The sequence below is a fragment of the Trichechus manatus genome, unplaced genomic scaffold (assembly GCF_000243295.1).
Source record: "Trichechus manatus latirostris isolate Lorelei unplaced genomic scaffold, TriManLat1.0 scaffold00023, whole genome shotgun sequence".
Lineage (NCBI taxonomy): Eukaryota > Metazoa > Chordata > Mammalia > Sirenia > Trichechidae > Trichechus > Trichechus manatus.
Genome location: NW_004443959.1, coordinates 17,433,003 through 17,577,181, shown reverse-complemented (window position 1 = coordinate 17,577,181; position 144,179 = coordinate 17,433,003).

Genomic DNA, 144,179 nt, shown 5'->3' with positions numbered 1-144,179 from the left:
TCTCTGGCTCTCTGGAGGCACAGGTGGGCTTGTTGGGAAATCTCCTCCCTGGTTATCTGAAGGTGGATCATTCGTTTGTCCTGTACTTTAAAGGAAGGTGATTCCAATGTTTGTCATTTATCCACTGGGGTGGGGGGTGCATGTAGATTCCTGGACTCCTCCCTCCTCACTTGGTGAAATGGAAATAATAGTAGCTTCTATACCATAAGGTGATTATTAATGAGGTAATGAACAGAAAGCACTAAAATATTATCTGGCAAAGAAGGAGCACTTAAAACAGGTTAATTGTTTATATTTTCATGCATATTAATATAATTGGTGTTTCAGCGGCACTCCGCACCTCACGCAGGTACACATCCAAACAGAGAGAGAGCAAAGTCAAAAACCCAAACACATGCGCACCTACTATTGTCCTGGTTTTCTCCTTGGGGACACTTTCTAGACTGTGGAGCTAAAAGGGGGTTGCGAACAGAGTACAGTGGTCTTGCTGAGTTGAGGACATAGAGATCCGTGGTCAGAGGTGGAGGAGCTGGAATTGGCTGGGCTCAGTCCAGACGGGAGAGAATCATTCAGAGAAAGAGCTACGGAAAAATGCCGAGGGGTCACTTTAAGTCTCTGGCTAAGTACTTACCTGCACTCGTCTAGGGCGACACTTCACGAGGCAAAGCAAAAACAACTGCCAGGTGAACAATGTCCAAAGCTCACGAAGGAAGGGGACATGTGAATTCTGTCCAGCCCAAGTTCAGAGAGATCTCATTGAGTTATTGGAAGAATCAGTAAACACACAATAAAGTTCACGTCTTTCCTCTAGTATGGCTGAATAACACCTAGAATAAAGGCTTCTCTAGAGGCATTTTAATAAATCTTAAAAAAATCAAGCCTTGAGAGGAACAATCCAGCCTGAAAGGAACTTAATTGTCTGCTAAACCAAATTGTAACATTCTTTAAAGTAGGAAAACAAAAGTCAAACCCTTAACAATGTAAAATTGACTGTGTCTGGCAGCATTAAATATTACTAGATATATAGAGAAGTTACAAACTGTTAAGCACCAGGAGGAAAATCAGTAAAAAACAGACCAGGATGTGACAGAGATCATGGAATTAGCAGACACAGACATTAAAATGGTTACTATGAACATGATAAATATACTATGCATTTACAGGAAAGCATGAATATAATGAGGAAAGAAATATAAGCCATAAAAAATAAACTAATGGAACATCAACAGATTAAAAAAGGCAACACCTGAAATAAGAAAAAAAAAAATTCACGGGTTGGGGTTAACAGCAGATTAGACGCTGTAGAAGAGCACTGAATTTCAAACATAACAATGGAAACAAACCAAATTAATTCTAAACAGAAAAAAAAGCTGAAAAAAAAGGATGTGGGTGAGTAAACCCATTGCCTTCAAGTCAATTCCTACTCATAGGACAGAGTAGAACTGCCTCATAGGGTTTCCAAGGAACAGCTGGTGGATTCCAACTGCTGACTTTTTGGTTAGCAGCCGAGCTCTTAACCACTTCGCCACCAAGGCTCCATGGATGCGTAGAGGGACAGTAAATTATTTGAAGAAAAGGTGACCAGAAATCTTACAAACTTTTTAAAAACTATAAACCCCAGATACGAGAAGCTCACTGAACAACTAAGCAGGAGAAATTTGAAAACGACAATAACAGCGAACCCACAGAAGAACATTATAACCAAATTTCTGAAAACCATTGCTAAGTAGAAAATCTTCAAAGCAGCTGGGGGAGGGGGAGCCACATTGCTTATGGAGGATAAGAAAGATAACAGGCTTCTCGAGAGAAACCAAACAAACCAGAAACAGTGAAATAGCATAAACACTCAAAGAAAAAATAATGGCCAACCTAAAATTCTGTATCGCAAAGAAGAATCTTCTAAAACGTGAACGTGAGAAAAAGACTTTATCAGATGAAGAAAAAGTGAAGAAGTTCATTGCTAGCAGACCTGTACTAGAAATAAGTATAAAGGAAGTGTTTCAGGTGGGAGAAAATAATATAGGAAATTAGATCAAGAAATATAAAATATGTAAGAGTGAGATCAACAAGCTGAACAGAATCCATATGAAGGAATCCACTGAACTCAACTATGGAAAAAAAAAAGAACACTTGACTAAATGGGAAGATGTTTAATCTACAATGGGAAATACAGTTCATACAGTATTGTAAAATGACTATCTCCAAATTAATTTATAAATTTAAAAATCTCTAGTGAAAAACTCCAATTGGATCAACAAATTTAAAATATTTCTAAAGTTTATTTAGAAATAAATTATTTAAATGAAAACATAAAAGGGAAGATTTGCCCTAGCCATTATGAAAAGTTTATAAATCTACATAATTAAAATACTGTTTTACTAGAGCTAGTATAGATGGTCTGATAATGGAAAATAATTGAAAATACAAGAACAGACCCAATTTATGTGATAATTTGGTTAAAATTTGTGAATTGAGAGTAATTGCAACATGATTGTTGGTTAATATTTTCGTTAAGGTAACGCAAACCTAGTAAAGTCAAAGGGAAACAGTGAGGATGTACGTCAGAACTTCACTCATTTGTCAGTGATGTGAGTGGCTTCTTAGCTGAATCCAATAATAGGTTTTGAATACTGAAAGACTCTTCAATTTTTTGGGCTATTCACAATGTAATAGCTGTAAAAATAACATACACTTAAGTTTAATCTATATTTATTAATATTTTTCTTCATCATACATCTAGCTAGTTAGCAAAACAATAATCCAAGCCCTGATTTCCAGGGTTTTCTAACTGCCATCATGAAAATACTCTCACCAGGGCCAATTTCAAGTTTCCAACATGAAGTTGGAAAGAGAGACGCAGTAGCACAGTTATGTAGTATTTCCACCATACTGATGCAGAAATGGTAAATAACTTCAAAAGAATACAGAACAGTAAAACAAGTAGGTAATAATGAGTTCTGAGTATTTATTACTTTTGTTTTATACTTTATTTGATTGTAAATTTGTATAATTTAATTTTTAGTGACTATGTGTAATGATTGGCTCACAAAATTCCTGAGTTTAACAATCAATTTTTGTGAGCTAGTATAAACCAGCCCCAGAATGCTACTGATTGGATATCTTGACTAAGGTGTTTCTTATATCTTTCATTGTAACCTGGTGAGTTATGGTTTCTTATCCCCATTTTATTGATGAACTAGGGCTCCTAGCTATAAAGAGATTTGCAAAAGGTCAAACAGCATTTAGTAGATAGCAGCCTTCTAATACCTAGTCCGTACCTATTTCCTTTAACACTATTTTAAAAGGAAAAAAAAGTTAGAGACCTTATATACTGGGGAGCCCTGGTTGCATAGTGGTTAAGAGCTCGGCTGCTAATCAAAAGGTAGGCAGTTCAAATCCACCAGCTGCTCCTTAGAAACCCTATGGGACAGGTCTACTCTGGCCTATAGGGTTTTGATAAGTTGGAATGGACTCAAAGGCAACAGGTTTAGTTTTTTTTTGGTGTATATATATTGGCCCACAGAAGTTCAAATCTCTGGTAATGTCCAGACATATATGTGAATAATTATTAAAGGAGACATACTGTTTATTGGTTTGTTGGAGGCATGATGTTACGCTATGGTTGCTCTGGAAAACATCATTCTGAACATCCTGATTTAATGTGTTTAAACTCCTGAGCACAATCACTTCCAAACACTTCTACTTCATTGCATAATTTCCTTGGCAACAAGGAAAACAGTCACGCACATACACACAAGAACACAAAGCAACAAAGAGACAAACAGACAAAACGTGCATGTTGTATATGCCGTTACTCACCAGCACAGTTGTGCTGAGTTTATTTTCATCTGAAGAACTTGGGGGAAAAAAAAAAGTAAATGTTGAACAGTTGCCCCACAGTGTCTTTTCTCTGGTGGCAGAGCTTGAGAATCAGGAGTTTGGTGCCCCGAGTGGTCACCCACTCTGCCCTCCTCCCTTGACTCAGTGCAATTAGCTCTGTGAAATCCCAGAGCTGTGGTCACAGTAACTCAGGCACTTCCAGGATGTCAGCTTGTTCTCTCTCCCCTGGTGATGGCTTTGCAGCCCAGACGAACATCACTGCAGCAGGAAGGGCATACGGTGAAGCCTCAGTTGTTTACAATTTAGTGTCCTTAACTTCCCTTGAAAAGAGGATAAAGAAAAGAAAAGGACCAAGTGATGGACCGAAAAACCCAAGATGATGTCTTAAAAAGTTTCCATGAAGTGTTTCTGATTTCAAGCAGATGATTCGTACATGCTTCTCAAGCAGTAGTGACAGAATGTTCCAGAAGGCAAAGGGCTGCATACAGGGGTGGATAAAACAGTAAGCATGGTATGCACAGGCTTAATTGAGCTTATTTACTAGCCTGTAGTGTACAATCTCCCCCGTGTGTCTGTCAGTTTGTCGTACGGTGGGGGCTTGCGTGTTGCTGTGATGCTGGAAGGTATGCCACAGGTATTGAGATACCAGCAAGTTCACCCATAGTGGACAGGTTTCAGCTGAGCTTCCACACTAAGATAAACTAGGAAGAAGGACCTGCCAGACTACTTTTGAAAAGAATTAGCCAGTGAAAACCTTATGAATATCAGTGGAACATTGTCTGATATAGTGCCAGAAGATAAGCTCCCCAGTTTGGAAGGCACCCAAAATACAACCGGGGAAGAGTTGTCTCCTTAAAGTAGAGTTGAGCTTAAAGACGTAGATGGAGTTAAGCTTTTGGGACTTTCATTTGCTGATGTGGCAAGACTCAAAATGAGAAGAAATAGCTGCAAACATCCATGAATAATTGGAACATGGAATGTACGAAGTATGAATCTAAAAAAATTGGAAATCATCAAAAATGAAATGGAACACATAAACATCAATATCCTAGGCATTAGTGAGCTGAAATGGACTGGTATTGGCCATTTTGAATCAGACAATCATATGGTCTACTATGCTGGGAATGACAACTTGAAGAGGAATGGCATTGCATTCATCGTCAAAAAGAACATTTCAAGATCTATCCTGAAGTACAATGCTGTCAGGGATAGGATAATATCCATACACCTACAAGGAAGGCCAGTTAACATGACTATTATTCAAATTTACACACTACCCACTAAGGCCAAAGATGAAGAAATTGAAGATTTTGACCAGCTTCTGCAGTCTGAAATTGATCCAACATGAAATCAGGACACAGTGATAATTACTGGTGATTGGAATGTGAAAGTTGGAAACAAAGAAGGATCAGTAGTTGGAAAACATGGCCTTGGTGATAGAAACAATGCCGGAGATTCCATGATAGAATTTTGCAAGATCAACTGCTTCCTCACTGCAAATACATTTTTTCACCAACATAAATGGTGACTATACACATAGACCTCACCAGATGAAATATATAGGAATCAAATCAACTACATCTTTGGGAAGAGATGATGAAAAAGCTCAATATCATCAGTCCGAACAAGGCCAGGCGCCGACTGCAGAACAGACCATCAGTTGCGCGTGTGCAAGTTCAAGTTGAAACTGAAGAAAATTAGAACAAGTCCAAGAGAGCCAAAGTATGACCTCGAGTATATCCCACTGAATTTAGAGACCATCTCAAGAACAGATTTGATGTGTTGAACACTAATGGCCGAAGACCAGAAGAGTTGTGGAATGACATCAAGGATATCGTACATGAAGAAAGTAAGAGCTCATTAAAATGACAGGAAAGAAAGAAAAGACAAAAATGGATGTCAGAAGAGACTCTGAAACTTGCTCTTGAACACCAAGTAGCTAAAGCAAAAGGAAGAAATGATGAAATAAAAGAACAGAAGATTTTAAAGCGCGGCTGGAGAAGATAAAGTATTATAATGAAATGTGCAAAGACCTAGAGATAGAAAACCAAAAGAAAAGTACACTTCTGGCATTTCTCTGGCTGAAAGAACTCAAGAAAAAATTAAAGTTGCAATAGTGAAGAATTCTATAGCGAAATCCTGGCTGAAAGCAAAGAAGACCAGGAAGATGTTTACCTGTGTTTTATTGACTATGCTAAGGCATTCAACTGTGTGGATCATAACAAATTATGGATAACATTACAAAGAATGGGAATTCCAGAAGACTTAATTGTCCTCATGAGGAAACTTTACATAGATCAAGAGGCAGTCATTCAGACAGAAAAAGGGGATACTTCATGGTTTAAAGTCAGGGAAAGGTGTGGGTCAAGATTGTATCCTTTCACCATACGTATTCAATCTGTATGCTGAGCAAAAAATCCAAGAAGTTGGACTGTATGAAGAAGAACGTGGCATCAGGATTGGAGGAAGACTCATTAAAAACCTGTGTTATGCAGATGACATCACCTTGGGTGCTGAAAGTGAAGAGGACTTGAAGCACTTACTGAAGAAGATCAAAGACCATAGCCTTCAGTATGGATTACACCTCAACATAAAGAAAACAAAAATCCTCACAACTGGACCAATAAGCAACACCATGATAAACAGAGAAAAGATTGAAGTTGTCAAGGATTTAATTTTACTTGGATCCACAATCAACGCCCAGGGAAGCAGCAGTCAATAAATCAAAAGACACATTGCATTGGGCAAATCTGCTGCAAAAGACCTCTTTCAGGTGTTGAAAAGCAAAGATGTCACCCTGAGGACTAAGGTGTACCTGACCCAAGCCATGATGTTTTCAATAGCATCATATGCATGTAAAAGCTGGACAATTAATAAGGAAGACTGAAGAAGAATTGACGTCTTTGAATTGTGGTGTTGTTGAAGAATACTGAATATACTATGGAATGCCAAAGAACGAACAAGTCTGTCTTGGAAGAAGTACAAGCAAAATGCTCCTTAGAAGCAAGGATGGTGAGACTACGTCTTACATACTTTGAACATGTTGTCAGGAGAGATCAGTCCCTGGAGAAGGACATCATGCTTTGTAAAGTAGAGGGTCAGAGAAAAAGAAGACCCCCAAAGAGATGGATTGACATAGTGGCTGCAACAATGGGCTCAAGCATAACAATGACTGTGAGGATGGCTCAGACCGGGCACTGTGTCATTCTGTTGTTCATGGGGTCATTATGAGTCAGAAGCAACTCAACGGCACTTGACAACAACAGTGTACAATTTCACCTGGGTTTCACCATGTCGTGAAACGCAGGTGAAATTGTGCACTATGGATTAGTAAGTAAGTACAATTAAACCCATGCGTACCTTGCTATCTTAGTCATCTAGTGCTGCGATAACAGAAATACCACAAGTGGATGGTTTTAATAAAGAGAAATTTATTCTTTCACAGTCTAGGAGGCTAGAAGTCCAAATTCAGGGTGCTAGCTCCAGGGGAAGGCTTTCTTTCTTTGTCAGCTCTGTGGGAAGGTCCTTGTCATCAATCTTCCCCAGTCAAGGAGCTTCTCAGCACAGGGACCCCTGGTCCAAAGGACGCGCTATTCTTCTGGCTCTTGTTTCTTGATGGTATGAGGTCTCCCTGTCTCTCTGCTCGATTCTCTGTTTTGTATCTCAAAAGAGATTGATTTAAGACACAACTTAATCTTGTAGATTGAATCCTGCCTCATTGACATAACTGTCGTTAATCCCACCTCATTAACATCATAGAGGTAGGATTTACAACATATAAGAAAATCACCTCAGATGACAAAATGGTGGATAATCACACAACCCTGGAAATCATGGACTAGCCCAGTTGACACACATTTTGGGGGGACACAATTCAATCTATAATGCTTGCTTATTGGCTAATCCATTCCTGGCTGTATTAGAAAGAAGGCCAAGAGTCTTCGCTTTACTAGGTTTGTATTACCTAACAAAAATATCAACCATCATTCATGTTGCAATTACTATTAATTGCAAATTTCAGTTATAGGTTGACTATAGTTCAGCTATGAGTTGGAATCGACTCAACTACAATGGGTTTTGGGTTGGTGTAGTTCAGCCCTAGGTGGGAGGGCTCTTTTCTGAGACTCTTGATTGCAGTCCTAGAGATAGTGGCTCCTCCTTATATCTGCTATCCTGTGTTCTTCAGAGTTTGCTTTACTTGTTACTACTCAATACCTTGTTGCTCCTGTCCCCTGTTGTAGTTAAACCCACTGCCGTGGAATCGATTCCAACCCATAGTGCCCCTATATGAGAGAGTAGAACTGCCCCATGAGGTTTCCAAGGAGTGGCTGGTGGATTCGAACTGCCGACCTTTTGGTTAGCAGCCAAGCTCTTAACCACTGCCCCACCAGGGTTAGTAACTCCTTATATTACATGTTCCCTATTCAAATTACTATGTGGTTTCTCTTTCCGCATTGGGCCCAGATGGATACAGATCCCAAAAGAATTAGCAATAACATTAAATATCAGTGGATTCCATACTCTAATTTACAGGCTAAGATTGTCAAAATGGATTATATGTATATATATTCTATGCCAGTTAGAGAAAATACTTCTTAGATATAAGGACACAGAAGAATTCAAAGTAAAAGGATGAAAAGATATACTTGCAAAATACTGACCAAAATAAGCAGCTGTAGCTACACTAATATCAGTCAAAGTATAATTTAAGGCAAGAAGGAATTCTAGAGGTAAAGACAGATATTTTTTAAAAGTAAAGGGGTCAGTTCACTTAGAAGAGAAAGTATATCTAAACGTGTATGTATGTATAAATGCACATAGGTACTCTGTACCTACTAACGTATCTTCAAAATATATAAATTAAATGATAAAACTAAAAAGAGAACCAAAGCCACACTTACAGTGCGAGAATTTATCATATGTCTTTCAAATACTGATGAAGCAAACAGACAACAAAGTTAGAAAAGCTAACCGCTGCCAGGCTGGCTGTTGCAGGTCACCATGCACTGAGGCTCCTGATGCAGAAAGGCAGGAGCATCCTGCTACAGAAGCCACACATCTGCATGAGTCTGCCAAGTGGGCACACCAGAACCAGGAAGCAAAACCCTTTTCCTCCTGCAAAATGTCTCCATCTACTCACAAACTTAACATCTTGTCCACCAGCAGAGTAAAATATTTAAAGCGGCCAGATTCATTTCCACAGAGCAGGCAAATGTGAATTTGGAGCTGAGAAGCACTAAGTGGACAACTGGCAGAGAATCATTTGTAGCCCTTCTGACAACATTATTCTGCAAATTGAGCAACGTTACCCATTTATATGTAATCGAATTACTAATTTATTTAAGAACCTACCGTCTGACTTTTTTTGTCCTGTATGTTTGTTTTCTATTCGTTTCCCATTTTTTTCTTCTTTTGATTTAATCAAGTTTTTTTTAGTTACTTCATTTTTACTTGGATTATCTTATTAATTTCATAAACTTACTTTCCTCTCTATGTGATTGTCTTAGTTATCTAGTTCTGCTGTAACAGAAATACCACAAGTGGATGGCTTGTACAAACAGAAATGCATTTTCTCACAGTTTAGGAGGCTGGAAGTCCTAATTCAGAGTGCTGGCTGTAGGGGAAGGCTTTCTCTCTCTGCCAACTCTGGAGGAAAGCCCTTGTCTCTTCAGCTTCTGCTTCCTGGTTCCTTGGAGATCTCCATGTGTCTTGGCATCTATCTCACCCCACTTCTGCTCTGCTCGCTTGTTTGATCTCTTTTATATCTCAAAAGAGATTGACTCAAGCTATACCCTACACTACCCCTGCCTCATTAACATATAGAAAACCCATTCCCAAATGGGATTATAGACACAGGCATAGAGGTTAGTATTTACAATACATATTTTTGGGGGGCACAATTCAATCCATAACAGTGATCAACATTATAAACTCAAGATTATAATATGTTTCCTTGAGTCATTACAGTCTAATAAAAATAAATACTATTCCACAATTGACTTTAAAGTCAATTGCTTCTCTTCCATCTTTGTGTTATTATTGTTACATATTTATAATCTCCATATATTTTAGACACCACCAGATATTATTACTATTGTTGTTGTTGTTGTTAGGTACATCCATTGAGTCGGTTCTGACTCATAGCGCCCCTATGTACAACAGAACGAAATACTGCCCAGTCCTGCGCCATCCTCACAATCATTGCTATGTTTGAGCCCATTGTTGCAGCCACTGTGTCAATCCATCTCGTTGAGGGTCTTCCTCTTTTTCTGACCCTCTACTTTACCCAGCATGATGTCCTTCTCCAGGGACTGATCCCTCCTGATAACACGTCCAAAGTATGTGAGACATAGTCTCACCATCCTTGCTTCTAAGGAGCATTCTGGCTGTACTTCTTCCAAGACAGATTTGTTCATTCTTTTGGCAGTCCATGGTATATTCAATATTCTTTGCTAACACCACAATTCAAAGGCATCAATTCTTCCCTGGTTTTCCTTATTTATCGCCCAGCTTTTGCATGCATATGAAGCAACTAAAAATGCCACGTCTTGGGTCAGGCTCACCTTAGTCCTCAAGGTGACATCTTTTCTTTTTAACACTTTGAAGAAGACTTTTGCAGCAGATTTGCCCAATGCGATGTGTCTTTTGATTTATTGACTGCTACTTCCATGGATGTTGATTGTGCAACCAAGTAAAATGAAAGCCTTGACAACCTCAGTCTTTTCTCTGTTTATCATGATGTTGCTTATTATTACTATTGCACTGTTAATATTTATTTAGATTTACTTGTATGTTTACTCATTTACCCTTTCTCTTGCTTTTATTCCTGACTGGATTTCTGTGTTTCTCTATGGAATCATTTTCTTTCTTCCTGCAAAAATCTCCTTAATATTTCTCTTTATGTAGATCTGCCGACAACAAAATCTCTCAGCTTTTACTTATGGTGGAAATGTATTTACTTTGCGTTCACTGGTGAAAGATATTTTCTCTGGTTAGAACTCTAGGTTGCCAGTTATTTTCTTTCACCACTTCAAGGGTGTCATTCTATTGTCTCCTAAATTCCATTGTTTTGTTGAAATATCAGCTATTAGAATTTTTGATCCTCCTTGGAGGGTAATGATTATTTTTTTCTCTATTTTTAAGAGTTTTCTCTTTTTAGCTTTTAACAGTTTTGTTACAGTGTGCCAAGGTGTGGTTGACTTTGTGTTTGTGCCGCTTGGGATCCACAGTGCTTCTTGTATCTACGGTTGTTCTTCCGTTTTGGAAAATCCTCAACCATTACATCTTAAAATATTCCTTCTTCCCATTCTCCCTCACTTTCCCTTCTGGTACTCAAATTGCATGGTTAAACTTTTCATCCTTTTCATACGCCTTTTGGTATTTTCTTTTCTTCCTTCTCTCTGCCTGGGTATTTTCTACTGACCTGATTTTCTAATCCTGTCTTCCACATTCCTTTTAAACTCAACTAAATTCAACCACTATTGATTTCAGTTATCTCATTTTTTTGCTGCTAAAATTATTAGTTGATTCTTCTTTATGTATTCATGTTTTCTGATTAAATGCCTCATCTTTGCTTAAACATATGAAACAGTCATTTTAAGGTTCATGTCTTGTGACTACAATAAATGGATGATCTGGGACTCTTTCTTTCTTTCTGGTCATGTTTGTTGGGTCTCCCTTTCTGGGTTATTAGGAAATGCTGAATATTTTGTATGAAAAATTGTAGAGGCTCTGGAGGATGTTGTCTTCTTTCAGAGAGGGTTTATTTTTTCTCTGGCGGCCAACCTGGGAGGGGCAGCTTACCTTAATCTAATCATAGGTTGATTTCATTAGTGAAAGAGGCTTCCTATTTCTTTTGTTTTCCTTTCTTCTAGGATGGAGCCTTCCACACCCTGAAACAGACGCACACCAAGGTTTCTAACAGAAGTCTAGATATTTATTAGGACCCATCTCCCTCTTAAACTATAATTCAGCAACATTAAACCAAAAACTCCACTGTGATTGTCAGAGGCCTTAGGTGTAGCTTCTTAGCATCTTGCCCTGTTCAGCCAAGAATTTGGTAAATGCCTTCAGGGGAGAAGCACAGTATATGACAGAATCCTCTGCAACTCTCTTTTCTCTAGGCTCCTGGTTCCTTACATTCTGGCTGCCTTGGAAGTCTCCTCATACCCATGAGAAGGGAAACAGCTTTGCTTATTTCTATGATTCTTAGGGCTTTTGCAGTTTTCTCAGCCTCTCATCCACCACTGAGGGCAAAAGTATCTTCTCTCTCCATGGCTTCCTTCTCTCTGGTTAGCTTTACATCTCAAGCCTTGGTTGCTCAAGTCTTGGGCGGCTCTCTGATGTCGTCAAACCAGGGCTTCAAACTGGTTCATTCCAGTTGAACCCTTGCTGAGAATTTGCATTTCTAACAAGTTCCCAGGAAATTATATATAAGAATCACCTGGGGATCTTGTTAAAATGTAGATTCTGATTCAGTATATCTGGGCTAGAAATGCAAATTCAATGTCTTGCTTCAAACTGATTTTTTAAAAAAACTCACTTTCCTACTTGTTCTCCCCCCACCCAAGAGGCAGCACTTTTTAATGTTTTTCTCCTTCTGAAAGAAGGCGTGGGTGTTGAAAGTGATTTTTATTGTGTTTTTCTTAAGTGGTCCAAGCCCACAACAGTCTAAGAGTGCCATCCCCACCCCTTCTTCCCCACATGGTTGACACTTTTTTTTTTTTTTTATGCTTTAGGTGAAAATTTACAGAGCAAATTAGTTTCTCATCCAAAAATTTATACAAAAATTATTTTGTGACTTTGGTTGTAATCTCTACAATGTGGCAGTACTCTCCCTCTTTCCACCTGGGTTTCCCATGCCCATTCCTACAGTTTTCCTGCCCCTTCCTACCTTCTTGTCTTTGATGTGGGAAGGTGTTGCCCATTTGGTCTCACATACTTGATTGACCTAAGAAGCACATTCCACCTGTGTGTTATTGTTTGTTTTATAGGCCTGTCTAATCTTTGACTGAAAGATGAACTTTGGTAGTGGCTTCAGTTCTGAGTTAGAAGGATATCTGGGAGCCCGAGTCTTGGGGGTGTCTCCAGTCTCTGTGAGACCAGTAAGCCCGGTATTTTTTGTGAATTTGAATTTTGTTCTGCATTTTTCTCCCGCTCTGTCCAGGACCCTCTATTGTGATCTGTGTCAGAGCAGTCAGTGGTGGTAGCCAGGCACCATCTAGTTATTCTGGGCTCAGGCTGGTAAAGGCTGTGGCTTATGTGGTCCATTAGCCCTTTGGCCTAATATTTTCCTTCTGTCTTTGGTTTTCTTCGTTCTCTTTTGCTCCGGATGGGATGAGACCGATAGATGTATCTTAGATGGCTGCGCTTAAGCTTTTAAGACCCTAGACGTTACTCTCCAAAGTAGAATGTAGAACATTTTCTTTACGAACTATGTTATGCCAATTGACCAGGTGTCCCCGGAGACCATGGTCCCCAGACCTCAACCCCAGTACCTTGGTCCCTCAAGGTATTTGGATGTATCTAGGAAACTTCTATGATTGTGTCCCCTTTGTGTTCTATTATATATATGCATATACACACTGTACATACAAATATGTATGTAAAAATATCCACAGTCTAACCTATATATGTAGGTGGGTATACTACTATATGCCCTCCTTCCTCTATTCAGCATATGTATCTGCCTGTGTATCTTCTTGTAAGTTATTGTTTTTATCATTGTAGGGTTGTATACGTATATGTTTTATAGTATTTACTGTGGTTCTGTGGTTGTCTTTTTTTTTTTTTCCTTGTGTTCCTTGAAGTGTCTTCATCTGCCTTGGTCAGCTTGTGCTGGCTTTCCCTATATTGTGTATTATCTTTCCCTTCATCAAAGTTAACACTTGTCTGCTACCTAGTCAGTGATTTTCCTTCCCCACCTCCACCCTGTAACCCTTAAAGATCATTTCTTTCTGTGTGTAAACCTTTTCTTGAGTTTTTATAATAGTGGTCTCATACAACATTTGTCCTTTTGTGATTGAATTATTTCACTCAGCATAATGTCCTCCAGGTTTCCTACTTGTTCTTGATAAAGCATAGGTCTATGACTAGCTTCTCCATCTTAGCTAGAAACAGAAATTCTCAGCTTATGGTTATAAAGTTCAGGACAAGGCATGAATAGCCCAACTGGGAAGTCTGGACAGGCGTAGATCTTCCATCATTGCTTCCGGTTAAGGATAGAAAATATGGGACTTACGATTCACCACTGGCCCCTTCCAATCCATGGACAATATTCCTAACTGACTGTTGCTGTATTCTGTGAATCCACAATGCAACCTCAGTATTTTTTATCAACACATAAGCCTAGATGTTCATATAAAATTAAATCTCTCTGCCCAACCCATTTGTAGGTTTTTGATGGAGGTTACTAAGTCAATTTGTTCAAACATCTGCCAGCTTCAGCCAAAAAGTGACACAGCAGTTGTCTAACCAAATTCAATATTTTTTAAATTTAATAAAATCATGATTTTCTAGGCTAAATTCAGATTGAGTTTACGCGTAGGAAGTGTTTGTATCTCCTCCCCCAACCCCTTAAAAAAATAAAAGATAATAATACTTGTGACCGAAAAAAGGGTCATTAAAGATCAGGCAAACATTTGGAAAGCAGCATAGTTTGAACACTTGAAAGAAAAGTGCCATATAAATGATTATTTTTTAAAGCACCATATGTAGGAAATGCAATCCAGCTTTTTTAAAGAAGCAGTGTTTTGGTGTTTCATCCCAATTTACTGATGAATGGTAACTAATGAAATGTTTGTCTAGGATTCTGAAGAGGCAATTCAATTGGCTGTATGTAGATAGATAACGTCAGTTGCTTTTGATCTTGCAGACCAAAGCATCTTACATAATGATAAATTATACCAGGTTTCAAAATCCTCTAAATGATCTTATCTGCAATACCATTGCCTCTCCTTACTATCTCCCATTTTTATTTTCTCTCAGTGAAAGAAATTACAGTTTGTAAAGGCTTATAAATCCCAACCCTTATCTTTTAAAATGTTTGCATTTTCTCCTCAGCTTAACATGCAAATAGACTACCTTTCTGAAACCTTTGATAAAGAGCCAGAAGAAAACTTCACAGGGTTCTGATAAACCATCCTGAGAAACTCAGCCACTTGAACAAAGATGTAAGAGAAACTTACTATCTACCAATACCACCGTAAGCAGATCCTCACTTGACATAGTCAAAGGAGGCCATACTCAACATTTTAAGAGATGCTCAGAAAAAATAAAATAAAATCAACGAATGAATAAAAATCTGGTAAAGCATTTGTGTCTATTCACAAATGAAATTTACTTAATTGTTTTCAGCATAGTTGACAACAGAAATTTGGAGTAAGAGTACTGGATTAGGAGGCTGTTGAAGGCGGCTTTAGAGAAGATGGCCTTTAAGGTTCCCTTCAATGTTTCAATTCTGTAACTAGTCCTGACTTGGCCACCAATTTGCTGTGAGACCTTGGGAAAGACCCACTGGGTTCACAGTACCTTTGTCTGTGAAATGAGGGATGAAGTATGAACTCTTAATCACCTATAGTTATGATTCTTACACCCAAAGGGTTTGGAATTTTAGTACATGAGGAATCATCAAGGAATGTTAGATACTATCTTTCCCTTTCATTTCACTCACGCCCCCCCCAAGTTCAAGCCCCCATTACCTCCTATCGAGATTCACAAAACCTTCTCTTCACCTTTATTTTCTTTTCTGTCCAGCCCATTCCACTGATCTGCCAAATTTATTTTCCTAACATGCAGTTCTTAGCATGTTACCTTTCTGCTTAAAAATTCTCATTCTGTGGACTGGCCCTTTATATTCTGATGCCTAAATGTCTCTCAATATTACCTTCTCCTCCTCCTTTATTAGCAATCTATCCTCCAGCTGTATATCACTTTGATCTTAACAAACACTCCTCCGTAGTCTTTCCTCCTTTTTATTTATTTATTTTGGTCAACAGTGTTCCTTCTACCCCAATATCTTCCCCTGTATCTCTGCCTATCAATAACTTCTTCCTATCTTAAATAAAGACTGAAGTAGAATTGGTGCTTTTGGATCATGGTGCTGGGGAAGAATATTGAATATACCATGGACTTCCAGAAGAATGAACAAATCTGTCCTGGAAGAAGTACAGCCAGAATGCTCATTGGCAAGACTTCATCACACTTACTTTGGACATGTTATCAGGAGGGATCAGTTCCCAGAGAAAGACATCATGCTTGGTAAAGTAGAGGGTCAGTAAAAAAAAGGGAGACCCTCAAGGAGATGGATTGACACAGTGGCTGTAACAACGGGCTCAAACATAGCAATGATCGTGAGGATGGCGCAGGACCAGGCAGTGTTTCATTCTGTTGTACATAGGCTCTCTGGGAGTCAGAACCAACTTGACGCACCTAACAACAGCAATGCACATAGTGACTGTTGATACTAAGCACTTTTTAAAATCATGTTTGTTGGTGTTTCATTGTCTTATGTCCATACGGTCCAAAATTTTAGCTGAGAAGTCCTTTTCTACCCCCAAGAAAATGTAAAAAATATGACTTGCTAAATGTCACATTTATTTTACAATAAAAATTAATATTCATAGCCTTATAGAAGTCTTCATATCTGCTACTCCCCCCAGCTAGAGTATTAACAGCTCTATTGAGCTGGAAAAGGAATTCTACGATCCATGGACATAGTTTTAGATGCAGTGGGTCTGAGTCTGTGGTTATCAGCCAGTTTTTAGAGGTAAGACTAAGAAAAATCTGACCCTGGTTTTTGTTATTTCTAACAATGTTTATTCATGAAATTCAAGAAGGAGTTAGTGGGGAGCAAAGTGATTCTAATTATTAGGACAATGAATAATGAATGGCACAAAGCAGAAATATTCTTTAAAAACTGTACTGGTCACTTATTGCTGTGTACAAATTACCATAAACTTAGCAGCTTAAAACAATATACATTTATTGTCTTTCAGTTTCCATGGTCAGAAATCTAGGCACAGTTTAGCTGGATATTCTGCCCAGGGTTTCACAAGACTCAATCAAGAGGTCATCTGGACTGCATTCCTTTCTGAATCTTGGTATCCGCTTCTAAGTGCACATGTTTGTTGGCAGAATTCAGTTCCTTGTGATGGTAGGACTGAGATCCCCATTTTCTTGCTGGCTGTCATCCAGCTCTCAGCTCCTGGGGGCTACCCACAGCTCCTTGTCGTATGGGACTCTCACAACATGGCAGCTTATTCTTCTAGGACAACAGCTGAATATCTCTGCTTCTGCCAGTCTCTGAGCTCAGGAAAGATTTAAACCCTCTTTTAAATAACTTGCCTGATTAGATCAGACCCACCTAGGATAAATTCCCTTTCAATTTAGTTAAAGTCAAATTGATGAGGGGTCATCTTTTACTCTATAGGCAATCCCTTTATCTTTGCTATATAATGTAACATAATCCTACCACTTTTGCCATTATTTATTGGTTAGAAGCAACTCACAAGTTCTGCTCACACTCAAGGGGAGAGGATTACATAGATAAGAGCATGATTCATTGCAAGTTATCCTAGGTTATGTCTTTGACAAAAACATACTGGAAAAGATAAGCAATCACTTAATGTAGATTAAATATGTAAATTAACCTTGTTGTTGCCATAGAGTCCATTTTTCACTCATAGCCCAGTGGTTAAGAGCTCAGCTGCTAACCAAAATGTCGGCAGTTCAAATCCACCAGCCGCCACTTGGAAAACCTATGTGGGCACATAACAACAACGTGTGACCCCATGTGACAGAGTAGAACTGCCCCACAGGATTTTCTTGGCTGCGATCTTTAGGAAAGCAAACTGTCAATCTTTCTCCTGAGGAGCCACTAGATGGGTTTGAACCACTGACATTTTCTTTGACAGCAAACATTTAACAGTTGCACCACCAGGGTTCCAAATTAACATTATGAGATCAAAAATATTACATTGGAAGTAGAGAGGAGTAAGGAAAGAAAACTAACATTTATGGAATAACCATCAAGTCTCAAGCCTCCCTGTATGAGCTGCTTTACGTAATCAAATTATTAGATGTTTACAAGGCTTTATGATTTAGAACTACCTATCCTTATTTTGCTGACGTATCACAGCTCAAAATGAAAAGAAACAGCTGCAAACATCCATTAATAATCGGAACATGGAGTGTAAAAAGTATGAATCTAGGGAAATTGGAAGTCTTTAAAAAGAATTGGACCAAATAAAGATCGATATCTTAGGCATTAGTGAGCCAGAGATCACATGATAGAATTTTGCAAGGCCAGCTACTTCTTTATTGCAAATGCCTTTTCTCAGCAACATAAATGGTGCCTATATATGTGAATTTTGCCAGATGGAATACATAGGAATCAAATCAACTACAGCTGTGGAAAGAGTCAACGAAGAGGTTCGGTATCATCAGTCGGAACAAGGCCAGGGGCCAATTGTGGAACAGACCATCAGTTGCTCATATGCAGGTTCAAGCTGAAGCTGAAGAAAATTAGAGCAAGTCCACGAGAGCCAAGGTACGACCTTGAGTTTACCCAACCTGAAATTGGAGACCAACTCAAGAATAGATTTGATGCATTGAACATTAATGACCAAAGCCCAGAAAAGTTGTGGGATGACATCAAGGACATCATACATGAAGAAAGCAAAAGGTCATTAAAAAGACAGAAAAGACCAATGTGGTTGTCAGAAGAGACTGAAACTTGCATTAGAACACATAGTAGCTAAGCTGAATGGAAGAAACGACGAAGTAAAAGAGTTGAACAGAAGATTTCAAAGGGCTGCTCGAGAAGACAAAGTAAAATATTATAATGAAATGTGCAAAGTCCTGGAGTTAAAAAACCAAAAGGGAGGAACACACTAGGCATTTCTCAAGCTGAAAGAACCGAAGAATAAATTCAAGCCTTGAATTGCAGTACTGAAGGATTCTACAGGGAAAATACTGAATGACACAGGAAGCATCAAAAGAAGATGGAAGAAATACACGGAGTTGCTGTACCAAAAAGAATTGGTCAAAGTTCAACCATTTCAGGAGGTAGCTGATGGTATTGAAGGAAGAAGTCCAAGCTGCATTGAAGGGAATGATGAAAAACAAGGTTCCAGGAATTGATGGGATACCAATAGAGATATTTCAACAAATGGATGCAGTGCTGGAGGTGTTCACTCATCTATGTCAAGAAATTTGGAAGACAGCTTTCTGGCCAACCGACTAGAAGAGATCCATATTTTTGCCCATTCCAAAGAAAGGTGATCCAAACTGGAAGAGACCCATATTTGTGCCCATTCCAAAGAAAGGTGATCCAACAGAATGTGGCAATTACCAAGTAATATCATTAATATCACACACAAGTAAAATTTTGCTAAAGATCATTCAAAAGTGGTTACAGCAGTACATCGACAGGGAACAGCCAGAAGTTCAAGCAGGATTCAGAAGAGCACATGGAATGAGGGATATCATTGCTGATGTCAGATGGATCTTGGCTGAAAGCAGAGAATACCAGAAAGATGTTTATCTGTGTTTAATTGACTATGTAAAGGCATTCAACTGTGTGGATCGTAATAAATTATGGATAACATTGCCAAGAATGGGAATTCCAGAACACTTAATTGTTCTCATGAGAAACTGTACATAGACCAAGAAGCAGTTTTTCTAACAGGGCGATACTGCTTAGTTTAAAGTCAGGAAAGGTGTTCATCAGGGTTGTATCCTTTCACCATATTTATTCAATCTGTATGCTGAGCAAATAATCTGAGAAGCTGGACTATATGGAGAAGAACGCAGCATCAGGATTGGAAGAATACTAATTAACAATCTGTGATATACAGATGACACAACCTTGCTTACTGAAAGTGAGGAGGACTTGAAGAGCTTACTGATGAAGATCAAAGTCCTTGGCCTTCAGTATGGATTGCCCCTCAATGTAAAGAAAAAACAAAGAGACAATCATATGGTCTACTATGAAGGGAATGACAAATTGAAGAGGAATAACATTGCATTCATCGTTGAAAAGAACATTTCAAGATTTATCCTGAAGTACAATGCTGTAAGTGATAGGATAATATCCATAAGACTAGAAGGATGAACACTAAATATGACTATTATTTAAATTTACATACCAACCACTAATGGAAAACATGAGGAAACTGAAGACTTTTACCAATCTCCTCAGTCTGAAATTGATCCAGCATAGAATCAAGATGTATTGATAATTACTGGTGATTGGAATGCAAAAGTTGGAAACAAAGAAGAATCTGTAGTTGGAAAATATAGCCTTGGTGATAGAAACAATGCCAGAGATCACAAGACAGAATTTTGCAAGACCAAGCAAATGGCTTTTTTCCACAACATAAATGGCAACTATACACATAAACTTGACCTGATGGAAAACACAGGAATCAAATCAACTATATCTGTAGAAAGAGAGGATGGAAAAGTTCGATATTATCACTCAGAACAAGACCAGGGGTCAACTCCAAAACAGACCATCAATTGCTCATATGAAGCTACGAAAATTAAAACAATTCCAAGAGAATCAAAATACAATCTTTAGTATATCCCATCTGAACTTGGAGACCATCTCAAGAATAGATTTGATTCATTGAACACTAATGACCAAAGACCAGACGAGTTGTGGGATGACCTCAAGGATATCATACATGAAAAAAGCAAGGATCATTAAAAAACAGGAAAGAAAAGGCCAAAATGGAAGTCAGAACAGACCCTGAAACTTGCACTTAAGCGTAGAGTAACCAAAGCAAGAAGAAGAAACGATTAAGTAGAAGAGCTACTTGAGAAGACAAAGTAATGAAATGTGCAAAGGCCTGGAGTTAGAAAACCAAGAAAGAAGAACACACTCAACATTTCTCAAGCTGAAAAGAACTGAAGAAAAAATTCAAGCCTTGAACTGCAATGTTGAAGGATTTTATGGGGAAAATATTGAATGATACAGGAAGCATCAAAAAAGATGGAAAGAATACACAGAGTCACTGTACCAAAAAGAATTGGTTGACATTCAACCATTTCAGGAGGTAGTATATGATCAAGAACCTATGGTATTGAAGGAAGCAGTCTAAGCTGCACTGAAGGTGTTGGTGAAAAACAAGGCTTCAGGAATTAATGGAATACCGATTGAGATGTTTCAACAAAAGGATGCAACTCTGGAGGGGCTCACTTGTTTATGCCAAGAAATCTGGAAGACAGCTACCTGGCCAACCAATGGGAACAGATCCATGTTTCTGCTCATTCCAAAGAAAGGTGATCCAACAGAATGGGAAAGTTATCAAAGGATACCATTAATATCACAAGCAAGTAAAATTTTGCTGAAGATTATTCAAAAGTTCCCAACACTACATTGACAGGGAACTGCCAAAAATTCAAACCAGATTCAGAAGAGGATGTGGAACAAGGGATATCATTGCTGATGTCAGATGGATCTTGGCTGAAAGCAGAGAATGCTAGAAATATGTAATACCTGTGTTTTATTGACTATGCAAAGGCATTAAACTGTGTGGATCACAACAAATTATGGATAACATTGTGAAGAATATCAAACTGCTAATAGAACAAACAAGTCTGTCTCAGAAGAAGTACAGCCAGAGTGCTCCTTGGAAGCTAGGATGGTGAGACTTTGTCTCACATACTTTGGACATGTTACCAGGAGGGACAAGTCCCTGGAGAAGAACATCATGCTTGGTAAGGTAGAGGGTCAGTGAAAAAGAGGAAGACCGTTGATGAGATGAATTGACGCAGTGGCTGCAAGAGTGGGCTCAAACATAGTAATGATTGTGAGGATGGCACAGGACAGGGCAGTGTTTTGTTCTATTGTACATAGGGTTGTGATGAGTTGGAACCATCTGGACAGTACCTAACCACAACAACAACATCCTTATTATTTTAAAGTAAAGTAATCTGTGTCTCAGAGTACATAAGAAACTTGACAAAGGAGAGCTGACTTCTCAATGTTGAGAAGATCTGAGGTTTGAACTTATTCTGTTGTATTCTAAAGACTGTGTTCTAGTTTAAGTCACTGATTTTTAGCTAAAGAGACAATATCATCCACTCTTAAAGAATGCCTATCAGAATTTGAACATGAACTTGTCTATCACCACTCTTGTGTGGACAATTGTGAGATTTAAACACAGAGAGCAGGGTAGCCTCCCCTTACTCATCATCAAAGACTATGAATTCAAGCTTCTCAGTAGTCCTAGAATCTGTTTACTCTCTTCCTTCGCATTTCCATAGATGTAATCCAGACCATTATTTTCTCACCCTGATTATGCTTAGCATATTCCCCGGCCTCCAATTTTACCCATCACCCCAAATTCACTCTCCATACTGGGGCTAGACAGATCTTCCGATGACAGGGCTCTCTTGTTAAAACCTATCAAGTGGCTCCCTCTCTCCTTCCTGATGGATTGCACATTCCTCAGCCTGACATTTAAGTCCTTTCATGCGCTGGCACCTTTCTAGCCTTCTCTTTCCCCGTTTATTGCTTCATCTCATGACTTTTTTTTCAAGTCATTCTAAACCACATGCAGTTTCCCCCAAAATGTTCCATGAGATTTAGTGGTGTAGTGGTTAAGAGCCATGGCCGCTACCCAAAAGATCAGCAGTTGAAATCCACTAGCTGCTCCTTGGAAACCCTACGGGGCGGTTCTACTCTGTCCTATAGGGTTGCTGTGAGTTGGAATCGATTCTATGTCAATGGGTATATGTAAACTTACACTGGGAAAGTTCTGTTTCTTTGTAACTAACCCTTTTGTTGCTTTTAGAAAGGCTTGCCTTTAAAAGTCCTTTGGGTGTGGTTAAGCAGACCTTGGTGGACTCCACTCTAGAAGCATCCAGGTGGGATTCACAGCGTTTACCGAGCCATCACAGGGCCGTCTCCCTGGCACTTCTCACAGGACTGCACTGTACCCCTGAAGGAGCTTGGGTAGACTTTTTACCTCCTCACACATAAAGGAGGAGAAACTGAGAAGTTCCCATGAGTCTCACCTCTGAGGAGCACTGTGCGGTGTTTATCTGAGCCCTTGCCAGGACCCGTAACCTGAAATGCAGAATTGCTGATCCTGCAGCTGCCTCAGGCCTGTGAGGAGCAACGGCAGAGCAGCTGGAGGGACTGCGGAGACCCTCCTGTGGCTGAGGCCTGTTAATCATAGAGTCATAAAATGTTAAAGGGACCTCAGAGATCAATGCATTTCATCGCAGTGTGGAGCTACCTCAAACTGCAGCTGTTGGTGTGACAGGCGTTCATTTCCCCAGGCCACACCAGCCTGGATGTGTAATCAAGTCATCAAAAAGGTGCAGAAAACAATCGCTCACCAGTTCAGGCCCCCACCCCCTCAGTTTTAGAGATTCCAGCCTTTTCAAATTCCAACCTCTGCCCAAAGAACTAGGAAAACGAGGTGGAGGGGCAGAGGGTAGTACCTTAATCTGTGTGACTGTAACGTGGAGCACAGTAAAGGGCACTGATTTTCCGTCATAAGAGTTGGGTTTCGTTGGGCTTCTCTGGGTGACCTTGGGAATGACCTCGATTTCTCATGAAACCAAGGAATTGGCAAAATGAGGGAAGCGGTGAAGATGATCTTTGCAGTCCTATACAGCTTTAAAAATCTAACAATTTCAGAATGCTTCTTTACGTGATTTTTTTAAAAATTGAGGTAAATTCACCTAACATAAAATTAACCATTTTCAAGTGAACAATTCCGTGGCGTTTAGTACACTCACTATATTGCACAGCCAGACGGGTTTTCCGTGTAGGCAGGAGAGAAACAAAGCAAAGGCCCCTGGAAAACTAAGGAAGAGCATTCTAGCACTTTCCTTCCACCCCAGTGTAACATGACTCCCCTTAGGTGGTAGGGAGGAAGGTGCAGTGGAGTGGGGGGCCCGCTTCAGGGCAGCCTGAGGAGGCAGGAAGGTGAGGACCCTCACTCCTAGCAGGAGCCAACCTTAGTGTCAGCCTCTCTGTGGGGGCATCACTGACTCCACCTCCCACCGAAGAGGCGCCAACAAACCCCATTGGGATGCCAAGTTTTCAGGCTCCGGTCAATGCTTTCTCTTACCTCAGGGTCTGCATTTTAAGCTAGAAGCTCTTGTGATTTGTCCACGTAACTGTGAGCGTAAAGAGAAGCTTGAGAAAGGGCCATGTCTAGAGCCAGAGGAAAAGAGAAGAGATTCTGGCAGGACAGGCCCTGCCGAAAGAGGAAATCTCCAGAGAACCCGTGAGAGGCTCTTCTCGGCTGGAGACATGAGGCTGGTGGGCAGTCTCCACACTCCACCTGAGTGCCAGGGCACGGGGTACGTGGTTTTCCCGGGCTGCTGAAGCTGTAATTCCAGCTAAAGCTCAGCGCTGCCCTGCTCAGTATGGAATGATGCTATTCATTTTCTGGAAAGTAGCTGAGCTTTGGGGAGAATAGAAAATGAGAAGCTGGCACTGCAGCGGGAGGAAATGAACACGGCCACACCACACTTCTCACGTTACAACAATAAAAAAGAAAAGAAAATCGGAAACCAGCACTGACCTGACCTCCAGAATTCCTCTTTTCTCGTGTCTAGCCTCTCAAAATGGATGTTAACTCCTTTCTTTATTTTTCTTTATTTCATCCCCACCCCCTTCGCATGAGCCATATGTGAGTGTCTGTTACATTTCCAGCTCGGCGGTATGTTTTCTGGGAAAATTCGTGCTTCTAGATTTGTTATATTCTCTGTAGACATAAAAGCTACGCTGTTTTAGAAAAAAAACAGAGCTATGAAGATATACAGATACGTATATACATGCTTGTTGCCATAGAGTAGCGCAGCCGAGCACTTAACCAGTGCGCCACCAGAGCTCCTTATATATATCTCAATGTACCAGGTGCTGTACATACATTGTTTCTAATGCTCGAAACACTAAAAATAGGGGTCAGTACTCCTCTGGAGTTGATTTTTGGAGAGGGTTAAGTAACTGTCTGTGGGTCACACAAAGAACAAGGGACTCCAGCTCAGGGAAGGTGGACACTCTTGATGTTAACAAAGTGTGGTCCTAGTGTCTCACCGTACAAATGAGAACACTGAAACTGGAAGGTCATGCAGAAGAGGGGGCTCAGGTAGAGCTTTCACCCAGTGCAGGAGCCTGGAGGTTCTTCACAGAAGGCCCTGGACTGCCCCCTGCCCACCTCCTTCCCCTGCTTCATCTGCATGAATTCTCTTGCATGACCCCCTGGCTTAAGCAAGGGAAAGATCATTTTTCCCTGGAGCACATGGAACGTGGTTTATGGTTGCTGCAGAGAGTGCTCTCTGAGAGACTCTAAATTACTGTGCTCTCTGAAACACGCATGCATGAATAATAGATCCAGCCCCGATGCAAAGCGCCTCATGTGCAATTTCTCAAGGCCCCTCAAGAGCCTCTCAAGGGTGCTTGCCGAGGTCACAGCCTACTTGAGCTATTCCGGGCTGGATGAAGCAGAAATCTGCAGGTGGAGATGGAATGCCAGGGAGGAAAAACTGTTCCTCCCCAGTATCAGCCACACGCTGACACTGGCGGTGAGGAGAGCTCTGAAGACTGTGTGCCTGCTGGAAAGGAGCAAAGGAGCTGGCGCTGGTTCTGCACAGACGGACTGTGTCACAGGCTGTGGCTGGGGCTGGTGCGTCACATGCATTATGATTGCCTTTAATCCTCTCAGCGGGCATCTCCTCATTGCACACAGAAGAGCTGGCCTAGAAGCACAGATAGTTCTACCTGGTCCAGAGTCCATATTGTTTCCATTATTATGTATCATATCAATAAGGGGAGATGCCAAATGCTGAGAGCAAATGCATGTGACTTGGGTACCCACTGCCTTTCTGGAGAGCTGGGGAATCCTCACTTCTAGTCTCTTGTTGGGCTGTGTGACCTTGAGCAGGTCACTGAAAATTCCTGGAGCACAGAGAACTCCTTGTCCCAATCTGGAAAAGAGGCCCTCTAGCACCTTACAGTGGCATTGTGGGTAACGAATGGGAACAGAGTCACTTGGAAAAAGTCCACATACTCAGCTCCAGAGCATGCACACGAGGGCCCTTCCTCCCCTTCTTGTGGAAGACAGGTTTGCCAACTGCTTCGTGTGCTCTGGTCATAAGTGGTAACCTTCGTTACTCTTTCCTAGGAGCACAAATTCAATCATAGTTTTGAAAGAAGAAAAAACAGCAAAAGAAAAGGTTGGAGCTGTGTTTACAATGTTTGTGCACAAGCAGACTTCTTGCTTGTTAGACATTCCAGGGTTTCGGTGAGAGTTAATCTGAACACCAGCCATGGGAGACAATAGTATCCCTCCCCCCAAAATGTCCATATCAACGCCCAGAATTTGTGACTATGCTAACTTGCATAGCAAAAGGGACTTTGTGGGTGTGATTAAATTAAGGATCCTGAGACGGGAGATTATCCTGGATTATCCGGGTGGACCCAGTGCAACCCAAAGGTCCTTTAAGGGAAAGCGGGAGGCAGGAGAATCAGAATCAGAGAAGAGGTTGTGACGACGGCATCAGAGGTTGGAGTGATGCAGGTCCACCAGCCAAGGAATGCTGGTGGCCTCTAGAAGCTGTGAGCGGCCTCTAGAAGCTGTGGGTGGCCTCTAGAAGCTAGCTTTTCATGACAGCCCTTCAGGCACTCCCCAGGAATGCAACTACTGTAGCAGCTATGCCAAATTTTCCTTCTGAAGTATACCATGTGTTTCATAGTTCCATTATTTGCTGCCTGGAAAATATGACCTGCTCCCTGGTAAAGTTCCTGCTCCTTGGTAGAGTGCCTGCTCCTTGGTGAAGTGTCTCCTTCACAGTTATGCCTAGGCATGGCGGCCATCCCTTCCTATCTTCCCTGCAGCACCCTGCATAGGCTTCCCTTATAGCTCTGATCACACCGAATCGTAATTGTTTCCCCTCAACGAACTCCGAGCGCCATAAAGGAGGCAGCCATACTTTTGCTCTCAGTGTCTCAAAGCCGGGCACACTGTCTGGCACATTGCCCATGTTCAGTCAGTGCTTGTTGAACGGATGAATATGATTATGAAGGTGGCTTGGTTTTTGTTTTGACGCACGACAGTAAAGAGCGGCCTTGTCTGAGGTCGGCATCCTATGAACGTGTATGTGTTCAACGTGAGAACGCTGGAGCCCTGGCACAGCTGCTTTTTCTCATTCTAGTTGTCTCCAGGATTCAATTTACCTGGGAACTTTGGCATCTGCCCTTTTCCTGTGTTAACTGCTTGTTTTCCTTTACTCCATGGCCTCCCTAATCACCCCAAAGGGTGTAGCAGAACTCTATAGGTCTTGTGAAACGAGAATAAACTTCAAATACCTTTAACTTTTAAAGTGAGTCAATACTATATCAGGGTTGAGTCACTGGCATGAGTCTCAAAATTAAATAAACAATGGTATCCAGAAAGCAATCACTGGTCTAGAAAATCTAGAAAAACATACAAGGCAATTATGGTTTGGTGAAAATCTATTATTTCAATAAGAAAATAAAAAGAGAGAGAAAATATATACTATTAATTTCTGATATGATATCTTAAAAGCAAGGTTTAACTGAGGAAAATTCTAAATTAAAATGTTTCCTGTACAGATACAGAGAATAAATTGTACTGATTATGTTGTATTTATCCTCATTTCAGAATTTTAATTTATATGCAATTTAAGCCTAGCCTGTAACAATAGTTGAAGAATGTTACCTTTTACAACACCTTTAAATTCAGATTGTTTTATGAGCCTAGGGAATAAAAAATTTTGGGCAACAATTTTTCTTTTGTTCAAGAAACACATTAGAAAGCGTATAAAAATAGTGCACATTTTTAGAAAACCATGAAATAGAAGTTACAGAATCCTATGTGGATTCATCCGAACACAGTCTGATACTAAATTATCATCACCCAAGCCTAATCACATCCAAGACCTTATGGGGCAGTTCTACTCTGTCCTAGAGGGTCACTATGGGTTGGAATCAACTCTATGGCAACAGGTTTACCTTACACAGGGCTGAATATGGATGCAGCATGCCCTACAGTCAACCAGGGGCACAGCACCTCATGGTAGCAGGAGCTTCTGGGTGTGGAACCAGTCACAAGCAGTAGCTCTGTGACTTTGGGAAGTCCATTTGTTTGGGAACTTGAGCCCAGCCAATGGATGACAGGCCACAGGCAGAGCTGTGATGTTCAAGGGGAGCCCTGGACTGTAACTGGGAAACCAGTCAGCTCACTCTGACTTGGCTATACTGGTAGACACCAGGGAAATTGTTGTGTCTCAGTGGTCATAGAAATGCCCAGGGCTCAGCAATCTGCCCTGAGAACAGAAAGCCAAATCTTAAAACCCCCAACTCCTGGGAAATGGGCTTCTAATGCAAGCTCTGACTTGATCAGATGTGGCTCACAAACAGGACCAGGTTGAGTTTACAGGTGTTATATTACAGGTGCTGGTAGCACTTTGGAGCTGAGGAGGTTGGGAACTGGCAGAAAACTGATGCTGTCCTCCATGGCATTCATTCTTACCACTGACCAATAAATACCTTGACGGTGGTTCTCAAGACAGTTTCTGTCTAAGGGAATAGCCTAGGGATTTTGAATACCATACCTCTACTTCCTGGCCCTAAAATGTTTACTCCAGGTTGTATACCTCCTCCTGGGACTCTGTGACCCTTGCTAGAGATTGACTATGTTCTGGGGCCTGGTGTCTTATGTATTGAACTCTATCCCCCCAAAATATGTGTTGGAATCCTAACCTGTCTACCTGTGGGTGTAATCTAATGAAATGTAATGCAATTACCTTACAATCTATTGTAATGTAGGGCCTCCTGGGTGGCACAAACAGTTTGTGTTTGACAAGTAACCTAAAGGTTGGTGATTCAAACCTACCCAGCAGCACTGCAGAAGAAAGACCTGGCTGTATGCTGCTGTAAAGATGACAGCCAAGAAAACCCTATGGGACAGTTCTACTCCGTAACACATGGGGCTGCCATGAGTTGGAATCCACTTGATGGCAATGGATTTGGCTTGATTTTAATGTAATGTAATCAATAAATCACTTGAGGTCATTCAAGTGTAGTTTGGATCCTAAAACTAATTACTTCTGAGTTATACAAAGAGCAGCATAGACACAGAGACACTCTGGTACACCCTGGGAGGATCACCAAGAACCCAAGAACACCCGTGGTTACTGACAAGCAAAGAATCAACAAGGCTGAGACCCTTATTTGAACTTTCAGCCTCCATAACTATGAGAAAATAAATTTCTGTTCTTTAGAGCCACCCACTTGTGATATGTGTGTGTGCAGCACTAGAAAATTAAGAAAGTCCACCTTTTTATCACAGAAAGGGGACTCAGGTGTCAGAACACAGCCTCTTTTGGGGTACAAGTACAAGGGAATTTCAGGTAAGCTTCAGCATCAGTGGTGTGCCCAGGGAGCTTATGGCTACCCTAAGCCTAGGCTCTCTGCTCCTTACAAATCAACCAAGTCAGGCTGGATACTTATCTGGGTTAATTTAAACTGTGCCTTGACCATGCTGCTCCCTGGAGGATTCAGGTTTAAGCAGGTAAGGCTGGAGTCCTCCTCCAACCAGTGCGGACCCTTTGGCAGTGGGTTGTTTTCACTTGTCTGACTTGACATAAACACAAAAGATGCCTGCTGCCTTGACCCGTCAGAGAGACCCCTTGGAAGGCCAGACCTGAAGACACATTCAGATTGCTGGCCATCTGCCTTGGGAGGTTTTAGTCTCATCCATCCAAGTCACCTGAAGACTTAGTACGCCTTTAAACTGAACCTGTCTGTCTTAGGCTGGGTTCTCTAGAGAAGCAAAACCAGTAAAGTGTATAAATATATATATATAGACAGATTTATATCAAGGAAACAGCTCACGCAATTGTAGAGGCCAGAACATCCCAAGTCCGTGGATCAGGGTAGAGGCCCCTCCCCAGTCATGCAGCCGCAGAAGCTGGCAAGCCCAAGATCGGCAGGTCGGAGAGCAGGGCTCCTGCTCACAGGCTGTGCAGATTGACGAATTTCAAGCTCAGCAAATAAGCTGACAGCTCAAGTCCCAAGAACCAGAGATGAGACGACAGAAGGCAGCTGCAGGATCCAGAGAGAGCAAAAAGCCAGAATGTCTGCTTATATTCAGATGCGGGCCATGCCCCCAGGGAGACTCCCTTTCATCTGATTGGCTACTCACAGTATATTCAATCATGGGAATGATCACACTAAAACACTGAGAATCATGGCCCAGCCAAGTTGACACACAATCTTAACCATCACACTGTCTAAATTATGATACTTAATATTCCCAACTTTCTTCTTCAGTGCTACATTACCACTAGTGATACAGCAAATTAATAATAATCATAATCTTAATATTGTTGTTAGTTGCTATCAACTCATGGTGACCTTACGTAGAACAGAACGCAACGTTGCCCCATCCTGCACCATCTTGATGATCGTTGGCAAGTATGGGTCCACCTTGCTATTGTGTCAATCCATCTGATTGAGAGTTTCCTGTATTTTTACCCACCCTCTATTTTGCCAAACATAATATCCTTTCCAAATGATTGGTCTTTCCTGATAATATGTCCAAATTAAGTGAGGTTAAGGCCCACCATCCTCACTTCTAAGGAACATTCTGGTAGTATTTCTTCTGAAACTGATTTGTTCATTCTTTTGACAGTCTGTGGTATATTCCATCACCCGTCTGTCAGTCTGTTGTACTGTGTGGCTTGCGTGTTGCTATGATGCTGGAAGTTATATCACCTGTATTTCAAATTCCAGCAGGGTTACCATGGTGGGCTGGTTCCAAAAAAGCTTCCAGGCTAAGACAAACTAGGAAGAAAAACTTGGTGATTTACTTCCAAAGGTGAGCAAAGTGCAGGAGCAGCTGTGGTTTGTGAAGTGAGTTAGACTGTGTTCTTCAAGCTCAGTGCCCGCTGAGACTGGACCGTGTGAGTCACAGGTTCTTGTCACCACAGTGCCCACCTCCCTGAATGCTCCCCCTTCATCTCTTCAATCGTCAGCATCCTGCCCACCTCTCAGTTCTACCACCTTCATAGACCTCATCTAATTCACTGTCTTTTCCTCCTGTGGACTCCCAGGTCACTGCCCAGGGCTCTCATACAGCACTCAGTCTTAGCATAAGGATAAGTTTTTAAATAATAAGCAACATCTTCAGGACACACACTGTAGTGTTTACAAAACCCTTTCATATATTATCTAAACTGATTCCCATACAATGTTTGAGAAAGATACTATATCAGAGACCACTAGGCTCACTAATGTTCTCCTGTTCTTCGTCAGTACACAGCTAGAATAATATTCCAGACTCCTTTGGCTGTAAGTCAGAGATCTGGCCCACAAATGTGAACAAAGGGATATGTACTACTTTCAGAACTAGACCGTAAAAAAGTCCTGGGTATAATCTTCTTTTCCTTCCCCCTATAATAGCAGAATGGAGAGTACTCTAAGGATTGACAGGAGGTAAGCGTTAAAGGATGGAAGGATCCTGGGTCCCCAAATGGCACAGAAGCCCCAGCTGACCGAGTTCTCCTGTGACGTAAGAAATAGAGTTGGGACTAGGACAAGGTGAGAGAAGTACCTAGGGTGCAAAATTTAAACAGGTGGTCGCTCTCAGGGCCCCGTAAATGTAGGGTGAGTGCTTCCTTACTATTTTGCACCCTAGATGCCCCATTTGCCTCAGCAGCACCCTGGTCCTGGTAAGAATAAACATTTAATGTGCTAAGCCACTAAAATTTGGACGTTTGTTATAGCAGCTTCCCTGCCCTGACCAATATAGATAGATGGACCTTTTTGTTTCTATTTTCACAAGTGAAGAAACCAAGGCTTTGAAGTTATATGATTTGCCCAAAGTCACACAGCTAAAAACAGGGCAGAGTGCCTATTAGATTCCAAGGTCTTAGGGTAGGGATCCTGCTTGGCTTATTTGATTATTTTGCTTGAGCCTAGCACAGCACCTCAGACATCATAGATGATGCTCAAGAAATTGTCGAATGGATAATCTTGGGGTTAATGTGGAATACAGATCTTCTGTAAGTTTAGTTTATTTAATTAAATTCTAAGTTGGTTAACTATTGTTTACCCTGGGGGAAAAAAAAATGTTTGTTGAATTTCTATTCTTGAAGAACTCTGAATGACCCTTGAATTTGAAAGTTAAGGAAAAATTAATATGAAGAGCTTTAATTAAGGCATAGAAGAAGGATGTGACATAAAGCTCAGTACTTATCACACCTACTCATGTCTTAAGGTGGTAATGAAGGAGGATGAGGGGGAGGCTGCTGAGTGGTTTTGAAATTAGAGAGAGCTGGATTTGAACTCCCTTCAACAACATACTGTCTGTGACACTTCTTTGAGTTTGCTTTTCTCTTCTGTAAACTGAAGTCTAAAAATACCTATTTCTTGGGTCGTTAATAACAACCAACACGTATTCATCATTCACTTTCTGTCGTGATCCATGCTATGCATTTGCATACATGATCTTATTTCATCAAGGTCCCATAGCTGGTAAATGCCAGAACGGAGACTCAAATGTAAATATTTCTGACTCCAGAGCCCACGTCTGTAACCAGTTGGTTAAGTAAACTGCCTCCAGGACACACTGCTAGTTAAGATTGCAGCGTGGGTAACGTAATTGATATCACTACATTGTACCCCTGAGAAATGTTGCATTGGTGAATGTTTCGTTATATATATATTTACAACAATATAAAAAAAAAAAAGAACTGAGCTGGGGTTCAAGCCCAGACATATCTGACATAAAAAAAGAAATGATTATATGAGATCACATTGGTGAAATTTAAATTAAATGCCAATTAATATAGCAATTCTCAACAACCATCAGTGCCCTGCACCCCCAAATTGTATTCATTCCTGCTTACACACCTCCTTCAGAAGGTGATCACTGCAGTGCTTACACACCTCCTTCAGAAGGTGATCACTGCAGTGCTTACACACCTCCTTCAGAAGGTGATCACTGCAGTGCTTACACACCTCCTTCAGGAGGTGATCACTGCAGTGCTTACACACCTCCTTCAGGAGGTGATCACTATGCTGCTCACACACCCCCTTCAAAATGTTATCACTGTACTGCTCACACACCTCCTTCAGGAGGTGATCACTGTACTGCTTACACACCTCCTTCAGGAGGTTATCACTGTACTGCTTACACACCTCCATCAGATGGTGATCACTATACTGTTTGTAAACCTCCTTCAGAAGGTGGTCACTATATTTCTGGGCTTCCCAGCTACTTTTCCTCTTTTACCTGGACCACCCAGAGTGGCCCCCAAAAGGGAATGCATCCAGAGAGCCCTTTGGGGACTTATGTTTTTAATTGAGGGACATTTCACATACCATTCTGAGAACTTTTATATCTTGACAGAGAGACCTAGGCATATAACCTCGGGATCTAATAGAAGTGACACGAGCAGACATATGCACACCTATGTTTATCCCAGCCCTACTGACAATAGCAAAGAGATGGAAACAATATAAGTGCCCATCAACAAGTGAATGGATAAGTAAAACGTGGTACGTACTTACAGTGGGATACTATTCAGCAATAAAGAAAAATGAGCCCCAAAACATCTTGGGACTTGGATGAACCTGGAAGACATTGTGTTGAGTGAAATAAATCAATCACAAAAAAAAATTTATGTTCTTACTTTTATGAAATGACATGGACAAGTAAATATACCGAAACTAATGTTGGTTAGTGGTTACCAGAGATTGGGGATGGAAGGATTTACTCTCTAGATATTAGATACTTGTTCTTTTTGGTGATGGGAAAGGTAACACTGAATGAGGGTAAAGTGTACACAGCTTGAGGAAGGCAAACAAAGTCATTGAAAAGTACACAAGAAATCTTAACACAAGGAGAGAAACTGTTCTCTGGTCATGAAGGTATAAATTGTGGAGCAGGAAGTGGTTGGTGGCCATTGCACGAGCCGTGTAGAGAGGCCGATTTGAGAGAAGGAGCCAGGACTCAGAGCAAGTGATGATGAGAGAAACATTTAGGACATTAACCCTAGCTTCCTTCACCACCAAGGCTGACTCGGCCCCTGCCTTTCTTACAGTGTGGTTACATGAGCAAAGTAAGTCCTCTTTGGAGGGTATGCAAGTTTCAGCTGGCTTTTTGTCTCTTGCAAGGGTTCTATGAATCCTCCGAGATGCTTTTTATGATATTTTACTAACAGAGATCCTGACAATTGTAATCTACATCATGATTCATGTGTGGCCATATTAAACGTGCTATTCTCCTGTTTGGAACGTTCTTCCCCTCTATCTTTGTAGCCAACACTCCTCCTTTTCATCTTTGAGTTCTTGTCTTAATGAAACCTTCCCTGATAACCTTTTTTAAGAACTCCACTTAGTTACTCATTAAGTCTATATCACTGCATGATGTTCATTACAAAAAAGTCATTTATTTAAAGTTATAATAGCATATTGCTTTGTTTATATGATTAATTTCTGTCTCTCTGATTTTGGGGGGTAATTTCAGCTATAACAGCACACCCCAAATCACCATGGCTTAAACAAGACAGACATTTACTTTTCTCTCAAATAAGGTAAATTTAGATATTTGTAGTCTGGGGCTGGTAGGATAGCTCCACAAACATCAGGATCTCTGGCTCCCTCAATTTTGTTGCTCTGCCTTCCCCTTCACATGACTTATAACTCTTAGTCCAAGAAGGCTGCTAGAGCTCCAGCCATCATATTCACATTCCAGCTGGCAGAAAGGAGAAAGGAGAATCAAATATATGCTTTCTTCCTTAAAAAGGTACTTTCCGGAATTATAAGCTAACCCTTCTACTTATATCCCTTTAGTGAGAACTTATTCACATGGCTGTGTTTAGCTACCATGAAAGCAGAGAAATATAATGTTTAGTTTAGATGAGCATGTGCCCAGCTAAGAATGTAGAGTTTTACAATTAAGGAATAAGGGAATAAAAAATACTGGGGAATAAAAACCCTGACACTCTCCACCAGTAGAAAGTAAGATGCAGGAAGGAAAGGATCATGGGTGTTTGGCTCAAACATGCACACAATGAAATATTATTGGAAAAAAAATGAATTTATTAAGTAAATGAACACCTCACAAAAAGTGACAAACTATTCAGAGAATAGGGTAGCAGCTGTAATAATCTTTGAAAAGCCTATCTTTCTTTTGTATTGTTATACGTGGAATTAACAAATCACTAGACAAAAACAAAGGAATAATGAACCTAATAATTTGTTTCTTTCATTTCCCCTCCCTTCACCCCTCCCAGAAAAATGTGTCCCCTCCTCCCATCTAAGGTTAATCCATCCAGCAAATGTTATTTTATCAACTTTACATTCTCTCTACTACAGGGTCACAATGAGTTGGGTTTGGTTTGGTTTCTACTGCCTTTACCTTGAACCTCTTTTTTTTCTCCTTAGAATTTAAGAATATTCAAAATTCTGTCCTCAGAATCTGCTCCTCCAGCAACAAACAAACAAAAAAAGACAAAAGCTTCTCTTGACACTATGTTTCTCTCTTCCTCTCAACTCTGTATCCTCCCTTTCTTTTGATAGCCAGGTTCCTACATAGAGTTCTACTTTCTCACGTGGTTTTATTTCTACCTCATAGTAATCAGAATTCCAGCCCCAACATACCACTGAATTTCACAAAAATGTCTAAAGGATCTGTTTGGCCAAATTCTATAGACAGTTTTCAAGCTTACTCTTGCTCAATGCCTCTGCAGCATTTGAATTTATTAATCCCTCCCTCCTTCTCACTCTCTCCTCTCTGGTGTCTATGAAACTACTATTTCCTGATTTACTTCCTACCTCTCTCTAGTCCCTTCTTAATCTCCTCTGTGGGTTCTCCTTCATTTTCCGGCCCCATATATATTGATGTTCCCCAGGGCTCCATCCTGATCCTTCTTATAGTCTCATTCCAGACTCTTCCCCAGGAAGACCTTATTCAAGTTCATCACTTTAACTACTACATGTATTCTTATATTTCCAGTCCAGAAGGAAATGCAACTCCCTACTAGATATTGACACTGAGGTATCTCATCAGAACCTACAACTCAACTTATTCCAAATCTAAACTCCTCAAATGCTCCCTTAATCTTTTCCACTTTTCTGTATTCCCTCTCTTGGTAAATGAGTCCTCTGACTGTCCAAATATCAAAGACAATTGTCCAAGATATCCTAGGTTTCTTTCTTTTCATCCTCCCCTCCTGTTCACTTAAGCACTGAGTTGTGTTGATTTGACCTCTTGAATATTTCTTATATCTGCCTCCATCTCTTCATCCCACCACTGCTGACCTAACCCTCTCTCCCGTGGACTTCCCAGCTTCTTCTCCAATGTCACAGGCCTCCACACTTATGCCCAAGCCACACCCAATCAACATTTCTAGCAGAAATCTGATTACTTGACCTCGCTGAGTAGAAGGCTCCCTGTCACCCATAGAATCCAGTTCTCTGAGCTTATGATGCAGGCTCTGCTCGCCTCTTTAGTCATGTATTTCGCCAGTCATCAACTTGCTCTTCACATGGTACTCTGAATATCTTAAACTCTCTTTCTAAACGGGTTTCCTTTTCCTGTGATGTTCTTCCCACTTGCCTAAGCTGATTAGTCTTGTTCAACTTTGGAGTTTCAGTTCAAACTCCTCCGTAAAGCTTCCTTGATTTTTCATCTTAGTACTCATTCTAATTAATTACTTTTGTAAACACTGGATTATTAATTTTACCCATTGGGGTGTCAGCCCTAATGGGAAAGAAATCAGAGGTCATGTCTGAGTTTTCATTGCTGTATCCCTAATACCTAACACAATGCTTAGTACATAGGGGGATTTCAACAAATATTTCCAGCATGACACTATTTGTGCCTTGGCATTATTTCTGCTGTTCACCTGTGCATCCATCTCCCCCACAAAACTCCCCATCAGACTCTGAGATCAGGGACAGTGTTTTGAAACATTAAATGCTTAGTACAGAGGATGGTGCCTCTGCTAGTACTAATAGATACACAACACATGTTTTTATTGAGGAGATGAACGTGTGGCATTTCTTTTGTTCAATCTTAGATGATTTTTCTTTGATTAAACAATGTTTCTGCACAATTGGGCTGGACCCACATAGCAATCTGAGAAACAATTTTTCTGGTTGGACATGGCGCACACATTGACAAAAAATGAAAAATAGAACTGGGGGGTTGACTTTTTATTTACAGGTTGTTTTGGAGAATAAGAGGTTACCATCTGCGTTTTTTCAAACCCCAAGAATGGAATGGGATGCTGTGGGAGGAATCCAAGAAGGCCAGAGGCCTGACATGACTCTGGGCCAAGAGTTACTTGCCTTTTATGTGTCCTAACACGTCAGGTAGTCCTCCCAGACCATAAGGTCTTCCTCATCCACGCTGTCCTTGTAGTGAGCCACCTGAACTGCAGACCAAACTTTGTAACACAGACCAAAACATCAATTAATAAACCAAACGCACTGCTATTGAGCTGACTCTGACTCATGGTGATCCCACGGATTACAGAGTCTGACTGCTTCATAAGGTTTTCTTGGTTGTAATCTTTATGGAAGTAGATTGCCAAGCCTTTATTCTGCAGTGCCACTGGGTCAGTTAGAACCACCAACCTTCAGGTTAATAGTGAGCACAAACCTTTTGCACCACCCGAGGACGAAGACCCCTCTCCCTAAATCCCTTCATGGCTCCCCATTGCCATCAGGATAAAGTCCCACTTGGTGCTTTGCCCTTTGATACCCTCCAGGATTGAGTCCCCTGTTTAATTCTCCAGCCCCATCTCTGCCTGCTGCCTGACCCAAGCCTACTATCCCACCTCATCCATTCATAAAATGCACCACCAACTTGTGCTGCCCTCTGCCAAGCCCAGCCTATCCTTCAGGGTCCTCCTCAAATATCACCTCCCCTGACCTATTCACCCTCCTTTGCCCCCATTAGAAATTATGCCCTTCCTTTATCAGGGCCTCAGAGCATATTCTGCCCCTACCGGAGCTCTGTGCACATTGCATCATCGACTTTGGCGTACGTGATGCTCCCTGATGCTCAGGGATGCTCTCCACTAGGACAAAGGAAGAGACGTACTCATTTCTCTGCCTTCCTAATGCCTAGCGCTGTGCTTAGTACAGGATAAGTTCTCAGATGTTTACCAGATACAACTGACGCAAAAAAAGAAAGAGAGAGAGAGAATGCTTTGCAAGACTTTTTCAAGCCCTGTCTCTGTTGCTTTTATTTTCTATGTATCAAGTAAAAGTTGGCATATGCTAATAATAAGCTGATTTTTTTTTTATTATGGTTTAGGAGTGACTTTATACATAGAGATCATTCCAGTATGGGAAATGAGTCACACACAGAAATGAGAAATGTATGGTAGCGTGTGATATGGATCCTGAGAAAGGCTCAGATGCAGAGCACTGTGAGAAGAGATGCCTCATGGCAGGATCAACAAGGACGGAAAAAATACAGATCTAGCTGGACCTTTCAACCGGTAGGATTTCTACAAGCAGAAAAGAGCTGGGCTTGGTCAGGAGGGGTGTTCCAAAGGGAAAGAATGGTGGGGGGAGGGGAGGAGAAAAACACTATATATAGTCTATGGAGGTCAATCCAACTAATTCAAATGAGACACCATTCACTTGCTTGAATGAATTCTGATTTATAAATAAAGTCAAAATATGGATTATAGACACTGTGTGTGTGTGTATGTGCACAGGCCCACCCAGAGGCCTAGTGACCTGGGAATCCTCGAGAGATATGCTGAGAGATGCAAACGGCCCTTGAAGGGGTTGAGTCTTGGTGAGGAATAAGTGGAAAGAAGTGGTTCCTTCACTTGCATTTCCCCCAGAAGCTAGAGGCAGCCAGCCCGGCCTCAGAAGTGCCGGGAGGCTTGGGATGGGGGAACACACAAGTCCACTAGAGCCTCCAGAACCCAGTCTCAGGCGGAGTAGAAACAGTAAGTCAAGGAGGGGCTAGAACAGTAGGCTTCATGAACTTTTCCACTTTTTTTTTAATAAGTTACTCTTTTGTTGCCCTGTTTTTTTCTCTCTGGTTTGGACCCCTGGGGGTAGGGAGCGCTTTGGAGGCAGACAGGAAGGCAGGGCTGAGCTGAGTTCAAACAGACTTGGACAGCTACTGAAGAAGGGGGATTGAACAGAGAAAAGCAAGGAACCAAGGAGAGGGGAAGAGGCTGAGGTGGAGCAAGAAGAAGGGTACCAGGCGTCGGGGCCTAAAGGGGCCCTGGAGTGAATAGTAGAAAGGAGAAACACCGGTTTGAGAGCCCTGCCAAGTGTTGTATGAACATATCTGCTCAAAAAGTCACACACCACACACACATACAGACACACCTTTCTCTAACTGGTAATGCAAAGTTTATTCCAGAACTGCCTTACTATCCCTTCTCTTGATTCCCCAGCTGCCCTGAATGTGATGCAAGAGGCCTGCTGGAGCCCGAACAGGTTTACTCACATATAAACCATTTGTCATCAACTTCGACTCATGGCAATCCCATACGTGTCGGAGTAGAACTGTGCTCCATAAGGTTTTCGATGGCAGATTTTTCAGAAGTAGATCACCAGGCCTTTCTTCTGAGGTGCCTCTGAGTGGAATCAAACCTCCAGCCTTTCAGTTAGCAGCCAAGCGTGTTAACCATTTGCACCACCCAGGGACCTTTACCCACATGTAATCACCCTGTTAGAATTTACTGAGGACTGACAAAGATCATCACCTCCCGCATCAGCCTGCTGCACCGTGGAGGCACAGACCCTGCTGAACCCTCTGCCAGTGCTCAGGCCTCCGAGTTAGGCTGCCAGGCTTCACCCTCCTAGCTGAGAACTTGTTCCTGGAGGAGGCAGTGATGTGAGCAAACTGGCCATACACACTGTTACCTAGAGTCTTAGAGGGTTAGAGACCAAAAGGATCTTCACAAGCGTTTAGTCCATTATACAGATTAAGAAACTGAGGTCTAACCAAAAGTACACAAACTCCAGAAGATAAGCTAGATAACTGGGATCTTCTAAAAATTAATTATGTTCATCAAAAGACTTCACCAAAAGAGTAAAAAGAGAACCTATAGACTCAGAAAAAATTTTTGGACATTACAAGTCAGACAAAGGTCTAATCTCTAAAACCTACAAGAAAATCCAGTGCCTCTACAACCAAAAGACAAATAATCCAATTAAAACAATGGGCAAAGGAAATGAACAGACACTTCACCAAAGAAGGCATCCAAGCAGCCAACAGACACATGAGGGAATGCTTGCAATCACTAGCCATTAGAGAAACGCAAATCAAAACCACAATGAGATACCATCTCACTCTAGCATTACTGGCATGAATAAAAAAAATTGGCAATAACAAATGTTGGAGAGGCTGCGGGGAGATCGGAACTCTTATACGCTGCTGATGGGAATGCAAAACAATACAACCATTTTGGAAAATGATATGGTGCCTCTTTAGAAAGCCAGAAATGGAAAGACCATATGATCTAGCAATCCCACTCCTAGGAGTATATCCTAGAGAAATAAGAGTCGTCACACGAATAGACATATGCACATCCATGTTCATGGCAGCATTGTTCACAGTAGCAAAAAGATGGAAACAACCTAGATGCCCATCAACAGATGAATGGATAAACCAACTATGGTACATACACACAGTGGAGTATTATGCAACAATAAAGAACATTGATGAATCTGTGAAGCATCTCATAACATGGATGAAACTGGAGGACATTATGCTGAGTGAAATAAGTCAATCACAAAAGGACCAATGTTATATGAGACCACTACTGTAAAAACTCATGAGAAGGTTTACACACAAAAAGAAACAATCTTTGATGGTTACAAGGGATGGGAGGGGTAGGAGGGTAAATACTAAATAGATAACAGGTAAGTAGTACCTTTTGTGAAGGGTGCGACAGTGCACAACACTGGAAGCCAGCACAACTTGTACAAGACAAGGCTACGGAAGCCCCAGAGACACATCCGAACTTCCTACGGGACCAAATTGCTGGACAGAGGGCTGTGGGGAATATGGTCTCCGGGAACGTCTAGCTCAATTGGCATAACACAGTTTATAAAGAAAATGTTCTACATTCTACCTTAGTGAGTAGCGTCTGGGGTCTTAAAAGCCTGGGAGCAGCCATCTAAGATACTCCACTGGTCTCATCCCTTCAGGAGCAAGGGAGCATGAAAAAAAAAAACAAGATACAAGGGAAAGATTAGTCCAATGGACTACTGGACCACAGCTACCACAGCCTCCACCAGATTGAGTCCAGTACAGCTAGATGGTGCCCAGCTACCACCACTGACTGCTCTGCAGGGATCACAACAGAGGGTTCCAGACACAGCTAGAGAAAAACAGAACAAAATTCTAACTCACAAAAAGGGACCAGACTTACTGGCCTGACAAAGACTGGAGAAACTATGGCCCCTGGACACCCTTTTAGCTCAGTAATGAAGTCACTCCCGAAGTTCACCCTTCAGCCAAAGATTAGACAGTCCCACAAAACCAGACGAGACTAATGGGGCACAACAGCCCACGGACAAGGACTAGAAGGCAGGAGGGGACAGAACAGCTGGTAATAGGGAACCCAAGGTCAAGAAGGGAGAGTGCTGACATGTGATAGGGTTGTTAATCAATGTCATAAAACAATATGTATACTAACGGTTTAATGAGAAACTATTTGTTCTGTAAACCTTCATCTAAAGTACAATTAAAAAAAGAGAAAAGAAAACCCTAAGGAGTGCAGTTCTACTCTGACACATGTGGGGTCTCCATGAATCAGAATTGACTCAATGGCAACTGCCTTTTTTTTTTTTTTTAGAAGCCCAAAGGCTTTATGGCACTCTAAATAATTACTAAAGAAGGCTTCTCCTTTATTTAAAAAAAAAAAAGAAACTGAGGTCTGTCCAGAGAAAGAGAGCAAAGGAGAAAAGGAAAAGGGGGACCAAAGTCTACCAAGTGCTTCCATTATGCAAAGAGCTTTAAACTCATGGTCTCATTGAATCTCCCAGCGAGCATGCAAGAGAGGCACAACGTCCTGTTTCCCAGGTAGACCAGAGAAGGGCTCAGGGAAGTTTGAAGCTGTATTCCCAGGACAAACAGGGAGTTAACAGCACAGCCAGAAGCAGAACTTAGGCTCCAGAACTCATGGCCTTTGCAGCCCTCCTGGCCACTCTCCCACGTCTTTCCCTACACTGCACCCCCACGAGCCAAAAAGAGACCCACTCTGCAATTCTGTGGTTGCAAATCTGACAGCAAAAGCAGGATGCCTATGGGAATGTGGTGCTGTGATAGGAAGACAGCCTCTGAAACTGTCTCTAGCTCAGAGGACTCACCCCAATGAGTATTTCTATTTAGAAGATGTGCAGTTCCTCACTGGGCCACCAGATACAAGCCAAGGGGAATAAGTCTGGTCTGAGTCTGATCTCTGTTTCCAGCTTGCTCAGCCACCAGGACCTTAGCCTGCTAAACTATAGCTCACTGTCTGTCTCAAACGTCTGACCTTTAGCTTTCATTGCAAAATAGCATATCTCACTTTAACCAGTCACCCCAACTAGATTACAAGCTTTGTATCAGGATTTCGAAAATGTCTAATCATTGTTCAATAAATGCTGATGAAATTATGGCCTCTGCCTATGATTGCTCATTGAAGTGATTAACCAGTAGGCTTAGGGAAAACAACTCATTCCAAAAGCAGTTTAAAAAAGCTAAGTGGGGCAAGAAATTTCAATGATACTACTCCATAATTTAAATTTTAGAGAGTAAGTTAGGTTGCATACTATGTGATTATTATTTTTTATCTCCTGACTATTCGGACAACATTCAACCCCTCCCCAACAAAATCAGAAAACTCAAGTTCAAAACAGAAGAAGCGTCAGCCAAGCCTTGATGCCAAGAAGCCTGTCTGCAAACACATTTAACATTAGCCTGACTCACACTGCCCTCTTCTTCTGATCACTGCTTGAAGTCTGATTGGGCTCCTCTTGGTCTAAACAAAAGACACAGAGAAACTAATACAATGCCAATGAGATGTTAAAGGAACTCAGGAGAGATGAAGGGTAAATTATTTCTAATGAAAGAGCAGAAAATCTGCATTTCTCCTCCCCTTTGAAAGAAGCATAATGAGTCACACATAAGGGTCTCCCTTTTGATTTCTGTGTATAATTTCCCATTAAAGTTAATGGAAATTAACCCATGCATTCCTCATTCCAAGGAAGAATTAGAACCAATGATTTGAATCTCAACTCTAAACAGCTTATTATCATTCCATTTAAGACTCTCTGGAATCCTTTGTCTTTACAGTCTTTTTGTGTTCCTTCCAATAGTTTGATTTACTACAGAGCCAAATTACAAGTTCGAGTTTTTTTAAATATCTGAGTCTTGTGTGTAAGACTTGGCTAAGATATAAATTTGGTAAAGACATGGTCCATTGGAATATATCTCTTTTTATTTCACACATGTAACATAATGAGGCTGTTAAAGATTGCCCTAATTTTCTTGAAAAGTAAGAGAGTTTGAGGTGTTATCAGTAGAGGGATTAATAAGGACAATAAAGCATATTTTGTAGACCAAAGTAAAGGAATAAAAACTAGAGAGTTGTGATGAGAGCTGGGAAATTTCAGCAGGACTGACTGCACATTGAAGGTAATGAACATATGGAATCAATGAACAGACAAGGCAAATGTAGCAAAAAATTAATTCAAGCCCCTGACTTATTTCAGGAGAGGGAAGGCTTGTCGACAGATGGTAAAACATCAGGAATGTGGGATTAAGATAAATTTTCAGAGGACAGGTGTGCAGGACAGAATGGCCTTTTCTGGTTCTGAAATGTTCTTTCCTCCTTAATATTTCATTGCTGGTTGGATGCCAAGGCAGTGCCCCCATTAGGTCCCCACCCCAATATGCCCTTACAAACGTGCTATACGTCTTGTCTCCGTTAAATGGCTGAACTTTAATGCATTCTGAGAGAGATGTATGGCTCCTTCCCCTCTTTTCAGCACGGATGTTCAGGACCCTAAATTCACGGAGGAGGACCTCATTTCCTCAGCATTTCTGCCATTACAGCTGAGCTTTCATCAAGAATCAGAACAATCTCCATTGCAGGTGGAAGAAGTCATAGAGAAAGAGATAGACACTTTTGACTATACACGAACGTAATAACTTTATACATCGGAAACACCATAACAAAATTAAATGATAAATGGCCGATGAAAAACGTTTGCCACATTTGGCAGATGGTCAACATCCTTAAAATATAAGGAAATCTTACAAAGAAATAAGAAAAAAAACAATGACAAAGAAAATGAGCAAGCAAACAATTAAAAATACAAAGGGCTAACAAATATGTGAAAAACATTCCAATTCATTAGAAATACAATTAAATTAAGATAAAAATTATATTTGATTTTTACCTATTCAATTGTTAAGAGATTAAAACAAATGCAAATGAGTATTTGGGAAGAAGTGAACAAATAAATATAGCTTGCTCATACGTCAGTGGCGAAGATATATGCTAGCACCATATTTTTGAATGATAATTTGACAATTTTTTAATCAAATGTCATACAGTTGTCCATACTTGTTTGACTCAGAAACATTGCATCTAAGAATATACCTTAAGTTAAAAGTAAAATACATTGAGAGATTTATATACAGCGTCGTTTACTGTATAATCAATTAAAATGTCTACCGGTAGAGTATTGGTTAAATCTATTCATTCATCCAACAAATATTTGTTGAATTTCTATTATGAGCCAGAGAATATTCTATGTTCTGGGATTGCAGAAAGGAGCAAAACTGGCAAAGTCCCTGCCCTTCTGGAGGTTCTACTTTAGCAGTTGACACAGATAGTAAACAATTGAATAGATCATAAAATGGCAGATAATAATATGTGCTATATGCTATGAAGAAAAATAAAGACTGGAAAATGGATAATGATAGAGAGCACTCTTTTAGCTAAAATATTAAGCAACTACTAAAATCATGTCATAGAGAATATTTGATGAATAATATAAAAATCGCACGATATTTAAAGTATAAAATGATATTACAAAACAATAAATGCAATACAATTCCATCACTAGACACACAGACACTAACAATACACAGGAAAAAAGATATGTGCACGCAACTGCTTGCAGTAGTTCTTTATGGGCGATGGGGTTATAGACGACATTTATTTTAATTTCTTCAGACTGCTTCTTGTATTCTTTAAAGTTTCTGCTTGATTGTGTACTTCCACAATAACACGTGCTTCTTTTGCAATATATGTTTCACATTTCAAGTAGAACTTTACTGGAAGTGGAAAAGTAAACTTGTAAGAGGGCTCAGTTTTGTTTGTTTGTTTCCAAAAAATGCATAATAAATCTATTAAGCAACTTATTGTATGCATGGGATGATTCAGTGGGCTTAGAGAGAGTAAGCATAAAAGGAGAGAAGAGAAGACTTAAGGACTGGATTGCATGGCATCTTCACATACCTGAAGAGTTATCTCTGACAAGGGGTTTGGCCACTCTGTGTGTCAGTAGATTCTAGAAAGAGATGGCTGAGTGACAGGTGAGGAGATGTATTTTCACCATGGGAGCTGTCTAGCAGCGTAGGGAGATTGTGAGCTTTGTCCCTGAAATTGCTCAAGCAGAGGCTGTAGGACCGTTTGCCAGTCCAGGATGCAAAGAAGAGGATTTCAACACTAGGTACAAGTTGGACCTCTAAGGGGTCCAAGTTGCAACTTTGAGAATCCATGGTGTTGTTCCTCCTTGTTTTACCCTTCACGGCTCTGCATCAGCCATACAGATTGGCTAGACTATCAAAACAGTCTAGTTCAAAGAGTCTTCACTTCTTGATCATCAAGAACATTCTTCAAAAACAGATGTATCACGTCATTGCATAGGCTAATAAGTTTCAGGTTATGAAATAAGTAAAACTATCAAATATGGTTGAAGGAGACTTTTAAAGAAATACAAATATGCAGTGATGGCCTAATTATTAGACTACACTCAAAATGCCTCCTATGCATGCGAAAGCTGGACAGTGAATAAGGAAGACGGAAGAAGAATTGATGCCTTTGAATTACGCCATCATTGAATATTGCATATGCCATTGGCTGCCAGAAGAAGGAACAAGTCTGTCTCCAGAGTTCTCCCTGGAAGCGAGGATGGTGAGACTTTGTCTCATATACTTTGGACATATTATCAAGAGGAACCAGTCCCTGGAGAAGGACATCATGCTTGATAAGGTAGAGAGACAGTAAAAAAGAGGAAGACCCTCGAGCGGATGGATTGATGAGTGACTACAACAATGGGGTCAAACATAGCAATGATTGTGAGGATGGCGCAGGACCAGGCAGTGTTTCGTTTTGTTGTACGTAAGGCGGCTATGAGTCAGAACCCTCTCGGCAGTACTTCCCAACCACAACAGCACACTCAAAATGAGTGGCATTAATAATATCTTGATTACTTAGATTACTTGAATTGGTAAAACATGTTCACGTTCCCAATTGGATTTATCTTCCAAATATCACCATGTTGGGTAGAGAAGCTCTTATCTGCCCTTGACAGAGAAGGAAAGTGACCCACAGACAGGCAGTGACCTATCACACACAGCTACCACCCAGGGATCCTGACTTTGTGCTTCTACGCAGTGAAAAGATGATAAAGCCCAGAGCCCTTGCATATGGCTATTGGCGCTGGGTTAACAGCTAGGACAGATAATGAAGAACAGTGGTGGTCTCCTCCAGATTCCAGACCAGAGAGCTGTTTATCTTGTACTTTTTTATCCCACAGGATTGAATTTGGCATTTTTAAACCTTCAAATTATAGACTTCCCATGCTCAGTCTGAGGTTTATGAGGAAATGGATATAAAGTTAGGCAGCACTGAAGCTCACACATAGGAGTAAGTGATCCAGAAAGGGCTCACCTTTTACTCTGCATATCCATCGACCATGGTTGCAAATGCTTCCTCCTACTGGGGCCAGCCAGCCTGCCTGCCTGCCCAGCCAGCCTCAGAGCCTTGGAAAGCTGCCAGCCTTGGCTGCTATTTAACACTTTGCAGGAGGTACCTCCTAAAACTGGCTGTGGACAGCTTTGGAAGAAAAGAAAGAATCAATAGACTTGTAAAGCCAGGAAGGGAAATACAATATGCATTTGGAGTTACCTGCAAAGAAAAAAAATGTGTATTTTGGAGATATGCATGTTACACCGTGGATATGAGAAATTATAGAGAATTGGAGAAGGGGTTGAAGAAGGCTTGCAGGTAAAAGGGCCTGCCAATGCCTTTTGGCCACAGAGCAATCTGCAGGTTGTGTCAAAGCTGTTCACCCCCCAGTGCTGGGAACCCTCTTTCGCCACAATGGGGTGACATCCTGGTCTTCTCCCTCTGCTTTGACCTCTCCCTCTCTCTTCCCGGTTCTTCTTTGCTCCACCTGTTAAGTGCCCTTCAGCATTCAGTGTTCAACTTTTTTTTTTTTTTCATTCCCCATTAAGGTATTTATTTCGCTGGTATTTTCAACAAGAAGATTGGGGGTTGAAGCTGGAAATTTCCTTTTCTCCTTTTTTTAAAAATGATTTTATATATATATATATATATAACATAACATTTGCCAATTTCAACATTTTTCAGTCTTCAATTTTTGAATTTTTTTTTTAATTGTGCTTTAGGTGAAGGTTTACAGAACAAACTAGTTTCCCATTCAATAGTTTATATACAAATTGTTCCATAACACTGGTTACAATCCCCACAATGTGTCATCACTCTCCCTGTTGTCATCCTGAGTTCCTCATTTCCATTTGACCGATATTCCTGCCCCTTCCTGTCTTCTCATCTTTACTTTTGGGCATATGTTGTCCTTTTGGGTTCTTGTAGACGATTGTTCTCATCTAAGGAGCACTTGCCTCACATGTGTTGTTGTTTATTTCTAGACCTGTCTATTACTTGGCGGAAAGGTGATCTAATGGCTTCAGTTCTAAGTTAGAAGGATGTTTAAGGGCCATAGTCTCGGGGGTTCCTCCAGTCTCTCTCAGGCCAGTAAATCTGGCCTATTTTTATGAGTTTGAATTTTGTTCTACATTTTTTTCCCCCACTTTAACTGGGACCTTCGATTGTGATCCTGATTAGAGTGGTTGGTAGTGGTAGCCGGGCACCATCTAATTCTTCTGGTCTCAGGCTGACGGAGGCTGGGCTCCTATGGTCTATTAGTCCTTTGGACTAATTGTTTCCTTGAGCTTTGGTTTTCTCCACTCTTCTTTGCTCTGGATGGAAAGAGACTAATAGTTGTGTCTTAGATGGCAAGCTTTTAAGACCCTAGTCACTACTCACCAAAGTAGGATGTAGAATATTTTCTTTATGAACTATATTATGCCAGTTGACTTAGATGTCCCCCAAGACTATGATCATTAGCCTTCAAGCCCAGTAACTCAGTCCCATGAGATGTTTGGATATGTCTAGGCTGTTTCCATGACTGTGCCTGCTGTGTGCTCTATTATATAGACAGGATTCTACATACATGTATGTAGGTAGAAATATCCACAGCCAAATATACGTTTGCACATGAGTGTACTCCCATACACCTTCCCACATCTATTCAGCATACATATCTACCAGTGTATCCACTTACAAGTTAATTGTTTATTACTGTTGTTGCTGGATTATATATGTTATAGTATTTATCTTCACTGCCTTTTATTCTTGTGTGCCTCTCAGTGTCTTCCTTTGCCTTGGTTATGTTCTGCTGACTTTCCCCACATTGTGTACTGCCTTTCCCTTCACCAAAGTTAACACGTGTCTACTCTCTAGTTAGTGATTTTCCTTCCCTCCCCCTCCCATCCCCGGTCACCATCAAAAAATGTTTCTTTCTGTGTGTAAACCTTTTCTTGACTACGTAAATAGTGGTTTTATACAACACTTGTCCTTTTGTGATTGACTTATTTCACTCAGCATAATGTCCTCCAGATTCATCCATGTTGGGAGATGTTCCATGGATTCATCATTATTCTTTAACGTTGTGTAGCATTCCATTGTGTGTATGTACCATAGCTTGTTTATCTATTCATCCATTGATGGGCACTTAGGAATTCTGAATGTTTGTTTCACAGATAATACCTAAGGGACTCATCCACTCTCATGTCCTTGATGAAAACCTCTAGAGCAGGTGACATACACGTCTTTGTGCACAGGCCTGACTTCTTACCTGGACTTTATCTTTATAACACCTTCAGCTGAATTTCATTCAAGCTCAGCACATCTGAAGCTGAACTTCGTACCTTTTGTGCCAAACTCTTCTCCCCTTTCTAATTACTATACGTACTATATGTGGTACCACATCATCCAAATTCTGACTCAACGTTTGTTTTGTTCCGCCTGAGCAATTGTTATGTTCTAGGACCTGAGTCTTTTAATCCTTATAGCTACTGCATTGAGAATGAAGAAAGTACACCTGCTTCTCCGGAGAGTGTGGACATATCATGGGGTTGGCAACCAACGTCGCCAAATACTATGTGCGTTAATTGTTTAATGAGAACCTAGTTTGCTCTGTAAACTTTCGTCTAAAGTACAATTAAAAAAAAAAAAAAGACCAGAAGGACTTTGCAACATAGATAACTGACAAAGAATATATGTCTAGATACTTCAAAGCAAGTATGTAAAGTATTTGTATCATCTGGGAACCTGTTATAAATGCAGAATTTCAGGCCACACTCTTTACTACCTAAATCAGAATCTGCTTTGTAACAAGATCTCTGGGTGATTTGTATACACATTAAAGTTACAAGTATTGGTCAAAAAAAAAGAGTACATCTCCTTCTCATTTTTCGACTATCTTGTTATTTGATATTTCGTATTTATGACAATAGTAAAAAATCTACTATCCAACTATTTTGTGCATTAACGAAATACACCTGGCAGGAACGAACGGCGAGGTGGGAGATGAGAGTATTGCTGGCTGTGATGGGTAAGGTTATGGGTCAGCTTGGCTAGGCCATGATTCTCAGTGGTTTGGCAGTTATATAGTGATGTAATTGGCAATCATGTAATGATGTAGCCATCCTGCATTTTGTGATCTGATGTTATGCATTTTCACATAACACCTATTTTTATATAACAACTTGGTCTTTGGAATCTAGCCATATCAATAAATGAGGAATGGGTGTACGGTTCAGAGAGGTAACATAATTGCTCAAGGTAACAGAGCAAATAAGGGGCAATCTCTGAACTTGATTCAGACCTGTACTCTTTCCATACTCCACAGCTGCCTAATTTGATACTCTTGGTCCCCTATACCCCCACTTTTGCTAACCCCAGTTTTTCTGCCGGAAAACATTTATATGTACTCCATCACATGCTCATTTCACATATGGATTAACACAGCCGATGGGCTGATGTTAGCTGCCATTGAGTCGGCTCTGACTCAGACTCATGATGACCTTACATATAACAGAACAAAATATTACGCGGTCCTACACCATCTGCGTGATTGTTGATATAACTTTACGTGTAGACTATGGAAACACAGGTGTTTTTGTTTGTTGTTTGCTTGCTTTTAATCTCGGAAATGTGGAGAATAAGAACACCTGCCTTGTAGGATTATTATGAGGACAATATTGAGAAATAAAGTGTTGAAGGTTAAAACCGACAACTAGATACATTAATATATTTAAGTTCAAATAGTCATTTCATTTCAAAATACGTAGAATTAACAATCTAAGAGAAAACAGGCTTGCACCAAAAAAAAAAAGACAAAATCAAAAATGCAAGAGAGTGAAAAATATATTATAAAACTGTAAAAATATAATAGTCAGGTTAACAGCAACTGATATCTATCAAATATAATGGAAAGACAGTGACTTATTCTACAATTGAATCACATTTCTACTGGAAACAAACCCAGCCATACCAGAGTTCTCCCAACGACTGCTCTGGAATCTTGCAGTGTAGCCTGGGACACCAACTCGCTCTTAGCCCTATAGTGGCGTGGGAGGACATGGAGGCGAGGCCCACACCTTATGTGGGCACAGAATAGTCAGCGTGGTGGAGGCAGGCCTTCTAGGAGTAGTGTCCACTGCCCTGAGGGAGACCCTGCATAAAACATGAGTGAACAAAACAAAAAGGACTGGTCACAGACAGGACAAGGTGGGAACCTCACCCCCACGGCAGGGCTCGTGAACTGAGATGGGATGGTAGCAATTAGGACGTCGACTGATCCAAGTGGTTGTTTAAGGCCACTTTGAAGGCGTGAGTCTGCCCTGTGAAGGAGCCCAGGGACAGACAACAGGCACAACGAGATAACATATGAAAACTCCTAAGCACGGCGCCCGGCAGATAGAAAGCCCTCAAGATACCATCATGCCCTACTTTGTTATTGTTGTTGGTGTGTTTGCTTGGTTTAGTTCTGCCTGCCTAGTTTGCTGCCCCACACCAATTCCCCTGTGGAACTAGAGCTTAGCCAGGAGCCTCGTCTTGGTCCAACTGGAGGTAAGACGCTCTAGCTTAGGTTGTGCATAAGCCCCTCCCCGAGGCTGGACTGCTTACGGTGTTTTCCATATTTCCAAGGATGAAGCTTTGTGACCTAGGATTTCGAGCATAACCAGTACTTACTACTGCTGCCCGGAAGACTGACCACTCAGGCCTGTCCTAGATGCTCCCCGCTCAGTCCTCTAGATGACTGAGGAGTCCTCTACATCCCTCTAATAAGCAATTGCCCAGCAACTGCTGGACCTCCTCCAGTGATGAGGAGCTTTCTACACACTCAACAGTCTGTTTCATGGCAGCTGAGATGGAGAGGTAGCAATCCAACCTCTGACTCCCTCCTCATTCCCAGCCACCCATACACACACATGCTCCTCCCCTTAAAATACCCTGCTTCCCCCAACTTTCTGCTGTCCTTGGCAGGAATTCACAGTCTAAGGCTGGAGTCCCCGGGCTGCCAGCCTCAGCCCTCCCATCCTTAGCAGCCACACTGATTTACGGGGACAGGAGCAACTCCGTTAATGAGGCTACACTCTCTCAGAGACAATTCCCGGTGTGTCGGTGTGTCTTACAAGCGTGGAATCAGCTTTGGCAGAGGTCTGTTTTCCCATCTGGTGGTACAGGATTAAATTACACATACCCGTGTGGTGAGGAAGATAGGGTAGCGTGTGGCCTGTAGGGAATTTCCAAGGCAGAACGGGACTCACCCATTCTCTCCTGGTCCTGACTCTCCCAGTTCTTTCTGGGTCTCAGGCTTGAGAAGCCAGCAGCTCTGCTGTCGCTGACCGCTAGGAGGCTCCTGAATGTCCTACCTATTCTAAACCATTTGCTGGCTAGTGGATTCTGACTCATGGTGACCCCATGTGTGCCAGAGTAAAACTGTGCTCCACAGGGTTTTCAATAGCTGATTTTTCAGAAGTAGCTAGCTAGGCCTTTCTTCAGAGGTGTCTCGGGGTGGACTTGAACTGTTAGCAGCCGAGCGTGTTAGCCATTTGCCCCACCTAGGGACTCCTACCTATTCAACAGGATAGACAATCCCTCTGCTTTCTATCTCGTTTGGATGATCACTAAACAAAAACCGATTTCTCACCTGTCAGGCATGACAGTTTTGAGACAGATATAGCTTCATAGCCCAATTCTACCACTTTCTAGCTGTGGGTACTTGGGTAAATTGCTCATCTTCTCGGAGTCCCAGTCTTTCCATTTTAAAAATGGGGGAAATTATATCTGCCTCACAGAGTTATTGCAAGAATTAAAGAAGATAAATTGTATAAAGTATCAAGTATAGTTCTCTGCACACAGTCAGCACCCAAAAAGCTAGTTTCTTTGACTCCCTCAATCATTCTAATACACAATATATTCCTTAAAGCATCATCCATAATACTTATTTCTGAGGATTTCTCCAGGCAAATCATTCCACAGTGTGGCAAATACACATTTGACAACATATACACTATACTCAAGTTTGCAAAAAAACTAACTTCCTTTCGTTATGTCTCACTGAGTTTCATTTTATCTCCAACCTTCATTCTGCCTTCTGGTTTCTTCCAGGTTAAATCAGGCAATTCTGTGATTCCTCAGCCACTGAGGAGGCTGTGGGTTCATGGACTGATGTTGATAGCAGCCTGTTTCCTCAATGTCTCCCTAAAACTGTATATAAAACCAAAAAACAAACAACCCCATTGCCGACTCATACCGACCCTGTAGGACAGAGTAGAACTGCCCCACGGGGTTTCAAAGGAGCATCTGGTACATTTGAACTGCGGCCTTTTGGTTAGCAGCCAAGCTCTTAACCCCTGCAACACGAGGTCTCCAAACTGTGTATGGCACACAGGAAACAGTTAATAAATACTGGTTACATTTGATATGTAATACTCCTGCTTTCTCTCAATAGAAATAAAATATCTCCTCTCCATGGACCAGTAAAATGAAGCAGAGCTCAAATCAGTGCCCGTGATATTTTCTAGAAAGGAAGGAGAACCTACCGAGAATGCTCCTCTTAGTGAAGCCCCTTCTGCATTTCTACTTGCATTTGGAATTTTGTAGTCATTACTCATGGCTACGACAGTGTGTTCTTTCAGCTGAAACCTGGGTTTGGAAGCCCAGTACACAGGAAGGTCTAGCTCCAGGGGCGGATTAACCAGTAAGCAAGTATGCACTGGCTTACAGAAAGCAAGGTACGCAAGGGGGTTAATTGTGTTTACTTATTAATCTGTAGTGCACAGTTTCACATGGGTTTCATGTCTTTGATGTGGTGGAAAACAGCTGAAACTCTGCAGTACAGATTAGTAAGTAAGCACATGTAAGCCTGTGGGTCCTTGCTTGCTAGGTGATCTGTCCCTGCCTATCTCCCTCCTTGGAAGAAGTCTCCCCTCCCAGAGCACTGCCTACAGAACGCAAGCTCCAGGCACTCCCTCTGAGCCTGACTGGCAGGCCCCAGGGTGGAAGAGGGAAGGGACCCGCAGAGGGGGAGTCGCCGCAGGACTCCCAGGCAGGATCTTCCGCCTCTGGTCTGCAGCTGGGCCCTGCTGGAGACCTCTCCTCCTACCTCCAGAGAAAGTCCCTGGGAGCTGCAGAGGGAAGCTTAGCTGGTGATAAAGTACAGGAGCTTTTCAGTCAGCAGCTGGGCAGGTCACCCATGACCAGCAGAGCAGCCCCGCCAAGGAGGGCACTGGGGACACACGCATACACAGACACACACCCGCGCACGCACACACACGCGCGCGCGCGCACACACACGCACATGCACACATGCACGCGCATGCATACGAGCCCCTTCGGTAGTCTCTGCGACTTTGAAGCTGCCACTCAAGGGGAAAATCTGCACGAGCAGAAACGGAGAGACTGTCTGAGGATGCTGCCTTCCCCCCCCCCCCCCAGCCACAAACCGTTCTAAGCACTCCTGCACTTCCCTCCGATGTTATGCTTTTATTTGGTTTACCCCTCTTTGTTTCCGCTACTGGGTTTGCCACACGAATGGCGGCCCCTTGCCCTGCAGGAATGGCCGCCAGGCTCTCCCGGGACCCGCCGTGCTGTTCCGCTGTGGCCGCTCCCCGCCTGTTTCTGCCGTCAAACGCTGCTCGCCTAATTGCTAGTCAGCGCGCCGCAGAGGCCCTAGGCTGTCCTAGTGCCTCGAGAAGCCCACCCGCTCAGTTCGGTATTTCACAGGATGGATATTTCAGAGACAAATTACGTGATATGCACATGCTGTCAGCGCCTTGTTTTTCCACCCGCCAGCAGCTAAAGCAATAGATGCTTGAGCCTCATCTAGGCCTGGGGGTAGCAACTACATCCACAGCACCATTCCCCACCCTCCCTCCAGCAAGAGGGTCTAGACTTAGTTCTGCTGCCACAGACCCCATGTCCCAAGCGTCTGGGCCACAACCTCAGCACCCCGACACAGCAGGCAAACCTCGCCCTTTCCTGACCCCCATAACCAATAAATACTCCAGCCTTTGTGGATTTTCTGTTCCCTTTGTATTAGTTCTTCCCCTGTGTGCCTTTACTCCCCAGCTCTGCATGTCAAAATCAGACCCCTTTCAAGGCTCCGGCTGATCAGATCTCCTCCTCCAAGTCTTCCTTGATTCCCAACAGACTCTCACTTTCCCCTCTGTTTCCATAGTTTGCCTTGGGGGCACGGTGGTTAAAACACTTGGCTGCTAACCAAAAGGTCAGCAGTTCAAACCCACCAGCTGCTCCACAGGAGAAAGATGAAGTAGTTTGCTTAGTAAAGATTATCCTTCAGAAACCCTAAGGGACAGTTCTGTTCTGTCCTACAGGGTTGCTATGAGTTGGAATCCACATGATGCAGTGAAATTTTTGTTTTTTTTCCCATCCTCCCCTTGACTTCTTACCAAATACACCATTTTTACCTGGCTTCATAGCTATTTTGTAAAAGTTAACTCTGTCATTAGTCTTCTGGTTATAAGCTTTCTCTTTACATTGTACTTTCCATTCAGGAATTTGTCACAACTGTGTTTAAAAACAGGGACTGCTTCTTTGTTAAATGTCTGTATCCCCTGCCTGACTCCATGAGAGCTGGGACTTGGGCTTCACTGCATCTCTGGAGTCTCCTCTAATGCACGGCACGGGGAAGGCCCTCAGTAAGTAGTGACTGAGTTACTCTCAACATCTCCAGAATCTAGCAGTGCCTGGAATAGAGCAAGGACTCGCTAAATGCCTGTTGAGCGACTATTGGAAAGTTGGAAGTACCCGGTCTAACAGGAATATTATAGAGACAGGTGTTGTTGTTAGTTGCTGTCAAGTCAGCTCTGACTCATGGCAACCTACGTAGAACAGAACAAAGCGTTGCCTGGTCCTGCGCCCTCACCACGCTCATTGGAATGTCTGAGTTCGCCGTGGCAGCTCTCATGTCAATCTGTCTCATGAGGGTTTCCCTCATTTTTGAGGGATCACAACAGAACACACAGCAGTATCAATGTGGATCTGCAGCATTTCACTTTTTTTCTTTCTTTTGCCTCCATTAATATGTTCTAAAACGGCAAAAGGATCATGGTCAATTTTAGAGAAAGCAAAGCCACAAGGAGATCCCTATTACTTACCTTTTCAAAAAATAAGCTCAAAATTATCCCCAAAGCCAGATGTGGGATATATTTATAGCACAGCATTGGACTGTTTGAATTTCAGATGGAAAATACACGAACCGAACAGTCATGTGAAGGTGTTCCTTTTACTAAGTGTGGGAAAGCTGCTCTACAGTCTGGTCAGGTTCCAGCGCCGCTCCAGACCTGGAGAACCACGACGACTTTCCTGAAGCTGGGATACTTAAATTCACTGCTTGCCTTTTGTGATAATTGTTAAGAGTCTTAACTGATTTAGCCTGCTGTAATGAAGTGTGGATAATTAATCTAACCAAATGGAAAGACAAGTGTAAAACTATGTACTGTGTTCTGTATTTTTTCTTATTATCTGGACTGCGTGGAGACAGAAGCAAAAAGTTCACCTATGAAAGCCCACACCTTTTGACAAGGCTCTTCTTCCTGGGCTGTCACGGCTTGTTTTGAGACTCCCGTTCGGAGTCAGGCCAGGCGACCAGAAGCGCAGAGCCTTGCCCATCAGGATCTCTTAGGTAGGATGAGAGGACAGACTTGCATGCCTTTGAGGTCTTTAGGTTCTGAGTCAAATGCAAAGAAGGGGCAGTTATGGATCTGCCATGTGATAAAGAGAGTCAGGTGGTTGAGGTACCAGTAAAAATTCTCACCTATTAAGTGGAAATGATAATCTTGATGCAATAGATTGGTTGTGGAATTCAAAAGAGATAAGACACACAAAATGTTTAGAACAATTCCTGATACATACCAGTTGTTGTTGAGTTGATTCTTGGTGATCCCGTGTGTTTTAGAGTAGAACTGTGCTCCACAGCGTTTTCAGTGGCTGATTTTTTGGAAGTAGATCTCCAGGTCTTTCTTCTGAGGCACTTCTGGGTGGACTCGAACTTCCAACTTTTTGGTTAGCAGCCAAGCACTTTAACCATTTGTACCATTCAGGGACTCCTGGCCCATAGCAGATGCTAAATAAACATTAGTCCCATCCTTTTAAACTATGTAGTCTGTGTTAAAGAAAATAACAACTTTGGAGTCAAAAGGACATGGAATTAAAACGTGGTTTGGGATTTCACAGACATTAGAATTTAATCTCTCTGAACCTCAGTTTTCTCATCTGTAAAATGGTACAAATAAGTTCCTTGTGGAATCATTGTTGAGATTAACTGCAAAGAAGCAAAGTGCCGGCTGCTCAGCAAGAGCTGTATCAACAATTATTACTTTCTTTTCTCAAAAAGCTCGAGGACACTCTCATCTGTAATAGGAAATCCGTGTAGGTTGGTCTAAGCCTAGATCCCAGCTCTTGCATCTTTCTTGTTAGACTTTCTGTCTTAGAGCTCAGGTGTCTTCCAAGTCTCTGCCGTTATGACTTGGCCACTTCCCATATGGGCAGTTCCCTGTAAGATCTTCCTTGTCCATGATGTGGCTCCCACCTTTGCCCAGCCCTGAACTCTGGTCTGCCTGGTAAATACAGCGGTTTCCTGGCTCTTGGCTATGGCTCTGTTATTACAGGGTTTATTGTTGCATAACGAACAAGAGATCAGGTATCCAGTGAATTAAGAGAGTGGCTGAGGCAGTATCGAAGTCAACCTATTCTTGATAATGCCACAAATCTCACTGGGAAGTTTAAGAAACAAAACCTTTAAAGGAAGAAGATTTGTGTTACCTTGAGTTTGCTCTCTTAGTTCCTATAGCTGTGATTGGATGCAGATACTCATTTATCCTCTAGAAGGAGGACTAATCAGTTCTGAGGACTGGTCAATATCTCAGAAACGAAAACTGAAGTCTTGATTAACTCCTCTCTCTCCAGTGCATCTGAATATTTGGACAAGTGCTCTAAATTCTAGGTCATCTTCTAAATGTAACTCAAGTACCCTCTGAGCAATTTCTATCCCTGATTAAAATTGTCATCGGGAGAGAGGCCACACAAATGATGAGGACAGGAAAAAACATCTGAGATCCTGTCTGGACTCATTGCCCACATTGTGGTTTTGGCAAAACAAGCCTCCTTCAGTAAAAATGGCCAGCCCTTCAGATTGCTGGTCATAGTAAGTAACACGAGGGGATCTGTTCAAAAGAATCTTGGTTTATCCAAAAGAATGGCACTCTTGCCATTATGCTTACATAAAAACCTTTCTCTTAAAACAATGCCCAATGGTCCCAAAGGGTGTAGATGATAGTCCACTAAAATTGGTCTTCATTGACCCTCTGTGCCAATGACCTTAAGTCGCAAATCTGCCCCAACATGCAGGTTTTGCTCTAGCTAGTCGGTGTTGTTACTTCCCTCTTCCCCGCCTAACTCTGCAGACACTTCCAGCCCATTTCTACCTTTGTGCTTTTGCATTTGATTTTTACATGCGGAATGCCAAATCCGCCATTCCCTTTTTTTTTTCCTTTTTAGCAGCAAAGCCTGTTTTTCCACCAAGGTCAACATCATTTCAAGGTCATTGAGCCATAAGTACTGCTCTTGGTAGTGAAGACATAAAGATGAACAGGACCATATACCCACCCTCAAGCTCACATAAACCTAATCAAGAAAAGAGACTGCTAAGCTATTTCAACACAATGCAACATATGTAATTACAGCAGTATGTTACGGGTCAGAACTCATTCGTGGAAGGGCTATCTGGAAGTGGGGTAGAATGAGATAGTCAGGAAAGATATCGCAGAGGAACCGCCATTTAAGAGGAGTTTGGGTGAAGACTCATTCACTCGGGGACTAGGGGAAATTTCAGAGGGCTGGTTATGAAGACAAGGCTTATTTCAGGCACACATCCATACCAGATTTATTTTAATATTTCTCTGCTTACACCTTCCCCATCTCTCCATGAGTCTTGTGAGGAAGAATCCACAGCTTATATTCTACGTCCCACCAGCCACTCTACTCAGGCTGCTAATCAGGGGTTAGCATGTACCTGTTTTAAGGAAGGAGTCAGGAATGGTTACTGGTTGGTGACAGGTAGAACAGATCAGCAAACATCTGAAGTGTACACACCTGGCTCCAGGCAGAGCTTCAGGGCCCCTTTGTCCAGGTCCTCAGAGAGTCTGGGAAGACAGAACTTCTCGATTCACCAAGAAGCAAAGTGTCTGCTGTGTCACCATCTTTTCCCTTTTACTCTCTCAAAGTTCACATCACATTTAAAACAAATTTGTGGGCAATAAATGTGGCAGCAAGGAGGTCATCCCACGGAGATCATCTCAACAGTTTTCTCAGACTCAAGAAAGGAGAGGGATTTTCTCCATATCCAAACCCTTCAGAACTGAAGGGTTTAACCATAACCGTTTTCAGGCGCACTATGTTTTACAGTTTCCAGAACATGTGTCGCTGTCTGATTGTACCTAATCCTCCAAGCTTCCCTGTGCGGTAGGGAGTACTATATAGATGAGGAAACTGCATCTCAGAGATGCTACAGGATCTTTTAAAGTCATGCAGCCAATAAATGGGAGAGTTAGGATTTGAGTTCAAGTCTTCCAGGTTCCAGGAGCTGGATTCTCCTGGTCTGTAGTGTGAAGCTGGCCTATTTTCCTCCCTGGCTGTGTATCCTATCATCCCTTATCAGTGTAATGTACCCAAGAGCAGGAAGTACAACCTGGCAGTGCAGGCAGTGGTCACATGACCCCATCTGGATGAGCTGATTAGACTAATGGCCAATCAGATTTACCCTCCTGGTTACTGGGAATTGGGATATAGAGATTCTAGCTAGCATCTCTGAAGGCTTGAATTGAGATGAAATTAAAAGCTGCATTGGATCTGGAGGGTCAGGGTATGTTTGAGCCACAGTAACAGAGAGAAGAGGACATAGCAGAGAGAGGCTGAAATGAAAGGTTACAGAATCCCAGGAAGAGTGACAGAGATAGAGAGCAGTTACCTTGATTTCCACAGCCTTCTGGTCCCTTGTTCCAGGCTGTGAGTGCTTGCATTCCATGTGCTATTCTTTTATCCTTCTATAACATATGCTTTGGGGCTTTGATATAGTTTTACTGTGTTTCTATCACCAAATGATTTCTGAGATCATATTAACAGCTGACATTCATTAGGTATTTACTATGTGGCAGTTATTCTTCCATCCATTTTGTACATGTTATCTCATTTCATTTTCATATCGAGCCTCTGATGTAAATATTGTAGTTTATCTCCATTGTACAGATTTAAAAATTAAAAAAAAATTGAGATAGACAATAAGTAGTTTGTACAAGCTAACATACATAGTAAGTGGAAGGATATCTTACTCATCTAGTGCTGCGATAACAAATACCACAAGTGGATGGCTTCAACACACAGAAGTTTATTCACTCACAATCTAGTAGGCTAGAAGTCCAAATTCAGGTCATCAGCTCCAGGGGAAGGCTTTCTCTGCTGGCTCTGGAGGAAGGTCCTTGTCATCAATCTTCCCTTTGACTAGAAGATTTTTCATGCAGGAACCTCAAGTCCAAAGGATGCGCTCTGTTCCTGGTGCTTCTTTCTTGGTGGTATGAGGTCTCCCGCTCTCTGTTCACTTCCCATTCCTTTTATCTCTTGTAAGATAGAAGGCGCTGCAGGCCACACCCCAGGGAAACTCCCTTTACATTGGATCTGTGATGTGACCTTAGTAAGGGTGTTACAGTCCCACCCTAATCCTCTTTAATAAAAAGTTACAATCACAAAATAGAGGACAACTATACCATACTGGGAATCATGGCCTAACCAAGTTGACACATATTTTGGGGGAACACAATTCAATCCATGACACAGGGCAACTGCCTGGCAAACAGTAGATCTAGAGATTCAAATACCTCCAGGACTGTCCCACCAAATTGGAGCCAACCAAAACTGAAACAACTATCTCTGACCTTAAACCAATTTTCCTCTTCTAATCCTTATTTCAGTGATAGCTCTCCCACGTGGCCAGATGCTCAAGACATAAAGGCCCTTGTATTCTACTTTTTAAAACTATTTAGAGAACTACCTCACTCTCGCACTACTACCACCTCTACCTCGACCTTAGACCAGTCATCCATCTCCTGCCCCTGAATTGTTGCAACCAGAACGGCCTTCCAACGATCTAAACTCAACCATGTCAATCTTCTACTTCCCTGTCTTTATGCGCTTTCCAGAGTGATTAGAAAAACAGGCAAGCTGATTAGTGTATTGTTCAAGGCTTTTTATAATCTGGCCCCCACCTGTGTCTCCATCACCCTGAAACAAACTTGATAATCCAGCCCTAGAGTCAGGTGTCATTTTAGGATACATAAGTAAACACAACAAAAATCCCTGCCCTGGTGGAGCTTATAATATACTGGGTGGGAGGGGGGAGAGACAGACAATAAACAAGAAACCAAGTGAATAAGTAAATAATTTTGTTGTGGTGGTTAGCTGTCAGGTCGTTGAGTTGGCTTACACATAATGACACAGAGTTGGCACACAGTTAACTTACACATAACAGAACAAAAATATTGCCCAGTGCTGTGCCATCCTCAAAATTACTGCTATGCTTGAGTCCGTTGTTGTAGCCACTGTGTCAATCTAAACTATAGAGTTTGCTAAAAAGAAAAAAAACAAAACTATCTGTGTTGTGGGGAAAAAAGTAGAGAGGGCTTAGGATGATTGGGAACGCAGGCACGGGGAATAACTTGCAAAACAAAACACTGAGGTCAAAGCAGTCCCCACTCAGAAACTGGTATTTAAGCAAGAGTTTCAAGTAGGTGGAGAGCCAACCATCTAGGGGGAGAGCATTCCAGGCAGAAATAAACTTGAAGAGCCAGGATGAAGAGTGTAAGGTGGGAGCATGCTCAGAACATTGGAGCAACAACAGTAAGGAGTCCAGTGTGTGTGAAGCACAGTGAGCCCGGGAAGAAGAGTAGGATCTGCGGTCAGAGAAGTGACGGGCAGCCAGATCATACAGGAAAGAGTAGGCCATTATAAAGAATTTGACTTTTACTCAGAGTAAAATTGGGGCCATCTGAGAATTTTGAGCAGAGAAATGATCTGACTTGCCTTTTAAAATGATAACTCTGACTGTTGTGTTAAGAACAGACTGTACCTGGGCAAGGGTAAAGGCAGCAAAACCAGTCAGGCTGCTACAGTAATACAGCTGAGAGATGATGACGGCCTGAACCTGTGTGGTAGCAGTGAAGGTGGTGAGAAGTGATTGAGTTCTGGATATATATGTACATATAATTTTATTTATTTTGTTGTTATTGTTGACAATATACACAGCAAAACATGCACCAATTCAATAGTTTCTGCATGTACAATTCAGTGACACTGATCACATTGTGTAACCATTCTCACCCCCCTTTTCTGAGTCGCTCCTCTCCATTAACATAAACTCACTCTCCCTTAAGGTTCTTATTTAATCTTTCGAGTTGCTGTTGTCAATCTGATCCCATATAGACAGTTCTTTTTTAAAAAGAATTTTTTTATTGTGATGAAGGTTTACAGAACAAGTAGTTTCTCATTAAACAGTCACAGTCAGTAGACATACTGTTTTATGACATTGGTTAACAACCCCACGACATGTCGACACTCTCCCTTCTCAACCTTGGAGGATCTTTTTTTTTTTTTTTCGGTGAAAATATACATAACTAAAGTTACACCATTTCAAAAATTTCCGCATGTACAATTCAGTAATACCAATTACATTCTTCCAGTTGTGCTGCTATTCTCACTATCCTTTTCCAAATTATTCCGTCACCATTAAGTTCAGCCCACTGTCCCCTAGGGTTCCCATCAAACCTTTTGAGTTGCTGTTGTCAATTTGATCTCACATAGATAATCCTTTTTTTTTTTTTTTTGTACCTTAGGTGAAGGTTTACAGAACAAATAGTTTCTCATTAAACAGTTACTACACATATTGCCCTATGACAATGGTTAACAACCCCACGACGCGTCAATATTGCTTCTTCTCAACCTTGGGTTCCCTATCACCAGCTTTCTTGTCCCCTCCTGCCTTCTAATCCTTGTCCCTGGACTGCTGTGCCCCATTAGTCCGGTTTTCTTTCCTTGCTTTTCAAATGAGGCTGTCCAGTCCCTGGCTGAATGGTGAACCTGAGGTGTGACTTCACCTCTGAGCTGAAAGGGTGTCTGGGGGCCATACTCTTGGGGTTTCTCCAGTCTGTCAGGCCAGTAAATCTGGTCTTTTTGTGAGTTAGAATTTTGTTCTACATCCTTTTCCAGCTCTGTCCAGAACGCTCTGTTGTGATCCGGTCAGAGCAGTCAGTGGTGGTAGCCGGGCACCACCTAGCTGTACTGGACTCAGTCTGGTGGAGGCCTTGGTAGCTGTGGTCCATTAGTCCTTTGGACTAATCTTTTCCTTGTATCCTGTTCTCTTCTTTCTCCCTTGCTCCTGAATGGATGAGACCAGTGGAGTATCTTAGATGGCTGCTCACAGGCTTTTAAGACCCCAGACACCACTCACCAAGGTAGAATGTAGAACATTGTCTTTATAAACTGTGTTATGCCAACGGAGCTAGATGTTCCCCAAGACCATAGTCCCCACAGCCCTCTAGATAGTTCTTAAAAGAGCATAATGCTCAAGGAAGACATTTTTTACTAGTTAAGCTAAACTATTGTTTGGTTTTAAGAAGACTTCAGGGGATATTTTTGATTTAAGGTTTAAAGATTATCTCAGGGCAATAGATACAGGGATTCATTCAAACTTCATGGCTCCAGGAAGTCTGGAGTTGATGAGAATTTAAAATCCTGTCCTTCATTTTCCCCCTTTTGATCAAGATTCTTCTATAGAATCTTTTTGTATGTGAGTGTGCTTTAGGTGAAAGTTTACAGAGCAAATTACTTTCTCATTCAACAATTTATACACAAATTGCTTGGTAACATTGGTTGCAATCCCTGCAGTGCGTCAACACTCTTCCCTTCCCCATCCCAGGTTCCCCGTTTCCATCCTTCCATTTTTCCTGTCCCTTCCTGCCTTCTTGTCACTGCTTTAGGGCAGGTATTGCCCATTTGGTTTGGTATACATGATTGAACTAAGAAGCATGTTCCTCACGTGTGTTACTGTTTGTTTTATAGGCCTGTCTAATCTTTGGCTGAAGGGTCAACTTCTTCTATAGAATCTTTGATCAAAAAATTCAGTAATGGTAACCTGCCGCCATCCAGTTCTTCTGGTCTCATGGCAAAGGAAACAGTTGTACATGGAGGCAATTAGCCACATATTCGATATCCTCTTCCTATTCTTGACTCTCCTTCCTCTGTTGCTCCAGGTGAGTAGAAACCAATTGTGCTTTGGATGGCTGCTTGCAAGCTTTTAAGATCCCAGGCACTACACATCGACTAGAAGGTAAAACAGAGGCACTAAACATGTTATTAGGCCAGTTAACTGAGATATCTCATGAAAACATGACCCTTAACCTCTAAAGCAAGAAACCAAATCCCGAGATTTTTGGTTGTACATAATCAGCCTCAGCTCTTTTTTTTTTTTTTTTTTTGTCATTGTTGTAAATGTATCTATCACACAACTTTTGCCCATTTAACTTTTTACAGGTTGCCACTTATTGACAGCAATCACAATAATAGACTGTGCAACCCTACCCTTTATCAACATGGTATTTCCATCATTGTTAACCTCTCCTTTCCCCTCCCTCCTGCCCCTGATAACCATTAATAAATTTTGTTCAGTATACATGTATATTTTCTTGTCTTTTATATAAGTGAGATCATACAATATTAGTCCTTTTGTGATTGACTTATTTCACTGAACATGTCTTCCACTTCCATCCATATTGTAGCATGTAACAAGTCTTCATTTCTCCTACTGGCTGAGTAGTATTCTATTGTATGTATGTATCATATTTTGTTTAACCATTCATCTGTTGATGGGCATTTTGATTGTTACTACCTTTTGACTATTGTGAATAGTGCTGCAATGAACATTGGTGTACAAGTCTCTGAGTCTCTACTTTCTTTTGGGTATATACTTAGGAAAGGAATTGGTGGGTCATATGGTAGTTCTGGTTAAGCGTTCGGCTGCTAACCAAAAGGCTGGCAGTTCAGAACCACCTGCTGCTCCTTGGAAACCCTATGGGGCAATTCTACTCTGCCCTATAGGGTCGCTATGAGTTGGAATTGACTCAAGAGCAAAGGGTTTGGTTTGGTTTTGGTTCACGGTAGTTCTGTTTTTAGTTTTTTGTTTTCCATAACAGCTGTACTATTTTGCATTCCCACAGAAATAGGTGAGGGTTCCAATTTCCCCACATCCTCACCCACATTTGTGGCTTTTTTGTTTTTTATCTTAGCCATTATAGTGGAAGTGCAGTGGTATCTCACTGTGGTTTTGATTTGCATCTCTCTGATGGCTAATGATGCTGAGCATCTTTTTAAGGGTTTGCTGCCCATTGGAATGTTCTCTTTGGTGAAATGACTACTCAGGCCCTTTGCTCATTGTACGATTGGGTCACTTGTCTTTCTGGTGTTAGGTTTTCGAAATTTTATATATATTTTGGTTATTAGGTTCTTGTTGGGTGCATGTGTTCCAAAGATATTCTCCCGGTCAGTAGCTTGTCTTTTCCCTTTTTTGGTAAAGTCTTTTGATGAATAAAAGTTTTTAGTTTTTATGAGGTCCCATTTATTTATTTTGTCTTTTGCTTTTTGTGTTTTTGTTATTATATTAGATAATCCATTGTTAAAAGCTAAGCCTGACAGCATTGCCTCTGCTTTTTCTTCCAAAAATTTTATGGTTTTAGTTTGCGCATTTGGTCTTTAATCCATTTTGAATTTGTTTTTGTGTATGATGTGAGACATGGACCCTGTTTCATTTTTCCATGTATGGAAACCCAATTTTCCCAGCACCATTTACTGAAGAGACTCTTCTTTCCTCATTGAATGGACTTGGTGCCCTTGTCGAAAATCAGTTGACCATAGATGTGTGAGTTTATTTCTCAAATCTCAATTCTATTCCATTGGTCTATGTGTCTATTTTTATACCAGTACCAGGATGTTTTAGACATGTGAAGTTGGAGGTATCTATTAAGACATTTAAGTGGAGGTGTTAACTAGACAGATGGAATAGGCAGAGTTCAGGAATAGGATATAAGCCGGAGATAACAATTTATGAATCCTCATCAGAGAGGCTTTATTTAAAATCAAGGGAAAGAGAATAGGAACGAAGATTGAGCCCTGTGTCACTTCAAAGTTAAAAGGTCTTAGAGATGAAGTAGAACCAGCAAGGAGGCTGAGCAGGAACAGCTAGTGAATTAGGATAGTATGAAGTCCTTTAAGCTAGTGATGAATCTGTACCAGGGAGGATGAGCCATGAGAAATGCTGATGATAGTCCCAACAGGATTAGCCACACACTGGTCATGCTTATGTGGCCTGGTGGAGGCAAAAGTCCAACTGGAGTGGGTTTAAGAAAAATAGGAGGAGAGGAATTAGAATTCACAAGACGACTCAAGGAGTTTTTCTGCAAAGAGGAGCAGACAAATAGAGTACTAGCTAGAAGGGGAAGTCAGATGCTAGGGAAATCATGTGTGTCAGAGTGGAACTGTGCTCCATAAGGCTTTCAATGGCTGATTTTTTAGAAGTAGACCACCAGGTCTTTCTTCCAAAGTACTCCTGGTGGATTCCAACCTCTGATCTTTTAGTTAGCAGTCAAGCACATTAACCATTTGCAAAACCCGAGGACAACCTTCTCTCTCTCTTTCTGTATGTTGTGTGTGTGTGTATATATATATATGTTTGTCATATATATACATACATATATACATATGTATACACATATATATATGTGTATGTTGTTAGGTGATGTCAAGTTGGTTCTGACTCATAGCAACCCTACGTACTACAGAAAAAAACACTGCCCAGTCCTGTGCCATCCTTACAATCGTTGTTAGGTTTGAGCCCGTTGTTGCAGCCACTGCGTCAATCCATCTCGTTGACTGTCTTCCTATTTTTCGCTGACCCTCTGCTTTACGAAGCATGATGTCTTTCTCCAAGGACTGATCCCTCCTAACAACATGTCCACATTATCTAAGACATAGTCTCACCATCCTTGCTTCTAAGGAGCATTATGGTTGTACTTCTTCCAAGACAGACCTGTTCGTTCTTTTGGCAGTCCATGGTATATTCAATATTCTTCATCAACACCACAATTCAAGGCGTTAATTCTTCTTCGGTCTTCCTTATTCATCGTCAGGCTTTCACATGTATATGATGCGACTGAAAATACTATGCCTTGGATCAGGCGCACCTCAGTCTTCAAGGCGACATCTTTGCTTTTCAACACTTTAAAGAGGTCTTTTACAGCAGATCTGCCCAACGCAATGTGTCTTTTGATTTCTTGACTGCTGCTTCCATGGATGTTGATTGTGGATCAATCAATATGTGTATAGATATTGTATATATTGTATATATCTATATCCCATTGCCATTAGGACAGAATAGAATTGCCTCTTATGGTTTCCAAGGCAGTGTTTCGTTCTGTCGTACATGGGGTCGCTATAAGTCAAAACTGACTTGACAGTACCTAACAACAACAACAAAATCTTTACAGAAACAGATTGGTACATCTTTCTCCCATGGAGCAACTGGTAGGTTCAAAACACCGACTTTTTGGTTAGTAGCTGAATGCTTAAATCACATGCGTCACCTATGTGTATAATTGCAATAATTAGTATAACAAAAATATTGATAATCCATGAGGAAGCTACAATTGCTGGAACGACAACTTTGAGCAGGTGTGAGAGGATGGGCTGTAGTGAACAATTGGAGGCACTGGTTTTGGAGGAGCACAAGGACAACTGGACAGAGAGTCCTTCTGTAGTACCAGGAAGAGGCACAAAGGCAGAGTGTCACTCAAAGTTTTTGGTCATGAATTTAAAATGGAACCAGTCAGCAGGTTTGTATATTTTTCTCCAGACATATTTAGCTGAATAGATGTAGACTAAGTATAGGTGAGGACTCCCTGGGTAGTGTGAATGGCCAAGAGCTCAACTATTAATAGTAAGGTTGCTAGTTAGAATTCACCCATAAGTACCTTGAAAGAAAGTCCTGGCAATCTGCTTCTGAAAGATCACAGCCATGAAAACCCTATGAAGTACAGTTCTAATCTGCAACACATGGAATGGCTATGAGTTGGAATCAACTGGACAGCAATGGGGGTTTTTGTTTGTTTGCTTGGGTTTTTTTTTTTTTTTGTGGTTTTGCCAAGAGAGTTCTGTGAAGTGAAGGAAGGGCAAAAAGGAATTGAGCAGAAGTGCAAGTGAGTGATTATAACCCCTGACTGTGGAAGATGAGCTGGTTAGGAGAGAAGAGGGGATATCTGGGGGATGAGTGGAGGCAAAAGTTAACCACATCAAGAGTTTGGAATTCCTGGTAAAGTCAAATGATGTTTTGGAGTTAAAGCACCAGAGGGAATAAGCTGGGAAGACATAAGATGGTGGTCAGAGTGTTGAGGTGTTGCACTTACTCGTAATGAAAAGGTAACAAAAATAGAAGTCTGTGGCTGATACAGGATGCAGGACATGATCATTGGAAGAGAGAAGTCCAAGGAACCAGAAGTTCACATTCTTGTAAGGAACATCTATATGTGCAAGGGATGTCCTGGAAATAAGATAGGAGTGCTGTTGGAGAGAGTGACTGTGAGTCAGGAGTTAAAGACATCCCGAGATGAGCAGTAGTGACTCAAGAGTCTATCGATTGCAGCAATGACTTGGATACCAGATGATATAATCTGATGACAGAACTAGGGGAATTTAGGGAAAATGGCTGAAAAATGTGCTGGAAGTGGCAATGAAAAGCAAAGGCATCTCTCCTGCTTCCAAGTTCAGGCCCAGTGGTGGGGTGGCTGTAGGGGAAAACGAACATATGGACAAATCAACAAAAAACAGCCACCACCTGGGAAAGCTGCAGGTATGGCAGGGGCCTCAGGGGAGAAGCAGGGATCTGTTAGCACGAGAAGGCGAAGTGAACACTCAGAGAACAGGGTGTGGAAATAGAGGATCTTCCTGTGACTGGACTGTCAGTTTCCGAAGGCTGAGTGGCAAGTGGCAAGAACTGGCATGGAGTAGCGTATGGAAACAGGGATCTGTGCAAAGCCTGGTGCAGACTAAAGTATGGGAGGGGACAGGTGACCTGGAGTCAGGGTCTTCTGGTGGATTAAAGGCAGAGAGTGGAGATGAGGCTCTGAGGGTTATGGTGTAGGGAGGGTTGTGTATCTGTCAATGATGGGCACAAGGCCTAAGGGAGGTGTGGTTTGCTCTCAACTCCTGCATGAGGAAGAGGACTTACTCCTGCTGCAACGAGCTCCCTCTTCATCCCTCTTGATGAAGTTGAGAGCATTTGGGGAAGCTAAGCAGGGTAATGGAAGACCTGAAGATGTATTATCCAATACTCTGAAGCCTAGGCCTTAATCTGAAGCCCTCCTTAACTTTGTTAAAAGCTGTTATCTTGGCATTCCCATCCTTCTCTTTACCAAGTTACTGCCTCCTCTAAGATTTTACATCCCCTCCTCCTGGGAGCCCTCTGTGTCCCTTCCCCACTATAATGGCTAGGTATCCATTTTATATGCTCTTCTTGACCCAGGGGATATGGCTTTCTTTCCCATTCTTTATTCTTCTTAGCATTTCGAGTACCTAGACCTGGTGCCTACATAGTAGGTGGTCAAAACACATTGAAAGAACAAATTATGTGATGTTAAAGCTTTCAAGGATCTTAGTTATGAACTAGGCTAACCCCTTCATTTGATAAATGGGAAAAACTAAACTGTGGCAGGGTAAAGGGACCTGTCTGAGTTCACAGAGCTAGGCGACAGGAGAACCAGAGCTCCTGCTTGGATATTTTTCCCACAAAGTCAGGTCTTTGGCCACAGTCTCATAGCCAGATATTTCAGGTTTATGATTTCTTGACTTTCAATTCTGTCTTCCTGCTTTCCAGCGTCATCTTGCTGGATCCCTGAATCACTAAGGTCCACTTCCCACTCAGATACATTTTTGGCCTAAGACTTTGGGGCAATCTGAATCACCTCTCTCTAATCATCTATTTCGTTCTTTGTCAAAGGGAACAATAACACCTGCCCTGAATACTTGCCAGCATTGGGGGAGGATGGACAAGATAAGGCATGGCGATAACACAATTTATTTGTGTACTGTAAGATGCTAGAACATTTTTGAACTGTCTTCTCTTCTCCATCTGCTTTATCCGTGTTTACTCTATCTTTTCCTCGGCAGAAGGCCAGCTGCCTTTTTAGTCATTTTTAACTTACAACCGCTGCTCTTCCTCTTCCCCCTCTCTAAGTTGCTTCTGTGGATGCTATTATCTTTTGAACAATCAATGTTTGGCAAAAATCCAAGTATGAAACAGCTAGGTCTAGAGACCGTTCCGCAATGGAGAGCCCAGGATACTATTTTAAATAAAGGTGCACATATAGAAGAAGGACAAATATCAAGTAAATTTTGTCTATAATGGCCCATCAGTAACATTCTTGAAGATTAGCTGCTGGAACCTGTGAATCTCAGGATGTATAAATAACCCCTCTTTTGACAGGCAACACATATACATTTTGTTTAAGAGCTAAATGTCAGGAAATTCATTTTTGGAGATCTGTAAGGAGACATGCACATCAGCATGCTGCTACCTAGGTAATAAATTTGGAAATGTAAAATACAGATCATGTCTTTGAATTTTTCACATCCTCATCAGCAACTGTAAAGAATCAAAGACAGGGAAGTCCTCACTTACAATCAACTACTGTAACTTTCTCTAGAAGCAATTTCCATTCTGATGTTTTCTCTCTCAGACCTAGACTATTAAAATGGGAAGGAGAATATGGAATGGAAATTAGGCTCAGAACTTTCACAGGTGAACATGTGAAAAGAACGGAGGTGGGCTGCACTTTTGCATTGATTATGATTTTGCATAGATATACTGATGAATTCTTATGAAGAGAAGTAATCGAGTCTTGTGAACAAAGTCATATAAATCTTTTAAAATCTACTGCGTTATCGAGTGTGTATAAGGTAACTGTCCTAAGAAAATGCAAAGTGTAAATCATTTCATCCAGCTCCATTTTAATTTTCAAGTCCAGATTTGACTCTAAATCTGGAGGGATATGTTTGTCATATATATACATACATATATACATATGTATACACGTATATATATGTATATGTTGTTAGGTGCTGTCAAGATGGTTCTGACTCATAGCAACCCTACGTACTACAGAAAAAAACACTGCCCAGTCCTGTGCCATCCTTACAATCCTTACAATCCTTACAAGTAATTCTCAACTTAAAAATTTGGATAATTTCTAATTCTTCCTACTTTAAGTCTCTAAAATCTCATTTTAGCATCTGTTACCAAAAGACTTGACCCACCCTTCTCTTTTAGGGCATTAGAAAAGATAAGGAAGGCTACAGAAAGGTTTATTAAGGACTACCCTAATGACTTAGTATAAGATGCTTTTACTTTTCATACACACACATTTTAAAAGTTGATAATATGTAGGTTAACTCATAGATAGCAAAAAAAAGTCAATTAATTGGATGATTGACTGGCTATTTTTTGTTTGTTTATTTCCTTGTTTGGTTTTATTTGCTTTTTTCCCCTATCTTAAGGAATTTCTTCATACACATTTATTCATGTATCCTTCCATTTGTTCATTTGATAAATATTGTCTACCTATTATTGCTAATGATAACAATAGCAGTTTCTGTATTTATTGAACTCTTACAATGTACTGGTCATTGTGCTAGTAATTTTATGTACATGATCTCTTGTCATCACATCAGTCCTAAAAATAGGTATTATATTCCCATTTTACATATGAGGAAACTGAGGATCAGAAATGTGAATTAATTGGCCCAAGGTGTTAAAAGGCAGAGCAGAGATCACAACCCAGTATCTTGTTAGATTCACATGGGAATACAAAGACGAAAACCACTTGGCACTGCCTCTGGGAATGATACACAGATGAAAATAACTATAATACAAGGTTAAAAGGGATCAATGCCATAAGGGAGTCAGATGAAAGGCCAAGGAAATTCAGAGGAGAAAAGGCCATTTCCTACTGGGGGATTAGGGCAGGCTTTCTGGAAAAGGGAGTTGGAAATCAAAACAAGGAAGAGGGAGAGCAATGGAGCAGAGGTTTGAAATCACAGGGACGTATACTGAAGCAGCTCAGTTTAAAAAAAGTAAAAACTTCTCAAATCTATCAATTTATTACAAATAAACAGAAATGCAAACAAAGACATATACTCTGATCGTGTTTTACAATCAAGTTGTCTAATCATGAGAAGTTATATAAATTATAGAAGATCTATGGAGAGAGATTACAATACCACATTTAGTGGCCAACCAAAGAAGACAAAGAAGCAGCTAGAGAGAGAGGAGGAAAACTGGAAGAACGTGGTGATTTGGTGACCAGGAGAAAAAAACATTTCCAGGAAACAGTGGTCACCTCTGTCAAATGCAGTGAGAGGTCTCAAGCAAAACAAAGAACTGGAATGTATCTACTGCCTTTAACATCAAAGAGATTCTCAGTGAGCTTTGCAATGAATGTGATGGAGTGATAGAGCAGATTGGGGACAAAATGAGAGGGGAGATGAGAGAGACCAAGAGTATGGACTACTCTTTGAGGAACTATGGCTGTGAAGAGAAGAAATAGGTTGTACTTGGAGGGGGATGTAGGAACTTAAAAAAAAGTTGTTTTTTTTAAAAAATTTTTTATCTGTTGTTGAAATGGGAGAGACATGAGCACGTTGAACTGTCTATGGGAAACAGGTGAGAAAATGAGATAGAATATTCAGGAGAGAGAAGGAACACATGATGGGTTCAGGCCTTTGGGAAGACAGGAGCTGGATGAGCTAAGACATGCAAACAAAGGGACTGGCCTCCTGTAGAAGGACTCCAGCCGTGACATAGCAGGCTTGAGAGGGAGGGGATAGTTGTTGTTACAAACTTGCTTTGTGCATCTATTTTCATAGGCATTTCTGATTATTTAGTTAGTATAGAGTCTAAACTATTCACAGTTAAATGTATTTTTCTTATGCTTCCCTGGCCATTCCAACCCATAAGCTCTCCCGCTTCTCTATACACCTATGAGAAGCTCCATCTATCTTCTTCACTCCTTTGAGACAGAATCCAGATCCTCAAGGGATGAAAGCATATATTTCCATTTATCTTTTGTCTTTTCTAGTTGATTATAAGCTTACTGAGGCCAGAACTCACAGAATGTTCTTAATGAAAATGCCTTAAATGAGTGAATGAATAAATATTATTGAAATCATTTTAATAAGTAAAAATAGAATTAGCAAGGATAAACTGTTCAGCTTAACAGAGGTCAAATTTTTTCAAAGCAAATTTCTGGAAAAACTAGAAGTCTTAAAATATATTATTACAACTCAAAAAATAACCGTCATTTAAACTCCCCAGGCAGAAGCTCAGAATTGTAGTGGTGGATGGACATTTTGTGGTGTTTGGTGGCCTCTGTAATCCGACTTTTGGTGTTCATGCCTTTGTGTGATCTCCTCCCCTTGGATATAGCTTGGACCTGTGACTTGCTTCTAACCTACAGAATATGCCAAATGTTCGCATGGTGCATTGTGTTATATAAGACTCCATCTTGGAAGCAGGCTTACTCTAGAGACTGCTTGCTGGCTTGATGAAGCGAGCAGTCATATTGGGGAACCCCTCAAGGTAAGAAGCTGCAGTTGATCTCTAGGAACTTAGGGCGGCCTCCATCTAACATCCAGAAAGAAACTGAGTCCCTTAGTCCTAAAACTGCAGGAAGACTAATTCTGCCAACAATTCGAGTGGGTTTGGGAGCAGAGTCTTCCGTAGTTGAGCCTTCAGATCAGAAATGCAGCCCACACAATACCTTCATTGCAGACTTGTGACACCCTAAACAGAGACCCAGTTAAACCACACCCAGACTCCTGACCTACAGAAATAGTGAGATAATAAATGTGCGTTGTTTTAAGCCAGTAAATTTATGGTAGTGTATTATTCAGCAATAGACAACTAACCCAGGTGAGAAGAGGCCTTAGTAATTTCTCTCACGCCACTTCTCCTCACGCAGAAATGAGCATCTGCCTTTCCTCCATGTCTCCAGCAACAGACGGCTTATGAATTTGTTAGGCTGCTTATTCCAATTTTGGACAATTCCTTGCATTCGTCTCCTTTGTGATTTGAATGATATTTCCCTCTTTCAGCTCTTCTGTGTAGATGGGGAGCTAGAAGTGTCACAGGTCTGTCTGCAACTGTTCACGGCGAACTACATGCCATTATTTCCTGTAGTCACAACACATCCCACACAATATGCTTCAAGGGGATGGTGGGCTTTGTAATTGCAGTTCCTCCTGGTAATATTCATGTTCAAATATAAGTGTCTAAAAAGAAAGAAATGTACTTTTTATACAAAGCCTATTTTTGAGGTTGAAGCAAATGGACTTCCAGGTGGATGGACTTCATAAAATTCCTGAAAATATTTAACTGGAGTTTAATGGTTAACAGAACGTAGTGTCACAGTCAAAACAGTACAGGAAAAATGGAGAGGATGCTCTAATTCTCCTTCAAGTATAATTTCCTAATTCCGTTTCAAGGCCATATCTTCTCCCTCTCTGTTGCTGTGTACCTCGTCATTAAATCAGAGACAGGAAAGACCATTAGATCATCGAGATCGTTTCTTTGCCAGGGAAGAATTGATCCCTGGTGTATATTATGTCTTTGCCTCGTCTAGTCCTCAACGTCTCGGGAAACGCCATCATTTCTCCAGGGAGACTTTTCCACTGAGCAATAGTGCTCACCACCTGCCCTTCCTGATCATTCAACCAACTTTTTCCTCCATCAATTTGCCCCATTACTTCCAGTCATAGCTCCTGGATCAAGCCCAATAATCCTCACACCCTCTCATTAGTCAGTCCTGCTAGTTCTTATGACCCCATTCCATTGTCAGCCAAATTGTCATTGAATATTATTTATTTTCGTTGTTCCTCTTGAAAGCTTGGCTATGTGGCAGTTAGCAGTTTGGGGTAGTCAGGCGTGCCTAATCCTCCAACGATGCTTATTAAATGTCCTTTATGAAGACTGGGTATGCTTCCTATCTATTTTATTTTGTTTTGTTTTGTTTGTTTCCTGCGGGATAACAGGTTCAAATCAGCACAGCAGTTAACATAATACACAGCTCCTGTGGACCGGATGTTTACCATGGTTCCTCACACTGTATTAAGAGCAGAAACCTGCGTGACCCATCCCAGTAGGGACATTGTGAGAAAGAATTACCATCAAAGCCTGCCGGTTGCAAAACTAATACAATCCAAGTTTCCCAGCAAACATCAGCCAGGGATAAGGGCTGTGGGGTCAGGGGACAGACCGGGTTTAAACAAAAAAAAAATTATTTCCTCGGTTCCGTCCATATCAACCATTTCAGGGCACCAGACTCAAAGAACATCCCTTCCCATCTATTTCTGTGTTCAGAGACACAGTCCTTTTAGTTCTTATATGATGCGGGGGTTTTCGTCCAGCCCAGTCAGGCTCCCTGAGATGGTGTCTGTTACCCAAATGTCCCAAATCTGCTGTGGAGTCCTGAATCACTAAGGTAGGCAGCACAAAGGAACTTCAAAGCCTTCATCCATGGTTGCTCACAGATAGACTCAGGCTGGTGTGCACAATCTGACAAGCACTTGGGAAGGAAGCACCCTACACAGGTGATTTCTGTGATCCCTTCTAAAGCTGGCCTAGAAAGCAATGCTGCTGCCTGGGACTTCCAAATAGTCCAGAGATGTGGAAGAGCTCTATTAGGGATTTTCCTTCTTGTCTTCCTCTTCCACTTCTTCCTCCTCCCTCTTCCTCTTACTGGGTTTGTTAATGCACATGTGTATACACACACACACACACACACACACACACCACATCTTTGGATTCAGCCATGAGTCCTTAGGGGCCAGGCAGAGAAGGTTGCTGCTCATTTGAATGACACTGTGGTGGACCCAGAAACTCACTCTCCCCTTGATCAAGACCAATGGTCCTTGAGCAAATTCTTTCACTTCTTCTGTCTCCATTTGGGAAGACACCTTCCTAAATCTCCAGGCAAACAACAGCAGACAGGCTGATTGCACAGGCATTGCAGATATGTCTATACCAAGATAAGAGTCAAAGAGTAAGCCCAGCTGGGCTTCTAGCTGAAGACTCTTGGTGTAACAAGAAACAGGCAAGGTTTGTCCCCACTCCAGATTCCCTTTTTTGTATACTCTTCTCTGATTTTCTCTTCTTCCCAGAACAAAGCTTTCAGTTTGGGCACAATTTAATTCACTTGCATTTGGATCAGGCTCTGTTTTTCTTCCCGCCATTCAAGCTAAGGCTTAAAATGTAATTAATGGGCCATTCCTTGGTGGCTGCCCTGTGTTTGCAATGCAAACCGTCTGCCAAGGATCCTGACTGCTGCCTTGCATGACATGTCGTGCTCATGCCTGATCTACATGGAGCAGCAGAGGGTGACCATCTTAGGCAAACTAAGAGCTGAGGTGAACACCTTCAAAATGTCAAGAGTGCTTTGCTTCTGTTTTTGAATATATAAGCTATGCCACTTAGCCCATCCACAATGTCAAAGGCTCATCTAGACAGGGATGCGGCATAGCTCCTTGAGACTGGGCATGGCTGCAGGAGTCTTGCAGAGACACTGAAATCAAGGGTGCCAGCAGGGTTGAGGACCAATAGAGAGTATGAAGAGGTCAGAAGACCCAAGAGTCCAAAATTAAATTATTTTGTCATATAAAACCAGAAATTCTGGGTCCAGGGAAATTAATACAAGAAGCAAAGAATGGACACAAGCATTGAGCTGTCTGGGCCAACCACCTGGCGGGCTATTGCCAAGAGCTGACAACTTCGGCACCTGTTGTGGAGTGTACATGGAATGACTGGCTGCACATAAAGGGAGAGATTTGGTGTGGAGCAGTGGTCAGGTGGCCGTGGCCTTGCAGAGTTGGTTTCGTGCATGCATGTGCCCTGATCCACCTCCGTCCAACAGCTGTTCTTAAATTCTGCTTTGGTCTCTCCTTTGTACCTCTCTCTGTAGGTGACTTCTGGCATTTTCTCTGGCTTATCCTCAGGTTCTGCTTTTAGCTTCTAGCTTCTGAGCTGCTGTCTCCTTTCCTTAGCTCCCTAGTTTTCTGAATTTTTACCACGTACCTCTACTTTTATGATGCCTTCCCTGCTGTGTCCTGTTTATGATGACATGGCTGGCCCAGCCTTGTGCTTCCCACTGGCCATGGAGACTCTTTTTGTTAGACAGTTCTTTGTTGCCCATTGTTAGCACCCAGGAGATACTAGCTTGGGTATAATTCTTTGACATCCAATTAAGGGTTAACTTTTAAGGTCCGACATTTAAGTCATATGGGCTTCCAGATTATCTGTCTGATCTTGATCATCTTTCTTCCTCCTTTCATGGCATCTTCGCATGCTCCAGATGCTAACGTCTCAAGACTATTCTGTATCTCCATTTTAGGAAGAGACTCTCAGACACTCACCACGGCTTCTTCCAGCTCCATTTGTTGCTGTTAGTTGTCATTGAGTTGGCTCCAGCTCAGAGCAACCCCACGCACAACAGAACGAAATGTTACCCGGTCCGGTGCCACCTTGACAATCATTGGTGTACTCAGGTCATTGTTGTGGCCACTGTGTATTTTGAGATGAGCCACTAGGGGGCTCATCTTCTAGAATATGGATGATACTCTGTTGTGACCCACAAGATTTTCACTGGCTAATTTTTTTGGAAGTAGATAGTCAGGCCTTTCTCCCTAGTCTGTCTTAGCCTGGAAGCTCCATTGAAACTTGTCCACCTTAGGTGATCCTGCTTGTATTTGAAACAATAGTGGAATAGCTTCCAGCATCATAGCTACATGCAAGGCACCCCAATATGGCAATCTAACAAATGGGTGGTAGTCCCGCTCCTTACCCCTAACTAAAAACATAATCTTCTCCCAGCATACCTTTGTATCTGTGGGCCCACCACTTTACTGTCAAAGACAAGGACATATACTGTTCTGGAACAGGCGTTCACAACCCCAGGCCAATCTTAATCTTAACCTTTAACAAAGTGCATGTAAAAGACAACTCTTTTTCCCCCCTACAATTCAACATATAAAGCACCACTTACATTTCAAAATTGCTTCTTAAGTGTTCTGGATTAGCTGCCTGGTCTGAAAAATTCTCTTTTTATCTTTTTTTTCCTGGTAGTGATAACATAACCACAATTTTTGCTGCTGCTCTGTTATAATTATTCTACCTGAACCATCCTAAAGATCAGAACAATAAGGTCTCCTTGAGTTATCCTGCCAATTAAAGGCGAAAACAAAAAACAAAACAAATCACCTTGTAACACTTAAAGATTTGAGGCTAGACACTGAGAATCATTTCCCCTGAAACCACCGTGCCTGGAGAAAGCCAGGAGCCTTGTTTTCGTTTCTTGAGTGCAGGGGGCGGGGAGGGTAATGCAGGCAGCCTGCTGTGCAAAGGGATACCTGGCTAAGACAGTGCCTGTGAAAGTGACCTAGGGCTTCAGATATGGGATTCATTCCAGGCTGCCTGGAGCTGAGGGGCCCCCTCGGATTAGTCCTGTCTGGCTCAGGTGGATGCGCATTAATGGCACAGTTATCTCTGGCGACTGCTCTGCCAATAACCCATCTGACCACCTGTTCCAACAGGGATGCAGCCCACTCTGAAACCCAAGAGGAAAATGAGCACTTTGCCTCTACTATAGCCAAATGCTCTCTGACCTCTTAAGCTTTCTTTTTTCTTCCATAGTGAACTAGACCTTCAACGTGCCTCAGAGGACACAGGCAGCAAAGCTTGCATTTGAGGACAAGGGTGGGCAGAGAGAAAGGAATTGTAATTAAGTTCCTAACAAAGTTGGAAAAAGACAGAAGGCCTCTGCAGAGCCACAGACTGCAGAGCTCTGGTGGCATTGGCCACTGGCCCCAGAGAGATGGGGGTGGGGCACCAGGCAGGTCAGCCCCAAAGGATGGAACAGTCGCCTGTGGGGACATGCTGGGTCAGGCTCCTGACTGACTTGGGTCTGTGCTCTCTGGGCTGGGATGGCAGCGTGGGGGTCTGGCAGGCAGTGTTGCAAAGGGTGACACTCGCTCCGGAAGGTCTGCTCCAGGCAACCCTCTGAAAGCCAAAAGTCCTTTGTACCCCATAGCTCCTCTCGACAGCCTCAGGCCTGAGCCTCAAATACCTCGTGTGTCGCTGTCTAGTGCAAACTCAGAGCATTCCTTCCTGGGTCTGTCAACACGTCATGAACTGGATCCATCCTTCTTACTCACTGTCATACCACCTCGATACGCAAAATAAAGCATAAAGATCTATGGAGTCTGTCTTTCGGAAATCTATCCTTGGTTGAAAATTGAGATGTTTCTGTCTTCTGGTGTCAGATAATTAATTTTTCTGTCATGATAGGAGGCATATTTTATTTAAGAATAAGAAAAGAAGAAGCTTGTGGTCATAGTGACAGCACAGGGTTGGGGTCATTCAGATATGGTGTCAAACCTCAACTCAGCCACATCGTCGCTGTGTGATCTGAGGCTAGTCACTTGACCTTTCTGAGCCTCAGCTTTCTCAGCTCCCAAAGAGTCCCAACCTCAGTACATTCTGTGAGGAATAAATGAGATACCACTTGTGAAAGTGCCTACCACACAAACACGTTGGGAGTTCAGGCAGTATTAGGGAAGTTGTGTTGAACGACTTTCTCTCCTCAATGCCAAAGGACTGTGCAGCCCGTCATTGGGGAGGGGTTGAAAAAAATGGCATTTGGCTGGCCACGTTAGAATCAGCCTACTCTCATTTGTTTGCAGCTCTTTCTCTTTTTCAAGGCTGTTTTCACGTCACTATAGGGTCGCTATGAGTTAGAATCGCTCAACAGCAATGGGTTGAGTTTGGTTTTGGTTGCTCTGAGTAATTCTCTTTGTTGAGTCCCTGAGTTGTTTTGCCTCTGAAGCACTGAAGGAACACAAGTTAAACATCCACTCAGGTCCCAGGGCTTTAACGACTCCCACTTCAATTGCTACTCAATCCCCAAACTCAGGAAACCAAGAAGGAGGGAATAGTCCAATCTACACAGGGTCCTCCCGCAGTGGGTACTTGGCAGGCAAGCCACAGTCAAGAGCCAGTGGCCACAGGACATACCACCTGGATGTGCCACATGAATCTGCTGTCTACATGAGCAAGAGCCACCTGACAAGAAAGAAAAGCTTTTATCTTCTGGACATGTTGAGAAGCATTGAAGGGTGGAGAAAAGAATTCTCAGTTCAGGAACTGCGAACACCAGTCCCAGTTCTGCCATTAAATGACCTCGAAAAAGGCACTGTCCTCTCTGGGCCTCCTGTCTTCATCTGTAAAATCTGGGGATCGGATTCTTTAAGTGGTAACTGTGCTCCATAGAAATCTAGGATTTCTTAGCGGTGTCTCAGAGGCTTGAAAGGGTGAGATTGGACTAGTGAACAGGGCTCTGGGGTGCCCACCCTATTTCAACTTAAATGGCCCAGTTTCCTCACTGCTTAAAATTTTTGTTTTAGTAACATTGGACCAGATGTTTTTCTGAGGACCCTTTTAATACCAGCCTTCTGGCCAAAGTCAACATGTCCATTCATTATCTTCCTCGTGCATATCATTCCAGAACACAATTCCTTTCTTTAATGTGGCCAAGTCTTATTCAATCTTCTTGACTTAGCGCTAAGTATTGCCTTCTTGGTGAAGCACGTTGACAACCCCAGGTAGAATCTTTCTTTATCCGTGTCTCTCACACACTTTGTTCACAGCCAGTTTGTTTTACAAGCACCCTTTTGGCATAGCTATTAGTGCCTATCACAGGGTGGGTGCTCAGTAAACGTTTGCAGAATGAATTGCCCTGATAACATGTGAGGACACTGTTCCCAGTGATTTTTAAGTTCTTTTCTTCTCTAACCTTAGACAGGAGGGTGGAAAAATTAGTATAGTGGAAAGAGGCCCCACTCGAAATGCCCTTGGTCAATTTTTTTCCCATTTTATGCCTCAGCAAATACTCTCCGAGAAAAAAAGGGAAATAATGTAATATATCACAGGCTTGAACAACAGTCTCCTTTCTTGACGGACAGAAAATACCTAAGCAAATAATGCATACCAGAAGACCCAGGGCAAAGCTTTATGGGAAAACGTACCAAGTGTGATCCATCTTTATAGCTCCAGACCACCTATCATTTTATCACAAAAATATTGTAGAATGAACGAAAGGACCTTGAAGCCCTTCTGATACATTGTCAGAGCCCTGAAGATTAGAAATACACTTATTTTCACCTCTCTTCCCAAACATAGGCCTGATTCACAGGAGAACGTTACATTAACCTGCTAGACTTCCATTTCTTTTTTAACAAACCAAAATAGCGTCCCTCCTCTCCTAGGCATGATGAAGATGAAGATGAGAACAATGTACAGCAATCGATTCATATTTCTATAATTATGTTTCATTGGACCATGGCTGGTAGTGAGAGAATGGGCCAAAATAATAATAATAATAATCCAATCTAGACTGGATATAAAGGAAACGAAGTTCCTGTGTCCAGACTCCTAATTCAGTTTGATACACATTTACTGAGCAATTCTTATGTACAAAACGTGGGCTCTCTGGAGATACTACCCACCAAGTTACGTGCCCTTGTTTCTTCCTTCAGTTTAGCTTCCTCATCTTTATAACAAGACTCCTTCACTTGTCTTCCCACACGTCTTTCCCCGAAAGAGAAAACCGATTATGTAACAGAAAAAAAAGAGAAATATGGGAGGAAAGAGGAACCCAGAAAGGAGCAATAGGAGCAGAAAATGTAAGTGCGATGTTCTGGGATATTTTAATTGAAGTCTGAATTAGAGTTCCACTGGTGGATTGCTCATTCCTCACTACTGTCACTGAAGGTTGTCTCCATGGCTACGGAGACCAACTAGTTAGTTCCCCAACTTGGCCTAGAGGGGGAGATCCCTGAGCAACGGCCACTCTTCAAATCCTTTCTTCTTCCCCTCCTAGCTACTGATCTTCAAGCATGCCTTCTAAACATCCTCATCTTCGGGACAATCTAACACTATTGGCTGCCAAAAATAAGACACAGGGCTCCACTTTCTTACCTAAACCTTGTGCCACTAACTTTCTGCTTTTAATCCCGGTGACGTCCCTCAACATACGTAATATACATAAGCACAGCCTGAATACAAGCTAGTGGTAGGTTCCATTGAGCAATATTAACAAACAGAACAGAAGCAATGTTTTTTCTTTCACTTTCTTCCCTTGCAAAAAGCAAAACTGATTTCACCTACTTTGGAAGTCTCAAAAAACCATACCTGTTGCCATAGGGCCGACTTAGACTCTAGGCGACCACATGTGTTGCTGAGTTGAACCACTCCATCGTGTTTTCTTGGCTTAAATCTTTACCAAAGCATATTGCCAGGTCTTTCTACAGCTACTGGGTGGGTTTGAACCACCAAACTTTATGTTAGTAGTCGAGGGCAAAGCACTTCAGGGGGTTCTTTTTTTACCCCAGTTTCACTTTCCCCCCATTGTTCTACCTAATACACAAAGATAATTCAGCAACAGCAGCAATTCCTCTTGGACAGATTCTGCCACTGTTTTAGCCTTTGTGAGGTCTTCATGCAAAATCATTGGCCCCTCAAAACCATCTATCTTTCAAACAATCTGGGCTACAGGTAGAGACATATTGGAATAGCCTCAGGTATGCTGAAGTTTGAATATCCTCAGGTACAAAAAAGCTTCCCGCTCCCCAATCCACAGTATCAAAAATAGCTGCAGTGGAGTACCACCTTATAGGGTTGTTATCTCATCACGCCCATTTTATTTTTCTGATGTTCCATAACGAAGGGCGCTGATGAAACGACCCTGGTGTCATCATGTTTTACCGCCAGAGTAGAAGCAACCTGTTCTATAACATGAAAGCAAAATTGCATTCATAAAATAAAACTGGCCCTCATGCGCCTTTGTTGGTTAAGAATGTAAATTAGTACAATTTTCAGGTAGACTGTTCGACAATATGAATCACATTGTTAAATGTGCGTGCCCTGTGGTCTAGCAATTCAGCTTGTAGGGATGTATCCTAAAGAGATTATCAGGGGACTTTTGGTTAAACATGGTGGATTTCACACAATCATTCATTTCTGCTCTCTCCTCAACCCCCTCTAAAATGAAAACTAAAGGAATAAAATGTGAATACTAAGAACAAAGAAAATGAGATGAAATACAACATCAGGTGAAAGATGCCAATATATTTGTGAAGGATGGAAAGTGGAGCTGAGCTGAGAAAGCTGAAGACCTAGATCCTGCAGAAGGAATGCTGTTGAGAAGCAATCCTTTCTTTCTGCAGATCCCTAGAAGACTAAGAACTGGGGAACTGGTAACTGTGGGCGGTGGTGGTGAGCCCTTGGACTAAAAAGAGAGGCCTTGGTTCCAAGGCTTTATAAGAAGTAGTTAGATGCCCAGCTCCAGGTTCCATCCCTCTTCCCCACACAGCAAATGTCTACATTTCCTCACCCTAGCTCCAGCCTGATGATGTATTCTTTAAGGAATAACATGCCGACTCCAGACTTGGGAATACAAGCACAATAAAGGCTGGGGAAGAATGACATACTGAAAATAAATATTAAATAAATATCTACATAATATATATGGAAACCTCCAGCTCCCCCATGCTGCTCAGTTCTAAGAATAATGACGATCAGTGAATATCCACACACTCCTACCCTGACTACTCAGGGAAAGGACTTAAACTCTTCACAAAGAAATAAAATGATAACAAGTAACAACACAATGTGCAGGTCCCTGCACAGTGACACTGCAGTGGCAAGCCCTGCACACACACATTAGGCTTCTAATCAGTGTTTTCTTAATTACCTCATCCCTAAATATAAACAGAAGAATGTATAACGATAGGAGATCATAGTTTAGAAATAAAATCTGCAGAATCAGCAACTTTAGGGAGAAAGAAAGAGCATCTAGAAAAGTTAAAGAGAAAGAACAAAATTAGGAAAAAAAACCAAGATATGTGTTGTCATGAACACATGGAAGAAGAAAGTTTAGAACAATCTCTTAGTTCATTCTTTATGCGTTTTCTCAGACTTTCTAATCCCTGTCTTACCCAGCAAGGAGTAAGAGTCAAAGCATAAGATATTGGCAACAGCGAAGGTCCAGCAGAATTTTGAAAAACATTCATGTCCGGTTGGCCTTATCTATTTACGCATTTTTATGACTTTTCCCAGTAAAACTCAGTAGTCTGAAAGTGAAAATAGAAAAACTGGGTAGTAGAAGGAACTCAGGATTAGCAAGTGACTAGAGATAAAAGTTTCTGGTTTCTGGGGAGCAATCTAGAACCTAATGAAATATCAGCTCAGAGAAGTGAAATCCGTAAGGGCTTGATAGATGCAGAGATACGCGAGGTTAGTAGTCTTGAGATGGAATGGGTAGTGCAAACAGTTAAGCACTCAGCTACTACTCAGAAAGTTGGCGGTCTGAATCCACCTTTGGAGGACAGAGACGCCTCAGAAGACAGGCCTGGTGATCTGCTTCCAAAAGGTCACAGCCTTGAAAACCCGTGGAACAGTTCTATTCTGCACGTGTGAAGTCGCCAGGAGTCAAAATTAATTCAGTGGCAACTAACAAGAGACTTGAAGTCTCAAGGAAGCTGGAGAGCCATCAGATGTAAACAAAGAGAGAGGTAGACGCAAGGAAAAAGGAAAAAACAGCTCTATGATTTTAAGGTCCTGATACTGGGGCGATTCTGTCAAGATTCAGGATGTGCCGAAGTTACTGGGTACAACAGTAGAGATGAGAGAACAGTCTCTGAAGATAAGATTGTGGTCCAGTGACCATGAGGCCATAAAAGAAATGGTTGATTAATATGAATAGTTCAGGCACCTATTATGGCAGCAGAGGACAATGAAGGCCTACATTTTGGAGATAGATGAGGAGGCCATTGAGAAAATGTGATTGGGTCATGCATTTATTCACCAAACACATTTTGTGACTGGGTTATCCTAAGCACTACAGATAGAAAGATCCATAGTCAAGGTATTTGAAGTCTAGTGTGGAGCCCTGGTGGCGCAGTGGTTAAGAGACAGGCTGCTAACTAAAGGGTTAGCAGTTCGAATCCACCAGCTGCTCCTTGGAAACCCTAGGAGGCAGTTTTTATAGGGTTGCTGAGTCGGAGTGGACTCGACAGCAACATGTTTGGTTTTTTGGTTTACGGAAGTCAAATACGTGAATAGATAATAAAAGTAAAATTTTATATGTGCAGCCATAGAGATTTGTATGAATTATGTAGAAACACAGATAAGAGAAATCTAACTCAGAGTTGGAAGTGTCGGAGTAAGCTTCCTGGAAGCATGATACAACAAAGAAGTTGGCGGAAAGGCCGGAGGCAGTGAACTGCGTAGAGTGAGTTTGTGTACGATGGCGAAGGGATGGGGAGGGGGTGGAGGTGTGGTGAAGATTTCCTGCTGAAGGAGCCCTGAGTCATGTTTGAGAGTTTGGGTTTTACCCTGTGGGCTATGGAATGTCTCTGAATAGTCTAAGCATGGAAGTGATATGGCCAAAATTTACATTAGGAAGATTTCTCTGGTGACTACTATTGTGATAGATTTGAGGGAGCTAATATTAAAAGACGAGGGGTCCTGTTAGGAGGCTGTACGGAGGCCATATGGTTCTCCAAGCAAAAAAACAACAATATCCTAAACCAGGGTGGCAGCAGCTGGGGTAGAAAAATGAATGGGGATATAGTCAGCAGGGCTGAGTGCTAAATTGGTCATAGGGACCTAAGGGAAGAATCAAGGATGACTTGAGATTTCTAACTTGAGGTATTGGCTAGAGAGTCTTAGATGACACAGGAAGAAAAGCAGGTTTGAGGTGGCAAGGATTATAGGCTCAGTTTGAGGAACGATGAATTTCAGGGGATTGTAGGGCATTCGGATGGTTTGTAGGAGGAAGGAGGGAATGTTGCTGCTTGGGGGCCTTATCACATCAGACCTGCAGGAGCAAGCCTTAATTCCAGACCCCACTGGCTACTGGGGCTAAGATTCCAATGATTCTCCTGCCAGGAACAGATGTTTCCCTGAAGAGGAAATATAGATGGCCCATAAAAAATATGGATAAACATCCCAGTACACTAATGATCAAAGCAATGCATGTTCAAATGAGAAACATTTTCTTTCCTTTGCCAATCAAATTAGAAAAGCTTAATAATACTGGTTGTTACTAATGAGAGAGTAATGATAAGGTTAGTCTCATACGTTGCTGGTGGCAATAAAAACGTGAAATAAAACAATAGGTTTCAAGGGACATAACGCTGTTCATATCCTTTGATCTACTTTGGAAACCTTTCCTAATTAAATGATCTAAAACAAGAATAAAAGTTTACTAACCAGGATGTTTATCACAGTGCTATTTACAATACTAAGTAAGAATAGAAACAATACACATGTCCGCAGTTAGGGAAATTGTTGATTACATGATAGTGCTTCCATGCAATGTAACATTAAGCAGACATAAGAGTAAATGTGGTAACTTCATATATGGAGACCAAGGACTCTTTATAATGGGTTGACATGAAAGTGATTCAACCAACATAGACGTGTACAGTTGAGCTAATAAGGAGCCTGGATCGAATTCCAGGTTAGTGTGGCATTCCAAAGCCAGATTCTTAACCACTATAGTGTCTCCTGCTCACTGTGACTAAAGCAAGTCACTTCACCTCTCTGAGTTCTACCTTGATGCATTGATTTCCTGGAACTGTCACCACAAAGTTGTGGCACCATTTTAAGCCACAAACTGTACAGCTTAAAACAAGAGAAACTTCTCGTCTCACAGTTCTGGAAGCTAGAAGTCTGAATTCAAGGGAGTGGCAGGATCATGCTCTAAAGGGTCTAGGCGAAGGCTCTCATGGAACTTGGCTCTTCCAGCTTCTGGGGGCTCCTGTAAATCCTTGGTGTTCCTTGGCTGGTAGATGTATCCCTCCAACCTGCCTCTGTCTTCATATTCTTCTTTTTCCCTCTATATTTCTCGATAAAGTAGAGGGTCAGTGGAAAAGAGGAAGACCCTCAACGAGATGGATTGACACAGCGGCAGCAACAATGCACTCAAGCATGACAACGATTGTGAGGATGGCACAGACTGGGTAGTGTTTCGTTCTGTTGTACAGAGGGTCACTATGAGTTGGAACCAACTCGATGGCACCTAGTATCAACAACAAAGTCTACATCTGTGTCTCTTCTCTTTTTGTAAAGAAGGACAACACTCCGATTGAGCTAGGACCTACCCTACCCCAGTGTGACCTTATGCTAAATTAACAGATGACATCTTAAAATACCCTATTTCCAAACAATGCCACATTCACAGCTACTGGGGTTAGGACTCCAACACTTCTTTTTGGAAGACAAAGTTCACTCACAACACTTCCCCACTCTATAGAACAAAGACAAAAATGCCGATCTCACGTGGTTGTGGTCAGGATAAAAACGGGATCATGCGTCTGATGTATGGCAAGCATGCACCCATTGTAGCTGTTTATTAAAAAAGCTTGGGCTGAAACCCAGATCACATGACTCCAAGTCCGATGTTCTTTGTAGATAATGCAAACCAAGTGCAGACACCGAAGAAGCTTGGTGTCAACCCAGAAAACTGCATTTCTCTGTGAGAGAGGCCAGTAGCAGGAGACATAAAAGCCCATCCAGAGATAAAGGCAGAGAGGGCATATGAAGATATGTGCCACTCCTGGACACGTCCCCTCGAATACCTAGTGAGGGGGGAACAGTCAACAGCACCAGGTAAGGCTGCAGGAACTCTACAAAGCCTGACGTGGATCTCATGTGTATGTTTAAATCTACAGTTTTACAAATAATAAGTAATTCATTTCAAAGTGTAGCGCAATTCTCTGGGCTAATTTAAATGCAGTCTTTATAAATACCTGGGCTAAAAGACCCTGTCAGGTATTTTAAGGAGACAGACCTAACCTAAGTTTGTGCAAAAACCAAAACCAAATCCACATCTGTTAGGTCGATTCAGATTCACAGTGACCCTATAGGACAGAGTAGAACTGCTCCATAGGGGTTTCCAAGGCTGTGATCTTTACAGAAACAGACTGCCACATCTTTCTCCTGTGGAGCAGCTGATGGGTTCAAACTGCCGACCTTTTGGTCCACATCCAATCGCTTTAACCACTGCATCATCAGGGCTCCTTCCACACATGTTCAAGCCTCTTTAAATGCAGAGGGCTGACAGAGTAAGGAGCTTGGCATAAATAGGACCTGTTCAGTCTGTTTGGATGGGCCAAAGAACACCCAAGCATTACCTTTGCTAAAAAGCCAGCCATGTGGGTGCCACGATGAAGCAGAAAGAATGCCAGCTACAGAGCCAGACAATACTTGCTAGCTAGGTGACTGCAGGCAAGTTACTTAGCTATTTTGAGCCTTAACTTCCACATCTATACAATGGGGAGACTATATCCACAATAAAGTCTCTATGATCTAAAGTGGTTGATATGTGGTTTCTATGAAAAAGATACATTCTCAGTAAACATACTCTTCCATCCATCCAAAATAATTGATTTAGTAGTGCCACATTTCTGGAGTTTGGGTAGGTGGTATCGTTAACATAGACAGCCTAGTTATTTAAAGCTACCCAGTTCCTTATACGCCATTGCCGACTATTTGGATCTAACTCAGAGTAACACGATAGGACAGCGTAGAACTACCCCATAGGGTTTCCAAGGCTGTAAATCTTTAAGCAAGCAGACTGCCACATATTTCTCCCACAGAGCATCTGGTGGGTTTGAACTGTGGTCCTTTCTGTTTGCAGCCGAGCACTTAACCACTATGCCACCGAAAGCTCAGGTTGCTAAAGCTCAGGGATTCGAGGGGGACAATGAATCCTTGGCCGCCTTAACATGGCTAGGTCCTCTGAAACCAATGGAAATATTTAGGAGGCTTCAACCAGTTAATGTCCTCTCAATTACACTGTCAATTCCAATCCCACCCCCGACACACAAAAGAAATAGAAAAAAATAGAAATAAGTACCACACATAGGTTATAAACCCTTCCACATTTGCATATTCCCTTGGCTACTTTTGACTAATCTTGAGAAGGGCGGGTTGCTGTGGTGGTGGTGGCTGTTTTATCTCCATACTGTTTCCCCATTGGCTGTGGTGCTTTTCAACAGCGGCAGACATTTACAGAAACAAGGGGGAGGGAACTTAAATGGAGTCTGGAGATTTCTAACTTTTTCCACCAAGACTTAAAGGAGCCAGTTATGTTTCATTCATTCAACAAACATTTCCTGCACATCTACTGTGTGCCAGGCCCTGTGTTAAACTCTGTGAGACACAAGGGCATCTTTTGTGAATTCAAGAAAGCCACACAAATGTATGCTGGCTGTGCGTCCACAATGGCACGCACCAGGGGGACAGAGAAGGCTGAAATCCACTTGTCCACTCATGAAGCCTTGCACCCTGGCCTGGGATTGGGTCTAGCTGAAGGGAGGACTACTCTTGCCTAATTTGCACGACAACAAAAAACCTGTTGGGTTGATTCCGACTCATAGCGACCCTATAGAACAGAGTAGAACTGCCCCATAGGGTTTCCAAGGAGCAGTTGGTGGATTCGAACTGCTGACCTTTGGTTAGCAGCCAAGCTCTTAACCACTGAACCACCACAAAGGTACTCTCAATTTCCCAGGGCTGCTGTAACAAAGTACCACAAAATGGGTAGTGTTAAAGAATAGAAATTTATTTTCTCACTGTTCTGGAGGCTGGAAGTCCAAATCAGTGTGCCGGCCCTGTTGATTCCCTCTGAGGGTTCTCAGAAGGATGCCTCTTGCCAGCATCTAGTGGCTGCCAGCAATCCTTGGCATTCCTTTGCTGCTTAGGACTTACCCCCTGTACGTGATTCTGTCTGCATCCATCCTCCTCTTGATAAGACACTGGAGTAGAACTCAATCTACTCCTGTATAACTTCAGTAACATAACCGATAAGATCCTCAAAGAAAGACCCTATTTCTCCAGTCGAGGTCACATTCACAGGTACAAGGGTTACAACTTCAGCATATCTTTTGGCGGGACACTGTTCAATGCATAACAGGCAGCATATATGCAAGCAGTGGTGCTAAGGAGCTTACAATTTAGTAGGGAAAATAGATACGGTTAGATAAACTGCAATTGAATTTGGTAAGTGTTATAACAGAGATATGGCTAAAATGTGATGGATCGCAAAGGAAAAACTAGCTAACTCTGCCTGAGGGTATCAAGAAGTGTTCCCGGAAGAGGGAAACTCTAGCTAGGTCCTGAATGATAAACAGAAAATGGCAAGGGTAGAGGAACACTCCAGGCGGAAATAACACATGGACCTGGCACAGCCAGAATTTCATGAGTACACGGTGCGGGAAGAAAGTATTGGAACATGAGGTGGGAAAACAGACTGGGTCTCAATTCTGAAGATTCTAGACTACTGTGCTTGAGGGCTAGATTTTACCGTCTAGATAACACACACAGCACATGTTGAAGCTTCTGGGTGCTTCTACTCTCTTGGGGTCCTTTTTGTACAAAGAGTAAGAACTTACCCCTCGTGTGTCTTAGTGATAATTACACCCTCGTCAAGGGCAGAGACCAAATCTTCTGCTTCTTTTATCAAAGAAAACCCATGGATCCTAGAGCAATGCTGATTGCCTTCCAAGTGCTTTACAAGTTAATGATGGATGCTTTAGGTCTGATGTCTGATTTTATCAGGCCTGAGGGTTGGGTAGTATAGTGTAAATAGCACTCATTCCGGTGTGTAAATTCTGAGATTCTGGCTCCTGCTCTGGTATTAACTGGCTTTGAGATCGCAAGCAAGTCACTTTCAATTTTTGGACTCAGTTTTGCCATCTGTGAGGATTGTTGCTATTCTTGTTAGCTGCCATCAGGTTGCCCCCCGATTCATGGTGACCCCACACATAACAGAATGAAACAGTGCGGGGTTCTTGGCCATCCCCATGATTAGTTTCTGATCTAACCGTTGTGATCCAGAGGGCTTTTACTGGCTGATTTTCAGAAGTAGATTGCCAGGTCTTTCTTCCTAGTCTGTCTTAGTCTGGAAGCTTCACAGAAACTAGTTCTTCCTCACAGCAACCCACATGCTTCCACTGACAGACAGGTGGTGGCTGTGCATGAGGTCCCTTGGCCAGGAATCGAACCCAGGTCTCCCTCATGGAAGGTGAGAATTCTACTACTAAACCACAAATGACCCCTCAGTTGGAGAAGAAGCAGGTATTTAGGGCCCTCAGCAGCCAACACGTTTTTCTCTTTTGGGCCTTAGATGTGTTGGCTGGTCTTCATTTTCCCAGCCAGGTTATGGAGCTAGTCCAAGGTCACAGCGGAGAAGGCTAGGCTCCCTGGTTCCCCTTGCTTTAGCCAATTCTCCCCAGAGGGAAGACTCTTAACAGCAACAGCAGTAACAGTGACCGCCTCCCTCCTGCGGTTTGGAAGGACACAATGAAAACCTCGTGCAACTAAGGCAAAACATGTGTTTTCTTTTATTATCATTACTATTGTTATTTTTTTAATTCTACTTCTCAAGGACGAGGGACGCATTAGGAAGATAATAAGGGAATATATCATGGAAGGAAAAGACGTTTATTCTGTCAATGAGGGTGACTCCAACCCAACTGTAATTGTCTCCGCACTCCTGACAGTAATGAGCTCCACTGCCAAGCCGGGAGAGCGGCGGCGAGCAGGGCTGGAAATAGGGGCGCCTGGCAGATCCCGCAGCCGCCTCTGCCTGGGCCGCAGTGGGTGAAGGGGGCCCGCAGTGGGTCAGGGGGCCGCAGTGGGTGCAGGGGTTTGCAGTGGGTTAGGGGGCCTGCAGTGGGTTAGGGGCTCATGGTGGGTCAGGGGGCCGCAGTGGGTGCAGAGGGCCCGCAGTGGGTGCAGGGGCTCAGAGTGGGTGTAGGGGCTGCAGTGGATGCAGGGGGTTGCAGTGGGTGCAGAGGGCGGCGCGCGCCGCGGCTGCGAGCGTGAAATAGCCGGCAGGAGAGAGGGCTGCTCGGAAGCAACAGTGGGCATGCTGCAAACAACCCTTAATACACTGCAATTAGCAGGAAGAGTGATTTCCCCACCACATCGCTGACAAGGAAATTAGCACGTCTGGACCCACATGTGGGGTTTGTGCGTTACCTTCTCCAGAGTAAACAGAAAGGAGGCGGGGCGAGGGCGCTTTCTTGCTGCTTTCCCAGACAAAGGAAATTCTTTCAAGAAACCAACCTACCTGTTTTTTTTTTTTCCTTCCCCTACTCGAGAACCCATCGATGCTCTTGGAAATGTTAGTTTTCCCCATGCGCCGGGTGCGCGAACGCGCAGGCGGTGAGAGAATGAACAATGTCTGTCATGTGCCGAGGAATGCGAGGACATGATCGGAATGAAAGCTGGAGGAGTCTCTGCAGAAAGCGGACAGGAAGGCTTGGTTCCCTTTGCTTATCTCTCCCAGCCCCATTCTCTTCCGCCTTAGAGTCATCTCCGTGTCCTTAGAAATGCAAAAAGGGGGATTAATAATTAATAAAACAAGAGCCTTTGTCTGCATTATTAAATGTCCAAATGCTAGCACAGACCAGACCCGAGTGTATTTGGAAACTGTATAGATCCTGTAGCTGCGTTCACAGTCTTCTTGATTTCCTCTGATCTTTCTTGCCTGGTAACAAGGGCAAACCCAGATGGAGCCCACTCGGGGACAAAGCCAGGGGCAGTCTCACGGAGAGAGCAAGTGGGGATCCTGCAAAGGTACAGAGTGAAGGGGCAGCATGATTTCAGTGACCTCTGCTAGCCTGTTCAACGGCGACAGTGGGACTGAGGTGAGGCCCCCGCTTCCTGAACAAAGACTGCACTTCAGGGGCTCACAACTGCTCCCCAACTTCCCATGCCATTCAATACAACATCTCACAACTTATAAGATACACTGGGAGGTGAGACATCATTATCTTTCCCATTTAAGAGATGAGTAAATTGAGGCACAGAAAGACTTACCAAAGGCACACTGCTAATAAGGTATTGCATCAGTTCTGACATGCACGTATTCTTTATCATATTTAAATATCGAAAGCATGTCCAAATCTAGTTGGCACCATTTGTTTTAGTGATAACATTAAATAAATATCTTAAAATGATGGAATTAACTAAAAGCAAATCACTACTCCTTTCTTTTAATTCCTCCTCTGACGCTCTGTTTATTGGGAAAAGAAGGAAACAAGAAAATAATGACCGGGTCAGGGTATGCCTTGTTTTTCCTTCTGCCTGATGCCATTTCCTACCTATAATCAGCATTTTGCTGTCTTTCAAAGAGGCAGCGGACGACGGGGGATAGGAATGTCAACCCCAGAGCCAGATCACTTTAGGTTGATTCCTGACTTTCTGCCAGTCACTCTCTGATTTTGGGAAGTTATTTAGAAAATGGTGTGAACAGTAAACCAGTAAACAAATTGCTGTGGAGTCGATTCTGACGCATGGCGACCCCATGTGTGTCAGAGCAGATCTGTGTTCCCCAGGGGTTTTCAATGGCTGATTTTTCAAAAGTAAATCTCCAGCCCTTTCTTCCAAGGCACCTCTGGATGGACTCACACCGCAACCTTTCAGTTATCAGCTTAGCAGGTTAACTGTTTGTACCACCCAGGGACTCCAGGTGTTAATAGCACCTGCAGAGCCCTGGTGGCGTAGTGGTTAAGAGCTCAGCTGCTAACCAAAAGGTCAGCATTCAAATCCACCAGCTGCTCTTTGGAAGCCCTATGGGCAGCTCTACTCTGTCCTATAGGGTCGCTATGAGTTGGAATCGACTCAATGGCAATGGGTTTTGCTTTTTTGGGGTTGACCTTACAGGTAGATACTAAAATGCAGATCTCTTTATACAATCCTCCCTGACTGCCCCATTAGAATGGCTCACTCCCTCTCTGCCCTCCTAGCATTTTACTCGAATCCTTACAGTGAAACGGGTTCTCTGCTAGTCTGTCTTTACTTGGCTGTGAGCTCCTTGAAGGCAGGGACTTTGTCTTATTTACCCTCACAAAGCCTGGAAGACATTAATAATACATCCTGCCTTAAATTAAAAATAAAAATGCAAACTTTCATGTATTTTATTCCATTCTTGACATTCTTGTGGCTAGCTTCATGAAACAGAAGCCGTATTAGCTTGGTTCTTTCCGAATACACAAGAACTCTTAGCCAGGAGTTTTAGTGAGAAGACCCAGTAGCGACTCTGGCTTTAGTAGTTATCTGTGCTCTTCCAGCTAGCTGCCTCCCATCATCCTACTGCACTCACAAGTAAATTTTCATTGGATTGGTCATCACTCGCCTATTTGGAAGGTCCTTATTGGCTCAGCTGCCAATGCCTGTTTTAATTCATAGTTGTCAGTGTCCCAAAGGAAATGACATAGAACTGCCTAAGATGATTCTTCTCCCGCCCCTGCACACTTTTTTTTTTTTTCCCAGAAAGGAGCCAAGCAACTAGCAGGCACTTTAAGGCTGCAATCTCAACTCAGAAAAGGTTAAGACACTTGGAGAAGATATCGCAGCTAATTAAACGCAACATTAGATCTCCAGCCTTGGTCTTCTAACTGCAGGTCCAGTGCTCTTTCTTTTTGAAGTTTAATGCATGCTGAGTTAAACTTCCCAAACCAGGTTTATTTTCGGTGCAAAGGAGGCCCAGAATATTCTGTAGCCTTCCTCTAGTAATACTCGCTAGGGGGGAACGAGGTCTCACTTACAGTCAGGAGCCCTGGTTCAACTCCCAGCTTTGTCTCTGAGGCGAATGCCTCAGGTGCTTTGTGCTTCACTTTCCCGTGTAAAATGAGGACAACAATACCCACCTCACAGGGTTGTTGTAAAGATTAAATGAGATAATCTGCATGAACGTGCCAGGCTCACGGTAAGCCCTGGATACCGGTTTGTTTGTTTGATTTGTGTCCCAGGGTCAAGGGCTTTAGCAGAAGACGCAGCAAAACTGATGATGTGAGTGGTTGTGGAGAACAACAGGGCTGTTGATTTCCCAAGCCTGGGCCTTCGCGCAAGACCTCAGACTCTATCCTTTCTGGTGGCTAAAGTGTCTCCGCCTGACTCCTTCCAAGGGTTCTCAGACTGAGCCACTATCGATTGTAAGACACTTTGAACTATGCGGTTAAGACAGGAGGGAGGAAAACACAGCAACCATCCAGAAGTAATTAGGAGGAGAAAAAAAAAAATCCCCAAATCAGTCTCCTTTTTAAAAAGTCTAATCAACCAACTCTCTCTACACATACATGCACACACATGCTCATATGTGCACACACGCATATATGCACACACACGCATGCACACACGCAGACACACAACTGAATGCCAAAACAACGTGTGTTTAAAAATCAGGTTAGCTGTTGTGTTTGATCCCAGCTACTGGTTGTCTGTTTGGACAGGGCTCTATGGTCACAAAGCATTTATTGGCCATATCTTGGTGGACAGGAGTAGAAGCAGACTTTGTCAGGCAGATTTCCATGTATTTCTTTTCCTGATTACTCTTTCTCTTCCAAGGGCCTTGTTTCTTCTGAGTATATAGCCCTATCCTAGGAACAATAATGAGCCCAGATAGTAGCGGGGATATAATTATCTGGCATCCGAGTACAGGCAGTATGTCAGCGCTGTTCTTAGCAGTTTGAATGCACTGTTTTTTGTGGGTTTTGTTTGTTCTGATATGATAAGTTGGATTTTAATTCTCCCATTTTACAGAAGAGGAAACTGAAAGATGGAGATGTTAAATAAATGGCTACGGATGCGCAATTAGGAAGGTAAAGAACAGCTTCCACTCTAGGTTTCTCCACAAGGTTAGGTTGCTACCCATCATCCCCCTACTACCCGCTTCCATTGGCTGGAAACATTGGCCCCAGAGTGTGCTGGATTCTTTTAGTTACTCTTGTTAATATCTGTGAGGTAGGATGGATTTAGAGTGGCAGGACTTCAAGGAAGACTAGAAGTCATGTAGTAAAACATCGTCATGTTGTATCTGAGTAAACTGAGAGCTGAAAAGAGACAAGAGTAGAGAAGAAGGGGCTGAAGGAGGCAGTCAGTAAAGATAAAACTCAGTTTGAGGGGTGTTGTCATTCCCCAAATCTCATTCCCTTCAGGTCTGAAATTTCTCCATTCACAATCCGAGTCGTTGTATTAAAAATTTCCCTCTTCCTTCTCTTTTTCTTTTAAAGCACAAAGTCTGATTTTAGTAGCGTGAAGCTACTAATTTCTCAGTAGGACTTGCTGATTTCTGTGTAATCAGAGGGGCAGCAGCACCAGGAGAATACTAGGGCACTGAGGATAGAGAAGGGAGAAGGACAATGACTCCATGAAGAGAAACTCTAAAATAAATACTGGCTTTTACAACCGTCAGGTCAATTCAGACACCTTTTTTCTAGTACCTGCTTTGTACCTCCTTCTCAGCAGGGGTGGAGGATACATAGCAAAAACCATCAGAGTCCTGCCCTCAAGTAGTTCTTGGTCTAAGGAAGGATAACCAGGTACACAGATACTATAGCAGACAATGCAGCAAATGCTAAATAAATAATTTCAGCAAAAATGTTAAGAGAGCCAAAAAACGGAGAAGGAAGAAGAGGGATATCCCTTTTCAGAGCACCTTCCAGCCGGTGTCTGTCCAAACACAGCTTTGTACTAAGCACTAGGGATACAAAAATGAGTAAGTCCTGGAACCTGCTTTCCAGAATCTCATGGCCTAGCGGAGGAGACAGAAACCTAAATAGATGATTATAACATGGTGTGCTGGTGCTCAGATCAGAGTGGCATGGGATCAACTGGCAAATTTCAGGGGGCAGGGAGGTTGGCTAATGAGGAGTAAAGTTGGAATCAGTTCAGTGGGGGTATTATGAGAATTCCTGCTCCATTGACTTAGGAGTCTGCTTCTGAAATATTCTCTGCGCTCTTCAAGAGTGGATTTTGCCTGTGAGCCGCCATCTAAGATATTCCACTGGTCTTGCCCCTTCGGGAGCAAGGGAAAATGAAGAAAACTAAAGATACAAGGGAAAGATTAGTACGAAGGACTAATGGACCACAACTACCACGGCCTCCACCAGACTGAGTCCAGTACAACTAGATGGTGCCCAGCTACCACCACTGACTGCTCTGACAGGGATCACAATAGAGGGTCCCGGACAGAGCTGGAGAAAAATGTAGAACAAAATTCTAACTCACAAAAAAAGACCAGACTTACTGGCCTGACAGAGACTGGAGAAACTCTGAGACTATAGCCCCTGGACACCCTTTTAGCTTCATCCAAAGATTAGACAGGCCCATAAAACAAAACGAAACTAAAGGGGCACAATAGCCCAGGGACAAGGACTAGAAGGCAGGAGGGGACAGGAAAGCTGGTAATAGGGAACCCAAGGTCGAGACAGGAGAGTGTCGATATGTTGTGGGGTTGTTAACCAGTGTCATAAAACAATATGTGTACTAACTGTTTAATGAGAAGCTAGTTTGTTCTGTAAAACTTCATCTAAATTACAATTTAAAAAAAAAAAAAAGAGTGAGCTTTGGACAAAGAGTGAACAGCCTCGAAAGGAACCACTGCAGAGACAGATGTAGATGCCCTCTGACGGGAACTTTGAATGAGAGAACGGAAAACAGGAGGCAATAGCCCCGGACGTGGACTTAGATAAGTAGGCACCATTTTCAGGGACAGCTTGATGGGATGATCAAGAGGAGACGCTGTCTCAGCAGAAATGGGTCATTTGAGAAATGTAAACAAATTAAATGACTTGCTACAAAGGCATGGGTAGCAAGTGGGAAAACCACAATGGATAGTAAAATACATCAGGGCTAGCAATAGAGGAGCGTCTTTACCACCACTAGATCTGGAGGGAGGAAGGGAGGGAATGTGGTATGCAGAATAATGGATTGCCAAAGATGTCCACATCCTAATCCCTGCACCCTCTGACTATGTTACCTTACAAGCAAAAAGAACTCTGCAAATGTTATCAACTCAAGAAACTTGGGATGGAAGATGATTTTGTGTTATTGAGGTAGACCCCATATAATCCCAAGGGTCCTTATATAAAAGAAGGAGGGGGAAAGGTCGGAGTCAGGGGAGATATGATGACAGAAGCAGAGGTCAGAGTTGTTGTTGTTAGGTACCATCAATTCAGTTCCAACTCACAGTGACCCTCTGTACAAACAGAAGGAAACAGTGTCCAGTCCGGCGCCATCCGCACAATAGTTATGCTTGAGCCCATCGTTTGTTGCAGCCACTGTGTCCTTCCTTAGAAGCAAGGATGGTGAGACTACGTCTCATATACTTTGGACATGTTATCAGGAGGGACCATTCCCTGGAGAAGGACATCATTCTTGGTAAAGTAGAGGGTCAGCAAAAAAGAAGAAGACCCTGAATGAGATGCATTGATACGGAGGTCAGAGAGAGAGAGAGAGATTTGAAGACATTATGCTGCTGGCTTTGAAGATGGGCCCATGAGCCAAGGAATGCAGGTGGCTTCTAGAATCTGGGAAAGGTAAGACAATGGATTCTCCTCTAGCATCCCCAGAAAGAATGCAGCACTGCCAACCCTTGATTTTGGGATTTATGCCCTCCAGAACGGTAAGACGGTAAGTTCTTTTTGTTGCAGACACTAAGCAGCAATAGGAAACTAAGAGAGAGTTGGTGAGAACATTGACTAAAGGGGTGGGGACCATCGGCTGAAAGACTGTCAGGTTATAGAAAGCTGCATGGAGGGGGAGAGCCACCCGGCGGTCCCCCCTCGGATCCTCTGTGGTTCTCCGCACTGGTTGGACCAGATGACATACTGGAAGGCAAGAGAGTTCCCGGACTGTCGGGACACAGGGCAGGATTGAGAACGGAGGAGAGAGGCTCTGGGGTGGGGGACACAAGGCCACACTGGAGGGCAAAAAAACTAGTGCCTGGAGACAGAAGACTGAAGCAGATTCACACCTACACGCAAAAAGTGGGAACAAAAGAGGCTGATTCAATTGGAGACTGCGTGTAGTATGGGAGGAACGTAAATCTGGATATTCAGTTTGAGCCTAGACTGTAGTATTCTGAATGTCACGATAAAATATTTAACCTTTACTGACTAAGCAGCGGGAAACAGTCATGGTCATTGTTCCCAAATAATGACGTCTACATGGGAGCTAACGCTTGCATGTTAGAACACGTTCAAGGGGCTGGATGGAGACGAAGCAGTTATAGAAACCCCAGCATGATTCCCTCTAGCCTCCCTATGTCATGTCTGTGGCCTTTCTCACTTTGGAATAACAGGGAGTAGACCTCTTTCTGCATTTCCCACAATAACTAAGATGTCTAAGGCAGTTCCAGGAATCGATGGATGTCTCTTGCAAAACCATTAGCTATTAGTTTTGAGAGCTGAGGGTGTGCAGGGAAGTGTCTGAAGACTGGCAAAGGCAACCGCAGCACTCTAAACCAAACGGAAAAGACGGCCGTGGACATGATAGGTGTGTCCCCCTTGCTTCAATTCCTGGAAAGGCATTAGCCAACCAGTTAGTCAAGACTTGGAAGAGCCAACCCCCAGAGAACTAGAGAGAAGCAGGGGCTATTTTCAGCCATGTTTCACATAAGAGCAGAAGAACTGGATTCTGAGCTGGTCTCTGCCTTGTGGTGTGACCTTGAGCACATCTGTGGGTCTCTGATCACCTATCTTGGCAAACTCTGTGCTGGGCACACTCTCTCCATGACAGACAGAACCGCAACCGTAAGAGACAAGAGGCTTTTCATGGCTGTGGAGCTAGAAAGCAAAGTAATGATTAAATGGGAAACTACATAAACGTAACACCATACAGGTGCGCGTGGCCCTAGACGGTACGTTGCCTCCTCCTAAGTCATCTCACTCACCCTTTCTGCTGCTTGCATCCGTATCGATTACTTATGTTCACAGATGTGATCTCAGTAAACTTACATGTTATTTGTCACGCCGAGAGAGAGTGCTAGGTGACCCCAGGCAGCTCAGCAGGACACTGGGGAATGCTTCCAGAACAACCTCATTTGCATCAAGTAGAGCCCATCCCTGTGTCACTGCAAAAGATGAAAGTTTGCTTCTGTCTTCTTATGCTTCCCCTACCCAGGCATCCGACCAGGCACTCCCTCATATCAAAAAGGAAAAAGAACTAGATCAGCAAACTCCCTCTGTCTCTCCCTTTCTCTTGCCCAAAGATTCTTTGACTGCATAATTGAAACCGAGGGAACAAAAATGCACAAAAGCAAGTGGCACAGATGTTTTCATCACAGGTACCTCAAATAACTCCAAAGGGCCCTAACCGAGTGGCGCCTGTGAATATATTTCATGCCTGGCTCGCTGAGAATTAGCATTGGAAGTCATCAGTGTGAACGCAGGGAGCTGGATGAATTTCCATCCAGCACAGAAACCAGCCACTTATGTTGCTGGATGTCAGCCGTAGTCACATCACTGCAGATAGCTTTTGCAAGACCAGCAGAAGCCAACGTGTCATTTTTGACATAGCTGCTTGTCCCTTTTCACTGCTCAGCTGACAGCACTCACAGCTCCCTGCCTGTTGCTCCGCGTTGAACAGACCCAGGTGCCAGGCTCGAATCTCTTGGGCTTCTCTGGGAAGATGTCAGCTCAGCTCTGTGTCTTGGAAAGCGGAGCTGCTGGACCAACTGATCTGCCTGCCAGCCACCCTGGGCGTGCAGAAGGGGAGATTGCTGGGAACAGGGGGAAACAGAAACATCGTTCATAGCATAGTCACACTGATTCTGGAAAGAAAGCGGGTCATGCAGGAGGCTTGACCTTGCCGATGCTGCAGTTACACCTTTCCGGGGATGACGCCATACCACTCAGCCTGGAAGAGCAGGTGCACCTGGGAAATCTGAAATGCTGTAGCTCTGGATGTTGTCTTCCGCAGGGCAGATTTTCCCCGTGCTGCATATTTTCAGATATTAATGTGTTTACTGTTTTTAATCACATGGGGAGAATATCAGCAATGAAGGAGGAAAAATACTCACAAATAAGTGCACAGTTGTCTCTTCTTATCTTTCTATAAGTCTCCAATGGTCAGAAGAGAAAAATTTCCCCATCTTGGTAGAGCTAGCTCTAGACAAAATTATAAGCCGAGCATTTACTGAACACCTGCTGTATAGAAACTAATGCATTTGGTGCTGTTGAACACAAAGGTCAATAAAACAGGAGGCCTGCCCCCAGTAAGGGGTTTATTGTTCATATGGGAAGACTGAGTACATACATATGTGTGTGTATACATACATACATATATATAATATATATAGGATGTACATATATACATATCTTCATATGGGAAGACTGAGTACATGTGTGTGTATACATACATATATATATTATATATAGGATGTACACATATACATATCTCCATATGGGAAGACTGAGTACATACGTGCGTGGATACATACATACGTATATATAATATATATAGGATGTACACATACACATATCTCCATATGGGAAGACTGAGTACATACGTGCGTGGATACATACATACGTATATATAATATATATAGGATGTACACATACACATATCTCTATATGGGAAGACTGAGTACATACGTGCGTGTATACATACATACATATATATAATATATATACATATCTCCATATGGGAAGACTGAGTACATATGTGTATGTGTTCTGGAGGCTGGAAGTCTGAAGTCAGGGTGTTGGCAAGGCTGTGCTCTCTCTGAAGACTCTAGCTGGGGAAGATCCTTCCTTGCCTCTTTCAGCCTCTGGTGGTTCCTGGAAATCTCTGGCATTCCTTGGCTTTTGGCTACATCACCCAATCTCTCCCTCTGTCTTCACATGGCCGCCTTCCCCAGCTTGCCTCTCTCTTTCCCCTTTCAGAAGGACACCACTTGTATTGGATTAGGGCCCACCCTGCTCCACTATTTCTTCATGTTAACATAACTGATAACATCTTCAAAAACTCTATTTCCAAACGAGGTCACATTCACAGGTACTAGGGGTTAGAACTTCAATATTTCTTTTTGGAAGACAAAATACAACCCATAAAATGTCAGATGAAAAACTGAACTCTGACACACCGACAGAGAAGTGCGTGAGCATCTCCCCTTCCTCCTGGCTTGGCACTTCCTATTTTCCATCTCTCCTTGACATTCCTCCTAAGCCTCACCTTCCACTCCTGACTTGCCCAGGTAGGGACAGACATAACTTCCCCCTCAGCACCATGATTCCATTTTCTCCATCCTGCTCATGCATAGCAGACCAAAGTGTTGTCCTGTCCTACACCACGCCCAGGATCAGTTGTAGATTGGAACATTGGGATCCACACGGTTTACATTGGCTGATTTTTGGACGTAGATTACCAGGCCTTTCTTCCTAGTCCCTTTTAGTCTAAAAGCTCCAGTGAAGCCTGTTTAGCATCATAACAACCCATAAGCCTCCACTGACAGATGGGTGGTGGCTGCGCATGAGGCGTATTGGCTGGGAATTGCACCCAGATCGCACACATAGAAGACAAGAATTTTACCACTGAACCACCTCTGTCTCCTGTCTCCATCTAGGCTTGTGTGTATGGGATCTGGGCACCTCATTTTTCCTGAATGAGAGGCTCTGGCCCTTCTCTTCAAGTGCTTTTTATCCCCCCACACTGTTTCCTTGGGTGGAAGCAAGGTCATGTACTTGGTGAGAGGCTCAGGCATCCCGCCTTTGTTGGGAGGAGACCTTCAGCAGCCTCTACCCCCACAGGAGAACTTCACTTGATTTGCTGGTGTTTCAAACCAGGTGCGAGGCATAGAAGCAATGGAGTTTGCTGTGGATTTTGTCTCTTGGCTGGAAGCAGTCGCATGTTTCCCCAGAGTCATACTTGAGATATTTAAATAGAATTTGGGACCACAAAGAGGGATGCTGTAGAAAGATGATTCCTGCTCTGTCATTTTAATTAATGAATAGAATTCTGAGAGGAGTCAAAGAGGTGAGGAATTGGGAAAGGGTTTATCCTACTCCCATGTGAATGCCCGGCTGTCTTTAATGACCTATTAGCCTTTTTATCCACATTTCCCTGTCAGAAGACTGCCCACTACCTCCTCGGGAGAGGTAGAAATGAAGAGAGTACTCCTCAAATAAAGGTGAAGAAAGTAAACAAACAAAATGAGCTGTCATCTGCCTGTTGGAATTCCTGGATGGCCACCAGGCACAGATATTGAGGAGGAGTAGTGCCAAGCAATAAAAATTTTCATATTTGTAATAGCACACATAAGGGCCCTCTCCTTCGGACTGAGCTATTCTGTCTAGCTCAATGAATTGTGTAATATCCCCTGGGAACAAAAAAGAGGATTATGCTTTTGACAAAAGGGGGTCTTACGATGTAAGTGGGCCCCTCTGTCTTCAAACCATCTTTCGCTAGTTCTTGACAGGCATCCTCAAAGCATGCATTTGTCTTTCTTGTTGTAAAAACAAAACAAACCAAAAATGACAGCAAGAGTGACCTGACTCTTCTTTCAACCATTCTAACTCTCTTTCTATTTTAAGTCAAGTTTCTTAACCAACCCCTACCATTCCACCAAAATACCGTGGAAAAGTCACCTCTGACCCCACAAATGTCAAATCCAACAGACGATACTGAAATGTTCTGATATTGTTAATTACCCCCTTAAATCTAAAAAACATTCTACTCCTTTGGTTTTTATGCAAAATGTGACAAAATTAAACAATTGCATTTGCAGCCTTCCCCGTTCTCTGGCCTTCTAAAGAGAATTCTGTGAACGCTCACCTGATTTTTTTCCCTCCTAAATAAAAAGACTTTTCCTGTTGGTGGAGAGGCTAGGTCAATGGAGAACTGAAGAAGGGAAATGGAAAGTAGTAAATGCAGCGTAAGAGGATCTGAGGGGGCTGGAAATTGAAACCACCACTCGTGTGTCAGTCTGTTGTACTGTGGTGGCTTGCTTGATGCTGTGATGCTGGAATCTATGTCACAGGTATTTCAAACACCAACAGGGTCATCCGTGGTGACCAGGTTTCCATGGAGCTTCCAGGCTAAGACAGACTAGGGGGAAAGTTTTGGCAATCTAATTCTGAAAATTTGTCCATGAAAACCCTACGGATTACAACAGAATATTGTCCATTATAGTGCTGGAAGATGAGCCCTCCTAGGTTGGAAGGCACTGTAAATACACAGTGGCTGCAACAATGGACTTCCACAAACCAGTGATCTTGAAGGTGGTACAGGACTGGGCAGCATTTCATTCTGTTGTATATGGGGTCGCCATGAGTCAGAGTCAACTCAATGGCATCTAGCAACAACAACAACAATAACAAGATAACTGAAAAGCTTGGGATGACTTTCAGGACCTAAGGAAATTGGGGAAGATAGGAAAGGAAATAGTATGGAACGTCCTTGTGGGTTATAAATGGGTACTGTTTGAAATTCTCTGAAAAACTCAAGTATAGGATTTGAGAATTTGAATTACTTTTTTTTTTTAAATTAGATTCTTTCCTTGAACTTGACACCTCTTTGAGATCAGGCTACATGGGACTCCCAGCTTATAGGAGTTATACATGGCAGTATTCCACATTGAATCTCCTCCTGATTTCTCAATGTTTGGTTTTCATTGCCTTCTTTTATTCCTCTTCCTCTGTCCACCCTTAAATTTTTGTGTTTCCCTGAGTTGTTCTCAGATCACTAATGTTGTCTCTCCATACTCTCATTTGGAGTTTTCCTCTTTTCTCATTGGTTTAACCATTACCTCTGTGCTGGTGACTCCTGAATCTCTATCTCTAGCCACAACAATTCCTCTCAACTTCAGACCCTACAGGTGCCTCAGATCCCCATCATCATTGCCCAGATCTTTCCCCTCACAGATATTTCTTCTCTAGCACATTATAGCTTAGTACTTCATCTGCTTTTTTAACCAAGTCAGAAAATTGGATGTCATTCTATGCTTCTCCCTCCCCCACAGTCCTCACATCTAACCAATCATCAAGTATTGATGACTTTACTCCCTCTCCCTAAATTTGTCCAGCCTAATGCTACTGCCCAATTTCTGGTCCTCCATGTGTTTCCTCTTGCCAACTGCAATAGCTTGGGTGGACACTAATCTTTGGTTTTCTTTGATAATACAAGTTTATGATTGTTATTCTGCCATAATTAATTAGGGTTCCATCTGAGAAACAAACGTGCCCTAATTCGAAAGATAAAATATACGGCAATGCTAAAAGGTAGCATCTTAATATGTCAGCTATGATGAGAAGCCCTGATGGTGCAGTGGTTAAAGCACTCGACTGCGAACCGACGGTTCGAACTCACCAGCTGCTCTGCTGGAGAAAGACATGGCAGTCTGATCCTGTAAAGATTACAGCCCTGGAAACCCTATGGGACAGTTCTACCCCGTCCTATCGTGTCGGCATGAGTTGGAATCAATTCAATGCCAACAGGTTTGGGTCTTTTGAGTTTTTGGCTATGATTCAGTTCCCTCGCGGCATGGAACTTCCCTTCTTCTCCAGATTCTTCTTCTTCCATACCTCAGTTCAGATTTTTCTTAGAAATACCATATCACTTGTGAATTCCTGTTTACAACATACTATCTTGCCTAGAGTGCTTTACCATCGTTTTCTCTCTGTCAAGAGCAATGTTTTCTCCTAGGTAAGCCCTATTCGTCACAGGTTTAGTTCAGACTTTATTGCTTCTAGGAGCCCTTCCCTAGAATGTCAAATAGGATCCCTCCTCTCTACTTCCAAAGCACCCTGTGCCTGGTGCCTAATTCTGTGATAACACTTTCCAAGTATTTACATACCGATGCCTACTACCCCGTCCCCACACATACTCTATTCGGTGAACTCTTCATGGCAAGAGATTGTGTCTTATTCATCTCTGTGTTGGAAGAGCCAAATACTGTCCCTAGTATGTGTCATATGCTTAGAGAACTGAACTGGTATTGAAAGTAGAGAAAGAGAAGGGTATCTTGTCCCCCAAGAAATCTCATGGACGTATGGCATGGATATGCTATGAAACAAATTTGGAGAATAAACAAAAAGAGAAGAAACTTGCATTTTTCTACAGGGCAGGTATCCTTGAGCACATACACATCAGTCAAGCTATAGAGTCAGAGTAGACTTGAAGACGAGCCTGAGGTGAATGAACAAGTGAACGGCACATCTTCTTCACCTATGGTTCTCATCCATCCTGTGCAATAGTATCTCTTCACCATTATTTCAAGGTAAATTTCTAGAATATCCACTCTAAACACACACTCATACGCACAGTCTATATCTAGATCAGGTTATAGATATAGATATACAAAACATGGAAATGGTTAACCAAACACCAGGTCCTAAGAGAATCAGGGAATTTTTAACTTTCAGAACAGACAGTATACCCAAATCCCATAAAGAAACAGAACCAGCTCAGGTTGTTCAAAAGACTTTAATGAAGAGCACATTGACAGAGGTGAGGGTAGGGTTAAGGAAACCAGCAAGAGATGTTGAAGAACCCAAAGACTAGCAACTGAAGGATGACATTATCTAGACCTGAAGGAACAGGGCAGAAGGTAGTTTACCAGAGCCTATAAAGGCTGGAGCCTTGGAAGACACCTGTGTGACAGGAGTTGTTGCCACTGTCAGGAAACATGACCCCAGACAGGAAAGAGAAATGAAGAAATACCTAGACATTTAGTTATTTCCATTCTCTGAACTCTACTTGTGGCGTCCATTGACTGAACTCAATAGAAAGCCAGCTGAAGCCTGAGTAAGATAGTCTGTTGGGTAGTCTTTTTTTTTAAACCAAAGCAGGGCAGAAAAGGGAGGAAAATGTAGGAGTGGAGCAATTGTGGCAAAGTGAAAATCATCAGCACGGAAAGTGACTTATGATGGCATTTATTCAAATTCTCCTTCATTGGCAAGTGTCCCCACTATAACATCCATTCCAGCTGGTCATCTAACTTCTGACTGAAAACTAACAGTGACCACAGATTTCAAGTCTCATTTATTTATTCATTTATTAATCTGTCTATTCAGTCATCAAAGATTAATGGTGTTCTAGGACTGTGCTTGGAATTATGGGGGACATGAAGATTGATCAGACAAGATGCCTGCTCTCAAGGTGTTCATAATCTAATGAGAAAGTAATAACCATAACATAAAATTACTGAAATAACCCTTACAATATAAATATAAGCCTGAAAGAAGGAAAAAAAACAAGAAGGTTTTAATTTAGGAGAAAAAAAAATTATCTGAGCTTTTAAAGGTGAACAGGAGGATAAAACTTCCATACCTGTTTGGAGTGGAGTAGTTCTTCTTAAAGAGTAAAAATTAAACACCATCCATACCCAAAACACACACACACACAGAGAGAGAGAGAGAGAAAGAGAGAGAAGAGGGAGAGATCAGGTGTTAACCTCAGTCAAGGCAAAAATGTAACTTCGATTTCTGTAAACCTGAGAATTATCATCAACATCATCATCATCCTTCTATTAAGATATCAACCATTGACATGAGCAATCACAGTTTTTATCTCAATCTAATCACTACATTTGTGTACCCGTGATTCCTTCCTAATCACAGATACCCCACTGATTAGGTGGCACAGAAGTGTTGTGATGACTCCTGTACTGTACACAGCCCGCATCTTTCCACACCTTGCTTTGTGAACCCAGGAAAATGTGGGCTCAGAGGCTATGGCCCCGCTCTCAGAGGAGATTCAGGATATCACAGTCTGCTACAAACTTCCCTTGGTCTAGTTGAGCTTTGGGAATCATCTTTGCACCACATTTCAAATATCTTGACCATAAATTTCCAGAACTGAACTCCTGATATTATCTCCCCTAAACGTCCTCCATGTCTAGATTTCTGCTTCTCAGGGGATGGCATCCAGCCACTTGTTCAGGATTGAAACTCAGAGTCATCCTCGTACTGTCTCTACAGTCTACATTACAATCCGTCAGAAAATCCTGTTGGCTCTACCTTCAAAGTATGTCCAGCGTAGGATCACTTCTTACCACCTCTATAGCTACCCCTTTGTCCAAATTTCCATCACCTCTCACCTGGATTACTGTGATGGGCTCCTAGCTGGTTTTACCACCTCAACCTTTCCTCTTCTGTAGTCGGTTCATCTCATAGCCCTCAGAGTGATCCTTGCCAGAACTAAGTCAGGTGAGGTCACTGTTAAAATTCTCCAATAGCATTTCAATAAAAGCCAAAGTCTTTACACTAGGCTGTAAAGCCCTACCTGATCTAGCCTCTGGATACCTCTCTGACTTTTGTCTCCATCTCCTACCTCTACTCTCCCTCTGTGTCCACTCTGGCCAGAATGGGTTTCTTGGCTCTTCTTTGAACACACTAGGAATATCCCCGACTTGTGGCCTTTTCACTTGTCCTCTGCCTAGGATGTTCTTTCTCCATATGCCACTTTGCTCAAATGACATCTTCATAATGATACTTATGCTGGGCAACCAATTTAATTCCAAAACCTGAATACCCCTGGAATTTTCAAACCTTGCACCCTGTTCCATCTTTTCTTTTTCTTTCCCTGAAACGTAACTTCTAATATGATATAACTAGCTTACGTATGTTTATTGTTCATTATATGTCTCTCCTCACTGGACTGTAAGTATTTGAAGAGCAGGAAACTTTGTCTTTATTTTTCTTTTTGTAAGCTCATATACCGCAACTGCCAAGAACATTGCCTGATGTACTCAATACATGTTTGTTTGAATGAATGAAGGCACCATAACTTGATTGGCCGCCTCCATGAAGAGAGCCTCCCTGCAGCTATCACATGCTTGCTTTGGTGGGTTGTAGCGGAAGATTTTCATATTACCACTTGCTCCCATGGAGAAAATTTTTGCCCTGAATGAATCATTTCTTATAACTCCCGAGATGGACCTGAAATTGGAAAAGTTGGAAAATGCATTATGGTGATGCTGGTGTGAATCATTTGTGAGCTGTATACTTCTCTCAGGCCAGAAACTGGAACCAAGGAGAAGAATTCTGGGAAATATCATTTGAAGGGAGAAAAAGACCAAAATTTGGTTGAATTATGCCTGAAGCCAGCGGTTAGATGATTAGAACAACTCCTGGAACCTGGCGGATAGATACAATGATGATTCGGAAGTCACATGGTGATGAGATGTGTCATCATGAAGGCTGAAACCGAAAAACAGAGACTATTTTAAGCACTTAAAATGGAGAGAATTCAGGGCAGGGAACTGGTTACATGGGTAATAGCGAAGCTAAGAAGCCAGAACCAACAGGCAACCCAGAGAAGAAAAACTACTCCCAGAGGAACCGCCTTCGCAACTAGGCAGGAGAGAGAAAAGACAGAAGTGGTATTTTCAGAGCCTGGGTGGGAGCACCCTATGAAACCTGGATGACGGTGGGCCTGCTTTCAAGGAAAACAACACGGCAGAGAAGCAACAGCTGGTGGAGACACTGCTCCAGCCAGAAAAAGAGGGCAGGTCTCCTGGCTTTCTCCTTCCTCTTCCTTTTTAATTTTGCACCAGTATCTCCCTTCAGCTTAACCAACCAGAAGGCAGCTAGCTTGGGAGATTGTAAATTCCTTCTGCAAGGGTCAGCAATCCTGCAATATCGAGAAGGTCAAGGGAAGGGTGAGGAATGAAGGACAAATAAGCCAATTGGCACAGGATGTAAACAGGAAGCAGGAGGAAACAGACTGACTCAAGTCATCCAAGAAGCCGTGACAACGTGTAGTTAGCTTAGGATGAAAACCCCTGGGCTTTGGAAACTTGACTATTTTTAACCTATAATCTTTCTCTTTTAGTTCTGGCTTAGAATTTATAAAGGATTTTTAAAATGTCACCCTGTCACCTCTGTGATAAGGAGAACCAAGAAAATGGGATTTTAAAGGAGCAGCAGAGACCTCCTGGGGGCATGCCTGATGGCACCTGTAGGAACTGGCATGAGCGAACACCACTGGGGAAGGGCAGTTTGGGGACTGCTTTTGAAGAAGTCTCTTTTTACCTGGGGTTTTCTTAACCTTCCCGAGTTCCCTTCCTTCTTTGCTTAAATGAAGCCTTTGATGTTTGGCTGTTTAGTATGACCTGTCACCTTGACCCGTTTTTGAAGGTTAGATCTCATCTATCACCTATCCCAATATTCTCCTTTGACAAAAATGTACTGCCCGAGGAATCTCCAAACATCCAATCACATAACCAACCCTGTAAATGTTAAATATTAGACCAATTTTTGTGGTGGGGATGTCATGAGTAGGGAACACACAAAACCCTAAGTGGCAGGATCCTATGCCACTTTGCACCAGTATCAGCATCCATTGGGGCCATATAACTATCTCCTCTTCTTTAGTAAGAAAAACCTGAAAATCAGAAGTCAACCCAAGCCAAGATGAAATGGAGAAATCCAGTGGCCCTGAGACAACCATTTTCAAGCCTTCTCCTTCTCAGACTATCCGTACAGATTTTAACGATAAAATGTAAAAATAAATAAGTGATAAAGAAAAGGAAAGTGAAACTCCAAGACAGAGACAGGCCACATGTTAAACTGAAAGTTCTATCCCAGGCCAGGGACAATTTGTGTGCTTTTTTAATATGAGTCTTAGTAGATACTGTAAATTAATATATTTTTCTAGAGGGTTCCATGGTTGTCATTTGAACTTCATAATCAGCTTACACAGTAGGCAGAACAAAGGCTGCAAAACTCATGATACTACTGAGGAAACTGACCGCAGGAACTCCAAAAATCATGGCATTAGTGAGTAGCACAGCCAGAACTTGAATTTAAGCCTCCTGTCTCCTGGGTCTGGGTCACAGATGCCCTATGACATGCACGCTCATGTACGTTGTAATGCTGCCTCCAGCACTGTGAATATACTAGATCTTTGCTGGAAGAAAGAAAATAGAAATTTGAAGACAAAGGTTAAAGAAGTATATTTGGGGTGTATAAAAATTAGCACAGCTTCAAGGTAAGGGATTTAGAAGATAAAATGGTGGCATTTTATATACCTTTCCTAATCTGCTGTGTGTAGACTTTTAAATTACAAACAGTTGAAAGAGTACATTGTCATTAGCGATGTTTGAGATTAATTAAATAGTAAATCTAACCAGCCAACCAACCAAACAAAAAATAAATAATTTTCCACTTTTAGAGTCCAGCCCCTATTTGTTTCCAAGACCCATTTTGTTACTACTAATAAGCCATATTAAAATTATCCGTTATATTTGATACCAGAACTATGTACTCAGCATAAGCAATTCAAACTCTTAACCTTGAATATTCAAGGGTTAACAGTATTTCACATTGAAATTTTAACTCTCCAGAAACTATACCATCTTCCCTATTCCTTTGCATTTCAATTGAGATCTGTAAACTATACCTTCCAGGTGCTCATTTGAAAGTTCCCCAAGTATAACTCTTTTTACAAATCATTATACTTGGTTGTATACAAAGCTGTCTCTTGCAGTAAAATATGAGCTTCTAGAAGGCACAGACTATATCTGGGTAATCTTCCAATTCATTTCCAGCAAAATTCTTGGTACATGGTGGAACTCAGTAAATACTCAATTACTCAATGCATAGCATATGTCCCAGACTGAGGATAATGTATATTTACTCTAAGATGCTAGCATGTCTGAATATGTCGAGGGGACCTCAGAGACAATTCCTCTTTGGATGTTTTCACATGAGGCATTGAGGAGCTTTTCTGAAGGAACTCAACATGGATAGAGCTATAGTCTAGGAGATTGGATAGGGTCATAAGGCCAGTGATTTGGCTTCAGCACAAGGTCTATCACTCAGAATGTCCTAGAGTCTACCTATTAGGACTCATGCTAAAGAATTAGGGAGCTGAAATTAAGATTGAGTAAAAATGAAAAGAAAAAAAAAAACCTAAAATATGTACTGTCCCAGAAGCTTCTAGATTGGGTATCTTCAGCCAGCATTGGGTCTCAGAAGTCATCCTTTACATCATTTGGCATCTGCATCAAGGATAGTGCCTTTGGTGAACATTAGAGGTGAGGGGAGACATCAACACTGCCAGCCAGCACTGGAGAGGTAGAAATGCCTAGAGTCACCAGATGACCAAGAGGGCTAGATGCAAGAACACAGTCAAGACATCTCCAAGAACTCTGTACAGGGATATGAAAGGAATTAAATCTCTGAGGAGCAGGGTGGGGAGAAGTTTATCTGGAAAGGCCAGATAAGCACAGCATGTTGGCTATGACAATGATGCTGGTTTTGAGAAACTGGATTTCAGTGACTCTGTTTTCTTTTTCATTATTGTCAGTTCCTACCCCATTTTCAAGAAGACTTCATTTTTCCCAGCCATCTATATCACCGTCTGCAAAGGGGGCTTGAATTCATCAACATTAATTATTCTTTGGGGCTAAGAGGTAAAATTCTCTCTGATAAAATAATTTAAAAAAGAATAGGTATATAGAACTTTAAAATTTGCAAACTGTTTTCACAATTTCCAGTAATTTTGTGGGATTTATACCATTTCATACTAAAAAAAACAAACAAACAAACAAAAAAAACCCAACCAACCAACAAACAAAACAAAGAAATTTAGGGGGTAGGCATTGTTGTTTGCATTTTAAACTAAGAATATTCAGGCTAAGAGAAGGCAAGTGATTTGCTCAATATTCAAAACTCAAATTTATACCCAATGCTCTTTGAATATCATGATGCCAACTAAACATTATCTTTAAGGAGTAACCAAAAATTAGCAATCAAATATATGGAATCCACATGCAAAGGACTGAGTCGGGTGCTATGAGGTATACATACATAAACTGATTTATCTAAACAAATTTTTAGTTTTCATTGGGGAGCTGATGGGGTGTAAACACACAGAGTCATCATTTCATTGTGGGGTACAACAGAGACGATGTTGCGCACCAAACAGCCCATCTACTTTCCCATCTTTCCCAGCACCTTTATAGTTATGTGGGGTCCTGCAGCTAGTGCTGACCAAGGATCACATGATACATACACTCCAATTCTGGCTTGAAGCATAGAAATGTCAGCAAGAAAACCTCCAGTTCTCCTTGTCCTCTCCTGCAATAACTTTAGAGGCAGAGCTTCCAGGTTTAGGGTGACCATAAATCCCAGTTGGCCTGAAACATCTCTGATTCACACTTGTTGTCCAGTTATGGTTATCACTTGTGAGTGTACCTGTAGTACCTTGACAATATGACAAGCTCTATTTTGAAGCTCTTCTCAAGTGGTAGAGGAGTCTATTTCCCTGCCACTTGAATCTGGGCTGGGTGTTGTTTCTTGATTTGCCCAAGAGAATATGGCAGATTTGACACACTGTAGGCTCTGAATTCCAGGTGTTAAGAATCCTTCCAGCTTCTTCTCTTGCTCTTCTGCTGCCCTAGGTTGCCATGTTATGAGGTAACTTAGTCTAGTCTGTTAGAGAGGAAGAGACCAGGTGTAAGAGAAATGATCCACCCAGCCAAAATACAGAATCACCTGCCAGATAGTCATTTGAGTGACGCCATCACAGACTTCTTTCCCAATGCAACTCATCCCCTAGCTAAACGTACCTACGTGATTCAGCCCAGATGAAACCAGTAGAGGAACCACCTGGCCAACACACAGGATCGTGAGAAATAATAAATTGTTGTCATTTAAAGAGGGTGGTTTCTTGAACAGCAATAGACAAGTAGAAGTATTCTAGTCTGGAATAAAAATGATATCATCTTCTTAGAGAGACAGGGTCACTAGGAATTGACTCGATAGCAGCAGGTCTGGTTTTTCGGTTTTGGGTTAAAGACGGTGCAGTTACAAAATGGTGGATCCTTCATTAGCCTGGGACCCTAAGTAATGATGCAGAAGTTCCTGTCCCTCCACTAGCCTGTAACAGGCACAAAGTGTGACATAAAAGATGAACACCTTTCTTACTAAAGCCAGTGAGCAACAAAAAGCTGGTTCATCCTGGTTAACATACAGGGCAATCAGGTTCAGATACCTCCCACTGAGCGTTAGTCATTGCTTTCCGAAAATCACGGCTAATGAAAACATTAACTGAAAGTTTATTTCCTATTATTTTATATTGATAAAATAAGTGAATTTATAAAATTATTTAATGTTTAAAATTATATTATAATTTATAGTAATAAATTTGTTAGCCATCGATCCAAAATTCCTAATTGATTTTCTGAAACATTATTAAAATTATAAAAACTTCTTCATATATGTAACTAACATGTTGGCGTGAAAACTCGCTTGCTATGTCACCAGTTAACAACTCTGGTTGTTAGCAAGCAAGCAGTGGCTTTGTCCATACGCAGCAGCAAGACCTCACAGCACATCATGTCATGAGAAAGGCACAGTCGTCTTATTGACAGTGCACGTTTCAAAACATCTGCATGTGATTCTGACATGCTGCTGATTATATGTGGAATGGAACTTGAGACACTTCCTGAATGTTGTTTGTTTAAAATGGTGCATTGAGTTTGGGGTACATAAATATAAATGTCTCCTATATAAACATCAACAGAAAAATATTTTGATGAAGTTTGGATTTTAAAAACCAAGAGGTATTCTATCAGGAAAATATTACCTGGGGAGATATTCTGACATCTGTATACAAACCATCAAATATTTTCTAAGGAAAATCAGAGGTGGCAGAAGAACCATGTAGGACAAGAAAGTGAGGGAGCCTTCTTAGAGGACAGGGCTTGAAGGATTACTGCAATTGGAAAGGTAAAGGGGAGAGAGACTTGGGTTATGAAGCTCTTAACTTTTAGGAACAGGGAAAGATATTTTAAAGACACAAAACCTATACTTAAATTATAAAGTATTGACTTATTAAGATGGAACATATGAATAATTATAATTTTGAAATTTTAAAGTCAAAGGAAAATATCTAAAGGACTTCCCATCTTCATCTCCATGTTTGTATACAGTGTTCTTGAGACTTAAAACAATTATTTGAACTAATTGATTGACACAGTGGCTGCAACAATGGGCTCAAACACAGCAATGACTGTGAGGGTGGCATAGGACTGGGCAGATTTTCATTCTGTTGTACATAGGGTCACTCTGAGTCAGAACGGACTCAATGGCACCTAACAACAATGTCTGACTCATATTAAACTTGCCTTAATTAAAGTTTTGGCAGGTCTGCAGTGGATCTCAATGCCTTCACCTTCAAAACCATCATGATTGAGCCCTGAATCATCTTCTAGATGCTTTCTCTAATCTGGTGGAACTCTACAAGTACCTGGTAGAGCCTATTAGTATTAGTAGCAATCAACAAACGAGAAAGGTGGGTCTTGCCTAAAGTCACATAGCCACTAAGTGGTAGAGTCAGGATTTGAGCATGTGTCTTTGCGGCTCTGAAACCCACACAGAATACGACTCTACACCTTTAATCACATTAGTGCCTATTAAAAAAATGCATCCTAGTATTTTAATCCTATCAGCGTATTTGTCGTACTTCAAGATACAACTTCCTCAGTGAAGCCCTTCCTGATCTGTGCTTCTCTCCACAGCTCCCCTGTCCCACTACCCAAAATAATCGCTCCTTTCACTATTTTCCCAGCACAGGTTACCACGATCTCTATCAGCATTTGTTTCATGTAGGATAGGTATTTTACAGCAGAGAAATGTGTATAAATGACTCTTCTTTATTTAATAGGTCAGAAAAGTTGAAAACAAAAAATAAATCGCCCATAATCCCACCACCCCAAACTGCCAACAGCTTGTCATGAGAAAAGAGCAATAAATCCCATTGGAAACTCAGAAATCATTGGATGTCTAGGATCATTTACTGCAGGGAAACACAGCCTAACACAGTTCCATAGCTACGAAGAGTATTTCTGTTTTATAGGATGGAATAATTGACACCTGTGATATCACAGATGAATAACTAAATTGTTATTCATATTCTGTATACAAGAAAGTATGTAACCTATTTTATAAATATTTCAGTTCAAAACTCAAAATGATGTGTGTGTGAGTGTATGTGTTTAAGTTTTGCTGCTCAAATCAGTAAACTTCAGTTATTTGCAAAAAAAAATTAATTACAGTGTCTTATTATTCCATGGTGCTGGACAAATGAACCATTCCTAAAGCCTCATTAGCAATGTGAGCATAGCAATAAATAAAACATATTTAGACTCTAATGGAATGTCCATTATGAAACCTTTCAGAGTTTCAATGAAGCTGATTGTAATTTTGTTTAAAACAAATACAATCGAATAAATTGTGAACTGGCCACAGTGCTGAACAGGGATGATATGCTACATGGCAGGCATGCAAGTCAGCTAAGTGGCAAACGCACTGGTAGAACCCCAGGTTGGATTTACCTTTTTTATTAATAATGTGGAAAAAAGAATAAAGATGTGGTTAATTAAAACACAGATTCCAAGATTATACAAATGGCCAAAAAGTTAAACAAAGTGATGAATCCTTATGCTGGTTGAGCGTTTTCAATGTTCCCAAGTGCATTTTCAATCTTCGTCTACCTTACCTTTGAGAAAGGAAGCATGGGTGCCGTTATTCTCCCATAAAGTGTCTCAGGCATGAAGATTTCAGAGATTTGCCTGAGCTCAGCAACATGGCTAGAATCCAGATCTGTGACTCTTAACACTGGACTTTTTCCCATTGCACAGAGAGAAATAATGCAAAGGCAGAAGATAACCTCTTGGCTCCCAGTGGTTTATGAGGTGGGGAATCAGCATTTGATGAACAATTACTGTGTGACTGGCTGATTGGTACTATCCCCAGGTGCTTTACAAATGCAATTTATTTTAAATCTCATAACAACTCTGTGAGCTAGGTATTACCGTCTTGTTTCCACAATGAGGAAAGAGGGACCTAGAGAAGTGAAGTAACTTTTTCAAATGAATGGCACACTTTACATGTTGTAATTTATTAATGTACAATTTTATTAATTTAATTAAAACTTATTCTCCTACTAGTGTGTTTGCACTCTGCTAGGCACTGGAGATACAAGGATGAACAAGACACATTTGACGACTTTCTTAATGGAGTGAGAGTTATAAGTAGGCACTTAAAATGCAGAGTCAGGGAGGAGATTATTCCAGGAAGAGTAAACAGCATGAGTGATGATCTGGAGGTGAGAGGGAAGATGGCTCTGTTAATGAGCTGAGAGTAATTGGTTATGGCTTGGCCAGAGTATAAATGGGTCTGAGAGCATAGACTGGGAAGAGATGTGGCTGGAGAGGCATACACGGTTCAAATCATGAAGGACATTCTCAGTCCTGTAAGAATTAAGGCTTGATCCTGGGGGCAATGGATGAGCCATAAGATGGTTTTAAGATAGTGAGTGACACTGTAACAGGATTATTCTGGCTTTGGATGGATAATGGCTTAAATGAGAGCAAGAAAGAAGGTAGAAAGTCATATTTGGAAGCTAGTGCAACAATTTGAGCAAAAGAGTATAATCGTTGAACTAAGATATCACAGAGAAGATGAGGAAAAGATATTTTAGACGAATTTCTCTATCTTTGCACACCTAGATCCTAGGACAGAGCCTGGTACATAGTAGACATTCAATAGATGCTTCTCAAAGAAAGAAAGGAGATAGTGGTCAAATGTTGGTGTGTATAACCCCAAATTCCTGCTTTGCCCTTAGTGCTGAAGGTGAGTCAGTGGAACTAATATTGAAATCTGACCAGTAAAGCACATTTCCTTCATTCTGAAGTCTTCTCCATGGAGTCTATTCAACTTAGAAGGAAGGGATTATAGACAGAGGCAACATGAGAAGCAGCACAGAAGTCTGAAACAGCATGATATGTAGTGGGAACAGGAAGAATTTTGCGCAGCTGAGGCATGAAGTGTGTGTGGGGAAGAGGAGTCAAGAAAGGCTTAGAGGGTGAGGCTGGAGCAGTAGGCAGAAAGTGAATCACAGAAAGTCTGATATTTCTCCATCAGGAGCTCACATTTTGTCCCATAATTACAGGAAGACAGTGCTAATTTTTTACTAACAGCAGTTGATTAGATCAGTCTCAGAGATAAACGCTGCTTGTCTGTATTTCAAGGTCAACCTTGACTCCCTACCCCATACCCATACTTCAAGCCACCTTCTCAGCCACCCTGCTACAACTTCCTCCTTCCTTAGGCCAGTGGATCCCAATTTCAGCTACACAATGGAATGATCTGGGAAACTTCAAAAAGTACTGATAGTACGTCTCACATTTGGAGATTTTGGATTAATTGATCTTGGTTACAACGAGGGATCTGGAATTTTTTAAAGCTACCCATATAATTTAAATGGGTGGCAAAAGTTGAGAACTATTGCTCTAATTCTTGAGAAAGCATCTGTTCACAAGGCAGGGGTCTCGACTGAGCTTCTTGCCAAGTTCTAGGCTAATGTCTCATTATTCTGACCAACACCTTAGCTCCAGATTTTCTTAGACCCTGAGCCCTACCTTGTTATCCTGCCTAGTGCCTCATTTTCTCTGACACTAAGTTTCACCCCCATGATGTACCACCAAAGTCTTTCCATAGGTGAGAACATTGTCCAGAGACTTCCGTCCTTGTGGCCATACCTGTTTCCATTTTTCCTTAACTCAATTCATGTCTGGATGTTGACTTACATTCAGACTCTGATCCGTTCACCCACCATGACATTCAGTGAGACAGTCTATGAAAAGTACATAGCAAGTATGTGGCTTATAGTAAGTACCCAAAATATTTCAATGAATGAACAAACCATTGGTGATTGTGAGACAGGCTATTATCCTACACAGAGATTCTTAACCAGTGCCCATTGTGCCCCTACAAATTATTTTGCAACTTATATGTTCATGAACATATGAGAAAGAACCCATAGTTTAAATCACATTATCAAAGATATTTTGACCCAGTAACGATCACGAACACTGATAGAGTGGAAAGAAACACACAAGTTTTAGCACAGATTGAACCTAGATTCAAATCCCAGAATTATCATATTACATCTTTCCTCACGTGTAAAACAGAGGGAGTAGAAGCTTTACATTTCATTTAAGCTCCACAATAGTCCTGTATTCGCACACTGCATTGTTATCTCCATTTACATGAAAGGAAACAAGTTCAGAGGGATGAATAAACCTGAAAACCACACTATAATCAGCTATCAGAATCTAGTTCTTCCTAATGCCACAGATCATAGTCTTCCAACCACACCCTTAAACCTGGGCCAGTTGTGTCCCTGCATTACAAGATTCTCTTTTCAGCCTCCTAAGAATCCCCAAAGACTGAGTCCATACCTGAAATGCAGAAATCTAGCCATGTTTAAGAGTCTTCTCCCAAGTCCAGTGCTTTCCATTTACTTTGGTCTTTCTTGGAGTCCTGGAGGCTCAACCCTAGTTGGAATTTCAGAGGCTCCAGTAGCTCTTCTTTGGAGTTCAGCCAGATACAAGTTCTAGAAGAAAACTCCCATGATTGGACCCTTGTGTAAGAGCTGGTTCCAGCTTATGCTTCTGAATCCAAGCCAGGAAGATACTGCAGTGGGGCTGAGACTCACTGTACCTCCAGTTCAGAGACACATCAAAACATTTCTTCAACACTAGCAGCCTAGAATCACCAAATAATCCTCTATTTACATTTCCATATCCCTGAATTGCATCACCTGATTGCTGCATCCTTTGAGCCTCTGATATCTCCTCACTTCAGTCAGAGTCAGTTGTATTTCCTAATTCATAGAAAGATATCCCAACCAGGCTCATGCTATCAGGGAGTTTTGAGCGCCATGTTTCTCTGACCCTGTTCCCTGAGATCTTCAGAGAATCATTAAGCTCTGGCCCAGGGTAACAGGGTAAGACTATACCCAGCTTCCCACAGGCATAGTCTAGTACTCCTCCCTGTCTGCCATCAAAACCATGGACAGCACCACTGCTGCTGCTGCTTATGCTACACTCTCGCCAGTTATTATAGACCAGTCTTCTCTATGATGGTACTTGAACTGTCTTAAACTGATCTCAATCTATTCTATCCAACTGTGTCAAGAGGAAAAGGCCTGCTACTTCTCCAAGCCAGAATGCATACATTCTTGACCACAGTGGGGCATAAGGCACCCAAGGTGCTCCAGGCACAGGCTTTGGTTCTTTCGATTAGATACAGCAAGAATTTCTGCCTTTCACAAGGAGGCCCAAACTGGGCAACCAGGATTCACAAGCAACCAAAATGACCTCAAAGTCCTCCACACTGAATAAGTTACATCCAAAATTGGGATAAAAATAACTGTTTGTTGTACACCTAGGTCCACCAGGATTCCTTATGATCTTAGGAAAGTTATGAGCTTAGGAAAGCTCCTCCTCCAGCCACAATATCTCCATCTAAGTCTTTAAAGGATAACTCAGGAACCTTACTTTATCTTCATATGCCTGCCCCTTTCCTAGCAGTAAGTCCACATTCACTTGTACTTAGAGCTCTGCATACTCAGGGTAAGTCCTTTTTACCTCCTACCCGGACACGACTCCTCTTATTACTACAAACAATTTAAAGTTCTAGTTCCAAGAAGGTTGCTATCATTATAAATAATTACCCAAAGTGCCAAAAAGACCAAGAGCTAGCCCCTTATTTCCGTTTACACTTACTCAAAATCTAAAGTCCAAGCCTTCCTAGTCATCCATCATCACCCATATACTATAACTCCTTATTCATATACATCCCCTAGTCCAATCTGATACACCCTCTCTGTCCCAATAAGCCTTTCTACTCTGCTCTGGCAAACACGTGGGCAACAGCAAAATAGCCTATATCCCTAATTACTTGTCTGAGCATTCCTTTCATCTTCTTTCTCTAATTGAAACATGGCTCTCCCTTAAGATCACTGCGTCCCCATGCAGGTGGTGACTTTTTATTCTTTTCCACATTCTGTGTAAGACTAAGCTAGAGATGGTGTAGGTGTTCCCCTGGACCACTTCTCTTCCTTTTTCCTTCAAAACTTCCATTGCCTTAGTTACCCAGTGCCACCATGACAGAAACATCACAAGTGGGTGGCTTTAAAGAACAGAAATGTATTTTATGAGTTTTGGAGTCTAAAAGTCCAAATCAGTATCTTGGATGTGTTAATTCCTTCCATGGGCCTCTCTTCCTAGTTTCTGGTGACTGCTGGCAGCAATGGTTGTAGATGACCCACTGTCTTCCCCTGTGTATCTCTGCATCTATTCTGTCACAAACAAGCAACCTCCAACCAAATAAAAAAAAAAAAAAAATTCTCTGTCACCAGCTGGCTTGATTCACAGTGACATTTGACACATTGAGCACCACCTCCTTGAGAGGCTTGTTTCAGCTGGCTGCCACGTTCCTAGCCATCCTTTCACCTCACTGGAAGCTACTTTCCTGTTTTCTTCCCTGATTCCTCCTCCCCTTCTGAACTCAAGGCTCTGTATTCAAATCTCTCCTCTATTTATACTCACTCCCTAGGTGATCTTATCTAGAACTATAACTCTAAGTACCACCTGGATACCAACAACTTACAAACTTATACCTCTCACCTTGATATAGCTCTTGATTCAGGCGTATATATCTAAGTCTTAATTTGACATCTCCAAATTTGGCATATCGGCCATCTAAAATTTAACGTCTAAAGCAGAGATCTTCTTTTCCTTCCCCCAAACTTAATCTTCATCCAATCTTCCCAATTTACGTAAATGGCACTAGGCACCCAGGTAAAAATCTTAGTCATTCTTTTTTCTCTCTCTCTCTCTTTCCCACAATACCAGTGTCTAAACTATCAACAAGACCTCCTAAATTTAGCTAGTGTTCCCATCTTTATCAGTACCACTTGAATCCTCACTACATTATCTATTATCTGTATTATGAATATAACATCCTAACCACACCTCATCCCTCCTTTTCTCTCCTTGCAATCTACTCTACATACAGCACGTTTCAAAAGTGCCACTCAGATTACACCCCTTGCCTGCTCAAAACTCTTATTAACCATCACTCTAGGTATAAAATCGACACTCCTTTCCATAGCCTATAAGGTCCCACCTGAACTAGTACCTATTTACCTCTCTGACCTCCTTTCTCAACTCTCTCCTTCCTACTCACTCCATCTTGTCGTTCTTTAATTACACCACCCTCATCCCACCTCATGTTGACTGTGCTTGCTCGTCCTCTGCCTAGGACACTCTTCTCCCTAATGCTCACATAACTAGCACGCCCACTTCCTTCTCTGATCAAGCATGTCCTAAAAGAGGCCTTTCTTGACAACTCTATTAAAAATACCCCCACCCCGTCACCTCTCTCTCTTATCTTCCTTCTTTTTTCAAGCATTTGTCAATACACCCACATTACATCACATTTTCTTGTTGTTGTCTGTTCTGTATCTATCTTTTGGGGTATGAGTGTGCCTTTGCAGGTTTTTTTTTAGCTCATTCTTTATTGTATTTCCAGTGTCTAGATTAGTTTCTGGCATACAGGAAGTTCTCTATAAATATATAATGGCTATTTCAGGTGAAAGTCTACTATGCTAGGGACATAGTATATACACTAATTCTATTGTTTAAAAGCTCCTAAAAATGGGTATTAACTCCATTTCATAGGTGAGAAAAACTGAGGCTTATAAAGTTGTAAAACCTGTCCAAGATCGAAAAGCTCTTAAGGGAAAGAGGTTTTCAAGGCAAATTTGTCAAACTCTAGAATCACTATCATTTCCGTTAAGTTGCAGTATCCGCCCATGTCAACGTGCAGCAAGTTAAAGACACTTCTTGATAAGAAGAAGGGAAGGAAGCAGAGTCCTGGGGCCTTGTGCCTGGACAATGAATTCTGGCAGAGAAATATAATGGAGCATAAACTCCTAACTCTCTGCCCGCTACCCACAAAAGGGGTCACAGGGTCCTTTCCCGGGTCCTGAGACCAATGCTTTCCCAAAGCTGAACGTCCACCTCCGCTGCTCTGCACCCACTATCCAGGCAGGCTTTTTCAGAAAGGGGAGAAACACAAGGCAGTGGGACAGACAGAGAGCACTTACTCTGTTTCTTGGCCTCGGTTCTTTGCCTGAAACTCTAAAGATCCTACTTTCTCTGTGCATGATAGTTCTATCTTGCTTGTCTCCTACCCCCTCTGTGGGGAAGGGAGCCCTAGTTTCGCTAAATCAGTTCCCACCCTAGCTGCTAGAGCTTTCTCTGGTGAACCTGCCACCACTGACATCTTTGATGGCAACGCCTTCTTTCTGGTTGGTTTTCTTCACTTCCTCTGGTACGGAAACTGGTCCCAGGCACTCCTTCACCCTTCACCCCGCCATGCACATGAGCATGCACACACACACACAATAGATCCTTCCAGCACTTGGGTCTGGCTTATAGGGTCTCCTCCATCATCCTCGCCGATGCTGTCCCACCACGAGATAGGAAGCGAAAGTGAGAGCATGAGACAGAGAGCAAGAACTTCGGAGGGGGACGTGGGAGGGACAGAGAGCCAGGACCTTTCTTTCACAGGAGCTATGGCACATCACCAGGATGCCTGCCTCAACGGGAAGCCCTGGATCCCGCCCTTTAGAGTGGAAAGTCACACCTAGCTGCACATGCTTCCTGTACAGCCTGGCAGAGTGTTCTTATCATGGACTCTTGGCATTTCCATATTTAGTACATCATGGCATCTCCATGCTAAACTACACCCTTAAAGACGCACCTAAAAGAAAAGCAAACAATGGCACTTAGATGGGGTTAGAGGTTAAAAAAGGGAATGTGTCTATATTATCAGTTTGGCAAAGGATTCATAAGTTTTTCTCTTTAGCGCAGCAGAAGAAAATTCTGAGCTAGATCCTGGGCTCTTCTCCTAACCAGCTGTGCCATCTTGTCACATAACCTCTCTGAGACTCTGGTTTGTTGCCTATACAACGAGGATAATGACCCCTGTCCATCCTCACTGGGTCTTTGGGAGAAGGCAATGAGGTTATGTAGGTGAAACATGGCAAATCTCCAGGCAGACGTGAGATATGACTCCATTTGGCTATCCTGAGCTGGAAACTTTGTTAAACAGACTTCTACTTAGATAATGTGGTGACCTTGAGACCTAGCTCATGTCCCATCTCCCCCACAAAGCCCTGCTTGCCCAGCCCCGGCCCTCAGCCGCAATCTCACTTATTCCTCACGGTCCTGTAAGTCTTCACCTTGTCTGGGCTCCTACAGTCCAAGTCTAGGGTCTTTCCGTATTACTTTCAAGTCTCTTCCTGCCCGCATATAAATATTGTGACACAAAGTACCTCCTAGAGATTTTATCGACACTAGGAATCATGCCAGTCCTTGCCTCAACAGGGGTCTCAACCTCTTCCTGCACCAGTGCCCACTGGGGCAGAGAGGATTTTCAGCCCCACCCTTGCAGCAGTTGAGTGTGTGATTACTCAGGTGTGCCCAGGAGAGCGAGTACCAGTGTGCCCACCATACCTCAGACTACCTCTCGCCTGCACTCACAGGCCCGGCCAAAGTCTGACTCAGCCCTGGCTCCCTGCCTGTCCCTCTATTTCCTTGTAGGACTGAGGCCCTACCCCAAATCTAACTTCTGAGGCTGGCTCCATTACCTGGTGCGCCTTAGCTCAGCTCTTTCCCTGGGGCCTCAGAATTGGCTTGATACTCTCTGGCCACGGGCTGGAGTTCAGATGCCCTGAGCTGAGTCAGCTGAGTTGATTCAGTGAAAGAAAGAAAGTGAGAGTGGGAAGGGGTGATCATTTAATTAAAAAAGTTGTCTTCCTGGAGGCCCCACATACTTAAAATTTCAGCTTTTAGAGCTCTCTCTGTCTGCTACCCAGGTGGATTTGCATTGCTGATAATACCCAAAGAGATTTTGGATGTAAGCTGCCCCCACAACCACTCATCATGGCCATAGTCCCTAGTAGTGAGAGAAAGACTTCTATGACACCGCTAACACACACACGTACATATACAAATATACACATACCCATGCACATACACATATACACACATGCACACACACAGACATACATGCATATATACACATACATACCCATGCACACACACATACATACATGCATATATACACATACACACATACATACATGCATATATACACATACATACCCCTGCACATACACATACATACATGCATATATACACATACACACACGCACACACACACACATACATACATGCATATATACACATATACCCATGCACATACACATACATACCAACACACACACACAATACACTCACATAGATATGTATGCATGCACATATACGCACGTACATATATATATATATTTTTTTCTCCAGGCATCTTGTCTATTCTCCCACTTCTCTGTTTGTTTCTGTTCATTATGCTGCACTTAATTCTGTTTATCTCAGCCCCAACCAGGGTTGGTTTCAAAAGGACCTACTTTGGATCATAGAAGCCTTTGTTGATCATAGATTTGTGAATTTTTTAGAAGCAGCACGTAAACCTATTAAATATTAAGAAGGGGCCAACTTGTGGAATGATTGATCAGAAAGAGACATTTTTGGTTACCGAGGCCCCAAGAAGGGAAGTGACCTGTCAAAGTTCACCCAGTAGTTAGTGTCACATCCAGAATTAAACCCAGGCTTCTTTCCTTCCTGGCCCAAAGCTTTTATGCATTAGGATGTATTTGTCATTGTCCTTTGACCTTATGTATGTTTTAATTTTCAAACTAAATAAAATGCTACCCTTGATAAGAAGTCATATTTTCTATAAGGTTTACAGAATGCAGGATCTGGAGTCAGAAGATTAAGTTTAAAATCCTGATTCTACATCATACTAACAATGTGTTTTTTGGCAGAGAAATTAAGCTTTATGAGTTTTCATTTATTCAGCTGTAAAATATGCCTAATGATAATAAAAGTGTACTTTCCCCCAAAGTTGCTGTAAGGATTAAATTAGGCAATGTATGTGAAAGCACTTTGTAATGTCTAAATTGCTGCACAATTGCTATTATTCTCATCCCTCAAAGTTTCTTGCATAGAGTAGACGTTCAAAAAATGAAAACGATTGGGCCATTAATTAATCGGTTCAAAAGCAGAGGAAGAACAGCTTAGCAGAACAAGAAATAGGTGGGTTGTGGAGGAATGTGAGAAATATGGGGGTCTGGATGCTGGGGGCTGCCTGGAGAAACTGAAGTCCTGAGGGACATTCTCTCAATGGTGTAATAACTTAAGGAACATTTTTGATAAATGATACAGATACACAAATGAATCATACAAGCTCCTTCCCTTCAATGACTTTATTATGTTCTTAATCTAAAATATAACATGATAATTTTTACTGAGTAGTGAAGTTCACAAGGTATTTAAAAGTGGTAAACCCACTGACCAGTCTATTCTGACACTTAGGACCCCATACGGTTTCCAAGGCTGTGAACCTTTAAGGAAGCAGGCTGCCACGTCTATTTCCTGAGGAGCTGTTGGTGGTTTTGAACTGCTGACTGACATTTAGGTTAGCAGTTGAGCACTTTAACCACCGAGCCACCAGGGCTCCTTAAAATATAGTCAAAACTACAAATTTGATTTGACATCACAATTTGCTTTGTTCCTACAGCTTAGCCTGCAGTGAAAAGGGGACTGTGTTTGGCTTCTCCATTTGTCCAGTACTGCTTCTTACTCCATGCTCAGCTTTTAGTTGGCTTCTAGTCAGTCTAATGTTGAAGCAGGAAGAGCAACTCAAGGCCATAGTCTCAGGGACTCCTCCAGCCTCAATAGGTCCAGTAAGTCTGGAATTTTTAAGAATTTGAAGTTCTGTTCCACATTTTTCTCCCTTTTTTGTCAGGATTCATCTATTGTGCTCCTGATCAGAACATTCAATAGTAGCAGCGGGGCACCATCTAGTCCTTCTGTTCTCAAGGTGGAGGAGGCAGTTAGTGGTTCATGGAGACAATTAGTTCTGTAGTTCAATTCCTTTTTGATTCTTGAGTTTCCTTCTTTTTCTTTTGCTCCAGATGTCTAAAGATCAATAATTCTACCCTAGTTGGCCACTCTTAAGCTTTGTAAGACCCCCAGACACTACTCATCATACTGGGAAGTACAACAGAAACTTTAAGAACTGTATTATGATGGTTGACTGAATTGTCCTACAAGACCAAGGCCCTAAGCCTCCAACCCAAGAGAACTAATCCTATGGGGTGATTGGTTCCATCTAATTAGTATCAGCACCTGTAACTGCCCCCCCTTTTTTATTATTTTGGTTGTTGTTATTGTTGCAAAACCATACACATCCTAACATTTACTCATTCATCCTTTTTCCCTATGTACAGCTTATTGACATCAGTTATATCAGTCATGCTGTGCAAACTTCACCCATCTTTGTGCCCTTTCCCATTTCTATAAACAAAAAATGACTACTACCTAGAGAGTATTTCTCCCTCTCCCCACATCCGTCACCTCTGGTAACCGCTAATAAATACTATTGATGTCATTGTTAGGTGCCATTAAGTCTGTTCCAACTCATAGCAACTCTATGTACTACAGAACTAAACACTGCCTGGTCCTGTGCCTTACTCACAACCATTGCTATGCTTGAGCCCACTATTGCAGCCACTGTGCCAATCCAGCTCTTTGAGGGTCTTCCTGTTTTTCGCTCAGCCTGTACTTTTCGAAGCATGATGTCTTTCTCCAGGGACTGACCCCTCCTGGCAACATGTCTAAAGTACATAAGACATAGTGTCACCATACTTGCTTCTAAGGAGCATTCTGATTGTACTTCTTCCAAGACAGATTTGTTTGTTCTTTTGGCAGTCCATGGTATATTCAATATTCTTCACTAACACCACAATTCAAAGGTGTCAATTCTTCTTCGGTCTTCCTTATTCATTGCCCAGGTTTTGCATGCATATGATGCGATTGAAAACACCATGGCTTGAGTCAGGCACACCTCAGTCTTCAAGGTGACATCTTTGCTTTTCAACTCTTTAAAGAGGATTTTGCAGCAGATTTGTCCAATGTAATGCATCTTTTGATTTCCTGACTTCTGTTTCCATGGGTGTTGATTGTGGATCCAAGCAAAATGAAATCCTTGACAACAACAATCTTTTCTCCGTTTATCATGATGTTGCTTATTGGTCCAGTTGTGAGGATTTTTGTTTTCTTTATGTTGAGGTGTAATCCATACTTAAGGCTGTGGTCTTTGATCTTCATCAGTAAGTGCTTCAAGTCCTCTTCACTTTCAGCAAGCAAGGTTGTGTCATCTGCATAATACAGGTTGTTAATCAATCTTTCTCCAATCCTGATGTTTCTCAGATTATTTGCTCAGTATACAGATTGAATAGGTATGGTGAAACGATACAACCCTGATGCACACCTTTCCTGACTTTAAACCATGCAGTATCCCCCTGCTCTGTCCGAACAACTGCCTCTTGATCTATGTACAGGTTCCTCGTGAACACAATCAAGGTTCTAGAATTTCCATTCTTTGCAAAATGAACATTAGTTTCTGTGTATTTACCTATTCATATCATTTCATAAAAATGACAATATACAATATTTGTTTTTGTTTGTTTTTCGTGAGTGACTTATTTCACTCAGCATAATATCCTCCAGGTTCATCCACATTGTAAGATGTTTTGGAAACTCATTTTTCTTCATCGCTGAGTAGTATTCCACTGTATGTATGTACCACGTTTTACTTATCCATTCATTCATTGCTGGGCACTTAGGATGTTTCCATCTTTTTGCTATTGTAAATAGTGCTACAGTGGACATAGGTGTGCATATGTCTGTTCATTTCACTTCTATTAGATCCCTAGGCTATATACCTAGTAGTGGAATTGCTGGGTCGTATGGCAGCTCTGGAGCCCTGGTGGTGCAGTGGTTAAGCATTTGGCTGCTAACCAAAAGGTGGGCGGTTGGAATTCACCAGCCTCTCCTTGGAAACCCTATGGAGCAGTTCTACCCTGTCCCATAAGGTCACTATGAGTTGGAATTAACTCGACCGTGATGACTTTTGATGGGATGGCAGTTCTACCTCTAGTTTTTTGAAGAACTGCCAGAGTGTTTTCCACAAGGGCTGTGCCACTCTGCATTCCCATCAGCAATGAAAGAGTTTTTAATTTCTCCACATCTCCTCCAACACTTGATTTCCTTTTTTTTTTTTAATCTTAGCCATCCTAGTGTGAGTGAAATGGTATCTCATTGTGGTTTTGATTTGCATTTCTCTAATGGCTAATGACGTTGAGCATCTTTTCGTGTGTCTATTGGTTATTTGAATATTCTCTGTACTAAAGTGTCCATGTCCTTTGCCAAGTTTTTGACTGGGTTATTTGTTTTTTTGTTGTTAAGTTATAAAAGTTTTCTATTTTTTTGGATATGAGACCCTTATCAGTTGTATTTTTCTCAAAGATTTTTTCCAGTCTGTAGGCTGTCTCCTTACTCTTTTGATAAAGTCTTCTGATGAACGTAAGTATTAAACTTCAGTGAGGTCCCAATTATTTATTTTGTGTTCTGTTGCTTGTGCATTCATTGTAGTGTTTGACAATCTATCATTGAACAAATTGGCATTGCTCTTTTGCCTTCAGTGGCTTATAATCAACACCTCTTCTTAAGCCCGGATTTCAATCTGCACTGCCAGGTGCCCCTCCGGGCCTCACAGAAGACTTAGGCTGAGATGCCGCTGCCCTGTCCCATCCCTCCCTCCATAATTCATTTAAAGGGACATATCCTAGACAGTCAGTGCCTCTAGATTTCCTCCCAGAAGAGATGGAATTCAGAAGAGCAGGGCATTCCCTCAGGGATAAAGCTCTTCCCTGTACTTGGTTAGTGGTCATCATTTTGTTGGTGAAAGATCTGCAGTCCCACTTCTGCCAGGGCAGCACAGGCAGGGCTGAGCCCTGCTGTCAAGGACCCACCAGCAGCTCCATCAGGTGTGAGCAGTCCTCAGAGGGAGTTGCTGCTTTAAGGCAGGGCCAGGACCAAACCACCACCCCCACTCATTTCCATCAAACAAACCCATCTCCAGCTTATTGCTAGTGACAAAATTATTAACATCTGTTGGGTGAGGAGAACCACACTTCTATGTTCCCTTCCTCCTGACAGGAGTCCCTGGGTGATACAAATGATTAACCGAAAGGCTGGAGGTTCCAGCCCACCCAGAGGTGCCTCAGAAGAAAGGCCTGGTGATCTACTTTCAAACAGTCAGCCATTAAAAACCCTATGGAGCACAGTTCTACTGTGACACACATGGAATTGCCATGAGTCGGAATGAACTCAACAGCAACTTTTTTCTTTTTCCCTCCTGAGAGCAGTTGCTGAAACTCAAGATTACTACTAGATGCACACATTTGCAATTTATCATCTCTCAGAGGAGGGAGTACACACGACTATCCTTCAGGTGAAACTGTAAACACTCACTCCCTGAAAACAAAGGCATTTGGAGCAGCCTTGCATTCTTCCTCACGAGGATAATGTGGGATACAGTACAGGCAGGCAGCATGAGGCAATAAATAAATGGCTTTGCAGTCAGCCAGGGCTCAAACTCTACCTCTTGCCACTGTTTAGCTCTATGAACCAACAAAATGGCAACTGCTCACCAAGTGCAGCAAAGAGCTTTATCCCCGAGGAAACGCCCTGCTCTTCTGAATTCCATCTCTTCTAGGAGGAAATCTAGAGGCACTGATTGTTTAGGATATGAACCTTCAAATAAATTATGGAGGGAGGGATGGGGCAAGGCAGCAGCATCTCAGCCCAGATCTTCTGTGAAGTCAGGAGGGGGCCTGGCAAGTTATTCCTTTCTTTAACCTCTAGTTTCTTCATCTATAAAACAGGAATTATAACACTTATTTCAAAGAGGTATTGTGAAAATTAATGAAATAGTCTCTACATAAAGTAACCAGCACATAGGATTCTCAGTGAATATTTTTCAGACCTTTACTCTCTCCCTTGCAAGATTTTAGCCAAGTCTGTATGTGCGTGCGTGTGTGCGGGCACAGGCTAATGAAAAACAGGCTCATTATACCTGCTATTTATTACAAGACAGTCATTAATCTTCTGCTGCCACCTCAGCTGACCAATAAACAGTTTCCTTACTTTGTAGGTTATGGCATTATAATAAAAAATAGCACGTAACTTATTCAAAGATCCCTCACTCAGTGACCTCAGCTATTAAGGACATAGTTGAGATTCAGAGTATGAACAAAGGGGACTCCAGACAGTCAAAAGAGAATTAAAGTTGCAAGTTTTATCCATGAGGAGATTCTATGGTCTGCAATAATTGATTCTCTGTTTGCATTCAATTCTTTTACACACTTGAATATCTGGTCCCTGGGTAAATTATAAGATAAAATACAACAATGCAAGGGGCTGACAGACTAACAGCAGCAAGAAAGAACAACAGACAGTGAGAGAAAAATAAGAAACCACAAGAACCAAGGCAAGGGATTAGAAAGGACAACAACTTGGATCCCTTTAGTTTAGGAACACGTTCTTCTAAAACTATTTACTGTCCCCCGAGAGCATGACAGATTCACACAACTAATGCTCCTAATGATGTCCTTGGAAAGCAAAGATGGTGACTTGTGATTCATGAACTCTGTTTAAGACTATAGGGAAGTGAAAAATGAAATTTAGAAATTATTTAAGGTGATTAAAATAATAAAAGGTTTTAATACGTGTTATAGAGGGAAAATTCACATATGTGGAAGAGATAATGCCCAGATGGCCTGGAATGAATGAAGCATGGATTTCCATTGCTTCTTATATTTAAAAATTCTAGTCTGGGTGATGTGGTCATGGACAGACCACTGAATTCAGAGTCCAAGGACTTGAGTTTGAGTCCTGATTCTGCTAAATAATAGCTTTGTAACTAAGAGTAAGATTTACATCTTTCTGAACCTCAGTTTCCTCATTTGTAAAAAATGAAGGCAATATTCCTTCACCTAATAATTTCTAAGGTGATTGGTGACTCTATTGAGACAATATCCATGAATGTATTTCATATAGTGTGAATTGCTTTGCAAAGGTAAGGGCTTTTTATAATTATACAGGTAAATGCAACCAAAATACCCACTCAGGCAGCAGATGACAACTATGTAGTCTTAAGTACTTGGGACCACAGTAGCTGACTCCACATCTTCTCTCTCCCCAATTCCCCCACCTGTCGCTTCGTGCCATGATTCTATTAAATGCATGCATAATTAACCTGGTATTTCAACAGCCCATTCCCTTAGTGAAATACAGGGGCATTATCATGATACATTGTGAGATTCTGCTGATTTGAGGTTACAAAGTATGTAATTAGCTTATGTCACTCTGCGTAGTTACCTGAGAGTAAATGACAACATCCATTATGGTGTACAATAAAAGACAAAAATGATGGAAGGAAAACAAAAACCCCAATTCCTTCATTACCAGGTTCAGTGACAGTAAGTGGCTAATTGCAAAATTCCATTTATTTCAGGTAGTTTGGTGTATTATTATTATTATTTTATAAATGAAACCAAGTATTCAAGTTGGAAGCGTCCTCCTTAGAGACCATCCTTTAGTTCAAGATTCTAAGACCCCAAGAGGTTAAGTCCCACTTTCATTGTTATGACTGAATACTTAAAATCTGAATGGAAAGAAATAAAGACTCAGAGAATAATAATAGCTAAGATTTGTTGCAGACTTATGTGCCAGGCATTGCACTAAATGCTGTTCATGTTATAATCTCATTTTATTCTCTTGAAATATGTTGAAGTGTGTGCTATTGTTTGCCCTATTTCATAGATGGGAGAACCGAGATTTATAGAAATCAAGTCACTAGTCCAAGGTCATAAAATCAGGTAATATCAGAGCTGGGACAAAAATCTATGAAGTACTAGCTCAGTGCATTTTCTAATACGTCCAATATAAAGAGTGACATATGAGCTGGACCATCCACTCTACACAAGATCTCATTTTCTGAATGCACTGATGATTTCTTTTATCTTGGTTACCACCATTATTACCATTTTATATATGAGAGAACCGTGTTTCCATGAGATTAAATTTCTTTCCTAGGTTCTCACAGCTGATTTGTGGCAAACTACAGTCCTAACCTAGCTCTGAGTGTGGGACCTGTGATAAGCCCATTCTACTTCACTGTCTCCCTAGGAACAAAACTCTGGGCCACAATATGCCCAAAATGACTTGCCACATTCTGGACTGGCCAGCAGGTCCACATTGGCCCAAGAATTTTTGCTCTGGGAGAAGAGGTCATCTTGGTCCATCCTCCTGTTATCACTCAACCTGCTTCCTCTTTCTATCCAATATCACTCAATGTAAGCTCAGAGATGGTATACCAAATCCCAGACTATACTGAAACAAAAACTCAGCTGTGATTACATATTTACCTTTCTAGTGCTTTATAAATATATATGGCAACATTATTTATTCAAAGGTAGTTTTGACTTCCTACCCCAAGGAAGAAGGGCGACCCTTGTTTTTGAACACGGAAGCACAGATTGTTCAAGAAGGGGAAGGCTCCAAAAGATAAAGGACAGAGAAGCAGCTGGACCTATAGGAACAAGATTTCTCGAGGCTGGAAGACCCTAGGTTGACATGCTGTGAGAGGCAGAGAGGCGTATATCCTCTGCCCAAAAACTACCTGGGAGAAGTTGGCTTGTGATGGTCTATGGATGTCACAGACACACGGCAAGTGCCATGCCTTCTAGAGCCACAGTCACAGTCCTGGTGGCTGAAAGGGATGTGGACTACAGCCATCATTCTTTGAATAACAATATACACTTAAGCAATGAGCTTCTCTGCAAAGGTTATAACAGACTGAAGATCAGAAGCCCTTTCTTTAATTTTCTGGACTCTAGAAATTGTAAGTTTCCTATGATTCAATGAAAGGAGGAAGGAAATCCTCAAAATGGATTTGGAGTTACCTCCAATTTTTGTGGTTGGTGTCTGAGAAAGATGTGATTTAATTCAAAAAGTTAAAGAAATATATGATTTTTTGAACTTTTAATATCTGTGAGCAAATTAGTACTCAGATGTACTTAAACTATGTTTAAAATAGCATAATTCCTTTAAAAACCATACATACATAGGGGCAGTGTGGTACAGTGGGAAAATCATAGGCTTTGGCTTTAAATTCCATCTCTGTTCATGTGGTGTGGAACAGAGCCAAGTGTCCCAGCCTTTCCTTTGTCCCTCACATCAGTCTCCAAGACATCAAGGAAACCAAAGCACTGAGTTTTCAAACTTACAGCTGTAGGTACAGTGACTGCTCAGCGTTCCACCTACAAATCTACTCCCAAAAAGGCCACCATTCCTGAGGGAGTGAGCTCGTCTCAACTCATCCACGTGATAAAGTTCCCTCATATGTAAGGTTGGGAAAATGATTCCCCACCAGCCTTCTGTTTTGGATAATGTCTGAAATGTAGTAGGTGTTCAATAAACAGTTGTAATTCTAATTTTTAATAATCAAAGAGCAAAGCAGACTGAGTCAAGCTAGGCGGGGTGTTGAAGGGAAAGACTGTAAATTGAATTTTAGATACCTAATTGGAAGGAGGATTGAAGTGGGATCGGGTCTGACTTTGGAGGTGGTTGCCAGGGAAATTACTGGCTGGAGAAATAAAACCATAGCTGAAATTTGTGCAACCTAGAAATGTCAAGTCACTCGGTGATTATTTTTTTTCTTTTATATTCTCAACCAAGAGTTGCGAAGAAGCAGAGGAGAACACAGAATGTGTATAGGTACATGAAACTTATCCTCTAAGTATAAGGGAAAGTGATAGGATTTGAGAGATAGTGACAAAGAAAAATGCTAGAGGAAGCAGAGACAATCGATACTATGGTGCAAGGGCATATAATGGTTCTCTCTAAAACCATGGAGAACCATTCAGACCTGCATATCTACAACTCATGTGTAGAAATAAAATAGCAAAATAACAAAGCTCCAGCTGACAGACATCAGATCAAGGCAGCATTTTATCACAATGAATAACAATTAACCCCAGAGACTTCAGTAAAGAAAATTTCCAAGAGAGTCAACAATAATCCTAGAGAAAATAGAATTTGAGAAATGAGAAAAAAGTCATTAAGACAAGAACCAGCTCAGAAGTCACATTTTTCTGCCTACAGCCAGGGAGGGTTGTGAACCCTTTGGGGTGCCATCCAGAGTAGGAGCAGCAGAAGTATTTGAAGGTAACCCACTGGTTACTGCAGAGCAGAAGCCCATCTCCTTCAGCACCAGGATGTATGGATGGGTGACATTATAATCAGGGGAGGGGAGAGAGAGAGGACAGGCATAGAGCACTGACATGCTCAGTCTATGTAGCTGAGACTGAGGGTCCCTCATATATCTTAGGTTTCCACTGGCCCCAAGTATCCATTTTCATTAGTGTAGATGCAGAAGATGACAAGAAGACTGAAATAAGAATGAGCAAAGAAAAGGAAGATCCAGACAAAAGACGAAAGAGTCGCAGTGTGTCATATACTACAGGTCAAGAGATGGGCTTTTAGTGCCAAAACTATTTTGTTAGGGTCCTTGGAGGCAGGCAATGGAGTCTGACTGTGTCTAATTTAAACAAAACATAGTTGATTGAAACGTATTGGAGAGGTCTGTAGTTTAGTTAATGGCATTGTACCCATGTTAATATCCTGTATTGATAATTGTTCTATAGTTACCTAAGATGTTAACATTAGAGGACCCTCCACGATGACTAGAACAGTGCTAGGACCCAGTAGGGAGTCAGACAAGACCTGTTGATTGATTGCTGTTTGAAACAATTGGATGAGCAGGTTGATGTTTGAGGTCTTTGTAGGTATCCAGAGTCCCCGGCTATCACATTTGGTTAAGCACATGACTATGACTGGAAGGTTGGTGGTTCAAATCCATCCACAGGCACCTAGGAAGGAAGTCCTGTTGATCTACTTCCGAAAGAGCATAGCTATGAAAATCCTATGGAGCACTGTTCTACTCTGAAACACATGGGATCACCATGAGTCAGAATCATCTTGACAGCAACGGGTGGTGTTATTGTGGGTATCTGATCCTTACATGTTGCAACAAACTTTCTGTAGAATACACAGTACTGGTTTTGATTTTACAAATAAGTAGTCAGCTGTGTCATTGATTTTTCTCCCAACCTCTCCTAGTTAACACGTAACTTCAATCAATTCCCTTCACATTTCTGAATCTCAGTTTTCTCATCTGTAAAATGAGGGGTTTGGTCTAGAAAATCCCTTCCACCTGAATAGCTCGTTATTTGAGAAGCCAGTGGAAGGATGGATGCCAATGAAGCCTTGATCGTGATGAACTGGCAGCCTGGCTTTCCACTCAGAGCGATGTCCTGATCCCACTGTCTTCCTTCTATCAAGGGAAAACAAAGGACATTTGAAGAGCTTGGCGAAAATCCTCCCACCCCCTACTCCACTCCTAAAGAGAACCAGAATAGATTCTATCTGACGTGGATGCTGTCTCTCAAAGAGCAGGGGTACAAATCAGGGACAATTGTCAGTAGCAGCTAACGGTGATTTGTTCCTATTTTCACCCAGTAATAGTTAGTCTGCAGTGCACTGCTAGCTCCAGCAATGAATATTTAACAAGAAAATATGTCATCAGAACAAGCCCCCTCAGCAAATCAATTAATATTAATGGGATGAAAATTGTGCCTCTTTCTGAACCTTTGGAGAAGATGGTGAAGGCGGTGATTATTAAAGAATTCAGGTGGCTTCAGAACTGACCTTAACCTGGGCAGGGCTCAGCAGGAGCCAAGTGAGAAGCAATTAAATATTCAGTGTGGTTCCCCCTCCAGCCTGGGATTTGGGGTCTGGGAGCTCCTGACAACTTTCATTTCAAAGCTCATCAGCAGAGAGGCTGACAGGTCAGGATTATTAACACTGAGGAGACTTGGAAAAGGCCAGCAAAGCCGGTGAGGCCAGTGAGTGACCTGATGCTGTCTCAGGGCCCCAAAGATAGAATCATGACCATATGGAGCTGGAGGCTTCATCCAAGACCTCATTCTGCAGGTGAGGGGTCTGATGCCAGAGAAGTTAACTGGCTCCATCATGCTCACATCTCTAATTAGGAACAGTACCTAGATTTCTTAACAACAAGTCCAGATCATTATAAAGTGTCTACACTAGTCCTTGATGAAAGGTAGGTACTAAGTAAAGATAAGATCAGTTCTTCTAGACCTCGGTAACCTCATCTGCAAAATGAAGGCAGTATTAGATAAACTCTGTAGTCACTTCCAGCAGTAACATCCAGACATCCTTTTCTGAGTCATGGTTGTTTGGAGCACCTTCTTTCAGATTCATGGCCAATTGGGCACTATCAACTTCAATTATTAGTGAAGATATTCTCAGATAAGGAAAATCTTTGGAAAATATGACTGTGTCACATAACAGGTGCTTGAAAATGTGTGTGCATTCATTCGTTTGTTTATTCATTTTACATATATTTACTAAATGCCTGTTACATACAACTACTGATACAGGTTTCAAAACCAAAGATTCTTCCTCATGGAGGTTACCTTCTAATGGGGGAAACAATGAACATGATAAATATGTAAAATTTATAGTATGTTGGAAATATTCTAAAGAGAAAAAATAAATAGGTAAGGCAGACAGGAAATGTGTGGGGGTTGAAATTTTAGACAAAGTGTCGAAGAAGTTCTCATGAGGATGGCAACTTTCGGTAAAGAATCACTGGCTGTGGGAGGACACTGATGGAAGAACACTTCAGAAAGAGGAAATTGTGGTTAGAATAGAACGAAAACAACACAGAGTAGTAGATGAAGGGTCAAAGGGATAATGAGGCCAAGATTATACAGGACTCCATAGACCAAAGAAATTTCTTTAGCTTTTACCCTAAGTATTTGGAAAACCTTCAGAGGGTTTTGTTTTTTAAGAAGAGGACTGGTTAAAGGATCACATCGGTCGCCATGTTGAGTTATGTTTTATAGGATCACATCGGTCGCCATATTGAGAACTGATTGCAAGGGTCAGGTGGAAAGCAGAGAAGGTAATTAGAGAGTTGTTTTCATAATCTAGGCAAGTGAAAATGGTGTTCTGGATTTGGTGAGCAGTGAACATTGCTGCTTATATTTTGAAGGTATATCCAACATGAATAGAAGCGTGATGAGTAGAAAAAGAGGAATAAGGGCCACTTCCAAGTATTCGGATTGAGTAACTGGGAGGATGTAGTTGTCATCAACTGAGATGTGAAGAACATAAGAGAAGCAGGTTTTTGCGAGAAAGGAAGATCAGGAGCTCAGTTTTGCACATGTTAAAGTTGACATGCCAATCTTACATCCAAAAGGAGATGTCAAACAATTATAAGGGTGAGTCTGGAGTTCAGGGGAGAGAATGGGGCTGGAGGTATACAATTGATTCATCAATATTTAGACAGCACTAAGAGCTATGAGACTGGATGAGATCACTTAAGCATAAACGTGACCAGAATTTTAAAAGTCCAAAGACTGACCCCTGGGATCGTCAATGTTAAGAGATCCCAGATATGAGGAGCAACCTACAAAGGATACTGAGAAGGAGCAGCTAGTGAAGTAAGAAGAAAAGCAGGACAGCTTGGTGTCCTAGAAGCCAAGTGAGAAAAGTGTTTTAAAGAGGAAAGAATAATACACTGTATCAATGGTAGTATATGATCAAAATCCATGGAACTGATGGAAGAACTCCAAGCTGTGCTGAAGGCATAGGCCAAAAACAAGTCTCCAAGAATTGACAGAGTATTACTTGAGATGCTTTAACAAATGGATGAAATGCTGGAAGCACTCACTTGTCTATGCCAAGAAATTTAGAAGACAGCTACCTGGCCAACCGACTGAAACAGATCCATATACTTGACTATTCCAAAGGAAGGTGATCCAGCTGAATGTAGAAATTATTTAACAATATTATTAATACCACATGCAAGCAATAATTTGCTGAAGATAACTCAAAAACAGCTGCAGCCATACATGGACAGGGAAATGACAGAAATTCAAGCCGGATTCAGAAGAGGACTTGGAATGAGGGATATCATTGCTCATTTCAGATGGATCTTGGCTGAAAGAAGAGAATACCAGAAAGATGTTTGCCTGTATTTTATTGACTACACAAAGGCATTCAACTGTGGATCATAATACATTACAGATAACATTGCGAAGAATGGGAATTCCAGAACACTTAATTGTGCTCATACGGAACTTGTACATAGATCAAGAAGCAGTCGTTCAAACAGAACAAGGGAATACTGCATTGTTTAAAATAAAAAATGTATGCAGCAGAGTTGTATCCTCTGACCCTACTTATTCAATCTGTATGCTGAATAAATAATCTGAGAAGCTACGCTATATGAAGACTGCAGTATCAGCTTTAGAGGAAGATTCATTAGCAACCTTTGAAATGCAGATAATCCAACCTTGCTTGCCAAAAATGACGACAGATTTCAGTATGGATTACACCTCAACATAAAGAAAACAAGAATCGTTACAACTGGACCAGTAAACAACATCATGATAAATAGCAAGGAGATTGAAGCTGCCAAGGATTTCATTCTTCTTGGATCCACAATTAATGCCAATGGAAGCAGCAGTCAAGAAATCAAATGACATATTGCATTAGGCAAATCTGCTGCAAAAGACCTTTTTAAAGTGCTAAAAAGCAAAGATGTCATTTTGATGATGATGGTGCTTCTGATTCAAGCTATGGTATTTTCAATTGCCTCATATGCATGCGAAAGCTGGACAATGAAAAAGGAAGACCAGAGAAGAACTGACGCATTTGAATTGTGGTACTGGCCAAGAATATTGAACACACTATGGACTTCTGGAAGAACAAATAAATGTGTTTGTTTGCGAGAATGCTCCTTAGAGGTGAAGATGATGAGACTTTGCCTCGCATACTTTGGACGTGATATCAGAAGGGACCAACCCCTGGAAAAGGACATCTTGCTTGGTAAAGTTGAGGGTCAGCAAAAAAAGAGGAAGATGCTCAATGAGATGGATTGACACAGTGGCTGCAACAATGGGCTCAAACATAGCAACAGTTAAGAGGATAGCACAGGACCAGGTGATATATCATTCTGTTATACATAGGGACAATATGAGTCAGTCAACTTGCTGGCACCTAACAACAACAACGTCAATGGTTAATGACTGGACAGAGAATTATTATTGAATTGAGCAAGGTGGAGGTCATTGGTGACTTTGACAAGAGCAGTTCATTTGGAGGCATAAGGAAAAAGGTTGACTGAATTCAAGAGAGTACGGGAGTGGAAAACTGGAGGCAATGAATGTAGATTGCTTTTTCAATGAATTTTTCTGTAAAAGGAACTAGAGAAATGGGTTGATGGCTGGAGGACAAAGAGAGGTCAGCAGAGTTTTTTTGTTTTAAGACAAATTAATAAAAGTATGTTTATATGGTGACAGAAATAAAACAGTAGAGATGCAAGAGTTGGAGTGGAGAACATCTGGAATAATGTCTTTGAGTAGTGAGGGAGGTGAGATCTAAAGAAAAATGAAGGAATTGTACTTAACTAGACTCATGAACATTTCATCCTCAGTAAAAGAAGAAATTTTGGATGAAGTTTGCATTGATGGATGGATGGGTGGATGGGTAGTTGGAAGAATGGATGGATGGATGAATGAAGTTGTATGCTGAATTAATGGGTGTTTATTGGTTACCATCAGCTTCTTGACGGGATCTAAGACTACTGTAGCCTCTCACTCAGAGAACTGTGAAAGCTCAAGGATGTGAAACCCAGAAAGGTTAATGAAACTTGACTAATAAACACCTTAGCAGCTAACAGAGCCAAAGGGTAGAGGCATTGCCTTCTAGAGACATACTGGTGATGTCATTTGTGAATTGAAGAATGAGAGCATCCTGCACAGCTGCTGTTCTTTGATGGCTCAGAAAATTATCTTTCTAGAGAGAGAATTTAATCATCACTCCCCTGCATAAAATCCTTTCCTGGCTTCACTTTGCCCTTAAGATAAAAAAACAAAGTTTTTACTGTGACCTACAATACTCACCGTCTCAACTTCTTCTCCATATGTATGAGATTGCATTATTTTAAAAACACTCCATAATTTCATGGTTTACAATAGCAATCAGTATTTCTTATTGAGTTTATGATAGTCAGCTGGGCAGTTCTAGTGGCGACAGGACTAGGCTGATCTCAGCTGGGCTCACACATGACTGTTTTGTTAGTTGGTGAGTCAGCTGGTGGCTGGCTAGTCTAGGATGGTTCGGCTTGTATAACTGGGCTTCTGCCTGGTCTTATTCACTTGAGAGATACCAGAATTCCAAAAAAAAAAAAGACAGGGAAGCTGGAAAAATGCAAGGATTAGGCTCAGAACTGGCACCCCATCATCTTCACAACATTCTATTGGTCAAAGCAAATCACAGAGCCAGCCCAGATTCAAAGAGAGGGTGTAGGAAGGATAGATTCCGACTTTTGCTGGGAGAAGCTGAGAAGTCCAAGTAAGAATGGTGTGAATACAGAGAAAGTAGCGAATTGGAGATATTTTTGCAGTCTGTCTACCATACCATCCTCAACTCATGCTCCTGTACTCTTACATCACTGCCTTCCATCCACCTTCTTTCTCTTTCTCCTTCCCACCTAAAAACCTTTCTATGTATTGTTGTACATGCCTGTAAAACTTCTCTTCTATATCACATCACAGCACCCCCATTCCTTCTCACATGGTTAACTCTCACTTAACCTTCAGGTCTCCAATGGAATATCAATTTTTCAAGGAAGCCTCCTTGGCTGCCCTGAGCTAAGTGAACACCTGTTACTCTCCCTCAGAGCAGAGTATACATTTCCATTCCAGAACTTATAAAATATCCATTCAAATAGTTATTTGCATAACTATGAGTTTAATATCTGCCTTCCATTAGAAAATAACCTCAGTGAGGAAAGGGTACAGGTCCATCTAGTTTACATTTATGTTCCTAGCACCTAAGATAATACCTGCATACAATAAGAGCTCAGTAAATATCTGTACTATAATTACATGAATTAATAAAGGAAGAATACCTCTTAGCAAAAACAAACAATAAACTTTGTCCCACTGTTTTTATCTTTGCTCTCCCAAATCAGTTCTCTTTGGAGAAAATGAAATATCTTGGTACAATCTCTTTCTTAAAGGATTTTATACAACCAAGGTATATTGGGTTGTACATATTTCTATGTTCCCCACTGGACTGAAACTATAGAGATGTAGAAGAATGTAGATGATAGTTAGCCATTGCCGTCCAGTCGATTCCAACTCATAGTTGGACCCTATACGACAGAGTAGAACTGTCCCAAAGGGTTTCCAAGGAGCGGCTGGTGGATTCGAACTGCCAACCTTCTGGTTAACAGCTGTATCACTTAACCACTGCACCACCAGGGCTCCATAAGCTGAAAGACAGTACGCAAAATACAAACAGGATGCAACCAATAGGGCCTTTGTCTCATCCCATCTGGAAATGATGAGCAGAGTGAAGGATGTTGCCTTGCCTGATCTCTGGAAAGTTCAAGTAGTCTGGACTCCCAGTGCTGAGAGTTGTATCACTCAAAGAAAGAACCTTACTTCTTGGACCTGTTCTGAAAACCACTGCTGTGTTCTACCTTTCAGTTTTTTGACTTCACTCTCTCCTTCCATTTCCTGTGCCTGAGGCCCAAGATTATTCCTTGTAGAGAGAAAGACCTATCAGTATAAACACAGAGTTTGCAGAATTATATTTATTTTATCGTAGACATACTGATCCATCAGTGGTTTTTTTTTTTCCAAATTCTTCAGAGTCTAATAAACTACACTTGAGATCCCAAACCCCATGGGCTGAGCACAGTGTAAGTTGGCTCACTCAGATAGAGGCTATTCTCACTTGACCACGTGGTCTTGAAACTCAGTCTGCTTTATCTTTAAGCCATCTGCAACTTTCCAAGATTCTTGGGACTTTTCAGGGGGAGTAATATCTCCCCTATAGCTGACCCTTTGTAGACTAGCACATTAGCATATTCATACCTGCTCAGTATTTCTCAACTTCTATTGCAAATCTTATTTTGCTTACTTCCCCCCCAATCTTAAGACTTCAAGAAAAGGCAAAATAACTCCTATTCAGAATGCTGTGGACTCCTCATTATGAAAGTCCTATAATATGCCAACAGCTAGGTTTTGATGAATTCTACTATATTTTCCCTTTTTTTATAAGATGCCAGTGTGATATGCAGATGTAAGGATTTTTTAAATTATCTTTCTTATGTGTACTTGGAAACCCTGGTGGCGTAGTGGTTAAGTGCTATGACTGCGAACCAAAAGTTCAGCAGTTCGAATCCACCAGGTGCTCCTTGGAAACTCTGTGGGGCAGTTCTACTCTATGCTATACTGTCACCATGGGTTGGAATCGACTCATTGGCAACAGTTTGGTTTTTGGTTAGTTTATGTGTATTTATTTTAATTTTTTAAATTTTAGAATAGTTCTAGATTTACAGAAAAATTAGGAAGAGAGTCCCATATACCCCACACCCAGGTTTTCCTATTATTAATGTCTTATATTAGTGTGATGGAGACCTGGTGGCATAGTGGTTAAGAGCTCAGCTGCAACTAAAAGGTGGGCAGTTCGAATTCACCAGAAGCTCCTTGGAAACCCTATGAGGCAGTTTTACTCTGTCCTATAGGGTCTCTATGAGTTGGAATCAACTAGATGGCAATGGGTTAGGTTATTAGTATAATATATTGGTCATAACTAATGTACTAATATTAGCACATTATTATGAACTAAAGTCCATACTTTATTCAGATTTCTTTCGTTATTCCCTAATGCCCTTTTTCTTCTCCAGAATCCCATCCAGGATTCCACTTTACATTTAGTCATCATTTTTCTTTAGGTTTCTCTTGGCTGTGACAGTTTCTCAGACTTTTCTCATTTTTTATAACTGTGGTGGTTTTGAGGAATCGTGGTCAGGTATTTTGTAGAATTCCCTCACTTGGAATTTGCCTGATGTTCTCCACACGATTAAATGGAGATTATGGGGGCCTGGGAGGAGACTACAGAAGTAAAGTGCCATTTTCATTACATCGTATCAAGGGTTCATGCTATCAACATGACTTATTGTTGTTAATCTTCGTCTTGATCACCTGACTGAGGTAGTCCCTCCCAGGTGTCTCTGCCCATCACCACCACCTGTTGCCGTCAAATCAATTCCAACTTCTGTCCACCTCATACGTGTCAGAGTAGGACTGTGCTCCATAGGATTTTCAATGGTTGATTTTTTGAAAGTAGATCACAAGGTCTTTCTTCCAAGGCACTTCTGGGTGTACTTGAACCTGCAGTCTTTTGGTTAACAGCCAAGCACGTTAACCGTTTGCACGACCCAGGGATTTCTCTATCAGAGTTACTTTCCAAAACCCCTCCCCCAACACCCTTTCTATACTGTGTTCTTTGAAAGAAAGTCATATGTGCAGCCCACACTTATGGAGTGGGGAATTATGTTTCACCTCCTTAAGGGCAGAGCATGTACATAAATTATTTGGAATTCTGCTTGGGAGA